Below are 120630 nucleotides of genomic sequence, written 5' to 3'. Positions count from 1 at the left end.
GTCATTTTTGTTTAATGATCATTCCCAGTGAAGAAATAAAAAACACTGCCAACGAGCTACACCACTAAAATGAGGGGACCATTCCTGTTAACTAAAACATATTGTCAATCTTTTTTTTTTTTTTAATATTCTTAGTTATTTATTTGACAGAGAGAGAGAGAGAGAGAGAGAGAGAGAGCACACAAGCAGGGGGAGGGGCGGGCAGAGGGATAGGGAGAATCAGGCTCCCCGCTGTGCAGGGAGCCCATGTAGGGCTCCGTTCCAGGACCCTGAGACCATGACCTGAGCCAAAGGCAGATGCTTAACCATCTGAGCCATCCAGATGCTCCCATATTGTCAATCTTAAGACACTGTATTGAGATTATATATATGTATAAAGATCATCATCATCGTCGTCATCACCACATATTACTGAATAAACTAATGAGCATCTCTTATCACTGGGCACTAGGAGGTGGAAGACTTCATCCCATTACCTGGGTTGGTCTACAGCTTTCTATTGACATGTTTGGGTCTACAGTGTTCTACCCTGGGCATTGTGAACTTTGGAATTCTCGAGACTTGCTTTTTCTGGGTCCCCATTTTGTCATGTTGGCTTCACCCTCCCACTCCTTTCAGTTGTGTACCCCTATCCTTTTCCAGTGGCTTGCTTGCCATCTTCTCTTCCCTCCAGGCTCACCCACAACCTTTTTTTGGTCCCAATGCAGAGAAAAGTACACTGGAGGAAGGGCTCCCCTGTTGAAGTGTGCTCGGCACCTCCTGCGCCCTCAGATTCAGTCCAATTACCTCCTCCCTCCACGTTCCTATAACTTTTCTTCCCCCAGTCCCTTAACCGGCCTACTGGCTGCTAGGCAATCCTGGGTTCCCCGCCTAAACTGCTCTTGTTCCCCGCTGCTCGGGGAGATTTTAACCATCCTTCAAGGCTTGAGTCAAATCTATCTCTACCATGAAAACCGCGACATTTCCCCCTCCCCTTCCTGAATTACTGCTTCAGGGCTTCTCATTCCGTCTCACCATGTCACCTCCTTCCCCCAATCGATTCTAAGCTCTTCGAGGTTCAAGTCCAGGTAATAAACTTCCCATTAGCCCCATCCCTTCCGCACACATCTGGGGTGGCTGCCCTGCAAGTTGCAGAGGGCAAGCCCCCTCCCCTCTTTGAGGCTGTTACCCCAATCAGCAAGAAGGGCTAACAGCACCCATGCGTCCCCGAGTTTCTGCGCGGAGTAAGAGATGCGGGGCGGTGGAAATAGCTCTAGAGCCTGGCGCGGGTTGGGTCGGGGCTTGCGTGGCCCCTCCGCAGCGCGGAGCAGCAGGAACGCGCCGGGGGCGGGGCCGCGCGGGGACTCCCGGGAGTTGTAGTCCGCGAGCGCGCTCGCAGTCTCTGTACGCTCCGCGCGGAGACCCGTGGACTCGCCTGCGAAGGTGGCGGGGGCCTGCGGGGCTCGAGGGGCTGGGCCCGGGGCTGGCCCCGGGCGGGGATGGGGCAGAGCGCAAGCAACCGGTATGGCCCTGCTGTTGCTGCTGGGGCAGCTGCTGGCGCTCATGGGCCATGGGGGCGCGTTCTACCTCGAGGTCCGCGAGCTGGAGGAAAAGTGCTTCATACAGGAGATCCCCGATGGTACCGTGGTCATAGGTGCGCGCGCCCGCCACTCCCGGCCTTGCCCTCCCTGCACCCAGAGTCCTGAGAGGGGAGGGGAATGGGGCGCCGTGGTACCAGCTCAGGTCCGCACCTTCCCTCCCCTGCTGGGGGTGGGCTGGGGCGGGAGGGAATGGGTGGACAGAAGTCTGGCCAAGGCGTCCTCTCTCTTGATTGTGCGGGGCGCCGAGTCTTATCCAGACTGGAAGGATGGCAAAGAAGTGGTGCTGGAGAAGGGAGGAGAAGCGGAGGGCCTTGGTCAGGATCCTCAGACTCGAGATCTTCCTGTCCCTCGACCCCCACCCCCGACCACCATGACTTGGTCACGGGGATGGATGGAATGCACCTCTGTTGGCTCTCCGTTAGGTAACTACAAGACGGAGCTCTACGACCCCGCTATAGAAAAGTACCAGCCCTCCCCGCAGTGGATCAATTTGTTCGTGTTTGTGAAAGACCCCGAGAACAAGGTGAGGCAGGCCTTTACTCCTTGCAGGCCCCCCAACGCCCAGCGTCAATGCGTAGCCCTCTCTGGTCCTTCATTTCTCACAGAAGGATCTGTCTCCTCACAGGCAGGCTAGCTCAAGGAGGGCCATGGTCTTTGCCATCTGTATTCTGTATTAGCAGTGCTGGCATCTGAGACTTTCCAGCCAAACCGATGCCATTTCCCTCACACCCACCCCTCTGGCCTGCGGGGGTCTTCACCTGGGATACCCCCAGAATTCTCCTGGGAGCAGGCACAAGGCTAACTTCTCTGTGCTCACTGGAGGCTGCTTCCTCTAGAACCTTCTGGCCCGACAGTACGGCCCTCAGGGCAGCTTCACCTTCACCTCCCAGTCTCCCGGAGAGCACCAGATCTGCCTCCACCTTGAGTCCATCCGGTTCGCCCTCTTCTATGATGGCAAGCTGGTGAGTGTGGCAGGCGGGAGGCCCCCCGTCCCCAGGGGCTCAATTCCTTGGCCTCTAGAGTGAGAGGGGTGTGGTGGGTGGTGCCTATTGAGTAGGCCTGGGACTTTACCTGACGCATCCCAAGAACCACTCCTGAGGATGAAAGGGGACCTTGGGAGGGAGTCACTCTGACTTAAAACTCTCCCTTGGACATTGCTGCTATAAACATCGGGGTGCACGTACTCCTTCGGATCCCTACATTTGTATCTTTGGGGTAAATACCCAGTAGTGCAATTGCTGGGTCGTACGGTAGCTCTATTCTCAACTTTTTGAGGAGCCTCCATATGCCATTTGCAACGATGGAACTGGAGGGTATTATGCTGAGCGAAATAAGTCAATCAGAGAAAGACATGTATCATAGGACCTCACTGACATGAGGAATTCTTAATCTCAGGAAACAAACTGAGGGTTGCTGGAGTGGAGGGGGGTGGGAGGGATAGGGTGGCTGGGTGACAGACATTGGGGAGGGTATGTGCTGTGCTGAGTGCTGTGAATTGTGTAAGACTGTTAAATCACAGACCTGTACCCCTGAAGCAAATACATTATATGTTAAAAAAGAAAAAAAAAAAAAAGATAGGAGGAAGGGAAAAATGAAGGGGGGGGGGAATCAGAGGGGGAGATGAACCATGAGAGATTATGGACTCTGAGAAACAAACTGAGGGTTCTAGAGGGGAGAGGGGTGGAGGGATGGGCTAGCCTGGTGATGGGTATTTTTTTTTTTTAAAGATTTTATTTATTCATTTGAGACACAGAGATAGAGAGAGAAAGCATGAGCAGGGAGAGAGGCAGAGGGAGAGGGAAAAGTAGGTTCCTCACTGAGCCAGGAGCCGCCCGATGTGGGGCTCAATCCCAGGACCCTGGGATCATGATCTGAGCCGAAGGCAGACGCTTAACCATCTGAGCCACATGGTGATGGGTATTAAAGAGGGCACGTTCTGCATGGAGCACTACACACAATGAATCATGGAACACTAAATCAAAAACTAATGATGTAGGGGCACCTGGGTGGCTCAGTCGTTAAGCGTCTGCCTTCGGCTCAGGTCATGATCCCGGGGTCCTGGGATCAAGCCCCGCATCGGGCTCCCTGCTCCGCGGGAAGCCTGCTTCTCCCTCTCCCTCTCCCCTTGCTTGTGTTCCCTCTCTCGCTGTGTCTCTCTCTGTCAAATAAATAAATAAAATCTTTAAAAAAAAAAAACTAATGATGTAACGTATGGTGATTAACGTAAAAAAATAAAAGAAAATTTGACAGCAAAAAAAAACCAACAAAAAAACACAAACTCTCCCTTGGCTCCCAGCCAACCCTAGGATAAAGACCAAGCTTCATAGCGTGAGAGTCAGAGCTATTCTGCCCGAGTGCTTCAGGGCTCTCCCCTGTCACCTCCCCATACAGAACTTCTAGTAAACTGCCTGACTCAGAGTCACACCTCTATTTCTCTGCACGTGTAGTCCCATCCTTTGTGTTCTGAATGTAGAACTCCACACAAGCAGGGTCCCGATCTGGTGTTTTGACCCCCTGAGCAGGGCCAGTCACCAAGTCGGTGTGTGAGGAATGGAGCTGCCAGCATCAGGTCCAGACGGAGATGTAGAAGCTAGATTTCTGGCAGGTTCACAGACCTAAGCTCCCCTGACCCCCATCCTGGGTTCCCCTGTTCCAGGCCATTCACTTGGACATGCAGTTGGGTGAACACACCAACGATTATGCGGAATTTGCGGCCAAGGACAAGCTGACCCAGCTGCATCTGCGTGTACAGCAGCTTGTGGAGCAGGTGGAGTTGATCCAGAAGGAGCAGGAGTATCAGAGGGTGAGGGGCTGAGTTGGCACAGCTGGGGCAGGGGCTGTGTGACCTCCTGGGAAGTGGCTCTTCTGGCTCTTCCCCCCGAGGGGGTGGGGGTGAAATTCAGTTCTAGACAGGCGGCTTCTCCCTTCTCTCCTCCCGCAGTGGCGAGAGGAGCGCTTCCGGCAGACCAGCGAGAGCACCAACCAGCGGGTGCTGTGGTGGTCCATTCTGCAGACCCTCATCCTGGTTGCCACGGCTGTCTGGCAGATGCAGCACCTCAAGAGTTTCTTTAAAGCCAAGAAGCTGGTGTAGTTGGGCCCCAGAAACCTAGCCCCAACTCATTCCCCTTCTGTTAACGGATGGAAAGTGGCCTGGCCCGGCCTGGTCTATTTCCTGGCTCCTAATACCCCAACCCTGCAGGGGGGACAGAGGACCTCTTTCAACTGGTTTCTCAGCCAGCATCTGGGAGAGGATGGGTTGCCCACTAGAAGCTGTAGGATTTTGTGGCTCTGTGCTGTTGAGGAGGAAGGTGAGGGTGCCCCACACCCCTGGCTAAACCAGATGGATGAACTGTCCCAAGATGGAGAGAATTAAGAGTGACTATAAACTGCAACCTTTCTGACCTAAACATTTATTGCCTCCCGCTCTGCAATTCATTCTGGTGTTTTGTTTCTAACCAGATATTAACATGTGAGGCTCTGCATGCATTGGTGGGGACTGATCCTGAAATGGATGGGATGAAGAAAGCTTGTTCTCCAAAAGCCTTAGCAACCTGTGGAGCCCTTTCCAGAAAGGTCCAATTTGGGCCCATCTTATGGGTAACCTGAGTGCTTGTGGTGATCCTGTGCCTCTTTGTGGGCTCCGGTCAGGTTCATGTGCTCTTCTGCTGGGTTCTTCCAGGTAGTCGGATGAGCACCTCTGTCTTCCCACTATTTTTCAGCCAACCTGTGTCTCTCTTTATGATGTTACAGGTTAATTTTTTTTCAGGAGATGCTTTCTTTTCTCCTTTAAAAAAAAAAAAAAGGATTCCAAGTAATAGTTTCCATTATAGTCAGCATCTCCTATAACTTGACCTTCACATGTGCACCCAGGTGTAGATGACCAGGCATCTATGCACCCACCGCATCTGCCTGATCTAGCCCACATTTTACCTCTGCTGGTTGCCCTGTTGGAATAGTCATCTCTCATGTGAATCTGACATTTTCTGTGATAAGGAAATTCACTGGCTGGCACCCTCAACAAAATGAAGTCTAAATCATCAAGGCTAAGGATGTCATTAAAGGGAGACTCCCCATGAGGAGGGGGATGTGGGGACAGCCCCAGCACTTGGCCCCTGAGACAGACACACCCACCCCTAGGATATGTTTGAGGGACACTGCAAGCCTTGGAGATTCGCTCATTTGTGGGTGTGGTCATGACTGGCCTCTGGAAAGTATGAGTGGACTGAACTGACGGCTGGTGGGGAACCACTGGAGAGTAACCTCAGACCACAGTTTGTGATCTTAGGGCCCATTACCCTTACCTGAAGGGGTGTGAGTGTGTGTGTGGGGGGGTGCTCTGCTCTCTGCCATAGGAGAAGCAGAGTGATCCAGACAGGCACATTTTTGCACATGGAGCCTATGGTCTGATACCAAATAAGGCAGGGCTTGAACAACAGGTAAAGGTGATGCATGCTTCTGAGAAGGGTATTTGCTGAGAATGACATGATACTAGCTCTGGTCTAATCTAGATGGTCCGGAAAGGCTGCTTTTTAGAATTGCATTCATGATTAGGAGTTAGCTGGGGGAAGTGCGTTCTGGCCAGGACTAGCACATACAGGAGCCCTAAAGCAAAAAAGAATATGGCAATTTGAGAAACCAAAAGGCCACTATATCATAATCCCAACTCTAAGAGAGACCACAGGACAGATCTGGTGTTCCCCTGGGGTATGGGAAGTGAAAGTGAACCTGCCTTCAGAGCCATACTGCTGGGCCAGGATGACCTAGGGAGAAGGGGCTTCAGCAAGTGTTACAGGGGGATTGGGCTGGAAAGAAACAGGGCTTCAGGCTCTCAGTGCCTCAAAAGTTGGCAAACAGAGCCTTAGGCACCTCGCAACACTAAAAGGTCTAGAGCTGCGCAGCAGCAGTTGCCAAAAGCTTGTCTGAGAACCTTCTGGGGCAGGGGTGAAGCGTCTGAGATGGAGCTGACACGTGACTGCTCTTGGGAAGGGCTCTTTATTGGAGCTCCTGCCATTTCCGCTCTTTTGGTGTGGTTCTTTTCTTAAACCAAAGGTGGCAACTAAAGATTTTTTTTTTTCTTTTGCTTTAATATCCTTATTCGTCGAAATTAAAAGCCGCTCATTCGTTTTGGAAAGCACCCCGTTCTGTGAACTCCTCAAGTCTAGACATCACAGCATTAGAGTTAACGAAATTCTTTGATGGCCAGCACCACAATTAACCCACGAACCACGCCTACAAGACAGGTGCGTTTCCATCTCCCAGGCCAGGAAAACGGCTCGGGGCAGGGAAGGGGCTTGGCGGAGTCATGCGGCAGTCGGGAAGCTGAGAGGAGCAGCTAGCCTACAGCAGCCCAAGTTTGGCCTAGAGCGAAAACCCGGGATCTTCTCACCAACCCCCAACGACGGCCAGCAGTTGAGCGGCTGCGGCGAGTAGGAGGGAAGTACCAGCACCCGCCTGGTCTGGCGCTGAAGTGCAGAGCGGAGGGCTCGGCGGGGCTCAAGGGCCGGCTCACCTTGTCCTCTGGGTCCTTCACCTCCACGAACATACCAAGCCCGGGGGTGGCCGGCTGGTACTCCTCCCGCTGCTTGTCATACAGCTGTGTCCGGTAGTTTCCTGGAGGGACGTGGGGCGAACCCAGGTCAGATGAGCGCGAGGTGGGGTCGAGTTGGCCCCCGCCAGGACGCGGCGAGACCCGCTGCTCCCCGCTCTGGAAGAGCGGACTCTCCCGCGCCCCCCGCCCCAAGACCAAGGTCTTGTTCCAAACTCTCCCCTTCCACCCGCACCTATAACCATGGTCTCGTCCGGAATCTCCTCAATAAAGCACTTCTTTTCGGTCTCCCCGATGTGGAAGTATAGCGCGCCTCCGCGGGCCTCAAAACACCCTTCTTAGACCCGCTCTGCATCCGCCCGGCACTTGTCCCCACAGCCGCAGGCGGCGGCAGCACGTAACCTTGACGCAGCCGCAAGGCCTGCCGGGATGACGAGTTCCATTGGCTGGACTACAAGTCCCGAAATGCCCTCGGCCCCAGGGAAACTGTACCTGATAAGGGAGGCGCTTCTGCTCCTGATAGAATTGGGGCGCCGGAATTGAAACCTCCTTTCCGTTGATTGTCGTGGTGGCCGGCGAATGTGTTTATTAGCTTTTTACAGATGCTGGAAGTAACGCAGTATGTTTGTGGGGTGGCAGAATGAATTATGAGCAGGTACAGGATTGAAACCGAGGATCCCTTACTTTTCCTCCAGGTGTCTGCATTTACACTTTGGGCTTGCTTGCATTTTTAAAAACTGATCTTTGAGGGGGTCTGGGTGGTTCAGTGGGTTGGTTAAGCGTGAAGCTCTTGATTTCAGTTCAGGTCTTGATCTCCCGGGTCCTGAGTTTGAGCCCTTTGTTAACCACCAGCTGGGCGTGGAGCCTACTTTAAAAAAGCAAAAACAAACAAAAAAACAGGGGCGCCTACGTGGCTTAGTCAATTAAGCATTCCAAAAGCTCCTGATTTCTGCTTAGTCAATTAAGCATCCCAAAAGCTCCTGATTTCTGCTCAGGTCATGATCCCAGAGTCCTGGGATTGAGCACCGCCTTCCATAGGGGTTCCAGATGGAGTCTGCTTGAGATTCCCTTTCCCTCTCCCTCTGCCCTCCACCCCCTCCCCCCAAGCTCGAGTGCGCTTTCTCCCTCTAGGATAAACAAATAAATCTTAAAAAAAAAAAAAGGGGGGGGCAAAAAACCGAACAAAACAAACCCCTCTGAATTTTGAAAAAGTGACACAAATGGTGCGCCAACGTCTCTTGGGGAAAAAAAAAAAAAAAAGCCAAGGAGACTCCCTTTACCTTTTTTGCTCTTCAAAACCCATCCACTCCTAGAATTGGTCTGATCTGATCTGGTCTGTATGGTCCCAGGCATTCCCCCGCACAGCATCAGTACCAGACATGATCCAGGCGGGCTTTGCTGCAGGGGCTCCGCGGTGGTGGCTCCTCTCCAGGACATGGTTTGGTGCCCCAGTGGCCCGCAGGTAAAGGAGTATTGGTGGGGGTCTTGGGGAGAGTCGCCTGTTTTGGAGGGCTCTGTGCTCAGTGTGAGATCAACAGAGGGTCTGTGTCTGCCTTTCCAGGATTTTATCCAAATTCCAGTGTATTTGGCAGCTCTTCGGAGTTACTTTCTGATTGTGCCACCATAAGGTCTCATAGAAGTTGGAGGTTTCCTCTCTAGTTTGGGTTCTCTTTGTTGTTTTGTTTGATCTTGGGGAGGGAAGTTTAATGAGGATGTGTTGACATTCCCCCCTCATTACAAGTCTTTAACTCATTTTTCTTAACAGTAACAATATAACATCATCTTGGTTCATACAGCACCTTATTTTTAACCATTCCTGTGATGAACGTGGTTAAGATTTCTTTCCCCCAATTATTTTTTTCAATGATTCATCTGTTTATTTTAGAGAGAGAGAGAGTATGTGCGTGTGCATGGGCAGCGGAGGGGCTGAGGGAGAAGAGAATGTTTTTTGTTTTTTTTTTTAAGATTTTATTTATTTATTTGACAGAGAGAGACACAGCGAGAGAGGGAACACAAGCAGGGGGGGTGGGAGAGGGAGAAGCAGGCTTCCCGCTGAGCGGGGAGCCCGATGCGGGGCTCAATCCCAGGACCCCGAGATCATGACCTGAGCCGAAGGCAGATGCCCAACGACTGAGCCACCCAGGCGCCCCGGGAGACGAGAATGTTAAGCAGACTCCATGCTGAGCACAGAGCCCAACGTGGGGCTCCATCTCACTACCCTGAGATCACAACCCGAGGTAAAAAGAAGAGTCAGTGGCTTAACTGACTGTGCCACCCAGGCACCCCCCCCATTATTTGCTCTTACATATATTGCTGCAATAACAATTCATGTTCATTTTCTAAAAAAGCATTACTGTAGGACATAGTTTTTGATAAGAAATCACAAAATTCCCCTTTCAAACTTTGTACCAATTATAGTTTCACCAGCAGTGTATTGCAGTGCTTAATTTCCACACTCTGGTCAACCGTTCTCAACCTTTTTAATCTTTGCAAAAGTTTAAAAGTGGATGAAAAGTTGTATTTCCTTTTATTTTCTGTTTATTTCATTTCCTTCCTATCCTTTTCATTTTTATTTCCTCAGATGCTGAGTGTTTCTTCTCGGTCATTGATTTCTTCTGTGAATTGCTGATTGTGTTTTTCTTTCTTTTTCTTTTTTAAAGATAATTTATTTATTTATTTGAGAGAGATAGATAGTAAGAGAGAGAGCATGACTGGGGGGCAAGGAGAGGGAGAATCAGGCTCCCCACTGAGCAGGGAGCCTGATGCAGGGCTCGATCCCAGGACCCCGAGATCACCACCCAAGCCGAAGACAGATGCCCAACGGACTGAGCCACCCAGGCGCCCCAAGTATTCTTTTTTTATTTGAATGAATATGTTCTATATACTTACCAGGCACCAGGAATACAAGCATTTAGTCACTCATCCAAAAAGAAAGGAAAGAATGACAGGGTGCCTGGCTGGCTCAATTAGTAGATGTGACTCTTGATCTTGGGGTTGTGAGTTCAAGCCCCACGTTGGGTGTAGAGATTACTAAGAAAAATAAATAAATTAAAAAAAAAAAACAGAAAGGAAAGAGTGAAAAAAGGAATACAGCATGAAATCAATGCTTGATACTTACATATTATGTCATATTCACAACCATCCTATGAGTTTTAAATATACCTATTTACAGAGGGGAAATCTGAAGGTCAGAGTAAGTAGTTAAGCCACAAAGCCAATAAATGGTGGAACTAAGAAGTTATGGGATAAGACTGAGAACAATTATGTGTCTGACTCCGTATAAAATGTTTTATCACTACATATTTGCTGCATCCAGATATTATCTACCATCTGTGTTCTGTCTCTGAATGAAGCTGGGCTTCATAGATGGGGTCTGCTTTCTATCTCTACCTCATTCATTACTAACAGCATGGCCTTGTGCTAGTTATCTTAACCTCATCCAGTCTGCTGCTGTATTATCTGTATCATGAGGTAATATAACTTCTTCATATGGTTTTGTGAAGCTTGGGAAAATAAGACAATGCTCGTGGGCACTTAATTAATGGCAGGGTATTATTATGGCACAGCTAAGGAAATTACAATACACAGAGATCAAGGTAGTAGTAAATGTTCACACAGTTCAGTGATATCTATGCCAGGGCCAGAATATAGAACCTACTTCTGCAACAGGCAGAAGACATGAATAGACATTTTTTTCCCAAAGACGACATCCAGATGGCTAACAGACACATGAAAAGATGCTCAATATCTTTCATCATCGAGGAAATGCAAATCAAAACCATGATGAGGGGTGCCAGGGTGGCTCAGTTGGTTGAGTATCTGACTCTTGATTTTGGCTCAGGTCACAATCTCAGGGTTGTTGAGTCTGCTTGGGATTCTCTCTCTCTTTGCCCACCCCTCTGCCCCCCGCCAGCCCCAGTGTGCATGTGCACGTGAACACACGCTCTCTCTCTCAAAACAAAACAAAACACAACGAGATACCATCTCACACCTGTCAGAATGGCTAAAATTAACAACACAGGAAACAACAGATGTTGGCGAGGATGTGGAGAAAGGGGAACACTTTTGCACTGTTGGTGGGAATGCAAACTGGTGCAGCCACTCTGGAAAACAGTATGGAGTTTCCTCAAAAAGTTAAAAATAGAGCTACCTTATGACCCAGCAATTGCACTACTAAGTATTTACCCAAAGGTTACAAAAATACTGATTTGAAGGGGCACATTGCACCCCAATGTTTATAGCACCATTATCAACATTAGCCAAACTATGGAAAGAGCCCAAATGTCTATCGACTGATGAATGGATAAAGAAGATATATATATATATATATATATATATATATATATATATGCCATCAAAAAGAATGAAATCTTGCGATTTGCAACAATGTGGATGGAGCTAGAGTGTATTATGCTAGGCGAAATAAGTCAGTTGGAGAAAGACAAATACCATATGATCTCAGTCATATGTGGAATTTTAAGAAACAAAACAGATGAACATAGGGGAAGGGAAAAAAAAGGAGAGAGGGAGGTAAACAATAAGAGAGTCTTTTTTTAAAGGATATTTATTTATTTATTTATTTATTTATTTATTTATTTATTTATTTAATAGAGCGAGAGATAGAGTGAGCGAGCACAAGCAGGGGGAGCAGCAGAGGGAGAGGGAGAAGTAGGCTCCTCGCTGAGCAGAGAGCCCAACATGGGGCTCCATCCCAGGACCCCGAGACCATGACCTGAATCGAAGGTAGACGCTTAACCGACTGAGCCACCCAGGCGCCCCAAGAATAAGAGAGTCTTAACTGTAGAGAGAGAACTGAGGGTTAATGGAGGGAGGTGTGTAGGGGGAGGGGCTAAATGGGTGATGAGTATTAGGGAGGGCACTTGTTCTGATGAGCATTAGGTGTTATGTGTAAGTGATAATCACCAAATTCTACACCTGAAACCAATTTTACCATATACGTTAACTAATTAGAAATTAAAAACTTGGAAAAAAAAACCCTATTTCTGCTTATTCGGAACTCTTTCTATTAGCAGACCAAAAAGATTAGGAGCTCAGGATTATGAAGTAAGTTTTCAGAGGGTAGAGATGACCAATCCTGACCCCAGATTCCAAAATATGGCCAACCAATGAATATTTGTTATGTGTCTCTGCAGTTTTAGCTGCTGATGAAACTGACAAACAAGATCAACAAAGTTCCTGCTCTTGAGCTTATATTCTAGTGAAAAGAGCAAATTATAAATAAATAAACAAAATAATTTCAAGCAGTGGTAATTGATAACAGATTGATGTGAAAGAACCTGTCTAGGTAAGGGATAGAATCATGCCTTAAATGATGATAAAGTACTGGGAGGAAGATTGTCCTGGGCAGGAGGAAACAATGCAAATGGAAAGTTCCCCTGATGGTAATGATCTTGGTGTGTTCAAGGTACAGAAAGAAACTAGTGCATGTGACCACTGAAAGTGAGGATGAGAGCTCTGGGAGATGAGATTCAGGGAGGTAGGGCAGAGGCCAACTAAGGCAGGGTCTTGAGAGTCATGGTAAAAAAGTTGTGAGTTTTTAGTTGTTGCAATGGGGAGCTATTGGTGTGCTTTATGTAGGAGTGTTATCCTACTTGCCTTATATTTTTATTTTTTAAAGATTTTATTTATTTTGAGAGAGAGAGAGAGCATGAGCAGGGGAGAGGGGCAGTAAGAGAGCAAGAGAGAAGCGGACTACCCGCTGACCAGGGAACCTGATGCAGGGCTCGATCCCAGGACCCTGGGATCAGGATTTATGCCAAAGGCAGGAGCTTAACCCACTGAACCACCCAGGCGCCCCTACGTAGCTTATATATATATATATATTTTTAAGATTTTATTTATTTATTTGACAGGGAGATAGCAAGAGCAGGAACACAAGCAGGGGGAGTAGGAGAGGGAGCCCGATGTGGGGCTCAATCCCAGGACCCTGGGATCATGACCTGAGCCGAAGGCAGTCGCTTAACGACTGAGCCACCCAGGCGCCCCCCTAGCTTATATTTTTAAAAGGATCACTCTGGTTGCTCTCTGCAGAATGGACCATAGGAAGACCATAGTGGAAGCAGTTAGGGTGTCTGGGATTAGGTTTATGTTAATGTTATTGTATACAAGCAAGTGCAAATTCTCATAATCTTGTTTGACCTCCAAAACGAAAGAGTTCCACTTTCCTCTTCCATCATCTCATATAGCACTTATAACTATCACTGAAGCACGTGCTTTTTTATTGTCTTGTCATTCTCATTTAGGGTCGCCACATAAAATACAGGCGCTCTGTTAAAATCGCATTTCGGTAGAATAACTTTTTTTTACTATGTGTTCCCAAATATTGCATGGGAAATACTAAAAAAAACCCACAAAACCCAAAAAACCCCCAAACTATTCGTTATCTGAAATGCAAATAAACGGGGCACCCCTGCATTTTTATGTGCTAAATCTGCCAACTCTACCCCCACTAGAATGTGAACTCCAAGAGGGCAGGAACCACGTCTGTCTGCTCCCCCACCTACGTCGTGGCGTAGTGCCTGCCGGGCACATAGTGGGAGCCCCTCACAGGCTCACGGAAGGAATTAATAAAGGATTTAAGGAAAGAGTGAGTGACTGAATAAAAGGATGCACAGGAGCGCCTTGGTGCGGACGGGAGAAGACGGAGAGAATCGGCTGGGTGGGGGCACGACATTGGCCGGCAGCTGCCGGGACGCGAGGAGCGGCCGACGCGCTGAGGTCACGGGCGCCCGCGGCCCTGGTGACGTCATCACGCCCGCGCTCTCCGCTCCGCCGGGGTTTCAGTGGCGCCGGCGCCCCCTCGGCTGTTGTGGTGACTGGGGATTTCTGGTGACCCCGGCCCACCGCAGGTCGCCTGCGGAGCGGTCCAGTCCCGGCAGTGGCCCTCCGTCTTTGTCATTGACCGTCCGCCCGCAGGCCTGGCCGCTCCCCCGCGGGGAGAACTTCTCAGGGCCATGTCCAGGCCGAGCAGCGTCTCCCCGCGGCCGCCCGTTCCTGGCGGCGGCGGCGGGGGCGGCCCAGCTCAGTGCGGCCCAGCTCAGTGCGGCCCTGGGGGCGGGGGCCGGGCCAAAGGGCTGAAGGACATTCGTATAGACGAGGAGGTGAAGATCGCAGTCAATATCGCTCTGGAGCGCTTCCGATACGGGGATCAGAGAGGTGAGGTTCCCGACAGGGACCCCGCCGGCTGCCCCGCCTCCCCCCAAGCCGGGACCCACCGTGTGAAGCGGCCGCCTCAGAGTGGGGAGGGAAGGCCTGGGCCGCCCCCGGGCCCAGTGGAGCGGGCCTCCCCGGCGCGCTTAGTAGCGCTCGGTGGGATGCACGGCGTCCTGCGGATCGGCAGGGTTAAAGCACCTGCCTGGCGTTAATCAGAAGGTGGAAGAGTCGGGTTGCTCCTTAGCAGGAGGCGTTTCTTTCCCCAGAGAGAGGCTTGTAGGCAGCTTGGGGCGTCTAACCCACAGTTTTTAGGTATTGGTACACCCCCACCCTTTTTTAAAAGGAAATTGCGGTAGCCTTAGCTGAGGCACGTTTAAGCTGCAGGAGAAGAGCAGAGGAAATCAGACATGCACTGGCAATATGTAGTGTTTTGTTTAAATCCCGAAAGCATCATGCTTAAACACTTAAGAAAATTAAACTGGTTTTGGTAGACGTCTTTCACACCTCTTAAGGATGGAAAGCTACTTGTTCTGTGTCGTACAGTGCAGAACCGCAGCCGACCCGAGGTGATCAGTACAACATACTGAGTGCCCATTCCGATTTGTTGGCCCAAGTAGGGGACCCTTGACCTTGGAAACTTACAATCCAGAACAGGCAATGACTTGGACAGAGAGAACTTACATTAAACAAAGCCTCAGCATTATGAAAGCAACAAATCCAGTCTGAGATATAGTGAAATATGAATTCTGTAGTTTTGAAAGCAAAGACAATGGAATTTGACGTTGAGCATTCATCATGCTTGAGCATCGCTCATCACGGAAGGAAATGAATCTTTTTGTTAAGCAAGTAAGGACTAAACTAAGTTAAAATAGTAAAATATGTTCATCAGTCATCCTACCAATTGAAGATTCCAGCACAAATAAGAGGAGTAATCTTTGGTGAACATGAGAATCCTCTATCACATTTAGATTTAATTTTTATTAATATGGTAATTCTGATAGACATTCAGTAGTTAATCGAATTAGTACCTACTTTTCACATAAAATGACCTTTTCACATAATGTGAAAATGACTTTTCACGTAAAATCACATATGCTTATATGATTTTTTTTTTAGAGCACTTGTTGGGGGAGGGGCAGAGAGATGGAGAGAGAGAATCTTAAGCAGATTCTACGCCCAGCGTGGGGCTGCACTTGGGGCTCGATCTCACAACCCTGAGATCATGACTGGAGTAGAAATCAAGAGGTGGGTGCTCAACTGACTGAGCTACCCAGGCGCCCGTTTTTTCATATTTTATATCTGTATGTTTATTGAAGAATCTTGAAAGAAAATTTTATATTCCCAAATGGTACTCTTTTTTTTTTTTTTCATATAGAAATGGAATTTCCTTCTTCTTTGACCAGCACTGAAAGAGCTTTTATTCATCGATTGAGTCAGTCTCTTGGTTTGGTCTCTAAAAGTAAAGGGTAAGCTGATAGCTTTTCTTATTTAAAAAGAATTATTTACCAAAAAAAGAAATGTTCCTGACTTCATTTAAATAGTTATTACTGTTTTAGATTCACGTACTTAATTATATTGTAGATAAACTGATTTCATGTCTGTACCAAACTCAGCTCTTTGCTTTTCCTCCTATCTTGCCCTTTTTTGTTTTCCCTTAGGGGTTAAAAAAAGAAAGTAAAATTTAAAATGTAAGAAAAATAGTTTAAAAGTTGAAGTTGCTTGCTTGAGGAAAATGTTTTTTTTTTTTTCATAGAAACTAAGTCTCCTTTTTTAAACAGAATGGATGGACGAAAGATAATAAGTACAATTATTTACAGAACTATTTCTTTCAATGTTACTGTACTGTAGTGGTAACTTTAGAATACATAATCATTGTTTTCTTTCTTACCAGCTCAAGAATCTGATGATTGGAAAAGACTAAATAAAATGGACCAGGAAGAAACAGTATATATATTTTTGAGGGCCACTGATCCGTAGGGGAAAAAGTCATTTGAACCATCCAAATTGAAGAACTCTATGATTACGTGAAGCAATTTCATTTTGGGAATAAGGATGAAGGGGTTGATATATAGCAGGGTTTCTCAATATTGGCATTATTAACATTGCAAACTGGATAATTATTGTGGAGGACTGTCTTGTGTATTGTAGCATATCTAATCTTACCCAGTAGCACCTCCACCCGCAGCTGTAACAACCAAAAATGCCTCTAGACATTGCCAAAATGTTCCCTGAGGAGCAAAGTTGCCTCTGGTTAAGAACCAAGGAGGGGGGAAAGAAAAAATTTCAGCTTACCAGGGTTTAGGTTAAGAAGAGAGAAAACAAAAGATTATGAGGTCAATATTTTTAATAAACAGCAGGAAGGTCCTAAGATGAAAGTATCTGATGTAGGAATGTCTGGCATTTGAATGCCCACAGTGATACATTACTGAGTAAGATGGGATTTAGCTCAGGTGAATGTGCATTTTGAACATCACTAAGGCCAGTGCTGGAAACAGTGGTAGGTTTTGAGCATGCCCATATTATAGTCCTCTGGATAAGTTAAATACAGCACTTGCAGATGAAAAGAGTACAGGGCCATAATCCTTTATCCAAAAACACCTGGAACAAGTGGATTTTGAGATTCAGATTTTAGAAACATTTTAGGGTATATTTGCAGTGTGTTATGTAATACCCCTTATAAGTTGCAGGCATCACCTTTTATCACAATATTTCTGCTGGAAAACATGCCTATTCACAGTAAGATAAATAAATACTAGAAATAGCCTCATGTCAATGTAATCAGGCTTTCCTGCCAAATGAAGTTGCTGCCTTTAACCTTAAAAACCTACAAAACCATCTGCAAGTCCAACAAACAAAAGATAGGAACATTATTTTGTGGAGAAGGAGGAGGAAGTTGGGAGGGGTTGTTTTGAACAAAAGTGCATTGGAGAGAAGTAAGAAGGGTGATGATGGTTTCTCATTGGCTGAGTTTTGGGGTGGTCGATTTCTTGTAGAAGAAGAAACAGCAATGTAAATCTTCCTGTTGGGGCCTGGAATTGAAACTCCTTTGCTTTCTTTTTTTTTTTTAGAGTAGGAGAGAAAGAGGGTGGGGGAGGGAGGAGGTAGGGGCAAAGGGAGAGGGAGATAGAGAATCTTAAGCAGGCTCCACACCCAGCATGGAGCCTGACACAGGGCTCAATCTCATAACCCTGAGATCATGACCTGAGCCGAAATCAGGAGTTGGACTCATTGAGTCTTTTTTTGAAAATATTTTATTTATTTATTTGACAGAGAGAGACACAGCGAGAGAAGGAACACAAGCAGGGGGAGTGGGAGAGGGAGAAGCAGGCCTCCTGTGGAGCAGGGAGCTGGATGTGGGGTTCTGTCGCAGGACCCTGGGATCATGACCTGAGCTGAAGGCAGACGCTTAACGACTGAGCCACCCAGGTGCCCTGGGTCTCATTGAGTCTTTTTTTTTTTTTTAAAGATTTTATTTATTTATTTGACAGAGAGAGACAGCGAGAGAGAGAACATAAGCAGGGGGAGTGGGAGAGGGAGAGGCAGGCTTCCCGCCGAGCAGGGAGCCCGATGTGGGGCTCCATCCCAGGACCCTGAGATCACGACCTGAGCTGAAGGCAGACGCTTAAGGACTGAGGCACTCAGGCACCCCCAAGCTTCTTTCCTCTTGAGGAGTCTTTAGTTGGGTCTGTAATTGACAATTCTTCCTGTAATTGACATGAGTAGCTTGGCTTTCCCTACAGGTCTCCCTTTCTAGCATCCCCTCTCCACTTTAGTGAGGTTTCCCTTTATTAATTTTCACATTGCAAACTTACAGAAATCTTCCAGTTTTCATTGTTGCTTGGGTTAAGAGTTGCAGGTAAGAGATTGTGGGTCCTCACCAGAAGGCATCTGTTGTAAGGCACAGTTCTGTAGCTACAGTATTTCTATGGTTAAATGGGTTCTGAATTCTGAACAGTTAACTTGGAAATGACCATTAGAAATTACCCTTAGAAAAGCAGTCCATTAGAATGGACTACATCTGCTTCTGTTCAGTAGCATGATTGTTTAAGGGATGGTCCTGAATGGAGAAACCTGGGGAAGGGAAGAGAGCAAGATAGAAGTTACCAGGACAAAAAAAGGTGGGCGAGGAAACACTGAAGGGACAGAGAGAGGAAAAAAGATGCTAAGGGAAGCCAGGCAACCCTGCCTTCTCATCTAGGCCATAGTACCTATTCCTAGTGGTCTGCAAATCCTGTTAGGAAATGTCCTAGCGCTTTCCCTCCCCTTTTATCTTTGATTAAAGGTAGTACGATGCTTATCTGTGGTCCTTGTGATTTTCAGATGCCCTTCTTTTCACATATATGAAGTACTTTGAATATGGTTGTCATATCCTTTCTTTTCACTTATATGAGAATTTGTACCTGACTTGCATTTTCATGGGTTTTCCTGTTTACCGTTGAGTAAAGGATTTTTTTCCCCCACTTCCTAGCATAACTTCATTGACTTAGTAAGTTAGTATTTCTTTTGTACCTGGTATCATGGTTCCTTAATACGTATTTGAGAGAGAGCCTGGTGTGGAGGAAGAGGGAGGAAGGTTGGATTTCACTCCCATTGTCTCACTGCCTCATTCTCTAGTTTTGGTCATGGCCCTTAACTTTCAAGGCCTATTTTTTTAAATGTAAAGTATGAAGGAGTTAAGTCTCTTTGTTTTAGTTCAGATTCTGTGATTCTGTAGTTTACTTTGAGTATTTTACGAGGTTTAAAAATAGATTTCAGGCGGGGTGCCTGGGTGGCTGAGTGGTTGAGCGTCTTGAGTGTCTGCCTTCGGCTCAGGTCCTGATCCCAGGGTCCTGGGATCCAGCCCGGCATCGGCTCCCCGCTGAGTGGAGAGCCTTGTTGTCCCTCTCCCACTCCCCCTGCTTGTGTTCCCTCTCTCGCTGTGTCTCTCTCTGTCAAATAAATAAATAAAATCTTAAAAAAAAAAAAAATAGATTCCAGGCTTACTGTGTGAAAGTTGACAATTATTTTTTCTCATCACTTTCTCTTTTTTGCTCTCCTTTCTTTCAAAAAGCAGCTGTGTTAGATTTTGTTTTTCATTTCCTCCTGAAGAGTTGAATTGATTTTGCAGTTGATTACTTATTTTGGATTACTTTTTATAATTGCTCATCTTTTGGTGAGAATTCTCTTGTTGGAGTAACGTCCCCATTTTGTGTTCTTTAGTGTAGCCTAAAGTTTTGTTTGAAATTTTAGGCAGGCTTTCCCATACCAAAATTTTACCTCCTTATAATTTCCTTTTTTCCTCAACTGAGGTCTGAATTTTGGTTTTAAGAGCATACTTTTCTGAGTATTTGTTTGACTTGTTCATGAACAAAACAATTTCTTTCCTGTTCTTCCTAGTCCAAGTGACACAAAATGAAATTTACAAAATGAACTTTGTTAAAGACTTGTGGAAAGAGAAACTATAAAGTACATGAAAATAGGTTTTCCAGGTACAGGTTTCTTACCCTGTGATTGCTGACGTCCCTGCTTCCTAGGTATCCACATGTTCTAGTCACCCTGACTGGAAGGCTGTACCCTGCAAGAAAGCCCCCTTTTCAGATTCGGGTTCCTGCCTCCCTTGCCTCTTGCTTGGGAAGGTTGTGTACTGCACTCTCCTTTTCTGCCCCTACTTAAAATAGGAAAAATTGGTTAAAAGTGACTTAAGTGTCTTACTGACTTTTTGGGCATCCATTGAAAAGAAACAGCCTACGGTGCCTAAGAGTAATAATAGTGACCCCTCACGTTCATTAAGTACTCATATGCAGCAGGCCTTATGCTAATGGCTTTAAGTAGATTAGTTAATGCTCACAATAGTCTTAATCAGTAGATTCTATTAATAACATCTGGTATCTGTATAGCAGATGAGGCAGTTCAGGGTTGGAGATGTAAGTAATTTTCCCAAGATCACACAGCTAGCAAGGGGCATAGCCAGGATTTGAACATAGTTAATGCTTCATTAATTTTTGATTGTTCACAGTGGGTTCACGGCAATGTCCTAGGAGCTGTGAGGAGTTAAACTGGAAACATTAGCTAGGTCTTGTCTTTAAGTTGTTTATAGTCCAAAGTCACACAATGAACCAGGGTACCACCATCATGGTGTCCATGACATGAGAGCAACTTTGTTTAGTGACAAAGTTAACTGGTTTATTAATTTCCACATAGTCATAAAAGAAAGTATGAATTAGTATGATATAAACTTTAATAAATTTACAATTCTATACTACAGTATTGGGAAGAGAACGGTTTGGAGTTAGGTTTTTGTATCTTTCTGCCTAATGGAAGTATAAATTAAGGAAATAGGAAATGATGCATTTGTAAGGCATCATATGAATGTGGATTATTTTTTGAGGCATTAGGTCCTTGGTGGCTATGAGCTTTTTTTTTTTTTTAAGATTTTATTTGCTAGAGAGAGAGAGTACAAGCAGGGGGAGCGGCAGGCAGAGGGAGAAGCAGGTTCCCTGCTGAGCAAGGAGCCCGATGTGGGACTCCATCCCAGGACCCTGGGATCATGACCTGAGCTGAAGGCAGCCATTTAACCGACTGAGCTACCCAGGCGTCCCTGGCTGTGAGCTTTTTAAAGATTTTATTTATTTATTTGACAGAGAGACAGCGAGAGAGGGAACACAAGCAGGGGGAGTGGGAGAGGGAGAAGCAGGCCTCCCACGGAGCAGGGAGCCCGATGCGGGGCTCAATCCCAGGACCCTGGGATCATGACCTGAGCCGAAGGCAGATGCTTAACGACTGAGCCACCCAGGCGCCCCTGTGCTTTTTAAGTTGTCATTTCAGATTTTGGTTCTTTAGCTGATTTAAAAAAAAAAGATTATTTGAGAGAGAGAGTGTGCGCATGCTCAGAGGAGGGGCAGAGGGTGAGGTAGAGAGTGTGTGCGCATGCACATGTGTGAACCGGTGGAGGGGAGAGGTAGAGGGAGAGAGAGAATCCTCAAGCAGACTCCCCACTCAGCACTGAGCCGGATACGGGGCTCGATCTCACAACCCTGAGATTATGACCTGAGCTGAAGCCAAGAGTTGGGTGCTTAACCAACTGTGCCACCCAGGTGCCCCCTAGCTGATTTTTTAAACTGTTTACAGATTTGGAGAGTGGAGAATAGTAAGGCATATGGTTGTATTTGAGTTTAAATGTTCAGTAACATGCTGTGTAAATTGATAAATTCATATTAAAATTGCATCAAATTTGATGAGGTAATAGTTTTTCTTTAAAAGGAAGAAGCCAGGGGCGTCTGGGTGGCTCAGTCATTGAGCGTCTGCCTTCGGGTTGGGTCATGATCCCAGGGTTCTGGGATTGGGCCCCTCATTGGGCTCCACGCTCAGCCGGAAGCCTGCTTCTTCCTCTCTCACTCCCCCTGCTTGTGTTCCCTCTCTCGCTGTCTCGCTCTCTGTCCAATAAATAAAAATAAAATCTTTAAAAGGAAGAAGGCATTGAAATGCTGAAACTTCCTGATAGCATGTATTGATTACTTTTACACTTTGAAAGTTAGGTGTTACGATGTTCTTGCCTGTAATATTAGCACATTTATGTTTAAAAATCGCATGTGGAGCTTGCATTTTATTTTGAAAAAATTATTGTGACATTAATTTGTTTAGCATCTTTTCCACATTGTGGTTTCTAGTTAATTTTGCCTTGAAAAGGAATCCCTTAATGGTTTTCTTCAAAGAATAGTGCCACTTTGGAAGGAAAGCATGATGAGATCTCAGTGTGTTAGTTTACAGAGTAGGACAAATCTCTGCTGTATTGAATGTTTTCATCCTCACAACGAGACAAATATTTTACCAAACATTTCACTAATCTTTTTATCATTTACCAGTGTCACTATGGTGCTGAATGTGGTAAGAATGAGTACTAAGAGCCACAAGTAGAATCTTACTAAAACTTAAAAACCATGAAGTTGGTTATATCTTTCTACCCCACCATTTGTGTTCAAAATGAATTCAGTAAATTTTAAATGGTAATGGCTAAGTACTCACACATGCTTGCTGTGAGTTATTTTTGTACATAAATGCTGTATTAGTAGTAGGCAACTTATGTTAGGAAAGTTTGAATCTGACCCATTTTAGTTGTGAGCTTGTTGAGGAGAGTATGTTTTACTCAACTTTGTAATCCCAGCTTCTAGCATAGTGCCTGGCATACAGTAGGTGCTCAATATATGATGAATGATTGAATGAATGAATGAATGAATGAAATAAAATTAGTTAAAGGTGAAATACAGCAAAACTTTCCAGAGACAGTTTTCAAGAAAATTAAAGCATCTTGGAGCTGATAGAAATAGTAGAGATTTCTAAATTAACTTGTATATAGTGTTAGAGAAATAAAATGATTTTTGATCACATAGCTAGTTAGTTGAACACAAGCCTCCTGACTCTTGGCTCTAGTGTTCATTTCAGCACACTTCCTGCCTTCTGTAGTTAAAAGTTTTATGAAATAAATGGCATAGGAGGGGAGTGAATGATTGCGTCTATAATGACTGTGCTGAATTTTCAGAAAGGTCCTGGGAAACGAACCTACTGCAGAGATTATCTTTAGAATCCAGTAATTCTTATTTACCATGGAAATAACTGAAATTCCTAGATCAGGTTAAATTTGATTATTTCGTCTTTATCCCATAATTTAAAGATCACTAAGCACTTGTTAAGGAGTAGATGACAGTACTGAACATCTATAATTCATTAAAGCATTCCATAAAAAGTTTCTAGAAATTAAAAATCTTGGTAAAAGGCGAAAGACAAAAACTATAGCTAAAACTATAGGTTAATCGCCAGTTTTTTATTGTTTTTACAATGAAAATATTGTTGAAAAGTTTTAAATCTAATGAATATTAGGAAAAGTGTACATGTACTTTTCATTTTATTTGTGGCTTTGTTGCTCACTTCTGTAATATGATAGTGACAGTAACAAATGGTAAAACATTTTATGAAATATTTTGGGTAACTTTTTAAAATAAGTGATTTTTCCCCCAGACTATATAATAATAGCTTTCATTCATTTAATACTTACTTTGTAACAGATGTTGCCCTTTATATGCATTATCTTTTTTAGTCATATGAGTAATCCTTTGAGGCAGGTATTACTATTATCTTCAGCTCAGAGCTTTTAGATAATTTGCTTATAGTCCCACAGCTAAGTGGTAGAGCTAGAATTCAAACCCAGGTTGGTATGGTTTTACAGCCTGAGTGCTTTACGAGTACTCTATTTTACTAGATTATGGACATGCATTATTAAATCAGTCAAAACACATTTGAGGACTTCCTGTGTGTATAACATTGTACCTGGTGCTCTTGGAGCTACAAAAGTTGTAAAAGACGTTGTCGGTCCTGGACCAGTTGAAGAAACAAATATACCTATGTCAAATAATTTGAATACAGCTATAAATCATCATTACCTTATAACTGAAGGCCAGAGCCCGAAGCTTTGAAAAATTTCTTTTTCCCAAGATGCATATGAAAATACTTACCAGTAATGTTGATTTATGCTTTTTTTGGTCCAGCCACTAAGCTTGGTTCTCTTAACAGTTTTCATGGGATGTGACATTACCAGCATACTATGGAAACGTTCAGTGGGTGATATTAGTCTGGAGAGTGAACCATAATTTTTTTATTATCATTTTTAGATTCTGTTGTTCAGATTGGTTTTCTCCCTCTGTATGCTTCCAACTGGTGATGTTTCATCCACCATGAAGTCTGCTAAGACAAACTTTAACATTTGTGGGTAAGTAGGCCACTTTTGAGGTTTAAAAACTGGATTTGCAGCAGTTTGAAATTTTAATTGAAAATGGTCTTGTGGCCACTTCGGCACCAAACCCCTCCTTATTGACTTTTTTTGGGATTTTCAGCATCTTCTCCCAAAGAATTTTGATTTTTTTCGATGTTTTGCTTGAGACGTGTTTTCTAAGTAGGCATACATCATTTGTGAACAAATTGACTATATGTAGTAAATAAATGATTTTTATTAATATTCAGAAAGGGAGCAAATAGATACCTAACTGTGAAGAAGAAAGATGGATCAGAAACAGCTCATGCAATGATGACCTGTAATTTGACTCATAATACAAAACATGCTGTTAGGAGCCTAATTCAAAGATTTCCTGTCACCAATAAAGAGCGTACTGAACTTCTGCCTAAAACAGAAAGAGGAAATGTGTTTGCAGTTGAAGCTGGTATGTATTTTCTGGGGAGCTTCCTTGTCTATCCTATTATTTGATGACTGTTCTTTTACCATTTTAAATTTATTAAAAAAAAAAACTAAGATGCAATGAAATTTCTCAGTTTGAATCAAGAACTGTGAAAATTTTGGAACGAAATGCAGTGTTAAGGCACGTGATGATGTTAGACAAGTCTAAGTGTCCAGTGACAGCTGTCGTTTATGGAGCTCCTATTGTGTGCTAGGCATATGCTAAACTCTTTACATAGGGCCTCCTGGCAGCTCTCCCAAGGTAAGAATTTCCTCTATCCCAGGGGTGATTAAATGGGCTCAGAGCAGTTAAATAATTTGTTCAAGGCTACTCAACCAGCCACTAAACCGCAGAGCTGGGATTTGACTCCAGGGTCTGGACTTCCTGTATTACACTGCCAAGACATGCTAATGAGTGAGCTTTTGAATTGGGGCTTTAGCTTCTGGTAAGAGGACAGAGTCTTCAGTACACTAACTTCCTGAAAGGTAGATAAATAATATATTTAGGTGGTAAAATGTAGTTGTAATTTTATTATTTGGAAAAATAACTTCTTAGAAAATTATTATTTACCTAAAGCGACAGATATGCATAATTTCCATTGTCTGTTGGGGAAGGTTTGCAGAGTGTAGAAAATACATGGTCCTAGATAGCAAGGAATTTAAGTTCTAAAATGTTTTGATTTATGTGAAGAATATAAAACATCATGTCTCTTTTTTATTCCTATCTGCTTATTAATTAAATGCAGATGCTAGCTAAAATTTTCAGTTAGGACCTTATATTTACACATATTATTCTACTGATCACATAATCTTACATATTTAGCTTTAAACATACAGAATATTATTCTTTTCACGATGTGTTTTCATATCGTACATAACAGACGTTGTAATGCACATTGTTTCCCATTTTAGTTTTTTGTGTCGTTACTGATAGAAGTAAGCATGAAAACTCTTTTAGGATATCAGAATCCCGTTTTATTTTTAGTCGTTATGGAGTGGTTGATTTTTGTTCATTTGTAAACACTGTGCACCAGAAATACTTTTAGAAATTTGCTTTTTGACTGATAACTGAAATTTGTAACTTGTTTTTAGAGTCTTAGGCGTAGGAGTACAGCAGTCGTGCATTGCTTGCTAACTTCATGTAGACTGAGTAGAGAGGAAACACTCGAATGGAATTACATTGGAAATTACTTATCTTTGTTTTCCACGCTTTTTAAACATTGTTGACCATAAATTTTTTTTGTTGTTGTTCTTTTATTCATTTTCAAAGAAAACCGGGAAATGAGCAAAACAAGCGGGCGACTCAACAATGGCATACCTCAGATTCCAGTGAAAAGAGGAGAATCTGAATTTGATTCTTTCAGGCAGTCTCTGCCCGTGTTTGAGAAACAAGAAGAAATTGTTAAAATAATTAAAGAAAATAAAGTAGTTTTGATTGTAGGAGAAACTGGATCTGGAAAGACTACGCAGGTTTGTTTCTTCTTTGTTGTTTATGGAAGAAAAAATATTTTTCCCACAGAATAGTTTTATATCAAATTTGTATTTTAACCCAAAATGACCCCCATTTGGTTACTTTAATAGTTATTTCAGAGATATTACTCAGAGTACATTTTGAGAATTTATAGAAAGGAAATGTTTTAAAATACTTTTAAGCTAGCACATTGGGCCTTCATTTAAATAGAAATGGGGATGTGATTGGGCATCATAAAGGAATATGGACGAGGCTAGTCTTGTAACCTCCGTGAGCCAGAGCCCTCATTTGTAAAATGGAGCTAATAATTGCTCCCATTTACGGTGAAGGTTAGAGATGTCTGTAACGTGCTGATCAGTGTTTTGTACGTAGCAGCTAAATTAACAGCAGTGTTAATAATGACGTGTTAATATAAAGTCGACTGTAGACATTGAGGCCTGCGCAGGTCCCAACCTGTCTGTGGTTTGGGGTTGCTATCCGTCTCATAAAGCAAAGTAGAGGGTTTGTCTTCTGGGAAGACAAAGTCGTCTTCTCCTCTGAGAAAGCCTCCTACATAGGTTGGCTTTGGCATCTTCCGGGAATAGGGAGGCAGGGATTGAGGCCTCAGGAGTCTGGGTTTTCGGCTGAGGTAGAAAAGACAGTGCTTATAACCAGAAAGTCCAGAGTTGGGTGTAAGTAATTGTCTCCAGGACTCATTACTGTTAACCCAGCCTGGGCTTCGTGACAAGTGTAGAAGGAGAGTCCTTAATATTAAAATAATTACAATACAGCTTAAAAAAAATAAAGTTGACTGTAGAATGGAATCAGTATGACAGATTTGACTTGGATGTTTAGTATCAAAGTACTTCATTATGCAGTTTCTGGGTGACAGATTGGAAGTAAGTATGGCATAGTGATTTGACCTTGTTTATGTTCTTTACGTGTTCACATGTTAAAATAGTAAAATTACTTTGCTTTTGATAGAGATTCAGATAGAATAGTCAATATAATTTTACATCTTTTCTTTTATGGACACATAAATTTGCTTTTGACAATTGCTTAACATTTCCTATGGTCATATTTGTTGGTGTAATAAACCTAGTCCATAGGTAAGGCAAGGGAGTGGAGGCAAAGTTGACTATAAAGTTTACCACTTATTTACTTGAAGGACTTAACCATTTTTACAGAAGTATAACTATCCCTAAAACTTGAGCCTTTAAAACTAAATAAGGAAAAACATGATGAAATTTTTATCTGAGCACAATATATAAGATTTTTCTTCGGTGTGAGTCCTTTTATGATTAATTGAAATTCCATGGAGTCATTCCAGAGAATCTGTTCAGTTGTTGATTGTTTTAGTATTAGAGTAAGTTTTACCAGTAGGTTTTAATTGTACCGGTTCTAATTATATTGAACAGAGATTATGAGTGTTCACTTTGGCAGCACATACACTGAACAGAGATTATGAAAGTTTTGACAAATATAACAAATATGTTTTCATTTAAATTATTTGAATATTCTTGCTAAATGATCTTTGTATATGGGCATTAAGTATGCTTATTTTCACAATTATGTATATCATTTAATAGGTATGAAGATACTTGAGAATTTAATTAGAAATGAATTATTTGCTTTTTGCTTTTCAAGAAGAAACTATTAATCTAATGGGTTTACATCTAAGAAATGATCGCATCTTATTTGAGGAGTTAAAGTAAAATTACTGATGTGTCTGTTTTATGAAATATAAATAGAATTTAAAGTTCATATCATTGACCAGTTTCATCTTGCTTTTAGTAGCATTAGGAAGTTAATTGCCTTTTGCATTTTCATGTTCATTGTTCATGTTCATTATGTAAAATTCAAACATTATGGAAAATAGTACATAGAAAGTGAAAGATTTCTAATTCTCTTGCTACTCTCCATGTACTTTTTCTTTCTTTTTTTTTTTTTTTAAGATTTTATTTATTCGTCAGAGAGAGAGCACTAGCAGGGGCAGTGGCAGGCAGAGCAGGCAGACAGAGAAGCAGGCTCCCCACTGAGCAAGGAGCCCGATGCCGGGACTCAATCCCAGGATGCTGGGATCATGACCTGAGCGAAAGGCAGACGCTCAACTGACTGAGCCACCCAGGTGTCCCTCTCCATGCATTTTTGTCAGAAACTTGGGAGTATGTATTTCTGTTTTGTTTTTTTTTTTTTAAGACTTTATTTATTTATTTGGCAGAGAGAGAGAGACAGCGAGAGAGGGAACACAAGCAGGGGGAGTGTGAGAGGGAGAAGCAGGCTTCCCGCGGAGCAGGGAGCCCGATGTGGGGCTCGATCCCAGGACCCTGGGATTATGACATGAGCCAAAGGCAGACGCTTAACGACTGAGCCACCCAGGCGCCCTGGAGAGAGAGAATCTTAAGCAGACTCTACCCCCAGGGCAGAGCCGGACATGGGTGTTCGATCTCATAACTCTGAGATCATGACCTGGGCCGAAATCAAAATCAGGAGTTGGACGCTTAACCAACTGAGCCACGTAGGGGCTCTGTGTGTGAATTTGTGTTTAATATTTTAGTTTCTCTTGTGAAAAAGATGTTTTAAAGTTACATTTCCTAGTTGATTGTTAGAAGTTACGTGAAAGTTGTTGATTTTATGATTATTTTATGTTAGGACATGTCACAGAACTTTTTTTTTAGTTCCAGTAGTTTTTCCATTGTGGTTGACTTGGACCTTCTGGGTATACAATCATGTCATCTCATAGGACTTTAAAACTTTCATTTCAGATTCCTCAGTTCCTTTTAGATGATTGCTTTAAAAATGGTATCCCCTGCCGTATATTTTGTACCCAGCCAAGACGGTTAGCAGCAATTGCTGTGGCCGAAAGAGTTGCTGCAGAAAGAAGGGAAAGGATTGGTCAAACAATTGGATATCAGATCCGGTTAGAAAGCAGGTAATGCCGGTTCTCCTGTAGCCTGTCTTCGATCATTCTTCGAAAAGACTAATGTTTCTATTTCACTAAATACAGAGGATATGTTGGTTGAAAAATTAGATGATCATTTTGCTTCAAGTAAGTCTTTGATAAGATGTTGAGGTCATGACTGAACTTAGTAAGGTTTTGAATACATAGCTTAAGAAAGAGTTGGGCCGTAGATACAAAGCCCGTTTCATAGTTTTATGATCAAATACAAGTTATTTCACCTCTTTGAACCTTGGTTTTCTCATCTATAAAATGGGCCAATAAAAGCAGCTAGAGCCCAGGTTTGATGTGAAGTTTATAGTAAACAATAAATGGTAGTAACGGAATTGATTATTAGAAGTGGTACTAGTAGTACCTTCTTGATGAGTGGTACTGTTTCTTTGTTCTCAGTAGTTTGGATATAGTAATTCAGAAAGCTGCTCACTTATGATGCACTTTTTTCCCCTGAGCAACAAGTGTTAAAGGTTTTTTAAAAAAAAAAAAAAAAATCAATTTATGGTTCCTTAACAAAATAATCAATTAATTAAAGGCTGTTAGTAATAAAAATTTTGAAAGTTATCAGGTATGAAATACATATTTCACATAACTTGGGTCATAAAGCATGCATACCAGTTTACCATTATATTAGTAACCTTAAGTAACCTTTGTTAAAGTACATACAAGACCAACATTTAATGTGATCATGTTTTCATTACATATAAGAGTTGTAATTGCACGCTTTATTTTTATTTTTTTAAAAAGGGTTTCTCCAAAGACACTTCTGACATTTTGCACTAATGGGGTATTGCTTCGTACGTTGATGGCAGGAGATAGTACATTGTCAACTGTGACACATGTTATTGTGGTAAGAATATTGCTGAGTTTGCCATATATAACTCAGATTGTTTAAAGCTTTGAATATATAATGACATTTTTAGGATAGGGTATGCATGAGAACCAATTTTTTTGAACAGCTATTATAATCAAGTTACTTTTTATTGCCTATAATTGTTAGATGTAAATACTTGTATTAAGTAGAGATATTCTTACTGTCAGGTTTTATGAGGGCAAATAAAGTAGGTAAGTTTTTTCAAAAGTGGTTTTTACATGGGAAAATGATACACGTGCTTAGCATTCCCCAGAATGGTGAAAGTTTTCTTTTTTCTCTGTGCTTAGTCACCTGATTCCTCCTTTAGCTAATATGTATTTCCCAGTCTTAGGGGTACACTTAGTAGTCATTTAATTTCATAGTTAAGCTGCTAAATTAAGTAGCTGCTGATGAAGTAGATGAATTACCACCTTATTAAATTCTAAGTTTTTCTCGAGTTTGTGTCAGGAAAACATTAGATTAAATTGTATAAGTTTGCAATAAGCAGTTTTTGGAAACTTATTAGTTCCGTGCATTCAAACCAAAGGGTGCACCTGTGCCCGATGCTAACGGAAGCATATTTAAATATATTTTGTATGTATTAAAAGTACATCAAATTAGACTCCAGTAATTCAGAATTTGTTGTAGTTTGTGTGTCTTTTATATCTTCTAAGAGGCAGTGCTTTGTTACCCACAGTGGTTGTTGATGTCTGATTATTTCTGAATTGTCCATAATACAAAATTTTCATGAGTACTGATTGGCCTTATTCACATTTAATTTGAATTAGTATAAAACCTAGCAGCTCCATAATTTTAAAGACTTAGTCATCCATAATGTTTTAACTATTCCATGGTTTTATTTTTGTTTATTGCAGGATGAAGTACACGAAAGGGATCGATTTAGTGATTTTTTACTTACGAAGTTAAGAGATCTTTTGCAAAAGCACCCAACTTTGAAACTTATTCTTTCTAGTGCCGCCTTGGATGTAAATCTTTTTATAAGATATTTTGGAAGTTGTCCAGTGATATATAGTAAGTTAAATGATCAGATTTCTTCTAGGATTTTTATGAAGGTATACTTTTTGGCATGATTATATTTATTGTAATAGGAGTTGGGAATGGTCTGAAGTAGAGAGCATCCATTTCTCTTTTCTCTGAGGTATGCCTCAAAAACTCTCTAGATCTTCATCTACTCCTTTTCCATCCACACTCTTTGGGACTGTGTTGGGAGGGCAGTTCTCCTGTCTTAAAAGGAAATGTGCTTTATTTTGGTCCTGTATCCTTTAATTCTGTCCTCCAGTTTCCCCTTTGTTGCTAGACTTCTTGAAAGAGTAGTCTACGCTTGCATGTTTATTTCCTATGTACTTCTACATAGACTGCCACTTCACTTTTCTCTTGTCCTTTAATCCAAACTTGTTTTAACACCGATCTTTTAAAAAAATTATTAAATTCCTCCTTAAAAATTGAAAAAGTTGTATGTGTTTACCTCAATGATATAGTACAAATATATATAGGAGAGAGGTTCAAAATTGCCCATCCTCTTTCCAGTTTATGTCTCACTTTCCTGAGATTACTTGAGGTTAAAGCCTCCTGTATACCCTTTCTCATGTTGTCCATGCTCATACAACATATGCAAATAGATCCATATACCTGAGATATACAGAAATTGGTTTGAGAAATGAGCACATGCCTTATACATTAGTTTGCAATTTGCTAAAGCAAATTGACATATGACAGTACATCATGAAAAATCCTCCAGTGTAGTAGCTGTAGATGTAGTTCATTATTTTTTTTGATGTAGTTCATTATTTTAAGCAGCTGTTGTAATATTTCATAATACGCATGTACTATGATTTATTTAACCATTTATCTTTGGACACTCAGGTTGGTTCTAGACTCTCCTCTCCTCCCACCATAAACAGTGTTGTAATAAACATCCTTGTGTATATATCCTTATATACTGGTGCTCTTATTTCTAGGGAGAGATTCCTGAAACTAACATTGTTGAGTAAAAAGACTGTATTTGTTCTTAATTTTAACAGATTTTGCCACTGTACTTTTTCAGAGAGCTGAAATGATTTATATGTATTTCTGTAGTGCATGGGGCTGTTCATTTGTGCATTCTTACCAGTATTGTTTTGATACTGATTTAATTGCAAAGCCTACTATTTAAATTTTGCACAAAGATCTTAAGTTTTCTGTATTTCTCATGGTTGCCTCCCCCCCCCCCCCCTTTTTGGGTGGGAAATGCTCACATCTCAGTGTAATTGACAACACCGCCTCCTAAGTCTTGTATTCTGCATTAGAGCCGATACTGTCACGGTCTCCTTTGTGTGCTTATGTTGGTATTTTATGGGATTCCTCCCCTGATCCATTTTCTTTTTTTCTCTTCCTTACTCACCTTCCCTTCCCTTCTTCCATTTGTTTTTCCTCTTTTTTCCTGCTCCGTGCTGTACTCTACTAGGTACTGGAGATAAACGGGTAGTTTCCCTGGAAGCTCTTATTCATGCCCTTGGCTTCTACTTTCTTTTTTATACTCATGACTCCTGAATCCTCATTTCCAATTCAAACTAATCTTCAGGGCTTTGGGCTTGGATGTCTTATAAGCAGCTCATCTCTAATATGTCCCAAGCTAAATATTTAATCTCTTCTACAAAATCTACTTCCCATTTGTTGCCCATTTTAGTTAATCCTACCATCAACCTAGTCACCTAAGGCGCAAACCTGTCTGTCTTCTCATAATATTCTTGGATGATAAGATACATAAAATGTAAATGTCTGCTAACTGGAAGCTCGTTTTGGCACCTCACGTTTGACGTGTCTGACACCAAACCCCAACTCCAACCGGCCAACCTGTGGCTTTCAGCTTTCCTTGTTACTTCAGAGAATGACATCATCATCTACCCAGTTTTGTGAGCCAGACATCCAAGAAACATGGTTGATGCTTCTTATCATTCCTCCACATCCAATTTAGTGCTGAGTTCTGCGAATTTTACTTTCTGACTATCTCTAGAGTCTGTATTTTTTCATTTTTATCATCACCAGTTTCATTCAAATGTTGTTCTCTTTCATGTGAATTATTGGAATGATCCAGTCAGTTCCATCCCTTCTGCTCTGTTTTAAATATGTGCTGTCCATTGCAGCCAGAGTGGTCTTTTCTGACATGGAATTCCAAGGATGTTGAACACACTCTTGAGCTTAAGACTTTGGATAACCTTTATCTCAGGATGAAGAGCTAGATCCTTAATAAGACTTGCCTCATCTCGAACTGCAGTCCCTTCTTTACTCCCTGTCTCCTGCCATATTCCGACTAGCTTGGCCGTTTAGTTTCTTGAAAATATCATACTCTTTCCCAACATAGATGTTTGCATGTGCTTTTATTTTCTTCATTGTACACTTTCTTCTCTCCTATTAGTTTAGTATTTTGTTTACCCCTTCTCTTGGTCTTCATCTTCTCTAAGAAAATGATTTCCTTAACTCATTCAGATCCCCCATTATGTCATGGTATCTTGTACTTCTCTCTAAGAGGACTTATTACAACTCTGTTTTTACATTTATATTCTGGATTATTGGATTAATGTTTGTCTCCCTTGCTAGTACGTAAGCTTCAGGAGATGAGGACACAGCTGTGCTTCTTCTTAGGATTTGTATTCCTGGTGCCTAGCATGATGGCAAACACATGATAAGTAGGTCATACACCCTGGAAGAAATAGGCAAATGAACAGTTCTGTAACATAAAAATCAGAATTATGTTTACAGTATCATGAGGATGACTTGCCCTGTGGAATTGCATCTGGATTTTATACTCAGGTTCATTAACTCAGTATTCTCATGTTTTTATGTATATTATCTCTAAGATGCAAATCGACTCTTTAAAGTATTCCTGTTATTTAGTACAGGGAAGACCATTTGAAGTAAAAGAAATGTTTCTGGAAGACATCTTAAGAACTACTGGATACACAAACAAAGAAATGCTAAAATACAAAAAGGAAAAACAACGAGGTAAGCTTTTTATCAAATAATAAAGTACTATTGATACTGGGTTTTTAGAGTATTATACTGTGGAGGTACAAGGACACTTGAAAGTTTTTTCCTTTGTATATAATTGTATAATATTATATTAGAATTCTGTCCCAAGTGTACTTTTTTTTTTTTTTTTTAAGATTTTATTTATTTATTTGAGAGAGAGAATGAGATAGAGAGAGCATGAGAGGGGGGAGGGTCAGAGGGAGAAGCAGACTCCCCGCTGAGCAGGGAGCCCGATGCGGGACTCGATCCCAGGACTCCAGGATCATGACCTGAGCCGAAGGCAGTTGCTTAACCAACTGAGCCACCCAGGCGCCCTGTCCCAAGTGTACTTTTTACATTGTGGTTTATGCCCATAAATTATAATCTGTAGAGAGGAATTCAAAGTGGATGCCAGGGTTGAGGAGGAGTGTGTCCGTATCCAGAGATGCAACCAGTGTTGTAAGGAGACAGAAGAGTATGTGCTGCTGCATATGTGATAGGCCACGTATGGTAAGAGTGCGGTATGCCACAGCAGAGCTCATGGGACGGGAGTGGGGAGTGGGCGGAAGGATTGAAAAGAGTAGCATGTGAGGGATAACAAGCTCATCTTTGATACAAATGTCAAGTCTTTAAATCTTGAGTTTTCTTTTTTTTTTTTTTAGAGAGAGTGAGCCTGAGTGCAGGGGTAGGGGGTGCAGAGTGGTAGAAGGAGAGGGAGAGAGAGAATCCCAAGCAGTCTCCACGTTCATCATGGAGCCTGATGCGGGGCTCGATCTCGCGACCCTGAGATCATGACCTGAGCCCAAATCAGGAGTTGGATGCTTAACCAACCGAGCCACCCAGGCACCCCTCAAATCTTGATTTTGTTATGAGTTGCATCTGTACTTCGAATTTAGCATTATTTGCCCATTAATACATCTCTTATCATGACTTACACTTATCTCTCAGCTTTTGAGTTAGGGTGAGATTCTTTTTTGCTGACTTTTTTTTTTTAAGCTTTTATTTATTTATTTGAGAGAGAGAGAATGAGAGAGAGCACATGAGAGGGGTTAGGGTCAGAGGGAGAAGCAGACTCCCTGCCGAGCAGGGAGCCCGATGCGGGACTAGATCCAGGGACTCCAGGATCATGACCTGAGCCGAAGGCAGTCGCTTAACCAACTGAGCCACCCAGGCACCCTCTTTTTTGCTGACTTTTAACTGCATTATTCATGATAGAAGATTTGGCTTCAAGCTTTGATTTCTTTGTTTAGTCTGTATGACCTTAGACCGGTATCTTAAGTTCTTTGGATTATCCACCTGAAGAAAAGCAACTAGCAGTGCCTATTTCACAGTGCAGTGCTGGAGCACTAGTATGCAGATCATAAAACTATATCTTTAAACTTTTGAAGGTGAAAATGGTGTATAATTTTTATCTCAAGCAACTGGCATGGTGGTAGAAGTTCAGTAAATGGTTTTCTACACAGTGCTGTATGAATATTAGTCACTGACTTAAGCAATATTTAGTGTATGGCTAAAATACCGTTCTTTGAATTTGGACTTACTTAGAAGTAAACTTCTCACTAATAACACGAACTAGATGATGTTTTTAAGCAGTTTCATGTGTCCTTAAGGTTCCGCATAACACATTTTACTAAATGTTTCTTGATAATGTATTTTGAAAAAGTAACTTCAAAATTAGGCCAACTTCTAAGTATTTTCAAACTCAATTTTTTTTTTTTTTTAAAGATTTTATTTCTTTATTTGACACAGAGAGAGAGCAGGAGAAGCAGATTCTCCACTGAGCAGGGAGCCTGATGCAGGGCTTGATCCCAGGATCCTGGGATCATGACCTGAGCTGAAGGCAGACGCCTAACGACTGAGCCACCCAGGCGCCCCCAAGCTCACTTAATTTTTTTAAACAAAGGAATATATTCCCCAAAATAAAGCATTTATCTGCTTATTCTTTCTTTTGTTACTAATTTAGAAGAGAAACAGCAAACCACCCTTACAGAATGGTATTCCGCTCAAGAGAATACTTTCAAGCCTGAGTCTCAGAGGCAGAGAACTGTTCCCAATGTGACTGAAGAGTATGATTTATTGGATGACGGTGGTGATGCTGTCTTCAGCCAGTTGGTAAGACCTTGTTGGTTTCACACTGATATTTTGAGTGAAAATCGTACAGTTTAAAGAACATCTTATGAGATTATAATTGTTACTGCATTATTACAGTGTAATTCTCTTAGTTTATCTTAGGCTATAACCTATTTTTTCAGAACAACTTTCTAATGTACTTTTTTTTGGCAAATAATGCAGCGTCTTTTATTATTTTGTTCTCAGTTTAAATAATTTCAATAAAATAAATTTTTGGAAGAAAATAGTTATAGATATTATACATATACATTATTAGTCTGATATTTTATCATCTCAAAAGTTTAAGAACCTGTGAGCTAAACAATGTAAGATAAGCTCAGTTAAGAGAAAATTGAGAAAAGACTCTTGATATTAGAGCACATAATCCACCAGCCAGCTGTGTGACTTTATAAAATCACTTACACACTGTAGACCTCAGTCTCTTCTCTGCTCCTTTTCTTTTTTCTATTTTGCTACAGCATCTTTTACAAATGAAATATTTCATAGAAGCCCAGCGTGCTCATCCTCAGTGTCCACCCCCATCCCTCAGTGGGGCCTCTGCTACCTTGGGTTTCATGGAATCTGTTTGAAAACTGGAACTAGCTGGTTTCCTAGGCGTCTTCTGGTCTTTCATTCTGGTTTAGAATTCTTTAAAAGGCATTGGTGATTAGTGTGATGCAAAATATTGCTGGGCTTGTATACTTTTTAGAAAATTTTACCTGTTTTGAGCATGAGAAGGTATATATGCAGTCACCTAAGCAGATATGTTTTAAGTTCTAATGCATCCAAATGAACTATACATGTTTCTAAAAATGCTTTTGAAGAATGTTTAGAAGTTGTTAGGTAGTATGGGGAACATCCTTTTGGTTCAGTGAACAGCATTTTGACCATTAAATTAGTGTTTCTTAAGCCTGGCTGTGCATGATCGTCACCTCAGGAACTTTTAAAGCCCCATAGAATCTGGCCTCCATCAGCAGAGGTTCTAACGAACTTGCTCTGGGGTGGGACCTGGCATGAGTGTTGAAAAACACAGGGGGTGGTCCCTCTGGTGTGCAGCTGGGAGGGAGAACCACTGGGGTACAGGTGTATTTCGCAGTGTTCTGCCAGAAGCACATTTAGTTAATATTTTGACTGAATCATCCTCCTTTGTTTACAAACTCATTCTCAGAGAAGAGATAAATGTAAGAACAAGATGCTGTAGTATAAGTGGAATGTTTGTGTTGAGATGAGAAACTTTTATGTCAAAGCCGACGATGTAATATATGGTTAGTAGTCCTTGTGGCCATTGTGGTCATCTCACATTCTTTGCATATAAAGGTTAAGCTGTTGGGTAATTTATAATCTTTGCTTTTTTTTTTTTTTTTAAAGACAGAAAAAGATGTGAATTGCCTTGAACCATGGTTAATAAAGGAAATGGATGCTTGTCTCTCTGACATATGGCTACATAAAGATGTTGATGCCTTTGCTCAGGTCTTTCACCTTATTTTAACTGAAAATGTTAGTGGTACGTGTAATTTCTTAAAACATATTTTTATTACTCTTATGGTTATTTCTGGTGGAAATGTAGTTTAATTCAAAGTGTATGTACTACATTTTTGTTCATTACTGGTAATTTGTTCTTTTGGAGTACTTATTTCACATGGACAAATCAGGATCTTATTAGCGTAGTAGAACAAATAAATACTGTGTTAAATCAGGGATTCTTTTTTTTTTTTTTTTTTTAAGTAAGTTCTTCGCCCAACGTGGGGCTTGAACTCATGACCCCAAGATCAAGAGTCCCATGCTCTACCGACTGAGTCAGTCAGGTGCCCCTAAATCTTGTGATTCTTAATCTAGTTGTCTCCAGAAAGGTTATACGGGGTCTGTGAATATATGACAGTTATGTGCAAAAGTATATTTATGTATATGTATTGTGTATATAAATATACTCCCTTCCCTGCCAAGGGAATATCTTGGATTTTTAAAGAAATTTGCGTTTTCAAAAAAGGAAGGAAGAGCAAGGTTAATAACTTTGCTCTAGATTTTGTATTTAGTAAATGGAAGATTTCAGCATACCTTTAGTTATATGAGCTCAAGTACTAATTCACATGGATATGCTTTATGTCATGTGATGTGTTTTCACTAATGACCTATCCTGATTTTATTAGTTGATTATAGTGGATACTGGTAACCAGAGGTCAGTTTCAGAGCCCTGAAGGCTTCTAGGCAAAAGACAGAATGAAAAACCATAGAAGGTCAGTACTGAAAAGGATTTAGATGTCAAGTAATTTATCCCCTCACTTAAACTTCTCAGCATTATTATTATTGTTATAATTATTGATTATTCCTTTCTTGAAACACTTTCTTCAGTTAACCTCTCAGATTCTGTGCTTGCTTTATTTTCTTCTTTCTCGTCTCCCTCGCTGGAACTTCTTGGTTTCTTCAGCAGAATTTTCCCCTTTTCCCTGACTTCTTCTTTTTTTTTTTTTTAAGATTTTATTTATTTGTTTGAGAGAGAGAGAATGAGAGAGAGAGAGAGAGAGCACATGAGAGGGGGGAGGGTCAGAGGGAGAAACAGACTCCCTGCTCAGCAGGGAGCCCAATCCCTGACTTCTTAAATATGGAATGGCCCAGGCCTCAATCCTTTGGTGTTGCTTCTGTTTACACTTTACTTCTAATGTGGATCTCATCTAGTCATCGTTTTAAATATTTATTTAAAATGACTCTTAATTTTACTGTTTCAGTCCTGACCTCCCCCCCTGACTTGAGTACACCTGATCACTTGACATCTCCCCTTGGGTGTCTATTAGGAGACTAAAACTAGGTACGCCCCAAACAACTTTTGGTTCCCTTCTCACTTCCTTCCTGACCTGCCTTTTCCTAAATGATCATAATCAGTTGTAGACTTCTTTAAAAATTCATGTGCCTGGCCATCCCAGACGTTTTGAAACTGAATTTTCACCTAGTTGCTGAGGCAACAAAACATAAAGTAAGTCATTTTTTTAGAAAAGATTTTATTTATTTAATTTGAGAGAGAGTGCATGAGTGGGGGCGGGGAGGGGCGGCGGGGGGAGAAGCAGACTCCCCACTGAGCAGGGAGCCCCATGTGGGACTTGATCCCAGGACCCTGAGATCATGACCTGAGCCGAAGGCAGACGCTTAATGACTGAGCCACCCAGGCGCCCCCCCCCTTTTTTTTTTTTAAAGATTTTTATTTATTTATTTGACAGAGAGAGACACAGCAAGAGAGGGAACACAAGCAGGGGCTGGTAGTTTTACCTTCTAATTAAATCCTGAATCTGACCCTATTTTACTTCCCCTACTGCTGCCATTCTAGTCCAAGCCAACATTTCTCTCTGGGGATGATTGTAGTAGCCTGTGAACTGCTTTTATTCTTATGTCATTATAGTCTGTTCTCCAGAGAACAATCAGACTGATCCTTTCAAAAAAACCTGGATCATGCTACTTCCCGGCTTTCCACTCTCCCGTGGCTTTCAGTTACACTTTGAATAAAAATCAGAGTTCTTTCCCTGATTGGGTCTCTGACTGCCTTTTTTTTTAACTTATTATTTTTAAATTTTATTTTATTTTATTATGTTAGTCACCATACAGTATATCATTAGTTTTTGATGTAGTGTTCCATGATTCATTGTTTGCATATAACATCCAGTGCTCCATGCAGTATGTGCCCTCCTTGATACCCATCGCTGGGTCTGACTGCCTTTTTTTTTTTTTTTTTTTTTTTTTAAATTTTTTTTTTTTTTTTTTTTAAGATTTTATTTATTTATTTGAGAGAGAGAGAATGAGAGACAGAGAGCATGAGAGGGAGGAGGGTCAGAGGGAGAAGCAGACTCCCCGCTGAGCAGGGAGCCCGATGCGGGGCTCGATCCAGGGACTCCAGGATCATGACCTGAGCTGAAGGCAGTCGCTTAACCAACTGAGCCACCCAGGTGCCCCCTGACTGCCTTTTTGATACCATTTTGTACGACTCTGGACCTTTTGCCACTGTTAACCTCCTTGCTCTTCTTCATGTATCGGCACATTCCGACCTGGGGGTCTTCGCTTTGGTTGTTTCCTGTGCCTGGAATGCCGTCCCTGCAGATGATCGTATGGCCCAACGTCTACTTCATGTAGGTCTCTGCCTGGATCTTGCCTTCTCAGAGGGGCCTCTTTGGGGTCATTTTACTGAAATTGTGCCCTTCTTTCAATCTCTGTACCCCGCCGTATTATTCACTATTGTAGTTTCATTATCTGACAGCATGTATTTTTTAATTTTGTTTTACTCTCTGTCTCATTCACTAGAATGTAAACAGCATGAGGATGGAAACCTCGTTTGTTTTACTCATCTCTTATACCCAGAGGTTTTGTAGTAAGTGCCCAATAAATATTTGTTGAAAAATGATGCAACTTATAAGCATCCTACCAAATGATCATCTATTTGAACATGTTTAGTGATAGGAGGCTCCTTTCTTCAGGACATTTTTTTTTCAAATTTGGTTTCTTTTAATTGCTATTTTTTTTATATGTTATAAAGAGTGAAGTGAAATCTACCTATATAGCTTCTCCCCTCTTCTGCCTTTGGGGTGATAATGGGGAGATTTAGTATCTGTTTATACCTGACAGACCTTCAGGTATGAAGATAGTTATTCTTTCTGCTTTCTTTGTTTTTTGGGCTGACCAGACCTGACTTCAGCTGTTTGTCTTTAACATGAGATGCTGTTTAGTCTTCTCCTGCCCTTGTTTGCCTTCTTTGTTATGTGGAATTTGTCCCTTTTAAAAAGCATGCTGTCCAGTCCTGAGTGTTAATCTTAGTGACTAGCTTCAGGTAGAGTAGGTCAATCAGCCTAAAAAACTCTACTCTTTATCTACAGTAATTCAGCCTGTGGTCAGTATAGCTCTTTGCCACTACATTGTCTTACTGATTCATACTGACTTGGAAACTTCTAGTTCTTTTTTTTTTTAATGAATCCCTCCTATCATATACTTGTTCTGATTTTTTTTGAGTTTAAGACATTCTATTTATTCCTTTTAAATCTCATGATTAGATTTGGCCCATTGATTTTGCTTCACAACTTTTTTTTCCCCCAGTTCTAATTGTTACCTAATATATTAATAAACTTTCTCAGTTTATGAACTCAAGAGGCCTGGGTCACTGACCAAGTGTTGTGTATGCTTTAGGTCAGCACTTGGGTGTGGCTGTTCAAGTGCATGCATCTACTAATCCAACAAACCACTTAAGAAGGAAACGAAGATCTTTTGGCCTTTCTTGTTCTTTTTTTTTTTTCTTAAGATTTTATTTATTTATTTGACAGAGAGAGAGAGCGCAAATAGGCAGAGCAGCAGGCAGAGGGAGAAGCAGGCTCCCTGCTGAGCAGAGAGCCCGATGCGGGACTCGATCCCAGAACCCTGGGACCATGACCTGAGCTGAAGGCAGGCGCCAAACCAACTGAGCCACCCAGGCACCCCATGGCCTTTCTTGTTCTTTGTAAATGTATTTTGGTTTCTATTGCTCTATTTTTTTCAGCTTATTGGTTATTAAAAAACTCTCTGTATTTTGAAAAGTAATTTTTTGTATTTGGAAATGTGGACATTTGTTCATCTCCAGTTTTCTGGCAGTCTTTTTTTTCCTCCCACAGAAAAAAGCTTAGCAATCTTAACTGAAAGTTAGGAAAATTTGAACTCTGAAGCTTGTTGCTTTAAAATATTTATGAAGCATTAATATATTATTCTTGACCTTCTTCCTAGATATTTCTTTAGTGTGTACTTTGATGTCATCATCCTATGGATCCAGGTTCCTCATCTTTTTTTTTTTTTCTTTTAAAGATTTTATTTTTAAGTAATTTCTATACCCAGCGTGGGGCTTGAACTCACAACCCTGAGATCAGGAGTCACATGCTCTACTGACTGAGCCACACAGGTGCCCCTGGGTCCCTCATCTTTATAAAAGTTTCACTAGACATTTTCTAGAGTGCAGTATTCTAATGTCTTAAGCTATCTGAAGTAAACAAAAATGTTAATAGCTCTTTGAACAGTTATTGACTTCGCATCTTTTTATTTCCCTTCTAAAATCTCAACCCTTAATTGGCACCAGAGTTGAAAATACTTCATGTAATCCAGGAAACCTTCTGCTTCGTAGGTTTCTTTCTTTTTTTTTTAAGATTTTATTTATTTGACAGAGAGACACAGGGGGAGAGGGAACGCAAGCAGGGGGAGTGGGAGAGGGAGAAGCAGACTCCCTGCTGAGCAGGGAGCCCGATGTGGGACTCGATCCCAGGACCCTGGGATCATGACCTGAGCTGAAGGCAGACGCTTAACGACTGAGCTACCCAGGCGCCCCCATAGGTTTCTTTTTAATGCCATCAATTTCTCCATGGAATCCAGTGGAAGCAGCTAGTAATTAGTGAGACAGGCATTCTTTGTCATGCTTACTGTCCTAGTCATCTATTGCTGCATGACAAATGATTCCCAACCTTAGCAACCTAAAACATTTATCTCACATTGTTTCTGAGACTCAAGAATCTGCGAGTGGTTCTGGCTTCTAGTGACTGATAAAGTAGTAGTGAAGCTGTTGTCTGGGGCTTTGGTCATCTCAAGGTTCACTGAGAGCTGGAGGATCTGCTTCCAAGACGCTCACTCATGTGGCTATTGGCAAGAGGCCTCAGGTCGTCTCCTCTTTTGGCAGAAGGCCTCAGTTCTTGCCATTTAGATTCTTCCATAGGGCTGGCTGTCTTACTTGTCCCAGGATGTGGCAGCTGGCTTCTTTCTGAGTGAGTGAGGCAAAAGAGAAGGAGAAAAAGCAAGCAGGAAGCCGTAGGTACCTTTTAGAGTTAGTCACTTAGTCTAGTTCATACTCAAGAAGGGAATTTAGACTCCACCTCTTGAAGGGAGGAGTACTAAAGAATTGTTGGATGTTTTAAAACACCCACACTTAGTCATACCCTGCTGCTCAAAATATACACATTTTGGTTCTTTTCTCCAAGGCTATCAAATGAATATTCAGTTGAAGCGGTAATTCTCATATAGTGAGTACAGATCATAATCTTTTCAGACCTTTTTAAAAATACGTGTGTCTGGCCATCCCAGACCTACTGACTCAGAATCTAGGAGTCAGTCATGGCTATCTGTGCTTTCAGAAATAAGCCTGAGGTAATTCTCTTGTAAGTCCTCCCCACTTTAAGAACCATTGACTGATATTAATAATGGTTACCAAGTTTTAGAGTATTATTAAACAATGAGGATAATTGGGTATCTATGGAAAATTAAAATTTCCTATTTGTAATTATCTTAAATTTTACTGCAGAGTTTTTTTTTTCAGTGATAATTTCTTTTTGAAATCACCAATTTTGTAATTTAAGCCAGTTGGTGCTAAGCAATTAATAATATATTGCATTTCTTGAGAAATATATTCTAGGAAGGAAATTAAATTCACTAGAACTTTAATTATTTTTCTCATGGAGGGCTTTTATGGGAAGTAAACTTTCTGCCAGTGTTATTTCCATTAAGCATCTCAGAAAGTAACAGTCTGGAATGATGGGGGAATCAAAGCAAAGCAAAAGAACGAAAACAAGTGGTCTTGAACTTTGCATTTGCACTTTTAAGCATTCTTTTCTAGTTACTGATGAGCCTTAACTTTTAAATTCTTTAATTATATCTTGTCATTTGGTGATCAAGACAGTATCTAGGCTTAGGAAGTTTATTTAAGGGTTCTGCAAGTTACTAGCTTTCCTCTTCTGTTTTAATTATCGTGGTGAGCTTAAGACAGCTGAACAACTATCTCTCGTTCTCCTACCTTCCAAATGATAGTCCCTCTTCCATCCTGTTTATATTAAGAGCATATTTATAACAGATCTGAGTTAAGGGTTATGTAATACTGTTATCGTGTGGCTGGATGAAGGAGCAAGTCCCAGGTTAATTCTCCTGACAGACATTTCTCTCATTTAAGTTAAAAAGAAATTAAAATGATTGAGAACAATTTGGAAATATAACCTGTATTTATCTTTTCCTTGCTTTAGTTGATTACAGGCATAGTGAAACCAGTGCAACAGCTCTGATGGTTGCTGCAGGACGAGGTTTTTCAAGTCAAGTAGAGCAGTTAATTAGTATGGGAGCCAACGTTCATAGTAAAGCATCAAATGGCTGGTAATTTTAAACTGCATCCATTCTTTGTATATCTTTGTATAGCTACATATACTGTTTTTGATTTCTGATGTTTGTCTTTATATTAAAAGCTATTGTGTAATAATTGCTGGTCCATCTCTAATGGGTGAATGAATAATTTGACTAGTTTTATAATTTTGAGAACATTTTTTCTCTGTCTAAATCTGATCTCTTTGAATTTTGGCAGGATGGCTTTAGATTGGGCTAAACACTTTGGACAGACTGAAATTGTGGATCTTCTAGAATCTTACAGGTAAAACTTTATACTGTGTCTAATTAACCCTCACTTCTTTTTTAAAAGAAGTCCATGTAAATCATGGACTATGACAAGGTAGGCTATAGTCTCTTATGCAGAGATTTTCTTTTTTCTTTTTTTTGAATTCTAAGGAACTTTTTTGTCTGATTTTGTTTTTTGTTTTTGGTAGGGTGCCAATAAGATCCAGTGTGCTATAATACTCTATTTCATTTTGAAAAACAGAAGGGGGATTTTCAGTTAAACATGGTAGATACACCACAGGTAATTTATCTTTGCATTTTCCCAAAACCTCATTGAAATGGTAAGGAAGGAATATAAAGTGTGCAAGCTAACAAAGTCAGAGAGATTGGAAGAGGACATAGCAACTGATGGAAGATACGAGTAAATTTTGGGGTAATTGACTTAGCAGAGCTGAGAAAACTGAAAGCTCAGTGCCTGCAGAGGGAAGTGCCAGTGAGAAACAAACTCATTTTAGCTTCTTAGAGGGTCATTTAATTACATCTGAATGACAGTGAAAGAAAGGGCCAAAACAAAAAAAAAACCCAAAAAACCCACCCAGACTTGACTGAAATTCTCTATGAGGAACATTTAGAATTCCCGATTCCCACCTCCCCTGCCATTAGATGAGATCTCCCTTCCCCACCTCGGCAGGAAGTGGGAAGTTTATTAAAAAATTAAGCCACACAAGCTTTGGACTTGGGGCTCCCAGGCGCAATGGGAGAGTGGGAGTGAGGTATCAAATAGAAAAGTCTCCTGACAGACTGAAGGTTGAGATATCATTCAGCCCATTCCGCTGCTGTCCCTGTCACCGTTTCCTTTTCGAAGCTTATGTTCTTCAGCAGAAAATGTGAGAATTCTTTCCTGGGAAAATAGACCAAGCCTATGGAAAAGAATTAGAAATGTGGAAAGTTTGGTATTCCTTCAGTGAAATGACCATCTTTAAGCCAGATAGCGCAAGAATCCCCTCTTGTGCACATGGAGGTTTTTTGTGCCTTCTCTTTGAAGATGAACAAACTAAGGATTGATCACCAGGCATCTTTGAGGGGGAAAAGCACCCACAAGCAAACAACAATAGCCACAAAAAACCCTGGAACTTGGATGGACTAAGCATCAGTGACCAGAAGAAAACTTCAAAAACTAATAGAAAATATTCATAAGACAGAAACAATGTGTTATAAAACAGGAACAGAACACAAATCTTTATTCAGATTTTATCTTCATGAGGGCTACCTAAATTTATCCTGTTGTTGTAGTCTACCTCCTTGTGCTATTCATCCTTCTTAACCTATTCTACTTTTTCTTTTGTCTGTAGGACCTGCCACCCTCTGATATACTTTTTTTCTTTTTTAAAATTTAAATTCAGTTAATTAACATATAGTGTATTAGTTTCAGAGGTAGAGTTCAGTGATTCATCAGTCTTTTTTTCTGTTTTTTTAATTTTTTTCAGAACTTATTCATCTTATTTTTCTTTTTTAGCTTTTTAAAAAAATTTAAATTCAATTAATTAACATATAATGTTTTATTAGTTTCAGAGGTAGAGTTTGGTGATTCATCAGTCGTATATAATACCCAGTGCTTATTATATTCTGTGCCCTCCTTACTGCTCATCACCCAGTTGCTCCATCCTCCCACTTCTCCCCTCTAGTAACCCTCAGTTTGTTTCCTATGATTAAGAGTCTCTTATGGTTTGTCTGCCTCTCTGATTATGTCTTGTTTTATTTTTTCCTCTCTTCCCCTATGATCCTCTGTTTTGTTTCTTAAATTCCACATGAGTGAGATGATATGATAATTGTCTTTCTCTGATTGACTTATTTTGCTTAGCATAATATCCTTCAGTTCCATCCATGTTGATGCAAATGGCAAGATTTCATTCTCTTTGATGGCTGAGTAATACTCCATTGCATATATGAACTGCATCTTCTTTATCCATTCATCTGTTGAAGGACATCGCAGCTCTTTCCACAGTTTGGCTGTCATGGACATTGCTGCTCTGACCATTGGGGTGCAGGTGCCCCTTTGGATCACTCTATTTGTATCTTTGGGGTAAATAGTTAATAGTGCAATTGCTGGCCACCCTCTGATAAATTATGTACTTACTGTATTCATGATTTATTATCTGTCTCTTTGCTCCACTAGACTTTAGTAAGCTCCTTGTCTCTTTTGTTCAGGGACAGAGCCCAGATATAGTAGATGTTCAGTGAATATTTGTTGAGAGACTGAATAAATAAGGAAAAACTCTTACAAATTAAAGAGATGATAGAAAAAAATTCAGAAGGGTGTCAAGATAAAGTTGAGAAAATTGGCTCACAAAGCAGGAAAAAAGGACAAGAGATGGAAAATTGTGGAAAAAAGATAAGACAATTTATTTCCTATATATCCTTTACCAGGAAGGTTTAGAGAATGTGCTCCACAAAAATGAAGAAGTAAAATAAAACAGGAAAACATAGCGACCAAGCACAGGAGGTAGTGAAAGAAATGCTCAGTGTGCCGGTGAGGAGCAGTGTTACTGTGATAGCTGCCCGCTAGCCACTAGGCCGAGTCTCCTAGGAGAGCTCCTGAGCAGGAGCGGGGGTGGGGGCGTGGCGGGAGAGGAGGAAAAGAGGGGAGATCACCTGATGTTTCTGACCGTAGTAAAAAGGCTTTAGGGGCACCTGGGTGGCTCAGTCGTTAAGCGGCTGCCTTCAGCTCAGGTCATAATCCCAGGGTCCTGGGATCGAGCCTCTCATCAGGCTCCCTGCTCCGAGGGAAGCCTGCTTCTCCCTCTCCCACTCCTCTGCTTGTGTTCCCTCTCTCGCTGGCTCTCTCTGTCAAATAAATAAAAGCTTTAAAAAAAAAAAAGGCTTTAGGAATCTTGTTAGAGACTTTGGGAAGAATTAGTGGTAAGTACACAGAAAACTAAGCAAATAAAAATTAGACATTAATTACTTGAGGAAAACCCAAAGGAAGAACAGAAGAAAGGAGGTGTAATCCTAGTTTGCTGTTGGGCTTTGGCTCAGTGGTAAGTAATGTTTGTGTAGTGATAGTAAAGGCCGAATGAAGATGTAATGAAAATTGTAAGGACCTATGTGGGTGGAAAGTGGACGGGAGCGGAGGTGGTGACCTAAGTTTTTATGAGAGATTCACAGATAATGATGAAGTTGTTAAATCAGTAAATAGCGGGAGGTGCGTGTTGCTTGGAAATATGGCTGCAAATACCAAAAGAAATGGCTAAAAGAATTGAAAAAGGTCCTAGACAACGTGTCTGTGTACAAAGAGGGTTTTTTGTTGTAAATTCTACAAAATCGTTTGTTTATTAACACTACATATATGTATTACTTTTATTTATTTATTTAAAGATTTTTATTTATTTGACAGAGAGAGACACAGCGAGAGAGGGAACACAAGCGGGGGGGAGTGGGAGAGGGAGAAGCAGGCTTCCCGCCGAGCAGGGAGCCCGATGGGTGGGGCTTGATCCCAGGACACTGGGATCATGACCTGAGCTGAAGGCAGATGCTTAACTGACTGAGCCACCCAGGTACCCCTGTATTACTTTGATTTTAAAGAAAAGAATCAGACAATGCTTTGAAAATCCTATGAAGCAAATCCTTCATTTAGGTAATTAAAGGTTTTAGCTAAAGTTAGGTTAGATAGTTAGATAGATTATGTAGATTTTAGATTAGCTATCTAAAGAAAAGAAAAAGATAATTTTAAAGGAAAAGATATCTAAAGAAAACATGTTTTATAATACATTGATAGCATTTGTTTTCAACCTATAAGAAAAAAGAAAAAAATGAATCTGAGGTTAAAATGTATTAAAGTATCTTTTATAGAAGAACATAAAAATGTTTTATTTGAGTTGGGTTTTTGTATTTTATTCTATAGATATAGTCGCAGATGAAGTGAATGTTTGAAGTATGAAATTAGTCTTGTCATTTTAATTTCATTAAATGATAATGAAGGTTAGAGTCACAAAGTTCTTAGCAGACCCAAATGCTAATTATGGTATGGCAGGTTTTGTTGTCATTTCAATAATCGCACCCAGAACTTGCAGTCCTTTTAGCGCTAATGCTTTGAATGTTCCAGACATTCTTAGGGTGCTGGAAATAGCTCAGTAGACACTGCAGATTACCAACTAGTGGTTATCTGGATAGTATTCTAATTATCCTACCTAACTGGGCTTTCTTTTTATTCTACAGATCATGACGTTATCAATTACAAATTTCAAATATTTAAAATTAAATTTATGATGTTTGCCAGATTATTGATAATTGATATATAAGGTTAGAGCTTTATTTTTTTTTAAAGATTTTTTTATTTATTTGAGAGAGAGCAGAGGGAGCAAGAACATGAGTTGGGGGGGCAGAAGGGGAAGGAGAAGCAGGCGTCCTGCTTAGCAAGGAGCCCAGTGTGGGGCTTGATCCCAGGACCATGGGATCATGACCTGAGCCTCGAAGGCAGACACTTAACCAACTGAGCCACCCAGGCACCCCTAAAGTTAGAGCTTTAAACAAAGGACATAATACCCTCTTCATTTACCTGTTAAGAAGTAAGAAAGCAAAAAAATTGGAATGTTTTAAAATGAATCTTAAAATTTAAAATAACGCAGTTATAATTTTAATATTTTCCCTACTAAAAGCAGGCTTAGTTACTTTTCTGCTAAGCTCTTTAGGAGAAATTGGGCTGAATTGAACTTCCTAGAAATCTTATTGATGGTTACTAGGGATGGCAGAAGGTTATGTTTTTACATATGGGATGAAGAAGCAAGCTATTATTTCAGTAATTTATGCTGATTCTGGGCTTTTAGAAAATAGCAAATCAATCTGCTTTTAGTATGGAGTAACCAAATAGCAGTCATGTTAAGTTGGTACCTGCAGAATTGTTTTTTGTTTTGTTTTAAATGTGGACTTTGCTTCAGAGTTTTGTTTATAAGAGTGAATAATTAGAAACAATCTATTAAGAAACTACAAATGAGGGCGCCTGGGTGGCTCAGTTGGTTAAGCGACTGCCTTCGGCTCAGGTCATGATCCTGGAGTCCCTGGATCGAGTCCTGCATCGGGCTCCCTGCTCAGCAGGGAGTCTGCTTCTCCCTCTGACCCTCCCCCCTCTCATGCTCTCTCTATCTCATTCTCTCTCTCAAATAAATAAATAAAATCTTAAAAAAAAAAAAATACAAATGAGGCATGTAATGTAATGAGCACCGGATATTATATAAGACTGATGAATCATAGACCTGTACCCCTGAAACCAGTAATATGCTATATGTTAATTAATTGAATTTAAATGAAAAGAAAAGAGAAAATACAAATGATGATCAAAGGTTTGTGTGTTTTAAGTTTTATTGAGGTAAAGTTCACAACCATGTAATTCACCCATTTAAGTGTACAATTCAGTGGCTTTTAGTATGTCTGCCATGTTACGCAGTTTTTTAAAAAGATTTTATTTATTTATTTATATATTTATTTATTTAGAGGGCAAGCAGGGGGAGGGACAGAAGGAGAGGGGGAGAGAGAGAATCTTGAGCAGACTCTGCACTGAGTGCAGAGCCTGACACAGGGATTGATCTCAATGACCTTGAGATCGTGACCTGAGCCAAAACCAAGAGTGGGAGGCTTAACCGCCTCAGCCACCCAGGTGCCCCATGTTATGCAGTTATTATGACAATCAATTTTGAGAACATTTTCATCACCACCCCCCAGGAAATCCTGTAATCATTAGCAAGCACTCCTCATCTTCCCCAACTCTTCCAGCCCTAGGCAACTAGTCTATTTTCTGTTTCTATAGATTTGTCTATTCCATACACTTAATCTAAGTGGAATGATACAGTACATGGTCTTTTTGTGATTGGCTTCTATCACTTCGTATAATGTTTTCAAGGTTCATCCATTCATGTTGTAACATCCTTTTTCTGACTGAGTAATACTCTATTCTATGGGTAGATCACAGTTTGTTTAACTATTCTTCAATTGATGAACATTCGGGTGGTTTCCACTTTCTGGCAGTTATGAATAATACTGGTATGAACATTTGTGTACACCAGTTTATGTGGACATATATTTCCATTTCTCTTGTTTATATACCTAAGAGTGGAGTTGCTGGGGCATCAGGTAATATTGTGTTTAACATTTTGAGGAACTGCCACATTGTTTTTCAAAGTGGCTTTACCATTTTATGTTCTCACTAACAACGTATTGACGATGGTTACAATTTCTCCACACCCTCTTTAACACTTACTATCCTCTGTCTTTTGATTATAGTCATCCTAATGGGTATGAAGTGGTATCTCATTGTGGTTTTGATTTTCATTTCTCTGATGAGTAATGATGTTGAACATGTTTTCAATGTGTTTATTGGCCATTTGTATATTTTCTTTAGAGAAATATCTTCAGATTGTGTTTTCAAGAAGTACTTATTGACAAATTTTACTTTGGATAATGTAATGTAAGCCAAAACATGAATTGTAGCTAGAACATTAAGTATCACTTACCTCCTTAGGGTATATTCAAGATTTGAAGAAGGACATCCTGGGAATCATTGGCCTTAAAGGAGTACTCTTTTAGATGAAAATTGAGTTGGTCATTTTTTTTCTTTTTTTTAAGTGCTTCACTGGAATTTGGAAATCTAGATGAAAGTTCTCTGGTTCACACAAATGGAAGTGACCTCAGTGCAGAAGACAGAGAGCTCCTGAAAGCTTATCATCACAGTTTTGATGATGAAAAAGTAGACTTGGATTTGATCATGCACCTTCTATACAATATCTGCCATGGTTGTGATGCTGGTAAATAAGTACTGTCTAAAATAACTGGAACACCAGTGTATACTTTGATTTCAAAATTAATATTTTGCACGTACAGATTTCTACAGAATTCCATTGGCAATATTGCATAAATAATCTCTTAAGTGTCATAAGTATTACAGTTTATCAGTATTTGAAAACTCGTGATATAGCTCATTATAGCTGGGCCTGTTGATTGGTTCTGGTTTGTAAAACCAGAGATTTAGTATTTAAAAAAAAATCCTTCTTCTCCAAGGTGCAATATTAATTTTCCTACCTGGATATGATGAAATTGTTGGACTGAGGGATCGCATCCTGTTTGATGACAAGCGGTTTGCTGACAACACACATAGGTAAAAGCTAAAGCTTTATATTTGTTGCTTTAAGTAACAGATAGGTACCATAGTGTATTTTTCCTTTCCACTGTCAACAGATACCAAGTCTTTATGCTTCATTCAAATATGCAAACATCTGATCAAAAGAAAGTATTAAAAAACCCACCTGCCGGTGTTCGAAAAATAGTAAGCTTCATAAAATTTTCTTTTGTCCATTTCATTAGTCATTGGTCCTGTGTTCCTATTAACCGTAAGGTAACATCCCCTTGCAGATCCTTTCCACCAATATTGCTGAAACCAGCATCACAGTCAACGATGTTGTCTTTGTTATTGATTCTGGTAAGGTGAAAGAGGTATGTATGGATAAGTTGTATTTTGTTTAAATGAAGAAGGTTAAGTTACTTTCCAATAAATGCTTTTATATTTCACTTTAATGGGAAGATTTCTGGTTCTGCATGAATTTAACGTAGTAATCGTTGATTTCTCTAAAGTAAATATTTTACCTTAAGCAGTTCAGAATGTAGGATCTAGTTATTGTAACAGATTATACAAAAAAAACTAGCCCCTGCTGATTAAATACTAGGAAGAAAGTAAAGGGTTGGCTAGTTACACTGAAAATTTGTCACAGTGTGAGAATTGGATTACGTATTTTGTATGCTTTCCTTCTTTCCTTCTGCATGTGGGCATGCACCACGTCCCTCTTGTTCAGTGTTACTCTCTAGGGCTCCACGTGTATAGTAGGTATTCAGAAGACATTTCGTTCAAGAGAACCATCCTGAGACAGTGTGAGCCGGAGTCAGAACCGGAGTTCAGCAAATGCCAGTTAGCAGCCGCACGGGCCCGGTGCCTGCTTTCATAAAAATAAATTTCACCGGAACACTGTCCTGTTCACTCTTTTACCTATTGTCTGTGGTTGCTTTCACACTGCAACTGGCATAGTTGCAACAGGGACGCTCTACAAAGGCTAAAATATTTACTCCAAGCCTGATATAAAGAAAAGACAGCATTTATTTTCTTTTAGCATTGGAATGCTCAGCAATTCTCAATACCCTTCACTTTGGCGGATCCTTTCACTGAAAGAATGGAAAGTGATAGAGGTGGTTGCTTTTCAAGGAAAGATACTATCTCTGTTGTGGAAAGCAAATGATGTCTGTTCTGGTGGATAGAAATGATCGTGTTTTAATGTGGGAAACATTTGTTAATTGCTTCATAATGTTTTTCAGTGCAATTTTTAGGAATATCTTACAGAAAATAAAATTTTATAAAATGTAGACATTTCAGTATAGTTGTATACTATAAAGAAGGGATACATTTTATTTTTTGTAAGAGGATAATGATGAATATATACCTTTTATAAGAGGATAATGATAGGATTATCACTAAAAGTCTGGGTGAGTCAGTGAAAATTCAGATTTTATTGCCCTGAAATTATGTAAAGCTGATGAAGTGGATTTTGAATATTTTAGAAATTAATTTCTGTGGGTGCCATTTATCAGGTAAACCCCAGTTTAGAACATGATGGTAGTGTCAGAAGTTATTTTACATACAAAACTGATAAATGTGACATTTTATTAAAAACTACATAAGTATCATCTTTTCTAAAAATCCCATAATTAAACTATTATGAGAACACATTTGTATTTGCTCTATATAACTTTTATGAAAGGGAAAGTGTAAGTCACTGAATGATTAAGTATATATTCTAGTTAGGAATGCATTCTTTTAAAATCGTTCTCTACAGTAAATTTTGGCTTTAGATTGTTTAGGGAATATAAGGGTAATAATGGTTCTTTTTTACTTTCTCTTTTGTAACATTCTGGATAGGCTAACTGCCTTAGTAGCTCAGTAGGGGGTAAAATGGAAAGGATTAAAAATTCTTCACTTTGGGGATAAGATTGGTTCAGCGATTATTGTTATTCTCATTCCTCCAGATCAGTTCCCTGGCACATATTTTAGAAACTGTCTTTCCCTGATCACTCCTATTCCTCGTGGTGATAGAAATCTGATAGGAAATGACCTCAAGAGAGTAGATAGTTTTTCTTCAGTCTTGATGTCTATGAGTACTGCCTGCTATTATCCAACTGTAGCAGAGAGAAACAAATAAGTAAGCAAGGCATGGAATGAGGAAGTTTTTACAGCTCTTCTGAGTTTATTTTTCATTCTTTTTCCTTAGAATGTTTGTAACCAGAGATCTGGATTTTTTTTTTTTTTTAATCTGTGCCCCATCCTAATTATCTAATCAAGAAGGGCCTTGAATTAAACTTGGCATGTTAAAATATATTCATAATATTTCTTGCTATTTCTTTTTAAGCACCTTTTATAAAAGTTTTAATATGAAGATAACTTAAATATTACAGAAATCCTTTGATGCACTGAATTTTGTTACAATGTTAAAAATGGTGTGGATTTCCAAAGCTAGTGCCATACAACGAAAAGGCAGGTAATGTATATTTAATATACATTTATTCACTCAGTTGCCTGTAAAATGGAAACATTTTGATATGTAGTACATATTTAATGTATATTCCGCTTTCTATATAAAATGTTAAAATTTTCATGTTAGTCTTAATTCTTATATTGTTTTTGCAAAGCAAGCCATTTTAATACTTTCTTTAAAAGTTGAATTCAGGTTATGTTAAAAATTTTTGACTAGTATAATCTGTCCTCAGAAGATGTAAGAAAGTTAAAAAACAAAATTAAAAGGAAAATATTTTAAACATTTGCAATACAGGATAAAGGGCTAATTTCTGTATTATGCGAAAAACTCTTTAAAATCAGTTCATAAAGACCAACACATTAAGCTCACATACACCACCTCATATATGCCAGAATAAGTGCAAATTAATGAGGAAATTTTTTTGCTCATCACCAGAATGGCATTGATGAAAATGTTTAACAGTACTTACAACAGAGTTGGCAAAAGTGTGGGCCAGTAAGCTTTCATAGTTTACTGATGAGTATAAATTGCTCTGACTTCTTCAGAGGACAGTTTGAAACTGTTTATCCAAATCTACCCTTTGCTGGTGGATTCCATTTCTCATCATTTATCCTGAGTGTACCTGTGCATGTGCGCAGACATGTATTGAAGAATGTTTTCCGCAGCACTGTTTGTAATAGTGAAAACTCTGGAAGTATTGTAGTTAAATAAATTATGCTATAGCCATACAATGGTATGCTAGATAACTGTTACCGGGAAAGATGTGGATATATATGTATTGTTATGGAATGAGTTCTCAGAATATATTATTAATTGAAAAAAGTAAGGTGTAGAACATGCATCTATAGTATTTGTGCTAAGTATATATATATATATATATATATATATGTTAGTGCTAAATAAATATATATAATGCTAAATATATACATAGTGCTAAATATATATGTTTTATATATATATGTTTGTATGTATATATTTCGGGCAGAAATGCATTGTCAGATTTGAGAGAAACATTAAAAAACAATTGTTGACTCTGAGAAGGAGGATTTGTGGGGCTCTTTGAAGGAAGGAGATTTAATTTTCATTTTACTTTTTTGTAGTTTGGTTATTTATTTTAGAATGTGCTTGCATTACCTTTTCTTTTTTAAAAAAGGGAAGATGAAAAAGTAGCCTATTTTTCAGTAATTATTTGACTAATTTTTCTTGCATTTTAACTAACAGGAAAACATCAGGTATTGACTCTAAAGCAGTGCCTCATATGCTGAAGATGGTGGTTGCATTATTTCTGTACTTTATAATGTCATAGAACATTCTTGAGGGCTTGTTGCTGTTACTGTGCCTGTTGTTTTCTTATGATAGGGTGTGGCTTGATGCACTAGCTAGATTTATAGGCAGTTAATCGTATATTATCTAGGAGGAAAATCAGAAATTGTAGGAATTTTCCTTGTCATCTTTTTTAACATATTTTTTGACAGCCATCACTGTGCAAGTGTTAGGGATGCGATGATGAATAAACTGTAGTCTGATGAGTAAAGTTTGAGGTGGGGGGAATGGTGCAATCCATCTTGGAATCCAGTAAAATAAGCAATTTTAATACCATGTGATTTGTGCTATGACTGGATAATGCTTTTAGAGGAGTTAAGGTAGAATCTGAGATAAATACGAATAAAGAGCTGTTGTGGAAAGGCTTTTCTAGCAGAGGCAAGGCATACACAAAGGCCTACAGGCAAGAGTGAGCAACAAAGTTGTTTGGATGGAGTTTAGTTTAGAGAACAGTGAAAAATGAGCAGAAACAGGTAAGTTGTGGACATGTCCTAAAGGATCATTTGTGTTTCCTCTCTCTTTTTCTTCTTCTTTTTAAAAAATATTTTATTTATTTATTTGATAGAGAGAGACACAGCAAGAGAGGGAACACAAGCAGGGGGAGTGGGAGAGGGAGAAGCAGGCTTCCCGCTGAGCAGGGAGCCCGATGCAGGGCTCGATCCCAGGACCCTGGGATCATGACCTGAGCCGAAGGCAGACGCTTAACTACTGAACCACCCAGGCGCCCCTCTCTCTTTTTCTTCTTAATGAACTAAAGGATGGCATGATTTTAGTATTGTTTCAGCTCTTTGAAGAATGAATTGGTAGAGACAAAACTGATGGCAGGAGGACCCGGTAGGAGGCTCTTTCATTAATACTTGCATTTACAATAAGGGAGAGATGACAATAGTCTGGATTGTGATAGGGGTGGTAGAAGATATTAAGGAGAGCAGTATTGGTGATCGTATGTCCAGGGGTAAGGAATAGTGTGGAGTCAAGGATGTCATACAGGTGTCTGTCTTAGAAACTTTTGTGGATGGTGGTGCCATTGTCAGGGAAAATGAGAACAGTGGTTATGTTGCTGAGAAGAATTAGCTTTTGATTGTGTTGAGTTTGGGTTGGCTGGAAAATCCAAGTGGAGCTAAGAGGCTTCTGAAGTATAGGTGTAGGGTTAGGATGAAGTGATCTCAGTGGATGGAAATTGAAGTTAGGAGGATAATTACGATCCCCTTGGGAGAGAGGATGGAATAGGAGAGCAGAGGGCTGAGGTCCAACCTCACAGGAACATCAACATTTAAGGACTGGCGAAGGATGGAAATGTCTCAGAGGAGGCTGGATAGGAGGGAAAGCGGTTGGGTTGATGGTGAGGACAGTACTGATGAAGGAAGCAGTGGTCTAGCGTCTCATTTTGTAACTTGTATCACAGTGTGTTGTAGCTTTGTGAGGGTAAGGTATTTCTGGATCTCTGTCACTTAGCATATTCAGCCTGGCCATTCATTAGCTGATACAGTGACTCTGGGGGAAATGACGGGAGGCAGCTTTTCTTCAAGATATTTTTCTCCTACCTCCCAGAAAATGATACAAGTCTCTCTGGTGACAGGAAACGCTACTCCCTTGGAGTTGTATAATGCTTACTTTGCACAGCTCTGAGCAGTGGGCCTGAGCACGGTGCTTGTGTCAGTTGAGTAAAGCTGATGAAATGTAAATCCCCATGTATTTTTTCATTATTTTTACTCACTTTCATACATATGTTACTTACAAATTTGTTTTTGTCGTTACCCTAGTAGGTGTGTCAGGTAGGTGTCATTCATGAGTTTTTATGAATGAGTCCCAGATGAATGAAGTGCCTTCTGGAAAGATTCAGAGGGGAGAAACATCACAGGAGGGAATCACACTCAGATGTCCTGACACCGGTCCATTGCTCTGTCTCCTAAAGCGCACTGCTTTTAGAGTTGCCTTGGTCTAGTCTTTATTCCTTGTCTGAATCTTAATTTTTTATTTCACTTTTAAGGGCAGGGAGATGCAGACCTGGAATTTGTTTCCGGCTGTTCAGTAGACTCCGATTCCAGAACATGTTGGAATTTCAGACTCCAGAACTTTTGAGAATGCCATTACAGGTAGAAATTTACTAAACTCTAAAAGGCTATTTTTATGGGTGAGGGAGGAGAGGGACCATTTCAACTTAATACCAGTAGGACTTTTAAATGATCAATTCCTTTTTTAAAAGATTTTATTTATTTATTTGACAGAGAGATAGAGAGAGAGCACAAGTAGGCAGAGCAGCAGACAGAGGGAGAGGGAGAAGCAGGCTCCCCGCTGAGCAGGGAGCCCGACGTGGGGCTCGATCCCAGGACCCTGGGATCATGACCCGAGCTGAAGGCAGCTGCTTAACTGACTGAGCCACCCAGGCACCCCTAAATGATCAATTCCTAAAACAAAATTATAAAATGTATATGATGGGAGGTGGTTATGTATCTAATTTTTTTTCTTAGACAAGAAAATTTGATCCATAAACCTCTAAAATTTTAAAGAATTACTTGAGTGCATTTAAATTATGGTACAGTTTATAGATATATCTTTTTTTTTTTAATGCAACATTTTAGAAATCTGACAACCACATAGTGTTCATCTTTCACATTCTCATTGAGGATTAGAAAAGAAATTATTTAAGGTCCAGAAGATAATACCGAAATCTCAGTTTAAGATGCTGAGATTAATCTTGGTAGTTTGGAACTGAGTCCACTGAGATTTCCTGGCCTTTATTAATTGTTTTGCTTTAGGTTTTCTGACTTCATGGAATAGCCAGACGTTGTAGTTTCGAGGGAAAACTACTGGAAATACATTAACTTGATTCTCTGGTGTGCTGAGCCAGATGCTAGCTTCCAAACTTTTAAAGATTTTATTTCTTCATTTGAGAGAGAGGGCATGAGCAGGGGGAGGGGCAAAGGGAGAGGGAGAAGCAGACTCCCCACTGAGCAGGGAGCCCAATGTGAGGCTGGATCCCAGGACCCCAAGATCATGACCTGAGCCGAAGGCTGATGTTGAACCGACTGAGCCACCCAGGCTCCCCTCCCATGATTTCTTTGAAAGTCAAAATCAACATAAATTTCAACATTTCAAAATTATTTGCTGTTCTTATTTATAGGAACTTTGTTTACATACTAAGCTGTTAGCCCCAGTGAATTGTCCTATTGCTGATTTCCTAATGAAAGCTCCAGAACCACCACCAGCTCTAATTGTAAGAAATGCTGTACAAATGCTTAAGGTAGGTGTCTTCATAGTTTTATTTTACCCATTTTACTTGAAATTTAAACACAGTGAGGATACATCTTACCTAATTTTGTACTTAAAAATACTATCTTAAATAATCTTGTACTTTGGATAATACTCTCATGGCAATTATAGTAAAACAGTAGATATAGTTCTTTTTTATATAAAGCAAAATATATATATATTTTTTAAGATTTTATTTATTTGACAGAGAGAGACAGCGAGAGAGGGAACACAAGCAGGGGAAGTGGGAGAGGGAGAAGCAGGCTTCCTGCTGAGCAGGGAGCCCGACGTGGGGCTCGATCCCAGGGCCCTGGGACCATGACCTGAGCCGAAGGCAGACGCTTAACGACTGAGCCACTTAGGCGCCCTGCAAAATATGTTTTTTATAAGATGTGGCAAGAGAAAATTTACATTTTCATTTCTTGATGATTTTTAGGTGTGTGATTTGATTAAACATAGTTTTTTGGTCGTGTCAAGTTCTGTTTTATGTTCTTTTATTTAGACAATAGATGCAATGGATGCATGGGAGGATCTCACCGAGCTGGGCTATCACTTGGCTGACCTGCCTGTGGAGCCACATCTTGGTAAAATGGTCCTGTGCGCTGTTGTCTTAAAGTGTCTGGACCCCATCCTCACAATTGCCTGCACGCTAGCCTCTCGAGACCCCTTTGTCCTGCCGGCCCAGGCCTCTCAAAGACGGGCGGCCATGCTTTGTAGGAAACGCTTCACTGCAGGAACTTGTAGTGACCACATGGCCCTTCTCAGAGCGTTCCAGGTACTGATTATTCTTGCCATTTTGTTTCTGAACTTGTTGCTGCTTTTAAACATGTGTCTGGGGCAAGTGTCACAATTAAAAAAGAGATATGATCCCATTAATTTTGTCTCATTATAAAGCCACATTTTATTACCAGCTTAGAAAAATACCTTCCTGCTGTTAATATGTTGGAATGATCACTGTTTGTCTCTCCTTTTTTTCTTCCATTTTCTCAGTTTTCTCCATGTAGGGATATGTGTATACATATATTGATGTTTATTTACTTGTGTTCATTTTCTGATACCCAAGTTCCTTATCTTTTAATCATATCTTGGGCAGGGAGTGCTCTAAAATTTCAGTTAAGAAGCAATGTATATTATTCAAAGTATGTAGAACAAACCTTGGAAGAAAATTATCTTGAATTTAGTATCTATTTATTGATTTTTTTATTTTTATTTTTAAAATTATTTTATTATTTTTTTAAAGATTTTATGTATTTATTTGACAGAGAGAGACACAGCAAGAGAGGGAACACAAGCAGGGGGAGTGGGAGAGGGAGAAGCAGGCTTTCCACCGAGCAGGGAGCCCGATGTGGGGCTCGATCCCAAGACCCTGAGATCATGACCTGAGCCGAAGGCAGATGCTTAACGACTGAGCCACCCAGGCGCCCCTATTTATTTATTTTTTTAGAGTACATCTTTTTCTTGTGTGCTCAAGACACTGTGCTAAGAACTTAATTTTACAAAGTAAAATCCAAATATCACTTAAGACTTTTCAAGGTAACAGTAGTGAGAAATTGAGGAATGTGATAAATGGGAAAGAAAAGATAAGGAAAATGGGATTCTGAGGGAACGAAATGATATGTAATGTAGAATTTCAGATAATGTGGAGAAGATGATGTTATTTCCTGAAAAGGTAGACATTTATCCTTAAATTCTCTCGAATGTAGACTGTGAGTGTACATTTTTTAAAAATTTCATTTTGTTTATACAGGAACTACTCTTTTCCAGGCATACAGGATTTTTCCAATATGTATAGTTTTTAAAAAAATAATGGCAAGCTGTTGGTGAGCATTATTGAACAGTGGATAATGCAGTGCTGTTGAGTTTATTAGATAGCATATGTTATAGTAGACTAGTTGAGTGGATAATAGGGGGAGATTTGGTGTAGAATTCCAATGTATTCTTTGCTTTTTTCCCAGCTCCTACAAAAGCAGAGAGGATAAATTACTGCCTTGGCCTTTTAGTTATATTCCAAAGCAAGAGAAGTCATTTTAAAAGAGGAGCTTTCTTATACTGCATATAGATGATTTCTAGAAATCACACTTCCCATTCTCAGATAAATTAAGAGGTTGATATAGAGGCTATTTTTGGAGGACTGGAGTAGTAGAATCCTTACATATAAATGGTGTTGTGATGGCTTAGTTAAAAACCTCTGACACTTCAGTGGAAGAAAATTAGCAGACACATCTGAAGAGGTAGCTGTTTTTACATAGCTGGTCATTTAGACTAATGGATACTTAGTTCTCACTGGGATTTTATAAACTCATTGGCTTTCATAGCATTTGATTGTAAATTAATGATAAATTTTACTTGATCATAAAGTCTTAGATTTTATTTATTTATTTTTAAAAGATTTTTATTTATTTATTTGACAGAGACACAGTGAGAGAGGGAACACAAGCGGGGCGGGGAGTGGGAGAGGGAGAAGCAGGCCTCCCGCCGAGCAGGGACCCCGATGCGGGATTCAATCCCAGGACCCTGGGACCATGACCCGAGCCGAAGGCAGATACCCAACGACTGAGCCACCCAGGCGCCCTTTAGATTTTATTTTTTAATATTTAATTTTAAAATTTATATTTTTTAAAAATTGAGATGTCATTGACATATTAGTTTCAGGTGTAAAATATAATGATACTATAATTGTATATATTGGGAAATGATCTCCACAGTAAGTCTAGTTAACATCCATCACTGCACATAGTTACAAATTTTTTTCTGTTGTGATGAGAACTTTTAAGATTTACTCTCTGGTGTGTTAACTAGACTTATTGTGGTGATCATTTCACAATATGTAGAAATACTGAATCACTATTTTGTATACCTGAAATGAATATGACGTTGAATGTCAGTGATATCTCAATTAAAAAAAAAGTTTACAAAAAAATATCTACTCTCAGGGCACCTGGGGTGGTGCAGTCGGTTGAGCATCCAACTCTTGGTTTCTGCTCAGGTTGTGGTCTCAGGGTCATGAGATCGAGCCCCGCATTGGGTTCAGCGCTCGGCACGGAGTCTGCTTGAGACTCTCTCCCTCTCCCCTTCCCTCTGCGTGCGCTCTCTTTCTCTAAAATAAATAAATAAATCATTAAAAAAAATCTACACTCTTAGCGACTTTCAAATACACAGTACGGTGTTATTAACTGTGGTCACCATGCTCTAAGTTGCCTCCCCAGGACTTACTTATTTTATAACTTTAAGCTTATATCTTTTGACTCTCTTCACCCATTTCACCCCCTTCTCCTCCCCTGCCTCTGGCAACTACCAATCTGTTCTCTGTATCTTTTTTTTTTTTTTTTTAAAGATTTTATTATTTATTTATTTATTTGACGGAGAGAGACACAGAGAGAGAGGGAACACAAGCAGGGTGAGTGGGAGAGAGAGAAGCAGGCTTCCCGCAGAGCAGGGAGCCTGATGCGGGGCTCGATCCCAGGACCCTGGGATCATGACCTGAGCCGAAGGCAGACGTTTAATGACTGAGCCACCCAGGCGCCCCTGTTCTCTGTATCTTTGAGTTTTGTTTTTTTTAATGAAGGCCTAGATTTTATCAAATAATTAGAAGGAGAATTGACCTTGAGTAGCTAATGTAGTGGTTTTCAGTTACTTTGCTCCTAACTAAGGAGTTTAGTAAGTGTATCTTATTATATAATTATATTTTCGTAGGCATGGCAGAAAGCACGAAGTGATGGATGGGAGCGAGCCTTTTGTGAAAAGAATTTTCTTTCACAAGCTACCATGGAAATAATCATTGGCATGAGAACTCAGTTGCTTGGTCAACTTAGAGCATCAGGTAAAATTTTCCCTAAAGAACTTATTTAGTCCACTGAGAGTACCTTATCTATACTTCATAGTATTTTTAGTGTTAACTGATGCCATCTTACATTATTTTAATCACATTTTCACATTGTTGTATATCTTGTATATATGAACTGCTTTGTAGACGCCTATGTGATCTCAGCTTTTGTTGGTTAAAAATATGATATTGTAGAAGCTGTAGCTGAGAAATATATGAATACTGTAGGCAGTGAGCAATTTATAGTATATTTATATTATATTTATATTTATAGTATATTTGTTGGCAAAAAGCAATTTAGATATTGTAGTTCTGTTTTATCACTCTTAATAAACAGTTGCTTAGCTCTATAATAGATTTAAATATATAAGTAGGTTGATACAAATGTGGTCTTCTTATTTTTGGAACATAAAACAGCTAGTAGTCTCTTTAAGGCACTTAATTTTTTTTTTTAAGAGAATGGCAGTATTGTTATGTCATTTTAGAATTATTTCTTTAAATTTCCTTTTGAGTAGCATAGTACATTGAGAATGTAGTCGAGGAAGAGTGCTAGAGCCTCGATACATGGATGAGCTAAAGTGCCAAAGTAATACGAGGAGTGAACCAAAAGGTTTTAGAGTGGTCTCAAATATTAGGAAATATGAAGGGCTTTGGAAATTCAAGCAAGAATATATGTATTGTCTTCATTCTAGAATTCATGTCTGTCATAACCAAAATGTTATTAATACCAGTCAGAAGAATGGTTTAGATTTTCAGCTATGATTTTAGTACGTTTCTTTTTTTTTTTTAAATTTTAGTACCTTTCTGATGGCATCTTAACGATGAACTTTATATAGCAAGGATGTGTATTTTTTAAAAGTCCCTAAGTCCCCAATAAATCTTCTACTTACTTTAGCCTGAGCAAACCTAAACTTCTTAGAACATTGATTCCGTATTTTAAACTTTACAGAGGAGATTTTATTAATTATTGTGGAATTTGAATATCCTTAAACTTATATGGGTTATTACAATTTTTGTAAAAAACGCACACGTTTAAAAGTATATTTTGCACAATAGAAAAAGTCGGTGTGGTTTTTTTCCTTCTTCTAGGTTTTGTTAGAGCACGAGGTGGTGGTGACATTCGAGATGTTAACACAAATTCCGAGAACTGGGCTGTCGTTAAAGCTGCATTGGTGGCAGGCATGTATCCTAATTTAGTCCATGTGGACAGAGAGAATGTAGTATTGACAGGGCCAAAGGAGAAAAAAGTTCGGTTTCATCCCACTTCAGTTCTCAGTCAGCCTCAATATAAAAAGGTAAAACATTTTTAATGCTCTTAGGCCTTGAGGTGAAACTAATCTAATTTACATAGTTGAAGAGCAACAAAAAGATGCTCCAAATACCAACCTGCTTTAAGAAATTAATTGGTTATGTATAATTCATCATTGGAACAAAATTTTGATGAAATGTTAGAGTTGGAAGAGGTAATGTGTTAGGTAATGAGGACTTGCGTTCCAGCTGCATGAGCAGTGACTTGCTTTAATGTTTGCTTGACTACTAATATCCATCATCTGTTGCATTGAGGGACTTTTTACAGTTTAAAAGTAGGTGGTAAATACAGTTAACAAGTTTTTGATTTATTTTTCTGATAGATTCCTCCAGCCAATGGTCAGGCTGCAGCGATTCAGGCACTGCCCACAGATTGGCTTATTTATGATGAGATGACCAGAGCCCACAGAATAGCTAATATTAGATGTTGTTCGGTAGTGACCCCCGTCACTGTGTTGGTGTTCTGTGGACCAGCGAGGCTGGCAAGTAACGCTCTTCAGGAACCTTCCTCATTTCGAGGTAAATGTATCATAAGGAAATAAAAATTGATTTGAAATGAAATTTTTTTTTTTACTAGACCAAATAAAATATGAAATTCCAAAAGTTTATGTAGGAGTAGCTCCCTTTTGCTATATTAAAACTAATTAGAAAATACTAAAGTATACCTCAGTTCTTAAAATTGATTTCTAAGGTAACTTGTTATTGATTTGTGCATTTTTGGTTAATCTTGGTGATAGGAAGTTTACTTTTCTCTCCCACTTGAAATTACATAATAGTTTAACATAAAGGCAATTGTTTAAGGGAAATAATAATAGTAACCCATGACCCCCTTTCCCTTATGCACTTTTTAATAATATTTTAAGACTATTATGTGATATTTTTAAAGTTATATATATTTTAAGTTATTTTACATTCTGCTATTTTCATTGTGCAGAATATAAATTTTCAAAAATACTTTATATTAATGGCTGCAAAATATTCTGTCACTTAAAAGTGGCATAATGCATTTAAAATGCTCCTTTACACTTGCTTGTTTTCAATTTTTTGCTATTCAGTGATTCAGCAAATATTTATTGGTCAACTCCTATATGTCAAGGGTGCTAGGCATTGAAGATGTAACAGAAAATAGGATAGACAAGGTGTTTTGGTCCTTAGGAGTTCACATGGCAGTGGGGGGTAGACAGAAAAAAAGTAAATAATCTGCATGCTACTAAGAAGGAAATAAAGAGGACTGCCTTAGGGGTGACCTACTTTAGAAAGAGACCCTGGAACAAATATCTCTGAGGAGGTGTGATTTGAGTATAAAACGTAAAGTTTGAGAAGCCACCAGCCATGTGAAGATACACAAATAAACTCGCGGTAGGAGAAGATGGCACAAAGGGCCACAATTCTCCACTAGGAAATGTTCTAGGAACTGACAGAAAGGTTATGGGATTGGGAGCATAATGATCAAGGGGAGAGTGTAGGGTAAGATGAGGTTGAAAGAAAGGCATGAACTTGTAAGCCATGGTAAATGCAAGGGAAGACACTGAAGGATTTTTTTTTTTTTTTTAATTTTTTTGACACTGAAGGATTTTAAGTAAGGGAGTAATATGATGTTATTTAAGTTCAAAACGATCATTCTGGCTGTGAGGATGGATTGTTGCAGGAGGAAGAATGGAAGGGAGGAGGCAGGTAGGAGGCTTTTGCAGTGTGTGGTCTTAATGACAGATAATGATGGCTCAAAACTACAGCGGTGGCAGCTGATAGGAAGAGAAGGAGATTCAAAATTATTTTGGAGGTACTAGTAACTCCTGGATTGTATGGGTGGTGAGTGAAAGGGAGGAGTCAGTAACTTTCAGGATTTTGGCTGTGGTAGCTTGCTGAATAATTTTTTAAAATTCTTTTTTCTTCTTGATGTTCAGCTTGGGTGATTTCTGCCACCCTGTCTTCTAGATCACTGATCTGTCCTACTCATCTAATCTGATGTTGATTCCCTTTAGTTTATATTTCATTTCAGTTATTATATTTCTCAGCTTTCCCCTCATGTACTGTTTTAGAAAGCTTACATGATTGTATATTACATTTGGCATCTTTATTTTTTTAAGTGTTTATTTATTTAAATAATCTCTACATTCAGCATGGGGCCCGAACTCACGAACCCGAGATCAAGACCTGAGATGAGATCAAGAGTCAGCCACTTAACTGACTGAGCCACCCAGACGCTACATCTCCTTTTCTTCTTTTAAATTGAAACCTGTGAATTTACATGAGCATTTCTTGATTTATAGTGTTTTCATTCCCTTCTTTATGTTCTCAGTTTTCTTCTTCATCCAGTTATTATTTAAAGATTGTGTTTTGATTTTTAAGTTCTTGTCTTTTTTTTTTTTTTAAGATTTTATTTATTTATGGGGCGCCAGGGTGGCTCGGTTGTTAAGCGTCTGCCTTCGGCTCAGGTCATGATCCCAGAGTCCTGGGATCGAGCTCCGCATTGGGCTCCCTGCTCCGCGGGAAGCCTGCTTCTCCCTCTCCCACTCTCCCTGCTTGTGTTCCCTCTCTTGCTGTGTCTCTCTCTGTCATATAAATAAATAAAAAAATCTTAAAAAAAAAAAGATTTTATTTATTTATTTGAGAGAGAGAGAAAGAGAACACAAGTGGGGGGTGAGGAAGGGCAGAGGAAGAGGGAGAAGCAGACTGCCCGCTGAGCAGGGAGCCTGATGCGGGACTTGATCCCAGGACCCTGAGATCATAACCTGAACTGAAGGCAGACGCTTAACCGACTGAGCCACCCAGGTGCCCCATTCTTGTCTTTTTTTTATTTCGTTGCATTTTGATTAGAGATTGTAGTCCTTAAAATGCCTTTTCCCCCCTTTTTATAAATATTGAGACTCAATTTGTGAACTGTTGGATTTGGAGAGCTCCCCATCCAAACCGTTAGTGTATCAGGCGGATTTGTGTAAATACAGAGTGTCTGTGTATACTGACTTCTTTTGCTATAAGATGGTAAAAGTGAAATTTTTTCCTTTCAATATGTGTTTGAACAGCAGATGGTATTCCTAATGACAGTAGTGACAGTGAAATGGAAGATAGAACTACTGCTAATTTGGCAGCTTTGAAGCTTGATGAGTGGCTTAATTTCAAACTAGAGCCTGAGGTATGTTGCTTTTCAGTAGTGTGATAAGTTTCTTTCATTCAATGAGTATAAATTGACATACAGTATGTTGGAAATTACACCTTTACTATTGAGCCCTTAGTATTAGAGAATATAGTTTGTGTTTCAGTTTTCACAGGGCCCTTATGCATTCTCTGACATATTGGGGTTTATTTAAGTAGAGGATTTGAAAAGCCTCGATGTGGCTCGTATTTAAGCACAGTGATATTTGAGTATTTCTGTGTATGTAAGAAAATACCAAATGTTGGGTGGTACAGAAGAACTCCCTTTATTTCATATAACTCTGTTTCTGAGAAAAAGATACGAGTTCATTCTGTTTTCTCTTTTTGTATATCTCTGAATTGGGAAAGATGAATGTCTTTTTTCAAATTAAAAATGTTCTTGACAAAGCCTTCCCTTCATGCCATCTCCACCTTTATTTATTTATTTATTTCAAGGTATTCACACCTACTATATTGTTATTGTCCCCCTTTAACTTTCTGCATAGTTTACTCCTTTTAGAACAGGAATAAAAGGGGCAGTACATTATTTTCTAACCTTATGCCATCAAATCAGTTAATACAGATGCTCAACACATTTAATTATACAAAATCAATTTGTTTTGAGTTACAAAATTGATGTTGATATGTAATTAATGAAAAAAATAAGATCAAAAAGATAACTATAAGAATATCCAGATATATACCATATTCCCATTTATATGGATCTGATCCATAAAACATCAACACATTCACTTAAAAACTAATTTAATCCATGGATCAAGGCTATATATTCAAGGTATTTTAAGGATGCCAGGATACTACAAGAGCTGGAGAAAAGAGTTTGGGAACAGTATATGCTTGCTAAACAAGAACTATGTTTATTTAGCTAGTGAATACCTAGAGTAATAAATTTTTACCTCATGATAGCAGTCAGACTTGCAAACATGCAGAAATAGGAATTAAGGGTTTTTTTTAGAGTTATTTATTTGAGACAGAGCATGTGCGTCAGCGGGAGGAGGGACAGAGGGAGAGGGAGAGAGAGAATCTCAGGCAGACTCCGCACTGAGTGTGGAGCCCGATGGGGGGCTTGATCTCATGACCCTGAGATCACAATCTGAGCCGAAATCGAGACTCAGATGCTTAACTGACTGAGCCACCCAGGCACCCCAGGAATTAAGGGTTTTAAATGTGGTTATAAAGTTCATAAAAAATCAGACTGAGGGGCGCCTGGGTGGCTCAGTCGTTAACGTCTGCCTTCAGCTCAGGTCATGATCCCAGGGTCCTGGGATTGAGCCCCGCATCGGGCTCCCTGCTCAGCGGGAAGCCTGCTTCTCCCTCTCTCACTCCCCCTGCTTGTGTTCCCTCTCTCACTGTGTCTTTCTCTGTCAAGTGAATAAATAAAATCTTAAAAAAAAAAAAAATCAGACTGAGGTATATTTACTCAAAATGTTGAGATTCATTAAGTGGTAGCAAACAAAATAATTCCTCAGACAAATGCACACTTTCCAGTATACATATTATTGGGGGAAGAAAGGAGAAGAATGTGCATTAAGTGGTGAAATCCACCAAGCTGTATATCAATATTCTGTTACACCAAACAGTTTGGAGACAAGGGAGTTGCTCTAATATAATTTCAGATTATGGTTCACTTGGCTAAAATAGGTTGGTTTGCCATATTAAAAGTTTACTACAGTAATTTTTCACATAAACATTTAGACTTGAACTCCAGAAGTAAATATGGCATGATTATTTTGCTTTTAATCTGTCAAATAGCTAAAAGTCAACAATTTTAAAAACTATAACAAAGAACAAGTTGAAGTGATGTGACTCCTACGTCATTGAACCCCTCCTAATGGTCAACTGTTAGTATTTAACCAATTCAGAGAGTTAATGAATCCTTGCATTCATTCAGTTTTCTGTGCCTTAGCTAGGATGTGTAATTACAAAAGATAGATACTGGTAAAAGCTCCGTCTCTATTTTTAAAAGATCCTACTATATCCTTTTTTTTTTTTTTTTTTTTTTGAGGGGGGAAGGTGGTCAGCTAACCTGTCAATAGTCGACAACTGGTTAGGTTTACTTTTTTACTCTCCGTTCACTTGTCGCTTCAGCCTCCTGGAGTCCCACTTCCATTTGCACCAGCCCTTCCCTTCCCTGAAACGGTCCTTGCCAAGGTCAGCATGTCCCCCATGTTGTCATGGCCAGCCCACTGTGTTGAGTTCACCCTTTCTCTCATGTTTGGCACTGTTGTCCATACCCTTCCTTGTGTAATTCTGCCCTTCCCCATTTTTCCTCCTCACCCCTGTCCCAACTTCTTTGTCACAAGTTAGTATGACATTAATCTTTCCTGATTCTTCTTCTTTCTTAAAAAGTCATTCCTTCTTAGGTTCTTTCACTGACTCTGCTGTATGTGTTTGTGCCTCAAATGTTAGATATTCTCCAGTACTCTGGGCTTTCCTCTGCTCTTTTCATGTCTCTGTACAATCTCTAGGGACCTCACCTCGGTGTGTGGATTTAGTAACCATTTATGCACGGATGACTGCCAAGTCTGTCTATATTTCTAGCTTCGGCCTTTCTCTGCACTTACGAGTCTAGCTGCCCTCTGGATCATCGTGTGGATGTTCTACAAGCACTAAAATAAAATAGGAAGGGAACTAAATGTATTTTTCTTTATTGACTCTGCTGTTACTATTCCAGTTCTAATCACACTCTACCCACACACTATTTGCCGTCTCTTCCATCGGCCTGTGTCATTTGATTTTGTGTCTCTAGTCCTCAAATATGATAAAGAAGAAATGTTATCTCATTGGTGCAACAAAAAGAATGAAATACGCTGCTTCCTGACCAGTTGCAGAGTGTCCTTTGGAAACAGTTGCAGACCTTCCCTAGTACGTGGGTGTCTTGCGCATGGGTTCGCCATCTGGCTTGGGCCTCCTGGACCTGAGGGGGCCGATCGTTCTGTTACAGGCGGCCGGTTTGCTGCTGCAGCTCCGGCACAAGTGGCACAGCTTGTTTTTGCGCCGAATGAGAGCTCCGTCTAAACCCTGGTCTCAAGTTGATGAAGCCACCATCCGAGCCATCATAGCTGTTCTCAGCACCGAAGAACAGTCTGCAGGCTTACAGCAGCCATCGGGGATAGGCCAGAGGCCAAGGCCTATGTCTTCAGAAGAACTCCCTCTGGCATCGTCTTGGAGGTCAAATAACAGTAGGAAAACCTCAGCAGATACGGAATTTTCGGATGAGTCTGCGACTGCAGAAAGGTAAACTGATAACATTTTTAGCAAAATGGGAGACTTTTTTTTCCCAGGAAAATGAATTATTTATCATGGAATCATGCTTTTGTAATATTTAAAAATTACTTATAATCTAAAATACACAAAAAGGTTACAATAAAATGGGAAGAGTTTTTTACCCTTTTTTTTTTTTTTTTTTTAAAGATTTATGTATTTATTTGAGGTGGGGAGGGACAGAGGGAGAGGGAGAGAGAGAGTCTTAAGCAGACTCTTTGCTGAGCAGGGCTGATCTGACGACCCTGAGATCATGACCTGAGCCGAAACCAAGAGTTGGGCACTTAACCAACTGTGCCACCCAGGTGCCCCAAGTTTTTTACAAATATTAAGATAATATGAAGGATTTTAAGCTACTGGTATCTATAAGTCATTTAATAAGGCAATTTTTTTTTTATCAGGAAGAACTCAAAATGTTTAATTTCAAGAATTCACAAATTTAGGGTCTGTTAAAAAGCTACCAATATTTTAAAATTACATATTTTCATTGATATATGTCAAGTCATAACTTTCCCAGATATCCTACAGCAAGAAGTATGGGCTGTGGCCAATTAAAAGAACAACCTCCTCACAAGTCTTACCTAAGTATCAATATTGCTGACTAGTATTCCTCCAGGAGATCAATTATTCATTCATTTATTCAGTGACATATTAAACGTGTGTTGTTCTTGGTGCTTATAAGAGATACAGCAGTGTACCAAACAGACAAGATCTCTTCCTTCAGAGAGTTTATCTTTTATCCAGGGAAGGCATATAATAAGTAAACAGATTTACTGTAATGGTAAAATCTGTTACACTTTAGCCAAATTCTTCTTTTCTTTCCAGCATTTAGCAATTAGATATATTTTTATTTACTATATGATTATTAATAATAATAAGAGAGCCCTTATATTGAATTATTTATCCAAAAATGTATTTTGATTATATAATAGTGGTTATAATGAATCATTGGCCATGATTCAAAAATATTTGTTGTGTAAGAACATTTGTTAGAATCAAATTTAAGTTTCTCTATATCAGTTAAAACATTTTTTTACCCTGTTATAATTGATAACAAAAACAATATTCTTGTCTGTGATGCTAGTTTTGGCAATATTGGTAGAAAGTCTGTGTGGTAAGATTTCATTGTTAAAAAAATTGAAAATAGAAACAGGGAAAACATTAAAGATACGTGATGTTTACTGTTTTTTAAGGATCAGATGGGGCTGTTAGTGTCTTCTTTTGGTCAGATTTGCATATTTGAATGAAGCATACGGCTTCATCAGGTCAGACTTCTGTTAAAGGGGAGTAATCCATACTGGTTTCCAAGTTCTTCAGATATTACACTTCAGGAATAATTCAGGCATTTGCCAAGAAAATCTTCTCATAATGTGTGTTCCTGAATGTTTCTCTCTGATGTAGGCCCTGCTGGGCAATAGAAGAGTAAAAGGCGCATTTTCTTCTTAGACACTACCCACCTTTTGAAAAGATTGTTCTAAAAACTTACTTGAACAATGGTTTAGGATGTGGGAATAGATTTCCAAAGAAGTTGTTATGTGGTAATGTTATTCCTAGGCCCATCTATAAAAATCTGTTAGGCTCATAGAGACTCTGTGTGTTGTGTGTATGTATATGTGTCTGTGTGTATAAATGCAAATGTATAGGTGTGTGTGCATATATTCACATACGTGCACACACACATTTTTGGAAAAAAACTTCCTTTTAAAGTAATAAATGCTTATTTAATAAAAGTTAGAAATTTAATAAAATTAAGAAAATCAAAATTATAAAATGTAATATTAGTTATAATTCAGATATTGATTGTCTTACAAATTTAGTTTTTCACCTGTGATACTGGAATCAACCATTTCCATTTCCTTACAACTTGTAGCCTGGCACTCTTCATTTTCTTACCTGTTGAACAGTGAGATCTGGAATTTCATCTACCTTCAGACTTTTGGTAGTATTAATAGATAAGGTCTGGACTTGGTGGATTTGGTGGGGAATAGAATGAGGATGCTTAGGAAGATTTATTTTTGGAGGGAGAAATTAACAGTCTTTGTGAGATTACTTCTTGGAGAGAAAGTATTTACAGTTAGAATTTTCACTCTGCAATGGTAAGATATATTTACTCTTTACTCTATATGTAATATACTTTTTTACTATATTTACTATTCTTTTAATAAAAACATTTTATTGAAACTATTTTAAAATAGTTTAAGAAACTATTAAAGTAATAGAAATTGCCCATGTTCCAACCTAAATCATACCAATGTGTTGGTATGTCATTTTCTAAATAATTTGATGGCAGAGGACAAGTGCATTCTACGAGAGAAATGAGATAAAATGAATTCCATGTCAGAACTTTTTTTTTTTATTTTTTTTTTTATTTTTATTTATTTATTTATTTTTTTAAGATTTTATTTATTTATTTGAGAGAGAGAGAGAGAGAGAGAGAGCACATGAGAGGGGGGAGGGTCAGAGGGAGAAGCAGACTCCCTGCTGAGCAGGGAGCCCGATGTGGGACTCGATCCCGGGACTCCAGGATCATGACCTGAGCCGAAGGCAGTCGCTTAACCAACTGAGCCACCCAGGCGCCCAGAACTTTTTTTTTTTTAAACTTTTTTTTTAAAAGATTTTGTTTATTTACTTGACAGAGAGAGCGACAGCGAGAACAGGAACACAAGCAGGGGGAGTGGGAGAGGGAGAAGCAGGCTTCCCGCTAAGCAGGGAGCCCGATGTGGGGCTCGATCCCAGGACCCTGGGATCATGACCTGAGCCGAAGGCAGACGCTTAACGACTGAGCCACCCAGGCGCCCAGCATACTTGTATTTAAATAATTATATAATGTTAAAGACCTCTCCAATAGCATCATACAAGAGGTTAGGAATTTTGTAAGGGAAATAATACTTTGAGTATTTGTTAACATTAAGTTAAGAATTTCTGTAGATTGTTAAAAATATATTTTTACCTATTGTTTGTGTAAGGGCACCCTAATATCTCAGATGTTTTTTAACTTCTAAGTGTGAGAAAACGAAATTCCCTTCTTAAATATTACTCCATATATCATAATGCCACTGGAACTTTGGTTTGAAATGGAATCTGCTTTATATTATGAACTTGTGTGTCACTGATCTTTATTTCCTCCTTCCCACTTAAGAGTATTGATGAAATCTCCATCTCCAGCACTGCACCCACCTCAGAAGTACAAAGATAGAGGAATTTTACATCCTAAACGAAGCACCGATGACCGATCGGATCAATCTTCTGTGAAATCTACAGACAGCAGTAGCTACCCAAGTCCTTGTGCTAGCCCTTCTCCTCCATCCTCGGGAAAGGTAGAGTATCTACAAGTTGATGTAGCAAGGAACAGATTGCTAGCACATTTCATGTTACATATTGAAGCAAAATGACAAAACAATTCTACTTTTGGTTACTAATTGTGGTCTTTGTTCTAGATATAAATTGAATCTGGCAGACTTGAGACACCTTGCATAAATTTTTTAGTTTTTCCTGCTTGCCAGAGATTTCTAGTTATCCCCATCTTGGGATGTTTTAAAACTAACAGATCGTTTACCGATGGCACGTAACTCAGCCATCCAGCATTTCCTTTATGTATTGTTAGAACCTTTTTTTGTTAAGTTACAAGATGATCTCAAACTAGTTTAGATTTGTAATTTCAGAATTGCAAACAGTGGTTTCTTTGAATTACTAATTGATTTTTCCATTCAGTGGTTATATTAAAAAGATGGGGTGGGGTTAAGAAGATAGGAAATGTTGGTAGGGAATTGAGAACTATGTATCTTTTAAAAAATTTGTAATACTAATGATTTCAAATGTTTAGAGTATGTTTACTTTTAATTTCCTGTGTTGTTGGTACTGAGTAAGTATTTGATTAAGGTTATTTAGCTATATGTTGTGTTCTGGGGAAAATGTCTGCTGAAACACTCTTTTTTAAAAAATTTTTTATTGTTATGTTAATCACCATACATTACGTCATTAGTTTTAGATGAAACACTCTTGTTAAATAAGAGGAAAATAAATGTTTTTTGTGGATTTGCATTCTTAGGTTTTAGGGTGTTTTATTTTTAAGTATCTTTATTTAGGTATATACACAGTAAGATTCAATCAGTTTAAACTGTACAATTCAGTGAATTTTGACAAATGTATATAATTATATAAACGTATCACAGCCACATACAGGACATTCCCACCAGCCCTGGATCATGACAGCGGCCGAACTGCTCTCTGTCCCTAGAGTTTTGCCTTTTCTGCAATTTGCTCTAAATGGAATCATATGTATGTAGTTTTTTGTGACTGGGTTATTTCACTTTTGAAATTCATCCAAATTATTCAGTGTATTATTAGTTCATTACTTTTTATTGCTGGATAGTATGGCTAATACCATGGAATGTTTATCCATTCACCAGTTGGACATTTGGATTGTTTCCCACTTTTTGGCTGTTATGAATAAAGCTGCTATAATATTCAAGGACAAGTCTGTGTGTGTACGTATGGTTTCTATTCTTGGGTAAACATCCAGGAGTAGAATTGTGGGATTGTATGGTTAAGTGCATGTTTAACTTTATAAGAAACTATCCAGCTATTTTCCAGAATGGCTATGCTTTTTTCCATTCCCTTCAATCATCTGTGAGGGTCCCAAATGCTCCATGTTCTTGACAATACTTGACATTATTAATCTCTTTAATGTTAGCCGTTCTGGTGGGTACATAGTGATACCCGATTGTAGTTTTAATTTGTGTTTCCCCAATGACTACTGATGTTGAGCCTCTCTTCATGTGCTTATTTGCTGTTCCTGAATTTTCTTTGGGGTGAGGTATCTGTTCAAATTTTTGCTTAACTTTTTTTGGTTGTTTATTGGTTGGTTGTCTTTTTTATTTAATAGAAAGATTTTAAGAAATGTATTCTAGATATAGATCTTAATTATATATGCTTTGCAACTTTTTCTAACAGTCTGTGCCTGCATATTCATTTTCTTAACAAGTGACTTTTGAAGAGCAGTGTTTTTCATTTTGATGAAGTCCGTTGTAGCTATCTTTTTCTATCTTTTTGTCTTATGGTTCATATTTTTTGTGTTCTAAGAAGTCTTTTTTTTTTTTTTTTTTTAAAAGATTTTATTTATTTATTTGACAGAGAGAGAGATAGTGAGAGCAGGAACACAAGCAGGGGGAATGGGAGAGGGAGAAGCAGGCTCCTTGCCGAGCAGGGAGCCCGATGCGGGACTCGATCCCAGGACCCTGGGATCATGACCTGAGCCGAAGGCAGACGCTTAACGACTGAGCCACCCAGGTGCCCCTGTGTTCTAAGAAGTCTTTGTTTAACTCTGGGGTGCCAGGATGGCTTAGTCAGTTGAGCGTCCGACTCTTGGTTTTGGCTCAGGTCATGATCTCATGGTCTTGAAATTGAGACACCCCCTCCCCCATGGGGCTCCACTCTCAGTGGGGAGTTTGCTTGAAGATTCTCTCCCTCTGCCCCTCTCCCCACTGACACGTGCACATGAGCGTGTTCACTCTCTCAAATAAATAAATCTTAAAAAAAAAGAGAAATTTTTGTTTAACTCAAGATTACAAAGATTTTCTCCTATGTTTTCTTCTAGAAATGTTGTAGTGAGAGCTCTTACATTTAGCTAGATGCTCTGTTTTAAGTTTTGTTTATAGTATGAGCGGGTCACGGGCCATATTTTATCATTTGCCTATACAGTTGTTCTAGCACCATTTGTTGAAAAGATTACCTTTTCCTTTGAATTATCTTGGCACCTTTGTCAAAAATCGATTGACCATAAATAATGTGATCTACTTACTGGACTCTATTCTGTTGCATTGATCTTTATACCTCTCTGTTTTGCCTCTGCTACAGTGAGTTGTTTATAGTAGCCTTATACTAAGCTTGAAACCAGTTAATTTTTTTTCTCCAACTCTGTTGTTTTTTAAAATTGTTTTGGTATTCTAGGTGTTCCAGTATTCTTTCATATAAACTTTAGAAAATGCTTGTCAATTTCTACAGAAACATTTTTTGGTATCAAGTGGAATTGCATTGATTCTGTAGGTCAGTTTAAAGAAAACTGACAACAGGTTTTAGTTTCCTAATCCGTAAGCATGGTATACATCTGCATTTCTTTTGATATTCTTTAATTTTTCACAAGAGTGTTTTGTAAATTTCAGAGTTCAGGTATTACATATTTTTTGTTAAGTTGATCTCTAAGTATTTTATATTTTTGATGCTGTTCTTTAAATTTTTAATTTCCAGTTGTTCATGGCTAGCATATAGAAATACATTTGACTTTTGTATATTTACCCAATATGCCACGATCTTATTTCATTTATTAATTCTGTTAGCTTTTTATGTAGATTTCTCAGGATTCTCTACATGCATAATCATTTCATCTCTTAATAAAGGTCGTTTTGCTTTTTTCCTCTCTAGTATTGATTCTGTTTATTTCTTTTCTTGCCTGTTCTCTCTGATTAGAACGTCCAGTAAAATGTTTAATAAAAAGTGTTGAGAGCAGACATCTTTGCCTTGATCTTAGAGGGAAAGCTAGCCCCTAGTTAAACCTGTCACCATTTATGATAACATAACTGTGGGATGTTTCCTTTTGGATGCACTTTGCTGAGAGGATTTATTAGGAATAAATGTTGAATTATGTTCAGTGCTTTTTTTTTTTTTTACATCTACTGAAATGATAACAGAATTCTTTTTTTCTTCTATTAATAAAGTGGATGTCATTGACTGTTTTTGTAATGTTTATGCCTCACTTGGTCATGATGATTATTGTTTTAAATATTATTGGATTTGATTTTGCTTAATCAAAACTTCTGTTAAGTTTGGGATCTTTGTTCATGAGGGAGGGATATTATGTAGTTCTCTTTTCTTGCGTTGTTTTTGTATGGCTTTAGTATCAGGGTAATGCTGGCCTCATAAAATTAGTTGGGAAGTCTTCTTTCCACTTAAGGTTTTTGGAAGAGATGCCTAGAATTGATGCGATTTTTTCCTTAAATGTTTTAACTTTCCTTGGTGTATCTCGAATCAATATTATACACTTCAGGTATAGTTTGAGAAGCTTGCAACAGTATGTTTTTATTTTACCCCTTAGTCCTTTGTGTTACTGGTCTCATACATTTTATTTCTACATACATTAAAAATGCCACAGTGTAGTATTTTTTACTTCGTAGTAAACTATCTTTTCCCAAAAGTCAGAAAAGTGTCTTTTATATTTATTCAATATTTACCATTTCTTGTGCTCTTTATTCTTTTGTGTTGATGTGAATTTCTATCTTGGATCATACACTTCTGTCTGGAAACCTTTTAACATTTCTTTTAGTACAGATATTCTGGAAATGAAGTCTTCAAGCTTTTGTCTGGAAAACCTTTTTCACTTTTATTTTTGGAAGATATTTTTACTGTGTATATAATTCTGGGTTGACAGTGGTTTTCTTTAATTTATGCAAAGATGTCTTCACATTTTTTTTTTTATCTCACCACTTCCCCTCCTTTTTGGGACTTGTGAGAGGCAAGTGTCGATACTATTCCACAAGTCACTGAAGCTTTCTTCATTTCTTTCAGTTGTCTCTGTTTCATTTGAGATGGCTTCTCTGGCTATGTCTGTAAGTTCACTGAGGTTTTCAATTTGTAGCATCTCATCGGCTGTGTATTCTTTCTACTGTACTTTTCACTGCGAGTATCATATATTCATCTCTAGAGCACCCTTTGGGTCTTTAAAAAAATACCTTCCATTTCTCCTTTCAAAAGGCATGTTCAAGTTCACTTTACCTTCTTGAACATAGAGCATGTACTTATAATAGCTGCCCTGCTGTTCTTGTCTCCTAATTCCATCATCTGTCAGATCTGAATCTTTCCCTGTTTGTTCATTTTTTTGTCCTGGTTATGGGTCATATTCTCCTGTTTCTTTGCATTCCTTATAGTTTTGTTTGGCTGCTAGATTTTTGTTGTATTCCTTTAAGTACTATCAGACATCGTTCTGGTACATAGTTAAGTTAGTTGCAATCAGTTTAATCTTGTCGAGATTTACTTTTGGAAAGCAACGTTAGGGCAGGTCCAAAGCAGTTTTTTATTCTGCTACTAATTTAGTTTCAGTACCAAGGTGTGAGCCTTCTGTGGGCTAATGCCCTCTGTATTAACAGTTCTTTCCATCTTGGCTGGGGATAACGTGGAATACTCCCAACCTTGCGTGAGCTCCGGGAATGGTTTAGTCTACTGCTTTCCTCTGGATCTTTCCCTGGCGTTAGGTCATGTTTTCTCACTCATATGCAGGTCAGTACATAGTCAGAAACTTGTGGGGACCCCTCTGCAGTTCCTCGGGAACTTTATGTCTGTGCAACTCTCTTCTATCCAGCACGCTGCCATGCAAACTCTGACTACCTGGGTCTCTCGACTCCAGGCTCAGTCTCTGCAGTTCAGGGAGACTGGGGTTCTGTTTGTTTCCCTTCCCGGCACTGTTGCCTGGAAACTGTATCCAGGCGGTAAGCTGGAGCAATTTTTGTTTTGTTTTCAGCCTTTGAAAGTTTATTAAAATATTTTCTGAAAGTACATTTGGAGCATAAATCAAAGTTTGTATTCCAGGATCCTTTCTTGATAAGGGATTTTGAATGCTCTTGAAAATGAGTGCTTGGTTTTGGCTCTTTAACCTCATTTTGATTGAGTCTTATGTAGCTTTTCAGGCATGATGGAGCTATTTGCATTTGTTGAATATTTGGTAAAATAATTTGGTTTATATGTTTATGAAGATGTTATTTAACGGAGCCTATTGATTTCGAAAGGTCAAATTACCTTTCAAGAACTTATGCATTCTTTTATAGGGCTCAAAATCTCCTTCACCAAGACCAAACATGCCTATTCGATACTTCATAATGAAGAGTAGCAATTTGAGAAACCTTGAAATTTCTCAACAGAAGGGTATCTGGTCTACAACCCCTAGTAATGAGCGGAAGCTAAATCGAGCCTTTTGGGAAAGCAGCATGGTTTACTTGGTATTTTCTGTTCAAGGATCTGGACATTTCCAGGTGAGCCATCCTGAACCAGTAAAATGGGGTTGTTCTGGCTGCAGGTTAGACCACACAGATTAAAACAAAAGCCAAAAACCACCCTGGCTTTTTATTGTTTCGGGATGCAAGAACGCATCTCGTTTGACTGAGTATGAGGGATGTAGTGTTACCTCTTGAAGGGAATGACTCTAGGGATCCTGTTGTTTTCCTTGTCTTACCAGAACCTCTCTAGATGAGCCATTTCTCCTTCTGAGGACAGCTTTAGATTTACTATTTTTCAGGTGAATTAAGAGTAACGAGAAGCTTGACTTTTTGGTAAAATGTTTATTTAAATAGGCAAGGAAGTTAGAATTGATAATCCAGAATCTGAGTGTGTTTCTTAACTCCTCTTGACTCGATGTCTATCTGAATTTAGAAACTAAGGAATTTATTATTTGATATTATTATAATTTTTGGCAGTAAAAACTTACAGGTTAGATTGTATCTGTTTATCATGGAATAAGTATGGGTTTAGGGCTGTTAATACATTATTTAGAAAGTATCTGTTCATATTGAAATTATGTTAGAAGGCTGGAATCGGTCTTCCCTCTAAAATTTGCTAATACATCTTTTTATAAAAAAACAATAAGTAACTTATTTTTGTTTTTGTGAGATACCATTTTTATATTACATTTTTACCTTAAAATTTAAAAAACCTCAGAGCTTTCGCAGATAAATTGAATTCAGACAATTTTAATATCATCCTCACCTTTCCCCTTGCCCTCGTTTTACCCGCAGGGATTTTCTAGGATGTCTTCTGAGATAGGAAGGGAGAAGAGCCAGGACTGGGGCTCAGCTGGACTGGGAGGAGTATTTAAGGTGGAGTGGGTCCGGAAGGAAAGTCTTCCCTTTCAGTTTGCTCACCACTTACTCAATCCCTGGAACGACAACAAGAAAGTCCAGATCAGCAGAGACGGGCAGGTATATAGTGGCATTTAATATTTGTCGTCTGCTTTTCTTTTTGTTTTGTTTTGCTGTTATTTGGTGGTTTGAGGAGGGAATGGAAGAGTACAGAATGTAGGTTCCATATGCACACGGGAGATGGTGGTTCCGATTTGTGGAGGAGCTGGTGAAAACCTGCTTGTAGGTGTTTGACAGAGCTCATGGCTTTTTTTAACAGTTTGTAACTTTGGCTTCTCTCTGTCATTACATACATATAAAATCTTTCATAAATTACTTCATGGAGGCTCCTGTTTTTGTCTTACTAATGGAAGATATGCTCAAAACTGAGCGTAATTCTGAAGTAATTTCACTGAAGTCTAAGGATAACAACAGTATCTGACTCCTTTGTGCCTTAACTAATTATGTAACATAAATAACAGCCTTTTTATATTTTTGTGGCTTGTTTTATTTCTGTTACGTTTGCTTGGCCTCTATCATGCTGCTGATGTGCATTTTGAACTAGTTAAGGGGATGGGAATTACCCTATATATGGACCACGGTGCTAGCCGATTTATATCAAGTAATTTAATTTAATGCATATTGAGTTATTAGGCCAGTTTTAGTCAGGAGAAATAGGAGAAATTATTCTAAGGTCACACAGCTAATAGTTTATTTAACCCATTTGATTCACTTTAAATCACCATATGGAAAGTGTTCGGGTTCTTTTTAAATGCACATCATGTCACAAGAAGACTATAAATGACATTCTTTTGAATTGTATCAGAATATTTTAATTTTTATTCTATAATAAGGATTTTGAAGTAAGACTAATTCCTAAGATAAGAATATACTATACTCTCGATTATTTCATTAAAGCCCCCAAACATCTAATATGCTAGGTTTCATAGTAAATCTTTGAAAGCTGAAGCTGAGTGCTGGTGGTAAATCTCCATTAAAAATGAAATTCATTATTTCCAGATAGAAGTTCCAGGAGAACTGCATAGAAATTACCATCTTGTCACAGTTGTTGCTATTTTCGCAGGCTAACTATAATCTTGAAGTCTGGAATTGAACTTCACAAGCCTGAACGCAGAGAATCAGAGCAATGTGATTTTATCATTTTCTGGTAGAAAAATGAAATTGAATGGACTTTTCTTACATTTTTATCAGCATAGGTTTTGGTGCTTTAAAAAACTCAATCCAGTTCCTTTCGTGTTTATTCTGACTTCTGCTTTATCTAGGAACTAGAGCCTCAGGTTGGTGAACAGTTGCTGCAGTTATGGGAACGCCTTCCACTGGGAGACAAAACTGCAACTGACTGAACTCAGGTTATACTCTCCTTGACCTTGAATTCTGGCAGTATTTATGATCACTAAGGACATCTTTCAAATTATTTATCTTTTTTTTTTTTTTTAACTCTTTCAGAGCTCTGAGCTGCAGAAGAACATTGTACCTATTTAAAACCACCGAACACACTGACTTCTAAGAACTGAGATGGAGATGTGTGTTACGAGTGAATGGGCTTTTCTGGTTGAGAGTGTCACTTAAGACCCACCATCTTCATATAAAGGAGAAAAGGGTAATTTAAATTTTTATAGTGATCATAAAAAATGATTATGTAATGTTGGTTATTTATATGTTTGTCATTGAATAAAATAGTAGTGGTTTCATTATTTGGCACAACAGCAGTTATTTGAAACATACTTAATTTGAAGTTAAACATTTCATTTGTTGAAGACACTGACTTATAACTCTTATTGAGGGTTTTTTTTTTTTAATGCAAAGTAAATTGTTTCCTTTTAAGAAAGGCCTGAATATATCTGAGCACCATTTTAGAACAGTCAACACTTTGTTGTTGTTAAAGAAGAAGCAAACAACCCAATTCTAAAAATGCCCCTTTTGAAAATAGTGTGTGCTGATTAAGGGCTATTCATTCTGCCATTTTAAACCTGAGATACATTAAGAAAAAAAGGAGAGATGTCTTTTTCTTTGATTATGAAGTACAGTAAGATCTGAAGGAAATCAGGGTTCCTCCCTCCCTGTCTTTGATCAGATCAGATTTAGTGCTTAGTCTTATTCCTGGTCCTGCCTCTTAACTCGGTGTGTGCCATACCCCTCCCTTCCTCCCGCGTTACAACCTTCACACCTCTCTTACGTGAGCACAGTAATTACGTCCTCTTCGTTTTGGCTAGAGAAACTTGATTTAGACAAGTTAAAAATGGAAACAAATTAAACGTGTTAAAAAAAAAGTGCCCAACAGTTAGAGCTTGGTTGGTGTATATTTTTCAAACTAAAGCCCACAGCACTGCAATTCTAAATGCTTTCTATTTGTTTTCTAGTACTTTCCATCCTACTTACATTTTTGGATTTCTTATTTTTTTGCATTTATGGTTTAATAAATGGGAGGTAATTTTTTTTATAAACCTGTGTTAGTGCCAACTCACTTATATCTTTGTCATCTCAGGATTATTTGATATCTTTACCACCACTGTCTATAAAGGTTCCCCAGAAGCTTTTTGAAGGGAAATAAAGGTACAGGGAAAATGAAAGAAATGTCTGGGTTACTGAGCTCTTAAATAGAGCAGCTTTGATAGCACTTCTCATGATATATTTGGGTTATTGCTATGTGAAGAAAAACCAACCCAAATCTGATTTAAAGACAAGAAGACAACTCCTGAGTTTTTTGCTTCTGCATTTGAGAACAAAGAAGTGAAAAGTCATGGGTCAGCATAAGATCTTGAGAACCCTTCTTTCTCTTGGAAAGCATTGTATGTTGGCACAGTAGTTTAAAATGCAGCTGTGATTTTTGCCTATATTTGTAGTTACTGGTTTTTTGTTTGTTTTATACTTTAAGAGATATACCTGTAAATTGAGCCTATGTGAATTATGTTCTGCTGTATGTGTATTACAGTTCTTTTCCTATTAGAGCAACTTGTGTTTTTTCTGATAATGTAGATACATTTTGTTGAGGTATATATTTAGCAGTTTACGGTGTTCTAAATTTGGAAGTGAGGAGTTTTAAAAAAATAAAAGTTACTATAATTTCCTTGTTTTCTAATATCTAGCTCTGAATGTAAATGATGTTTGTTGATATTTAAAATGAACACAATTTGAATGTAATTAAAATGCTGTTTTTGGAAGAGATGAACTTTAAATATACTTATTAAATGAAATTCTGTTAAAATATCTAGATCTTGTTATTTCTGACAGTCTATAATAGGGCTAAGGTAACAATGATCAACAATATCCCTTGAAATATTAGTGAATTTTAAACACCTTGAAGAATACTAAATTGATAGAGAAGGTGATGATTTCATATCAGTGTCTCCTCCTTGAAAAAATTTGCCTTGTTACCATAAGGGGATGGAAAAAAAGCTCAAGACGTGTTCAGTATGAAATCTTTTGAATGTGTTCTCTGTCAGGACACTGCATCTTGGTATCGTGCCCCTGTGTGCACTGCACACGCCGGCCTCGCTCTTCGGTTACAGCAAAGCTTGGTGTGGAGGAGAGCATAATCTCAAATGTGTACTTTAGGGGAAGACCGATTTGTTTAAGACTTTGTCCTCAGAGACTCTTTCTTCACCATATATAAAGCTTTATTTCCTGCAACAGGGAAAGTCTGGAGGACCAAGTCAAATGAGCTTCACCCCTGAATCAACACCGGGGCACACATCCTGCCCTTGAACACGCCACCGATAGGTGATGACGCGTTCCAGTCTGTGAGCTTCCCACAGCACACGTGCTCACTGTGCTCCAGAACTTTCCGCAGCTCCTCTTCACGCAAAGGCCCGCCACGCAGTGCACTCAGTTCTGCCCAAGGCCCCTGCGCGTGCCTCGGTCTTTGCAGCCAAGGGTGAAATTTCCAGTCGGCTGTCTCATAAAATCACAAACGCTGCATACTGAAAATGGAACTACTGTTCTTTCCTACAACCTGCTCCACCAAAAGCTGCTCTCTCTTCAGCGGCCGCCATTTCTGCAAGGGGCGTGGGGGATGGGCTCGGAACACAGGTGTGTACAGCGTGCTGTGGTGGAAGTTCTGTATTACAGTGATCCCGTTTCCGTTTTGGTATACTCTAGCCAGGATTGAATGTATTAGATGAAATGGGAGGATCTTGTTCAATCTGAAACCCCCATTGCCCCCTTCCCGTCCCCCCCCCTTTTTTTTTAAAGATTTTATTTATTTATTTGAGAGAGAGAATGAGACAGAGAGCATGAGAGGGGGGAGGGTCAGAGGGAGAAGCAGACTCCCCGCTGAGCAGGGAGCCCGATGCGGGACTCGATCCCGGGACTCCAGGATCATGACCTGAGCCGAAGGCAGTCGCTTAACCGACTGAGCCACCCAGGCGCCCCCCCCCCTTTTTTTTTTTACTTAAACATTTTTATGATAATTTAGATGGAAGTTGTTTGTCAGTTAATGTTGGTTCTAGTCCTTCAAACTGTTCATATCTGCTTAATAACATTCACTGTACTAACCCTTCTTCAGGTTGTGGTGGGGGGGTAGTGACAGTTTAGTTACATCCTCAAGATAAAGTCTTAGTGAAAAATGAATAAATGTTCTTCAGTTAAATTTAAAAAAATACTCCCTTGCGGTTGCTCAAGGCCAGAAAACTTGCAGTCATCCTTGACATCTTTCCTTCGCTTAATCTCATCCAGCAGAAAATTTTCTTGGGTCTACCTTCAAAATAGACCTAAACCCTGACTGTTTCTCCCCTCATCTGTCACAACCACTCTGGACTGAGCCATGGTCCTCCTCACCTGGGTTACTGAAATTGCTTCCTAAGATGCCTTCCCTCTTCAACCTCTCCCCCCTGCCACCGGTCTGTTTTCCCCAGAGAAACCCATGATCCTTTCAAAACAGTTTGCATTACTCAGCTGCTCAAAACCCTGCAGTGGCTCCCCGTTTCTCTCAGGAGCCAAAGTCCTTACAATGGCACCAACGCGACATGATCTGTCCTCCGCTTACTCCACTCTAGCCACACTGGCCTTCCCACTGTTCCTTGAATATCCTAGGCCTGTTCTAGCCCAGAGACGTGTGTGAGCTGTTGACTCTGCCTAGAATGCTCTTCCCAGAATATCTCTTTGGCCATCTGTAAACATGGGGTGATGTCCCTTTGAATTAGTGTTTTTGTATTTTTTGGTTAACATGTAGTGTTAGGTTTCCTGTGAAGTTTTCTGTAAAGCTTATTTAACTTTTAGAAGTAACATGCAGTAAATCCAACTTTTTTTAAATGTGCAGCTCTGAATTTTGACACCAACACAGATTTACGGAACTTTCACCTCAATTAGGATACGGTTCCATCACCCCCAAACGTTCTCATGCCATCCCTTTGTAGTAACAGGTTCCTCTCCCCACTCATGCCATCCAGCCATAGATCTGTTCTCTGACATTCTAGTTTTCTCCTTTTGAGAACATACAGGTCGATTCTTACAGTATGTAACCTTGTGGGACTGACTTCTGTCACTCAGCATAATGCCTTTGAGATTGATCCAAGTTGTGTATATCAAAGTTCATTTCCTATTCCTGCCAAGTAGTATTCCATTGTATAGAATGTGCCACATTTTTTGGAAGCCATTTACCTGTCAATTACACACACGTGTGATTATATATAGAACAGCTAACCATTGGTGCACAGGTTTTTGTGTGGAAATGTTTCCGTTTGTTGAGTAAATACCTAGGACCGGGATTGCTGAATCAATGATGGTAAGTGTGTTTTATAAGAAACTGCCAAACTATTGTCCAGAGTGGCTATACCTGTTTGCATTCCTACCAGCAACGCTTTAGAGTTCCAGTTGCTCCATATACTTGACAGCACTTGCTATGGTCAGTATCTTTTTTTTCTCTTTAAGTTGAAAATACACATCAATTTTATGAAATTGTTGCTAAATTCCACTGAAGAATAATATAACTATTACTACAAAGTGCCTGTTCTGCATGTTATTTTGCTGTATTTGGTGCAGTAACTTCATAAATATAAATACACTGTAATCGGTAAGTTTAAATTGAGACACCTGCTAGAGGTAATCCGATATATCTAAGAAAGATGTGTTCATAACCTCTCTTCATTTCTTTTTATTTTATTTTATTTATTTTTTTTTAAGATTTTTATTTATTTATTTGACGGAGACACAGCGAGAGCAGGAACACAAGCAGGGGGAATGGGAGAAGGAGAAGCAGGCTTCCCGCGGAGCAGGGAGCCCGATGTGGGGCTCGATCCCAGGACCCTGGGATCATGACCTGAGCCGAAGGCAGACGCTTAACGACTGAGCCACCCAGGCGCCCCATCTTTCTATTTTTTTTTATCGTGATAAATGTATTCCTTAATCCCCATCACCTATTTCCCCCATCCCCCACCACTTCCCTCCTGGTAGGTTTGTTTTCTATAGTTAAGAGTCTATTTCTTGGTTTCTCTCTCTCTTTTTCCTTTGCTTATTTGTCTTATTTCTTAAATTCCATATATGAGTGAGATCATATGGTAATTGTCTTTCTCTGGCTTCTTTTGTTGGACATTATACTCTAGCTCTATCCATGTTGTTGCAAATGGCAAGATTTCATTCTTTTTATGTCTGAATAATATTCCATTGTATATATTTGCCACTTCATCTTAACCCATTCGTCAATTGATGGACAGACACTTGGGCTGCTTCCATGATTTGGCTAATGCTGCAATAAACATGGGGTGATGTCCCTTTGAATTAGTGTTTTTGTATTTTTTGGTTAAATACCCAGTCGTGCAATTACTGGATCATAGGGTAGTTCTATTTTTAATTTTTTGAGGAACCTCTATACTGTTTTCTTCCAGAGTGGCTGCACCAGTTTGCATTCCCACCAACGGTGCATGAGGGTTCCTTTTTCTCCACATCTTCACCAACATTTGTTGTTTCCTGTGTTTTTGATTTTAGCCATTCTGTATTCAATATCTTTTGTTTTTATCAATTTTTTTAGATGTGCAATAGTATCTGATCATGGTCTTGGGTTGTATCTTTCTAATGGCTCCTAATGTTGAATATATTTTCATGTGCTTATTATGTCACTCAATCCATTCGGGCTGCTATAACAAAGTACCACAGACAGTGTAGCTTACACACCACAGAAATTTATTTCTCACAGCTCTGGAGTCTGAAAGTCCAAGATCAGGGTGCTGGCATCGTCAGGTTTTGGGAGAAGCCTCTTCTCAATTGCAGACTGCTGGCTTCTTGTGTCTTCACATGGTGGAAAGCGACACAAACGTTCAGCGTATAGCAGTCACCCATTTATCTTCTTTGGTGAAGTGTCTCTCCAAGTGATCTGACCATTTTAAAATTAAATCCATTGGGGTGCCTGGGTGGCTCAGTCAGTTAAGCATCTGCCTTCGGCTCAGGTCATGATCCTGGAGTCCTGGGATGGAGCCCCACATCTCTGCTCCGCGGGAAGTCCACTTCTCCCTTTCCCACTCCCCCTGCTTGTGTTCCCTCTCTCACTGTGTCTCTCTCTGTCAAATAAATAATCTTAAAAAAAAATAAAATTAAATCCATTGTTTTCTTACTGTTGCGTTTTGAGAGTTCATTATATATAGTACTCCCCCTTTATGTACAGGGCTACAGTGATCTCATACCCCCAGTGGATGCCTGAAACCATGGATAGTACCAAACCCTATATACTGTGTTTTTTTTTTTTCTATACATACACACCTATGATAAAGTTTAATTTATAAATTAGGCATAGTAAGAGATCAACAACAAATCAAATAGAACCGTTATGAGAATATACTGTAATAAAAGTTATGTGAATGTGGACTCAAAATATCTTACTGTACTGTAGTCACCCTTCTTGTGATCATGTGAAATGATAAAATGCTTGCATGACGAGATGAAGCGAAGTGAATGATACAGGCATTGTGACATAGCGTTAGGCTACTACTGACCTGATGATACCTGAGGAGGAGGATCACTTGCTTCTGGATTGAGAGTGTGGGTACCTGAAACCTTGGAGAGGGAGGGCTGCTGTATTTGGAGTACAAGTTTTTTGGTCAGTTATGTTTTTTGCAAATATTTTTTCTCTGCCTGTAGCTTGTCTTTTCGTTCTCTCCACAGTAGTTTTTATAGTTTTTTGTAGGTTTACAGTATTTTTTTGTAGTTTTAAATTTTGATGAACTACAATTTACCAATTTTTTCCTTTTATGGATTGTGATTTTGGTGTCATGTCTAAGAACTTTTTGCTTTATCCCAGGTTATGAAGTTTTTCTTCTATGTTTCTTCCTAAAAGTTCTGTAATTTTTTATTTTTAGATTCATGATCCATTTTGAGTTAATTTTTGTCCAAGTTGTGATATTTAGGTTGAGGTTCATTTTTATGCATGTGGATATTCAATGTGTCTTAACACCATTGTTGAAAAGAATGCTCTTTATTGAATTGTTTTTGTACCTTTGTAAAAAATCAGTTTGCCATGTTTGTTTGGCTCTATTTCTGGACTCTGTTATGTTCCATTGATCTATGTATCTGTCCCTTCACCAATACCATAGTCTTGATTATTGGTGCTTTAGAGCAATTTTTAAAAATTGGGTAGTGAAGACTTGTACTTTTTAAAAAAATGTATTTATTTAAAGTAATCTCTACACCTGACGTGGGACTCAAACTCATGACCCCAAGATCAAGAGTCACATGCTCTTCTGGCTGAGCCGCCAGTAGTCCCAAGGGCTTGCACTTCTAACTAAAATGAAGTAACATCGACCAGATTTACTTTCTTGCCTGAAACAATGGTTTCAGTATAAATACATGTATAAATACATGTTTCATGTATAAATACATGAAACAATGGTTTTCAAGACACTGGACATCGGGCAGTGAAGAACAGTAATCCCTGAGAGATGAGAAACAAAGAGACCTGCCCAAGCCTACTGCCTTGTGAGATTTCCAGGCCATGGCACAGGGAGGGGGAGTTGAAGCAGAACTTGACAGAATCCTGAGCAGAGGTGACAAGAGTTGAGAGTGGGGAAACCAAACAGGTAGAGTTCATAGAACAGAACACCAGAGGGAGGACTGCATACAGAGAGAACTCCAGAGATGTGTAGACAGTCCCTCTGCAGTATTCAGCAGAGTGCTGATCCCTGCATGCATGTGCAGAAATGGTCAGGAAAAGAACCATTTGAAAGGATTAAAGGGAATAGTACCCGTTCCCACCAGCCAGACTTGTGAAAATCCAAAGGAAGGCAGAGAAGAGGAAAAAAAAAAAGAACAAATGGAAATAACAAATAGAAACAAAAATAATGAACAAAAATAAAACAAGTAGCAAGATGATAGACTCACACCTAACAAAATCAATAATCATACTGTCTAAAAATCCCAATTAAAAGGCACCTGGCTGGCTCAGTCAGTGGAGCGTGCAACTTTTGATCTCTGGGTCGGGGGTTTGAGCCCCACATTGGGTGTAGAGATTTCTTTCTTTTTTCTTTAAAAAAAAAAAAAGCTAGTATGGCTATGTTAATATTACACAAAGAGAATTCAGAGCAAAGAATATAATCAGGGATAAAGACAGTCATTTAGTCATGATAAAAGGGTCAGTGCATATAATAATCCTAAACACTTAGGCATCTATAAAAAAGCTTCAAAATACTTAAGTAAAAATTGATAGAACTGAAAGGGAAAATATTACATAAGTTCACAATTATTGTCAGAGATTTCAGAACATACCATCCAACAGCAGCAGAATACACATTCTATAAGTGCACACAGAACATTTATCATGATAGACCATTTTGTGGGTCATAGAACAAATTTCAAATGTATTTTTTATTGTGTAAGAGTACTTAACATAAGATCTACTGTCTTAAATTTTTAAGTACACAATAATGTTAACTATAGGCACAAGGTTGTACAGCAGAGCTCTAGAATGTAGTCATCTTGTGTAACTGAAACTTTCTGCCCTTTGAACAGCAATCTTTCATTTCTTTCTCTCCCTAGTCCCTGGCAACTGCTATTCTCTGTTTCTATGATTTTGACTATTTTAGATACCTCATGTAAGTGGCATGATTCAATATTCGTCCCTCTGTGATTGGCTTATTTCAATTCATATAATGTTCTCCAACTTTATTCCTATTGTGGTGTGTGGCAGGGTTTCTTTCTTTTTTAAGACTGCGTAATATTCCAATGTATGTATTTATCACATTTTCTTGACCATTCATTGATAGGCATTTAGGTTGTTTCCATGTCTTGGCTATTTTGAATAATGCTGCAATGAACATGGAATGCACGTATCTTTCTGAGATCCTGCTTTCAATTTCATTTTATATATATACCCAGAAGTGGGATTGCTGAATCAATATGGTAATTTTGTTTGTAAAAATCTCAGTAAATTTGGGGCGCCTGGGTGGCTCAGTCAGTTAAGCGTCTGACTCTTGATTTCGGCTCAGGTCATGATCTCAGGGTCACGGGATCCCTGTGTTGGGCTCTGCACTCAGTGTGGAGTCTGCTTGAGATTCTCTCTCTCCCTCTCTGCCCCTTTACCCACTTGTATGTGCTCTCTCTCTCTCAAAATAAATAAAATCTTAAAAAAAACTCAATAAATTTAAAAGGATTCAAGTGCTACAAAGTGTGTTCTCTGACCACAATGGTTTTAATTAGAAATGAGTAATGTCTGACTTCAAACTAGCTAGAACAATCACTGTTCTCCCATAAGTTCCAGGATTGACTCTCATTGGATCAATTGGTCATTGCTTATCTCCATACCACTCTCCAGTCATTGCAGTAATTGGCTAAATGTATAGAAAATCTCACCCCAAACACACGGACCAAGAATAGGAGAGAAATAGTTCTTTAAAGGAATATCAAAGTAATATTACCAGAATTTAAATTCTGGGGCTGGCAAAATTATTAGCTATCCAATACCAAAACTAGAACTTTCTTCCTAGAAAACTTTCTAGAACTAATTAGTTTATCAAGGTTGCAGTATACAAGGTCAATATACCCCAAGATATTTTTAAATTTTTATATACTTGCAACAAACAATTGGAGGTTAAAATAAAAACAATACCATTTTTAATAACATAAAATATATCAAATACCTAGGACTAATAGCTGACAAAAGATGTAAAAAGCTTATAGGTTGGAAAATACAAAATACTGCTGAGAGAAATTAAAGAAGACCTAAAAAATAAATACAGATTTACCTTGTTCATGGGTTGGAAGACTCAATATTGTTAAGATGTAAATTCTCTCCAATCCCAATCAAAACCCCAGCACCTTTTTTTGTAGACACTGACAAATTGATTCCAAAATTCATATGGAAATGCAAAGAATCTAGAATAGCCAAAACTATTCTGAAAAAGAACCACTTTGGAGGGCTTACACTACCTGATTTCAAGACTTATGAAGCCATAGTACACAAAACAGCTTGATATTGGCATATAGAAAGACAAATAGATCGATGGAACGTAATGGAGAGTCCAAAAGTGACCACAACATCTATGGACAACTGAATTTTTTTTTTAACAAGGACATAATAGCAATGTGATGGAGGAAGTATAGTCCTTCCAGCAGATGGTGATGGAAACAATTGGCTATCCCTATGCAAAATAGTGAACTTAGATCTCTGTCTCACATAATATACTAACATTAACTCCTAATACATCATAGGCTTACATGTAAGAGCTACAACTATAGAACTTCTAGGAGAAAACAGGAGAAAATCTTATCTTGGCTTATGCAGAGATTCCTTAGATCCGCTGTCTCTAAAAGAACAAAAAGATAAATTTGGCCTCATCAAAATTTAAAACTTCTGTTCTTCAAAAGACACTGTTAAGAGAATGAGAACACAAGCCATACACTGCAGGAGAATATTTGGAAGACATATATTTAATAAAGGAGTTGCATCCAGAATACCTAAAAAAATTGTCAAAACTCTACAGTAAGGAAAAAAACCCAACCCAATTAAAAAATTGGGCCATTTGAACAGATACTTCACCAAAGAGGATAGACAGAAGACAAGTAAGTACATGAAATAATGCTCAACACCAATAGTCATCAGGAATGCAAGCTAAAAGCCACCATGAGATACCATTGCCCATCTATTAGAGCAGCTAACGTGAAAAAGACTCCCTGTGCCAAGTGTTGACAAGGATGTGGCGGAACTGGACTTCTCACCCACTGATGAGGGGGGAATGTAAAATGATAGAACCACTTTAGAAAGTAGTTGGACATTTTCTGAAAAAGTTAAGCATATACTTAACCACATTCCACTCCTAGGTACTGATTTAGTTTTTTCCTGATTTGCATATTTTCATTATAGTAATTGTATTCCTTGTTTTCATGTCCTGCCTCCTTCTTCACAGACTATACACTTCTTGGAGGGGGAGAACCTTTCAATTTTATAGACTGAGTTTCTTGCACAATGTCTAGTAGGCATTTAATGCATAATTGTTTAAGAAATTACTTAGAGGAATAAAGAAAATAACAAGAAAAATTCATTATTGAATATGAATTTTACCTCGTCTCTTTTTAGTATGGTACAATATTTTATTCTATTTATTTTCATTTAAAATTATAGGATAATGTTTCCCCCATGACTATTGCAGACTCCTGATTCATTCATAGTAATGGGTACATGATATTTAATACATTTCATTTATTGTAATAAAATCCATAATTTTCCCCCTATTATAAATAGTGTTATTGCAAGCATTTTCTTATTTTAAGTAATTTGATTAGGACAGATACCCAGGAATGGTATTACTAGATGAAAGGGTATGAACAATTATATTACATTATTTTAAAGTATACTTAGCTACCGGTGTAGCATATGGATCCTTAAGCAGGATGATTTGAGTATAGAAATGGTTGTAGCTATACCTGGGTCAATTTTTTAAAATTTATTTTTATTTTTTAGAAGTGTTTTTTAGCTTTATTTATTTTTATTTTTATTTAATTCTATTTTTTAGAGAGAAAGAGAGCACATGGGGAGTGGGGGAAGGGCAGAGGGAGAGGAGGAGAGAGAATCCCAAGCAAGCTCCATGCCCAGTGTGAGCCCGGTGCGGGGCTCAATCTCACGACTCTTAAGATCATGATCTGAGCCAAAATCAAGAGTTGGATGCTTAATCAACTGAGTCATGCAGGCACCCCGAAGTTTATTTTTAAGTCAGGAAAATAATCTTTATTTTTTTAAATTTTTAAATTTTTATTTTTTTTTGAGTAGGCTCCATGCCGTGTGGGGAGCTCCAACTGAGGGCTCCAACTCACGACCCTGAGTTCAGGACCTGACTGAGATTAAGAGTCAGGTGCTTAACCGACTGAGCCCACCCAGGTGCCCCAGGAAAATAACCTTTAAAAAAAATTGGGCCTATTATCTTTGGGTTTAAAACACAAACACCTGTTTTTACTATTGGTGGTTCTTTCTCTTCCATGTGGCAATAATTTTTTAAAAACAATTCTATAGTTACAATTTATTTTTTCTAAGAACATGTTTCATCCATTCTTAATTTATCCTGGCTATCAGAAACCCTTATATGAGTATGTAAATATGTAAAATACTGTCTTGTTTCAAAAAGGATTTGAGATTGTATTAAATTCTGGTGTGAAATGTTGGGGAAAATAACAACAAAAGAAACTATTTCTTGGAGGACTGTATAAACAGCCTAGTGTAGGGTTGTCCGGTGAGGAAGGGCACCTATAATGTGCCAATACTTGGGATCATCTTTAGAGAAGATGTGGCTCCTGGAAATTTTTTTTCTATTTTTTTTTTGAGAGAGAGAGAGAAAGAGAGAGAAAAGGGGCAAAGAGAGAATCTTAAGCAGATTCCACGCTCAGCACGGAGCCCGACACGGAGTTCGATCTCACAACCCCGAGATCATGACCTGAGCCGAAATCAAGAGTGGGTCGCTTAACCAACTGAGCCACCCAGGTGCCCCATCTTCTGGAAATTTTAATGAGTTTTTGGTCTTTTGCTTTAAGTAAAAGTGCTATTAAGTACATAATAAAATATGCTGCATTGATGAAGAGTTACTTTGCTGTTCACCCTTATGAATTTGGTGTGTGTATCAATCACAAACTTTGGTGTTACTTAATTGTAAGTAACACATTTTGACTTAAAGTGGTAAAGGGATTTATTGGAAGGGTGTCAGTCAAACAGTTCCCAGAATTGATGGGATTGAAGAATCAGATCTGGAAATGGGCAAGGGGAGATGGAATTAGAGTCAGGGAGGGAAAGGCTGGGTCAGGACACTGCTAATGCTAGATTCTCATTTCTTTTTCAGTGATTTTCCAGCCTCCCCTGTATCTTTGTCACTCTCTGAAGGACTGGCCAAGCAGTAGGACAGAGAAGGTTCCAGGGGCAGGAAAGAGGAGGGGTCCCTGGCTGGCTCAGTTGCTAGAGCATGTGACCCTTGATCTCAGGGTTGTAAGTTCAAGCTCCACGGTCGGCATGGAGCCTACTTAAAAAAAAAAAAGAAGAAGAAGAAGAGGAAGAAGTTCTGGCCTCTTCTGCCTCCCACCTCCCACTGTTTTACAACTAGTTGTAAAACAATAAAGTATCTCCTCAAATAGAAAGGACGTTTGGGTTATGGTTAGCTTAAAAAAAAAAAAAGTCGTGGATCTGTTACATGTATTGATTCCTGATGATTAAAGGATCATTTTTCATTTTCCTAATAACGTGTACAGTGGAGGTTCTTAAACTGTGAGCCGTGCATGATTGGGGAGGGCTGGGGAAGGCCACAAATTCCTGAAATTATACACAGAATTTTGGTATGAGTGCCTTTTGCATTGTTGGGTGGCAGGAGGGTGCATAACTTTTGTTAGCTTCTCCAGGAGGCCCACAGCCTACAAAAAGTTAAGAGATCCTAACTGGAATGTTCTACATAATTACTTTCTCACTGTGAAATTTCATTTGTATGAATTGTCGCTAGCATTACTAGTTTATGCCGCTAGATGGCGCTGTGGTGCGCATTTCAAATGTCAATCGCAAGTTTCATTTATTTATTGAGTGAAAAAGCATCGTGGTTTATTTTTTTATTTTATTTTATTTTGTTTTATTTTTAATTTTATTATGTTATGTTACATTAGCCACCATACAGTACATCATTAGTATTTGATGTAGTGATCCACGATTCATTGTTTGTGTATAACACTCAGTGCTCCATGCAGTACGTGCCCTCCTTAATACCCATCACCAGGCTAACCCATCCCCCCACCCCCCTCCCCTGTAGAACCCTCAGTTTGTTTCTCGGAGTCCATAGTCTCTCATGGTTCATCTCTCCCTCTATTCCCCCCCTTCATTTTTCCCTTCCTTCTCCAAATGTCCTCCATGTTATTCCTTATGTTCCACATATAAGCAAAACCATATGATAATTGACTTTCTCTGCTTGACTTACTTCACTTAGCATAATCTCCTCCAGTCCCAACAAGCATCGAGATTTAAATGGCAAGTCCTCAAGTTCATTTTAGGTTGGAAGGAACTTCCGAAATCACCTAGTTCCATCTCATTGTTTTACAGATAGACAACCTGATGCCCAAAAGGTTAAGGAAGAACTTTGACCGGGACCAGACCTTTTGAAAAGTCAAAAGGATGCGCTGAGAGGAAGAACAGCCGGAGCTGGGGCTCTCCTCCTACCAAACTGTACTTGAACGCTGCAGCCTCTGGCCTCCGAAGGGCTAGGGGTGGTACTGCTTGTGGACTTTAGATTCTTTGGTTCTGAGACATTTGTATATTTCAGTTACAGTCAAGACCTGAAATGTGGTCCTTCTCCCTTGCTGGAGGGTGATACTGTTGAGGAGGGCTTTATTTAGTTAAGGAGGGAAGTTGCACAGGTTCTTCCTTGTGATTAACCCTCTCCCACGGCCTTCCCTGGTTGGCTTTAGACACGGCTTACAGTTACGAGCATTGTGTTCTTTCCAGAGCCAGCGTCGACCTTATAAATATATGTATAAGCAGTATTGATGACACATAAGGGACATGCTAGGTTGAGTGGAGGGTTTTATAGTTGACAGTTTCTAGGCATTTACATAATAGTTGAGCATTGACGTTTTTATTGTATATGTACGTGTTTTTTTTTTTTTTTTAAAGATATTATTATTTGTCAGAGAGAGAGAGGGAGAGAGCGAGCACTAGCAGGGGAAGCGGCAGGCAGAGGGAGAAACAGGCTCCCCTGCTGAGCAAGGAGCCAGATGTGGGACTCGATCCCAGGACCCTGGGATCATGACCTGAGCCAAAGGCAGACGCCTAACCGACTGAGCCACCCAGGCGTCCCTGTATGTGTGTTTTAAAACACTCTCATAAGAATCCATTACTTCCTGCTAGTCATAGTTTCTGTGATGAACACCATGATTAGTTATTCAGGTGCCCCACTGGGAAGGAAGATCTTCCTCCCCCAGGACTGGGTGGGCTGGGCGCAGCGGCCCTCAGCTGTCAGAGCCTTGCGGTGTTGCTCCAACTGAAGAGAGCTGCCCTGCCCGAGTCATGTCCCCTTTCCTGGGTGGCCCATCTCCAGTGGCCAATTGATGTCTGGGGCGTAAACACTCAGCCTTCTCGTCCCAACTCCGGACGACTCCGAAGAGTCATCCCAGCCTCAAGACTTCCTGTGGGGAGGACAGAGAGCACCAGTGAGACTATGGAGGCTCTTCTTTTCCCTCTGGCCAACTCTGCTTCCTTGCTTCCCCCTTTCTGGTGTCTGTCACTAAAATACCCCTGCATGCCATTCTCCTCCTCAGAGTCAGACCCAACCTGTGACGGTTGGTGGCCAAAAGTAATCCCCAAATGCAGATGCTGGGATAAGATTCTGGATCTGGATTATGCACGAATGGCTTGACAATGAGGACTCCCATCAACAGTGGTGAGCTGGGTGCAGACAGCCTCTGGCACAAGGTAGCAATGCGGATGTTGAAATTTTTGACCCTGTGTGGGTCACGTGACTACTTCCTCACTGTGGGCAGGGTGAGAAGGGGTCTGACCTGGGTCCTGTACTTGGCAGCCAGGGATCAGGCAGGGCATTGTGATGGAGATTCCACAGAATCACATGGGGGAGGGTGGGAGTTCACCAAAGAAAAGGAAGATGAGGTGTCCAGCGCAGTTGCTAAAGTGTTATTATGGCCCACAAGGCTCTACTCAACCTGGCCTTTCTAAACTTCATGTCCTTCCACTGTGCCCCCCCACAGCCACCAGGCAATGCTAGCCTTCTAACTGTTCCTTAAATAAATGGAGCATTTAGTTCCTGCCTTGGGTCTTTTTAAAAAAAAATTTTATTGTTATGTTAATCACCATACATTACACCATTAGTTTTTGATGTAGTGTTCCATGATTCATTGTTTCTGCATAACACCCAGTGCTCCATGCAGAACGTGCCCTCTTTAATACCCATCACCAGGCTAACCCATCCCCCCACCCCCCTCCTCTCTAGAACCCTCAGTTTGTTTTTCAGAGTCCATCGTCTCTCATGGTTTGTCTCCCCCTCCGATTTCCCCCCCCTTCATTCTTCCCCTCCTGCTATCTTCTTCTTCTTTTTTTTTTTTTTTAACATATATTGTATTATTTTTTCAGAGGTACAGATCTGTGATTCAACAGTCTTGCACAATTCACAGCACTCACCATAGCACATACCCTCCCCAGTGTCTATCACCCAGCCACCCCACCCCCCACTCCAGCAACCCTCAGTTTGTTTCCTGAGATTAAGAATTCCTCATATCAGTGAGGTCATATGATACATGTCTTTCTCTGACTGACTTATTTTGCTCAGCATAACACCCTCCAGTTCCATCCATGTCGTTGCAAATGGCAAGACCTCATTCCTTTTGATGGCTGCATAATATTCCATTGTATATATATACCACCTCTTCTTTATCCATTCATCTGTTGATGGACATCTTGGCTCTTTCCACAATTGTGGACATTGCTGCTATAAACATCGGGGTGCACGTACCCCTTCGGGTCCCTACATTTGTATCTTTGGGGTAAATAACCAGTAGTGCAATTGCTGGATCGTATGGTAGCTCTATTTTCAACTTTTTGAGGAACCTCCATACTGTTTTCCAGAGTGGCTGCATCAGCTTGCATTCCCACCAACAGTGTAGGAGGGTTCCCCTTTCTCCGCATCCCTGCCAACATCTGTCGTTTCCTGACTTGTTAATTTTAGCCATTCTGACTGGTGTAAGGTGATATCTCATTGAGGTTTTGATTTGGATTTCCCTGATGCCAAGTGATGTTGAGCACTTTTTCATGTGTCTGTTGGCCATTTGGATGTCTTCTTTGGAAAAATGTCTGTTCATGTCTTCTGCCCATTTCTTGATTGGATTCTTTGTTCTTTGGGTGTTGAGTTTGATAAGTTCTTTATAGATTTTTGGATACTAGCCCTTTATCTGATATGTCATGTGCAAATATCTTCTCCCATTCTGTCAGTTGTCTTTTGGTTTTGTTGACTGTTTCTTTTGCTGTGCAAAAGCTGTTTATCTTGATGAAGTCCCAATAGTTCATTTTTGCCCTTGCTTCCCTTGCCTTTGGCGATGTGTCTAGGAAGAAGTTGCTGCGGCTGAGGTTGAAGAGGTTGCTGCCTGTGTTCTCCTTTAGGATTTTGATGGACTCCTGTCTCACATTGAGGTCTTTCAACCATTTGGAGTCTATTTTTGTGTGTGGTGTAAGGAAATGGTCCAGTTTCATTCTTCTGCATGTGGCTGTCCAATTTTCCCAACACCATTTGTTGAAGAGACTGTCTTTTTTCCATTGGACATTCTTTCCTGCTTTGTCAAAAATTAGTTGACCATAGAGTGGAGGGTCCATTTCTGGGCTATTCTGTTCCATTGATCTATTTGTCTGTTTTTGTGCCAGTACCATACTGTCTTGATGATGAGAGCTTTGTAATAGAGCTGGAAATCCGGAATTGTGATGCCGCCAGCTTTGCTTTTCTTTTTCAACATTCCTCTGGCTATTTGGGGTCTTTTCTGGTTCCATACAAATTTTAGGATTATTTGTTCCATTTCTTTGAAAAAAGTGGATGGTATTTTGATAGGGATTGCATTGAATGTGTAGATTGCTTCAGGTAGCATTGACATCTTCACAATATTTGTTCTTCCAATCCATGAGCATGGAATGTTTTTCCATTTCTTTGTGTCTTCCTCAATTTCTTTCATGAGTATTTTATAGTTTTCTGAGTACAAATTCTTTGCCTCTTTGGTTAGATTTATTCCTAGGTATCTTATGGTTTTGGGTGCAATTGTAAATGGGATTGACTCCTTAATTTCTCTTTCTTCTGTCTTGTTGGTGCATAGGAATGCCACTGATTTCTGTGCATTGATTTTATATCCTGCCACTTTATGAATTCCTGTATGAGTTCTAGCAATTTTGGGGTGGAGTCTTTAGGGTTTTCCACATAAAGTATCATACCATCTGCAAAGAGTGTGAGTTTCACTTCTTCTTTGCTGATTTGGATGCCTTTTATTTCTTTTTGTTGTCTGATTGCTGTGGCTAGGACTTCTAATACTATGTTGAACAGCAGTGGTGATAGTGGACATCCCTGCCGTGTTCCTGACGTTAGGGGAAAAGCTCTCAGTTTTTCCCCATTGAGAATGATATTCACTGTGGGTTTTAAATAGATGGCTTTTATGATATTGAGGTATGTACCCTCTATGCCTATACTCTGAAGAGTTTTGATCAAGAAGGATGCTGTACTTTGTCAAATGCTTTTTCTGCATCTATTGAGAGGATCATATGGTTCTTGTTCTTTCTTTTATTAATGTATTGTATCACATTGATTGATTTGCTGATGTTGAACCAACCTTGCAGCCCAGGGATAAATCCCACTTGGTCGTGGTGAATAATCCTTTTAATGTACTGTTGGATCCTATTGGCTAGTATTTTGGTAAGAATTTTTGCATCCATGTTCATCAAGGATATTGGTCTGTAATTCTCCTTTTTGATGGGGTCTTTTTCTGGTTTGGGGATCAAGGTAATGGTGGCCTCTTAAAACGAGTTTGGAAGTTTTCCTTCCATTGCTATTTTCTGGAACAGTTTCAGAAGAATAGCTATTAATTCTTCTTGAAATGTTTGGTAGAATTCCTCTGGGAAGCCATCCGGCCCTGGGCTTTTGTTTGTTGGGAGATTTTTGATGACTCCTTCAATTTCCTTAGTGGTTATAGGTCTGTTCAGGTTTTCTATTTCTTCCTGGTTCAGTTTTGGTAGTTGATACATCTCTAGGAATGCATCCATTTCTTCCAGGTTATCTAATTTGCTGGCATAGAGTTGCTCATAATATGTTCTTATAATTGTTTGTATTTCTTTGGTGTTGGTTGTGATCTCTCCTCTTTCATTCATGATTTTGTTGATTTGGGTCATTTCTCTTTTCTTTTTGATAAGTCTGGCCAGGGGCTTATCAATCTTGTTAATTCTTTCAAAGAACCAGCTCCTAGCATTGATCTGTTCTACTGTTCTTTTGGTTTCTATTTCATTGATTTCTGCTCTGATCTTTATTATTTCTCTTCTCTTGTTGGGTTTAGGCTTTATTTGCTGTTCTTTCTCCAGCTCCTTTAGGTGTAGGGTTAGGTTGTGTATTTGAGACCTTTCTTGTTTCTTGAGAAAGGCTTGTATTGCTATATACTTTCCTCTTAGGACTGCCTTTGCTGCATCCCAAAGATTTTGAACAGTTGTGTTTTCATTTTCATTGGTTTCCATGAATTTTTTTAATTCGTCTTTAATTTCCTGGTTGACCCATTCATTCTTTAGTAGGATGCTCTTTAGCCTCCATGTATTTGAGTTCTTTCCGACTTTCCTCTTGTGATTGAGTTCTAGTTTCAAAGCATTGTGGTCTGAAAATATGCAGGGAATGGTCCCAATCTTTTGGTACCAGTTGAGACCTGATTTGTGACCTAGGATGTGATCTATTCTGGAGAATGTTCCATGGGCACTAGAGAAGAATGTGTATTCTGTTGCTTTGGGATGGAATGTTCCGAATAGATCTGTGAAGTCCATTTGGTCCAGTGTATCATTTAAAGTCTTTATTTCCTTGTTGATCTTTTGCTTAGATGATCTGTCCATTTCAGTGATGGGGGTGTTAAAGTCCCCCACTATTATTGTATTGTTGTTGAAGTGTTTCTTTGCTTTTGTTATTAATTGGTTTATATAAGTGGCTGCTCCCATGTTAGGGGCATAGATATTTACAATTGTTAGATCTTCCTGTTGGATAGACCCTTTAAGTAGGATATAGTGCCCTTCCTCATCTCTTATTACAGTCTTTGGTTTAAAATCTAATTTGTCTGATATAAGGATTGCCACCCCAGCTTTCTTTTGGTGTCCATTAGCATGGTAAATGGTTTTCCACCCCCTCACTTTCAATCTGGGGGTGTCTTTGGGTCTAAAATGAGTCTCTTGCAGACAGCATATCGATGGGTCTTGTTTTTTATCCAATCTGATAGCCTGTGTCTTTTAATTGGGGCATTTAGCCCATTTACATTCAGGGTAACTATTGAAAGATAGGAATTTAGTGCCATTGTATTGCCTGTAAGGTGACTGTTACTGTATATTGTCTGTGTTCCTTTCTGGTCTATGTTGCTTTTAGGCTCTCTCTTTGCTTAGAGGACCCCTTTCAATATTTCTTGTAGGGCTGGTTTTGTGTTTGCAAATTCCTTTAGTTTTTGTTTGTCCTGGAAGCTTTTTATGTCTCCTTCTATTTTCAATGACAGCCTAGCTGGATATAGTATTCTTGGCTGCATATTTTTCTCATTATTTGCTCTGAATATATCATGCCAGTCCTTTGTGGCCTACCAGGTCTCTGTGGATAGGTCTCCTGCCAATCTAATGTTTCTACCATTTTAGGTTACAGATCTCTTCTCCTGAGCTGCTTTCAGGATTTTCTCTTTGTCTCTGAGACTCGTAAGTTTTACTATTAGATGTCAGGGTGTTGACCTGTCTTTATTGATTTTGAGAGGGGTTCTCTGTGCCTCTTGGATTTTGATACCTGTTTCCTTCCCCAAATTAGGGAAGTTCTCTGCTATAATTTGCTCCAATATACCTTCTGCCCCTCTCTCTCTTTCTTCTTCTTCTGGGATCCCAATTATTCTAATGTTGTTTCATCTTATGGTATCGCTTATCTCTCGAATTCTGCCCTCGTGATCCAGTAGTAGTTTATCTCTCTTTTTCTCAGCTACTTTATTTTCCATCATTTGGTCTTCTATCTCACTGATTCTTTCTTCTGCCTCATTTATCCTAACAGCGCCCCCATTTTTGATTGCACCTCCTTAATAGCCTTTTTGATTTCGACTTGGTTAGATTTTAGTTCTTTTATTTCTCCAGAAAGGGTTTCTCTAATAACTTCCATGCTTTTTTCAAGCCCAGCTAGTATCTTTAAAATCATCATTCTGAACTCTAGTTCCGACATCGTACTAATGTCCATATTGAGTAGGTCCCTGGCAGTCGGTACTGCCTCTTGTTCTTTTTGTTGAGGTGGTTTTTTCCATCTTGTCATTTTGTCCAGAGGAGAATAGATGAATGAGAGAACAAAATGCTAACAGGGTAACAACATCCCCAGAAAATATACTCTAAGCAAATCAGAAAAGACCTGAAACTGGGGGAAAAGAAACGGAAAGAAAGAAAAAAGAAAAAGAAAAGAAAAAGAAAAAAAAAAAAGAAAAAGATAAAAACAAACAAAAACAGAACAAAACAACAACAACAAAAAAACAGAATATGATCAAATATGATCAGGCTGGTGCATAGATCAGTGCCACACACTAGATTTTGGGTGTATTTTCGTCTGTTAGAAGAAAGTGTCTCCCAAAATTTTAAAGAAAGAAAGACTTATATATGTACAAAAATAAGGGTTAATATGATGAAGGGATGGAATATGACTATAAAGATGAAAATTATAAAAAATTGTATAAAAGGAATTGATAAGATAAGAAGTTGTTTGAAAAAAGAAAGGAGAGGATTTAAAAAGAAAAAAAGAAAAAAAAGGGAGAGAATGTGATCAGGCAGAAGACTAGAACACAGCCATACACTAGAGATTTAGGGTATATTTTGATCTGTTAGAAGAAACTGTATCTCAAAATTTTAAAGAGAGAACAACTTATATATATATATGCCAAAAATAAGGGTAACTACTATGAAGGGATAGAATATGACTCTAAAAATGAAAAATAAAAATGTTTTTATTTTATTTTTTATTTATTTATTTTAAAAAATTTTATTATGTTATGTTAGTCACCATACAATACATCATTGGTTTTTGATGTGGTGATCCACGATCCATTGTTTTTGTATAACACCCAGTGCTCCATGTAGTACGTGCCCTCCTTAATACCCATCACCGGGCTAACCAATCCCCCCTTACCCCTCCCCTCTAAAACCCTGTTTGTTTCTCAGAGTCCATAGTCTCTCATGATTCATCTCTCCCTCCAATTCCCCCTGCCTATTTTTCCCTTCCTTCTCCTAATGGCCACCATGTTATTCCTTATGTTCCACAAATAAGTGAAACCATATGATAATTGACTTTCTCTGCTTGACTTATTTCACTTAGCATAATCTCCTCCAGTCCCATCCATGTTGATGTAAAAGTTGGGTATTCATCTTTTCTGATGGCTGAGTAATATTCCATTGTATATATGGACCACATCTTCTTTATCCATTCATCTGTTGAAGGGCATCTCAGCTCTTTCCACAGTTTGGCTATTGCGGACATTGCTGCTATGAACACTGGGGTGCATATGGCCCTTCTTTTCACTACCTCTGTGTCTTTGGGGTAAATACCCAGTAGTGTAATTGCTGGGTCATAGGGTAGCTCTATTTTTAAATTTTTGAGGAACCTCCACACTGTTTTCCAAAGTGGCTGTTCCAACTTGCATTCCCACCAACAGTGTAAGAGGGTTCCTCTTTCTCCACAACCTCTCCAACATTTGTTGTTTCTTTCCCTGTCCATTTTTGCCATTCTAACTGGTGTAAGGTGGTATCTCAGTGTGGTTTTGATTTGGATTTCCCTGATGGCTAATGATGATGAACATTTTTTCATGTGTCTGTTAGCCATTTGTATATCTTCTTCAGAGAAGTGTGTTTTCATATCTTCTGCCCACTTTTTGACTTGATTATTTGTTTTTTGGGTGTTGAGTTTGAGAAGTTCTTTATAGATCTTGGATACCAGCCCTTTATCTGTAGTGTCATTTGCAAATATCTTCTTCCATTCTGTGGGTTGCCTCTTTGTTTTGTTGCCTGTTTCCTTTGCTGTGCAGAAGCTTTTTATCTTGATGAAGTCCCGAAAGTTCATTTTTGCTTTTGTTTCACTAGCTTTTGGAGATGTATCTTGAAAGAAGTTGCTGTGGGCAATGTCAAAGAGGTTACTGCCTATGTTCTCTTCTAGGATTTTGATGGATTCATTGAGGTCTTTCATCCACTTTGAGTTTATTTTTCTGAATGGTGTTAGAGAATGGTCGAGTTTCATTCTTCTGCTTCTTCATGTGGCTGTCCAATTTTCCCAGCACCATTTATTGAAGACTGTCTTTTTTCCATTGCATGTTTTTTCCTCCTTTGTCAAAGATTATTTGACCATAGAGTTGAGGGTCCATACCTGGGTTCTCTATTCTGTTCCATTGGTCTATATGTCTGTTTTTGTGCCAGTACCATGCTGTCTTGGTGATCACAGCTTTGTAATATAGCTTGAAATCGGGCAATGTGATGCCCCCAGCTTTGTTTTTCTTTTTCAACATTTCCTTGGCAATTTGGGGTCTTTTCTGATTCCATACAAATTTTAGGATTGTTTGTTCCAGCACTTTGAAAAATGTCATTGGAATTTTGATCGGGATGGCATTGAGGGTATAGATTGCTCTGGGTAGCATAGACATTTTAACAATGTTTATTCTTCCGATCCATGAGCATGGAATATTTTTCCATCTTTTTGTGTCTTCTTCAATTTCTTTCATGAGTGTTTTGTAGTTCCTAGAGTATAGATCCTTTACCTCTTTGGTTAGGTTTATTCCAAGGTATCTTATGGTTTTTGGTGCTATTGTAAATGGAATCGTTTCTTTAATTTCTCTTTCTACGGTTGCGTTGTTAGTGTATAAGAAAGCAACTGATTTCTGTGCATTGATTTTGTATCCTGCCACATTACTGAATTGCTGGATGAGTTCTAGTAATTTGGGGGTGGAGTCTTTTGGGTTTTCCACATAAAGTATCATGTCGTCTGCGAAAAGAGAGAGTTTGACTTCTTCTTTGCCAATTTGAATACCTTTTATTTCTTTTTGTTGTCTGATTGCTGTTGCTAGGACTTCTAGTACTATGTTGAACAACAGTGGTGAGAGTGGGCACCCTTGACGTGTTCCTGATCTTAAGGGAAAGGCTCTCAGCTTTTCCCCATTGAGGATGATATTCGCTGTGGGTTTTTCATAGATGGATTTTATGAGCCTGAGGAGTGTTCCCTCTATCCCTATACTCTGGAGAGTTTTAATCAGGAAAGGATGTTGTATTTTGTCAAATGCTTTTTCTGCATCAATTGAGAGGACCATATCATTCTTCTCCCTCCTCTTATTAATGTGTTCTATCACATTGATTGATTTGCGAATGTTGAACCACCCTTGCATCCCGGGGATAAATCCCACTTGGTCGTGATGGATGATCCTTTTAATGTATTGTTGGATCCTATTAGCTAGGATTTTGTTGAGGATTTTGGAATCCATATTCATCAGGGATATCAGTCTGAAATTCTCCTTTTTGATGGGGTCTTTGCCTGGTTTGGGGATTAAGGTAATGCTGGCCTCATAGAATGAGTTTGGAATTTTTCCTTCTGTTTCTATTTTTTGAAACAGCTTCAGTAGAATAGGTATTATTTCTTCTTTGAATGTTTGGTAGAATTCCCCAGGGAATCCATCAGGCCCTGGACTCTTGTTTTTGGGGAGGTTTTTGATCCCTGCTTCAATCTCGTTACTGGTTATTGGCCTATTCAGGTTGTCAATTTCTTCCTGTTTCAGTCTTGGCAGCTTATAGGTTTCCAGGAAGGCCTCCATTTCATCCAGATTGCTCAGTTTATTGGCATATAGTTGTTGGTAATAATTTCTAATAATTGTTTCTATTTCCTTGGTGTTAGTCGTGACCTCTCCCCTTTCATTCATAATTTTATTAAGTAGGGTCCTTTCTCTTTTCTTTTGGATAAGTCTGGCCAGTGGTTTATCGATCTTATTAATTCTTTCAAAGAACCAGCTTCTAGTTTCGTTGATCTGATCTACTGTGTCTCTGGTTTCTAATTCATTGATCTGTGCTCTAATCTTAATTATTTCTCTTCTAATGTATGGCTTAAGCATCATTTTTTGCTTTTTCTCTAGTTCTTTAAGGTGTAGAGTTAGATGGTGAATTTGGGATTTTTCTATTTTTTTGAGTGAGGCTTGAATGGCTATGTATTTCCCCCTTAGGACAGTCATTGCAGTATCCCATAGGTTTTGGACCGATGTGTTTTCATTCTCATTGGTTTCCATGAATTGTTTAAATTCTTCTTTGATTTCCTCGTTGACCCAAACATTCTTGAGCAGAGTGGTCTTTAGCTTCCAAGTGTTTGAATTTCTGCCAAATTTTTCTTGTGATTGAGTTCCAGTTTTGGAGCATTGTGGTCTGAGAATATGCAGGGAATTATCTCAATCTTTTGGTATCAGTTGAGACCTGATTTGTGAGCCAGTGTATGGTCTATTCTGGAGCAAATTCCATGTGCACTCGAGAAGAATGAGTATTCTGTTGTTTTAGGGTGGAATGTTCTGTAAATATCTATGAGGTCCATCTGGTCCAATGTATCATTCAAAGCTCTTGTTTCCTTGTTGATTTTCTGCTTAGATGATCTGTCCATTGCTGAGAGTGGAGTATTGAGGTCTCTTACAATTAACGTATTATTATCAATATGACTCTTTATTTTGGTTAACAGTTGGCTTATGTAGATGGCTGCTCCCATGTTGGGGGCATAGATATTTACAATTGTTAGATCTTCTTGTTGGCTAGACCCTTTAAGAATGATATAGTGTCCTCTGTGTCTCTTATTACAGACTTTAGTTTAAAATCTAATTTGTCTGATATAAGAATTGCTACCCCAGCTTTCTTTTGAGGTCCACTGGCATGGAAGATGGATCTCCATCCCTTCACTTTCAGTCTGGTTGTATCTTTAGGTTCATAATGAGTCTCTTGTAGACAGCATATGGATGGGTCCTGTCTTTTTATCCAATCTGCAACCCTGTGCCATTTTATGGGAGTGTTTAGGCCATTCATGTTGAGAGTGATTATTGAAAGATATGAATTAATTGTCATCATGTTGCCTGTGAAGACGTTGTTTTTATAGATTGTCCCTGTAAATTTCTGTTGTATATCACTCTTGGGGTCTTTCTCCTTTTATAGAACCCCCCTTAATATTTCTTGCAGGGCCAGCTTAGTGGTCACATATTCTTTCAGTTTCTGCCAGTCGTGGAAGCTCTGCATCTCTCCATCCATTCTAAATGAAAGCCTTGCCGGATAAAGTATTCTTGGCTGCATGTTCTTCTCATTTAGTACCCTGAATATGTCTTGCCAGGCCTTTCTGGCTTGCCAGGTCTCTGTGGATAGGTCTGACATTATTCTGATGTTCCTCCCTCTGTACGTAAGGAATCTCTTCCCCCTAACTGCCCTTAAGATGGTTTCCTTGGTTCTAAGATTTGCAAGTTTTACTATTACATGCCGGGGTGTTGGCCTGTTTTCCTTGATCTTGGGAGGGGTCCTTTCTGCCTCTAGGACTCGAATGTTTGTTTCATTCCCCAGATTAGGGAAGTTCTCAGCTACGATTTGCTCAAATACATCTTCTAGTCCTCTCTCTCTCTCCACTCCCTCTGGGATTCCAATTATTCTGACATTGGAACGCTTCATGGTGTCACTTATTTCTCTGATTCTATTTTCATGGATTCTGAGTTGTTTTTCCCTGGCCTCCTCTTTTCCCTTTTTATCTATTATATTGTCTTCCAGGTCGCTTATTCGTTCTTCTGCCTCAGTTACCCTAGCTGTTAGATTATCTAGATTGGATTGGATCTCATTGACAGCATTTTTAAGTTCTGCCAATTCCTCTTTTATTTCTGCCCTTAGAGACTCTATGTTGCCATTAATTGATTTCTCCATTCTAGCCATTGTCTTCACAATTGCTAGCCTGAATTCCATCTCCGACATCTTGGTTATATCTGCATCCATTTGTAAATCTGCAGCATAAGTCATAATCTCTGAGTCTTTTCTGTTTTGGGGGTTCCTCCTCTTAGTCATTCTGTTGATGGGTGTTTGAGGGAATGTATAGAGTCCAAATTATTGACCAGAACCCAAGCAAGATGCACCTGTTTTCTTGGGACCTTAGGGTTGCTGGCCTCTTGTTTTCCCAGCCTATCTTCTGTGGGAGGGGCCTGCCGCGCTGTTAGTCAGGCAACCCTGTTTGGGCAGAGTTGCCCTATGCCCCTGTGGCGGGGGATGGCCTCAGGGGGAATCAGTTTTTGGGGCTTTGGTTCTCTGGTGGCTTTCCGCATCTCTTCCGCGAGTCAGAGTAGAAGAGACCGTTTCCAACCCTCTGCCTCAGAGCAGAGAGATCACAGTCTGTTCTTCAGTGAGTTCTCACACCGTCTCAGTTTCTGTCTGTGCTGCTATAAACTGCAGCGTCCTGGGTTGTGCGGCCCTCCGCAGCTCTCCCAGTCCTGCCTCCAGGTCGGGGCAGGTCTCTGCCCTTTGTGCTTCTAAAACCGCCAGCCACTCCCAGTTCACGCGTGCGACCCCGTGGCTCCGGGTTTCTGCCCGGGGGCTGCCCTAGAGTCCTTTCCCTGCCGCTACCGGTCTGCGAGTCTGTGCCCGTCCGCAGCGCGGGAGGCTGTCACTCACTGGCGGTGTAGGATCCCCACGGCCAGGCGCCCTCCCGCTGCCCTTTATCCTCCGATATCTGCCCGCAGAATCACGGCTCTCAGCTTTGTACCTCAAAACCAACTGCCTGCGATATTCTGTTTGTAGAGATCCAGATCTTCTTAAATCTCAGGCTGGTTTTGTGGTGCTCAGAATGGTCTGGTAGATATCCAGCTCAATTCTGGGGACCAGTTGAAATAGGGTCCCCTACTCCTCCGCCATCTTTCCCCCCTCCTAAAAATGTTTTTAAAAAAGGGGATTGATAAGATGTTGGCTGAAAAAGGGAAAAAGAAAAATTCAAAAAAAAAAAGTTAAAAAAAAATTAACTTTGAAAGACTAAAGAATCATGGTAAAAAAGCTATGGATTCTATGTGAAGTATTCCCCCAGCACTGGAGTTCTGCCGTTCTCATTGATCGGTAAACTTGGTCTTGGCTGGCTGTTCTCGCTGATCTTCTGGGGGAGGGGCCTGTTGCCGTGGTTCCCAAATGTCTTTGCCGGAGGCAGAATTGCCCCGCCCTTGCCGGTCCGGGCTAAGAAATCTGCTCGGGTTTGCTCTCCAGAGCTTTTGTTCCCTGCAAGCTTTCCGTACAGCTTTGGAGGCCGAGAGTGAAAATGGCGGCCTCCCAGTCTCCGCCCCGGAGAAGCTGAGAACTCAGGGCCTCGCTCCTCAGTGCGCCCCCAGAGGAAAGCAGTCAGTCACTCCCGTCTCCCCGGTCTCCGGCCGCACTCCGTGCTCACCCGGCCTGTGACCGAGCATTTCTATCTCTGGCACCCAACCCCGTGTGGAGTCTCCAAACCCAGCGGATCCCTGCGGTGCGCTCCCTGCCACTCCTCCCGGGGGAGGAAGGGGAGTCTCCCCAGATCTGCTGCTTGTTGGGTCCCTGCTGGAGGAGCAGTGGCCCGACTGTGCCGCGGATCACGGTTTATGGACAACCCCGAGCTGAGAGCCCGCGCCTCGGCTCCGTCTCTGCAGCCGGCTTCCCTGCTCCGATACCTGGGAGCTCTGCCGCCCTCAGGCAGCTTGGCCTTTCTGTGACCCCGAAGGTCCTGAGACCACGCTGTCTCGAGAGGGTTCCACCCCCCGCTTAGCCACTGGAGCGACGTCCCTCAGCGGAGCTGACTTCTAAAAGTTCCGATTTTGTGCTCTGCGGCTCTATCACTTGCCAGAAGCGGCCGAAGGAGGCCCCCTCCCCCGCCGTCTATCCTCCCGAATATCGCCTCGGATTCACTTCTCCGCACGTCCTACCTTCCAGAAAGTGGTCCCTTTTCTGTGCAGAGAGTTGCTGCTATTCTTTTCTTCGATCTCCTGTTGAGTTTGTAGGTGTTCAGAATGGTTTGATCCCTATCTAGCTGAATTCCTGGGACCAGACGAAATCCAGGTCTCCTACTCCTCCACCATCTTGCTCCGCCCCTGCCTTGGGGTCTTTGCAAGGTCTTTCTCTTTGCTTGGGAAGCTCTCTACTCACCTTACCGTGATCACTCCCTCACTCTGTTTGTGTCTCTGCTCAAATGTCACTTACTCAGAGAGGTCTTTCCAGACCCCTTCCAGGGTCATTCGGTTCATCTTACCCTTTACCTAGCTTAATTTTTCTTCACACCATCACACTGCCCTTGACATGAAATTGTTTTTGATTGTTGCTTTGTATCATCTGCTTGAAGATGAGCTCCTAGAGCAAGAACTGTGCCTTTTTCAGCACTGTAGCCATACTCCTTAGAATAGGGCTTGGCCTATAGTAGGTGCTGACTGATAATTACCGAATGGATGGGAGATATAGGGCAGATGGTAACATGGAGATGCAAAGTAGGGAAAGGTTAATTTTGACTGGACAAAGTGATGATAAGGACGTCCTGGAGAGGACAGCATTTGAGTTGGATGTGGAGGGATGGATAACATCGACAGGCGGAAATGGAAAAGTTCAGGGAGAAGGCTGTTTGTGGGCCTTATAGAGAAGCAGATAGTCCACTGTGTCAAGGGTTATGGTGTAGTCTGGTGACCCAGGCCACGTGGTCTTGGGGCTGGTTCATACTGTGGTCCAGGTTCAGTTGATAAGCAGTGTCTATGGAATTCACGCTCTGAAATTCATTGCTGCCTCTCTTCAAGTAATTCCTTCTAGATGGCGTGCAAACCACTCATTTGTGGTTCCTGCTCATAGTTCAAACTAATTTACCTACCTGTTCACCGCACCATCATTGATACGTACCTATAGTATGTGCAATTTGAATAGTTACCCTCCCTCCTATCTCTGTGTTCCTGCAGGGTTCTAGCACATGCAGAGAAGACCAGTACTCCTGGCAAGAGGGAGTGAGTGACATGAATTCTCAAGCTTGTGTCAGAGGTTCACACTTGAACAAAGCTTAGGTAAGTCCTCTCAACAATGACTATCAGAAGAGGCTTCAGGTGTTTGCATGTTTGGTATCTTTTCTTTTTTTTTTTTTAAAGATTTTATTTATTCATTTGAGAGAGAGAGAGAGAGAGACAGAGCACAAACGGGGAGAGACAGAGGGAGAGGGAGAAGCAGGCTCCCCGCTGAGCCGGGAGCCCAATGTGGGGCTCGATCCCAGGACCTGGAGATCATGACCTGAGCCGAAGGCAGATGCCCAACCATCTGAGCCACCCAGATGCCCCAGTATCTTTTCTTGATATTCAAAAGTGGATAGCTGTATCTTTTAAAATATACAATATTTAATGAATATTTTGATGAATATTCAATTATTTTATCAGATATTTAAATATTCAAATTAGATACATTTCTAGAAAGATAATAAAAGCAAGTTTACCTTATTTCTCTGCCTGAAAACTACAGAAATGAACAAAAAGAATCAAATATAGAAAGGTAGTATCTATAATGAAACTAGGAAACAGCTCAATGCCCCTCCACAGGTTAAAGAATATCTTCTAAATTTTTTTTTTTATTATTTATTCATTTGAGACACAGAGATACAGAGAGAGAGAGAGAGAGAGCATGAGCAGGGGGAGAAGCAGAGGGAGGGGGAGAAGCAGGACCCTGGACCCTGCAGGGGTCCCAGGACCCTGCAATCATGACCTGAGGCGAAGGCAGACACTTAACCATCTGAGCCACCCAGGCGCCCAAGAATATCTTCTAGATACAACTCATTTGAACCCAATTGGAGAGGGATACTCAGAGGTGACTCCTGTATCCTCTGATATTGGGAAAGGATTAATCTTGTGGGTGGACCAGGGAGAAATAGGGAGGACCTTGGGCACACTTCTATTCCAGAAGTTGTCAAGGGAGATGATGTTGAAAGGGATCATGTGGCCACCCGATCTTGTCTGTGACCTGCCCCCAGAATAAGATAACTTTCAGAGTGGCCAAGACCCTGAGAGAGCACCCTCACAGAACCAGTATGTTTACATAACAGAGGATTCTTCAGTTTTGTAAGAAAAGATATTATATGAAGCCAAGGTTTCAATGGAAAGCGCCCCCCCCAAATTTAAAAATCTAAAAACTAAGAATGAAAATGATGGTTGTGGCAGAGATATTCTAAAGCAAGTGGTTTCAACAATAAAATGACCAAGAAAGAAAGTCATTGTGAAGATGTGGTACTATTCAATGCTCTTCTGTCTTGAGGAAACGTCTAACCTGGTTTGGACATAGAGAAAGAGGAAAATTAGAATAATTTTGAAGTCCTTTGCTTACATGCACCGTTGACTCCAATTCTATTTGGCTATTATTTCCCTGTAACTCAAGTTAATGTTAGATCTTTGTGCATTAGTTCTTTGCAGCCTAATCTAACCTCTTTTACACCAAATAAGAAAAAGAATGGGTAAAGCAAATTTGGAGCTTTTCCCAAGATTTCCACTGAGATGATCAAAAATTGATTGGAGGTGAAAAACACATTGAAAATTTTTGTCATTGGGTGATTTTTTTTTCTCCAAGATTTCTTTCCTTCTTTCTTTCTTTTCTTTTTTTTTTTTTTTTAAAGATTTTATTTATTTATTTGACAGAGAGAGACACAGCAAGAGAGGGAACATAAGCAGGGAGAGTGGGAGAGGGAGAAGCAGGCTTCCCGCTGAGCAGGAAGTCTGATGTGGGACTCGATCCCAGGACCCTGGGATCATGACCTGAGCCGAAGGCAGACGCTTAACGACTGAGCCACCCAGGTGCCCCCCTCTAAGATTTCTAATATATGCAGGTTACCAGTTGTTCCTTATCATTATTTCCTGTAGAGGTTCTGTAGTCCAAAGATAGGACATTAATTTATGGCTCTGCTGTTTACTTATCTGCTTGACTGGGGGCAAGTTTCTTAATATGTTCAGGGTTTGCCTTTGTAAAACGCACCTCATAAGTTGTGAATATTAAGCAAGATATCATGGAAAACACCTGGCTTAGAGTCCGGGATGGAGAGGGCATTCCAATAATGCACTGTTGTTTCTTATTCGATAATAAGAGCTCATAACTCATGAAATATGATAATGCCAAAAAGAATGCTTCCTTCACTGAAGGATTTTGTCCCTCCTAGGTAGTAGCCCACCCATAACATCTGTTACATTACTCTGTATTCTTAAAATTAACATAGCCTAGCGTTATGCTGGACATTTTATGGATGGAAATAATTAGAAACTTTATTTTTGGTTCAGATAATGGCCTCTGAGCATATGGACGCCTCCTAATTCATTGGCAACAAGTTCATAAACTCTGTTGGGTCTGCAGCTGTGAACCTACAGGACCTGTCCTCTGGGTATTTTTAACAGATTTTTACTCGGTGATAATTAATAAATTAATAATTGATGCTAAGAGAATTTAATGTATCATGCAAGGAGAAGCAGAAACAGCAAGTAAGAAATGCATGTTTCTATAAGGGACATGGTATTAGAACAAAAAGAAAGCTTGAAGGGTGGCTTGACCTTGGCCAACATGCTGGCTGGGTAGATTGCTTACCCCCCATCTCCTTGTGATGGATGTCCATCTTTCAAACACTGATCACTGATGCTATGGAAGTCATCAAACTTTGTTAGAATAATGGTATGATGGGAACTCTTGAATTATTAATGATTAGTGTGCATTACATTCATATTGAATACATCTGCAGCTTTTTAAGGAAAAGTGATGAACATGTTGTCTTTGATATAGAAAGTCATATTCTTCTACATAATTGCTCTCTTTTAGTAAGAAAGAACTCTGTGTACAGTCTCATCACCATTCCCATTGAGTACCCATGTTCAATATGATTGTAGGTGGGGCTCTTGAGTGGCTCAGTCGGTTAAGCGTCTGCCTTCAGCTCAGGTCATGAACCTGGGGTCCTGGAATCGAGCCCTGTGTTGGGCTCCCTGTTCAGCGGGGAGTCTGCTTCTCTCTCTCCATCTGCCCCTCCCCCTGCTTGTGCCCTCTCTCAAATAAATGAATAAAACCTTAAAAAAGATTCAATATAATTGTAGGCACCCAATAATAAGAGCTCAGAATCTATACAGTGCTCTTTAAAGAGCTCCCTCAAGTTGTTTTTGAAGTAAATTTATTGTTTTTTTGTTAGTAGTATTAGTTAGTATTATGTCCAGGGATTGGGAATATTTATTTATCAGAGATTACAGGCTGCAGCGCCCTTCAGACAGAGTTATGGCCTGGGAATGAGACTGTCCTAGTAAAAATAGTGTCTGTGGCTTCAATAATTGCCTTAGAAACTGGAGAAAGGAGTAAGAAAGGTGCATGAAGAGAATATTGTTTTTGTGTCATTTTTTTTTTTTCAAAATGATAAACCACTGAGTGTGATCAGAAGCCACATGAGAGGTCCACACTGCCTGCTCAACATCTCCATCGGATGTCTTGAAGGAAAGCTAAATCACCATGTCTAAAACTGAGCCAAACTCACTATTGGGGCCCTGCCCCCACACGTCCCCCGTTTTGGGTTTCCTAACTCAGCAGATGGCACTGCAGTTCCCCCAGATGGGTATGTCAGGAATTGGGCATTGTTCTTAATCTGGATACATCCTTCAGCTTCAACCTCCATAAATATTGAGATATTTATTTCTCAATATCTTCCAAATCAATCTATTTCTCTGCACCTTCATTGCCACTGCCCTAGATGAGCCATCAGCATATCTCACCTGGAGTACTGCAGTGGCCATGTGATGGGTCTCTCCCTTTCTACTTTTCCTGGCCAGTGCATTCTCTTGCGACTCAAGTAACCATTTAAAACCAAATTGGATTGCATCACTGACCTATCTTAAATCTTTACAGTTGGGATAAAGCCTGTCTGATCTGGACCCTGCTTATCTCTCTGGGTTTGTCTGATTGTTACGTGCTGTCTTCTTAGAATCCTTCAGCTGTGACGTGCTCCTTCCAAAAGCAGGGATCTCACCTCATTTAACTCCTTCAGACCTCAGAGCAAAAGTTACTCTTGGGAAGATCTCAGGTACTTCAGGCTTGGTCAGATCCCCATGATCTGCTTTTGTGGCACCAGGTACTTTTTCCTTGAACATTGATCACACACATTCATTGTGTGATTACCTTGCTCAATATTGCTTGTGCAGGTACCCTATTAGGTGCACCATTGTGACATGCTGTTTGGGACATCATCACCTGTCCTGTCCCCTTCTTTTTACATTAATTCCTTAGCTCCATTCATGGCTCTTTTCAATATGTCATCTTCAGCGTTGGTTTGGGGGAGGAAGCAAGAGCCTACGACAATTAGCCATCTTGTCAGGTTTTCCATTCCCTACAACTTTCACAAATAGTATTTTAGTGGCTTCTGTAATCATTATGATGTGCCACAATATGAGATGTTCAGTAAGGCAGGGAAAACTAAACTGTAGTATTGAGGATCATACATAGGTAATAAAACAATGAGGTGGTTACCATAAAAGTCAGGATAGATCTCACCTTCATGGGGAGGAAAGGGATTGCAACTGGGAAGGGACAGGCTAGGGGCTTCTGAAGTATGACAGTTGTTTATTTCATGGCATGGACAGTGATCAGGATGGACTACATAAATTGTGGGGTCTGTACAACATGGAGATGTGGGGCCCCTTGTTTTTAAAATTATTAGAAATATTAAGACAGTGACAGCAGGTTATCAGGCCAAGCATGGCACCCTTCTAAGTGGGGATCCCTGTGTGACTGCACAGGTTGCATGCCCATGAAGTCAGTCTTGGGGGTGATTGTATGAGAATTCACTCTGTAATAATTTGTTAAGATACATATTTTATATTTTATGTATTTTCCTTTATGTTTACTGTGTTTCACAATGAAAGAGTTGAAAATAATTGAATACAATGAGAACTCAAAAAAATAAAAAAATAAATTAGAACCCTATATGATTGCTTTGAGGAACTCCCACTGATAGGAAAAGGTAAAAGGGTAGAAAATATGAACAAAAAATCAAGAGATATGAATAGTAAAAGGAACTGTATTAGCATCTGTATAAAAATAGGAAGCCTCAAAAGAGAAGAAAAAAATAAACAGAGAAGTAAATATTTTAAGGAATAATGACTGAGAACTTTCCAGAATGAGCAAAAGCAGAAAGAATTCATAGAGTACAAAATAGGATAGATAAGAAGAAGCCTACACCTGTGTGTACTGTCATAAAATTTAAGAACTAAAAACCACTTAAAATTCTAAAAGCTTCCAGGAAGAAAGAACAGATAACTCATAAAGGAACAAGAATAAAATTGATGCTCACTTCTCTTCAATGACATGGAATACAAAAACATAATGTAGAAGTGTTTTTGAAGTGTTAAAGGAAAAATCCTTTAAACTTAGAATCTTATTTTTAGCTAAACTGATAGTTTTAAACTTTTTGATATCAGAATTCCTTAACACTCTTAAAAATCATTGAGAACCCAAAAGAGATGTTGTTTATGTGGGTTATGTCTATCAATCTATCAATATTTAATGTATTCAATATTTATTTCATTAAAAAAAATCACTAGTTACATTTTAACATAAACAGCGTACTTTTAATGAAAAATAACTGTATATTTTGAAACAAAATACAATTAGTGAGAGGAACGGCATTGTAATTACATGACCTCACTCAAAACTGTGGGAAAAGCTCTGTCTCCAAGGCGTTTGTCAAGAACAATAAATGGCAATTATTTGACATCTTGGCTGCCTGAAGCTGTGATACCAGTTGGGGCAAACAAACCAGGCCAGAAACTTAAAAGGAAAATCTGGGAAAGAAGATATACACAGGGGGCTTTGAAAAGCTCTGACTTATTCCTGGGAATCTAGAAGGCCACGTGCATCTGTGGGGTTGTGAGCACACCCAGAAAAGACTTGAGAAGGCCTCAGTCTCTCGCCTTTGGTTGACGTTGAGGCCCTGGGCAAGCAGGAGGTGAAGGCTAAGGCAGACTTGTAAGGTCTTGAGTGTTGAAGGTGTGCTGCAGCCCAAACCCAGAGCCTCTCATCAAAGCTTTCAATCTCTTCTTAAAATGGTTCCGAGAAGGGAAGACATGGTTGTAAGCTAAAGAAAGATGCCTTACACCTAGAAGATTAGTGATCAAGAGAGAAGGCCTGATCATATTCAGACATTTCTGTCTTCTCTACAGATCCTGCAAAAGGCATGGCTTCATTGCAGTTTCTCTCTTCTCTGCCTGCACATTCTCTAGGGTCATCCTAGAGGCTTCTGAAATAATAAAGTGGATACTAAGAGGATACCGGCATACCCTAACATGAGGCTTTGTTCCCACTAAACATAAAAGTCAGGAAACAAGGGGCGCCTGGGTGGCTCAGTCATTAAGTGTCTGCCTTTGGCTCAGGTCATGATCCCAGGGTCCTGGGATCGAGCCCCGCATCGGGCTCCCTGCTCTGCGGGAAGCCTGCTTCTCCCTCTCCCACTCCCCCTGCTTGTGTTCCCTCTCTCGCTGTGTCTCTCTCTGTCAAATAAATAAATAAAATCTTTAAAAAACAACAACAACAACAACAACAAAAAGTCAGGAAACAAAAACAAAGGAAAGAAACCACCTAATCAGTTTTAAAGCATGAACATGGGCTCCAGGGGGGAGTAGAATCTAGGACAGCAGCGTTTTAGAAAATAAGATCAAGAAAAATAAATAATGCTGAAAGCACCCAGGAAATGAAGCCTGGGCTACTGCTCAAAGCCAAAGGGCTACATCAAAAGTAAAATCTTGGGACACCCGGGTGGCTCAATCAGTTAAGTGTCTGCCTTCAGCTCAGGTCATGATCCCCGGGTCTTGGGATTGAGTCCCGCATCCGGCTGCTTGCTCAGCGGGGAGCCTGCTTCTCCCTTTGCCTGCCGCTCCCCCTGTTTGTGTGCATGCTCTCTCTCTCTCTTTCTGTGACAAAGAAATAAATAAAATCTTAAAAAAGTAAAAATTTTCAGGTGGCTCAGGTGACATAAGAAGCAGACCATTAAGCTGAGCAAATTATGAATAAGGAGGAATTCAACATCTACTGGGGAAGCTTTTTCCATTTAGGCTCATAAAACTAAGCTCCATTGTATAAAGTGTCATCCTTTGGGAAAACAAGCCTTCATCAATACAGTTGTCGTGGTCTGGCAATTCTCTTTCACTCTTGAGAGTGCAGATGATGTGCAAGGAGCCTATAGCTCTTTCCCTAAATCCACGATAAGTTAGTCGTGTTTCCATGGGGTCTACTGTACCCTTAGCATTTTTAATCCTAGTATGGATAAGCCTGGGGAGGAGGGAGAATGGATTCATGTGAATTTTTTTTTCATCCTGTTGCTCCATCTTAGACTTGTCCCATTCCTGAAGCATTACCAGTTTTGGAGGTTAGGAGAGAGAGTTGAGTTGAACCCTCTAGGTTTGCTTCCTGCTAAATTGGTAGGGTATAGGAGCCCTGTGCGTGCCTTCCCTCGCTCGCCCAGGAGTCCCATGTATTTGAGACCGAAGCAACGAACAGATGAATTAACATCCGCATTCAACACTGCTATTAAATGTTGACAAAAAAATGCTTTATCCCTGGTTAAATGAAAGAAATTATTACTCTTTTTCAAATTCAACCAGGTGCCAACATTGTACCAGGCACTGAGCTAGGTGCTTACACATCCATTATTTCATTTTGTTCTTAGCATTGTTATTTCCTCCAAAGTTCCAATGGGAAATTAAGTGATACTGTAAGCCATTTGTGGGTGAAATTGCTGCCAAATGCTTAGAAGAAATTCAGAGCTTTAATGAATGGTTTAATTCAAGTCTGAGCTGAACCAATCCCAAGTGCTTTCTTGTCCCCGTTCAGATTGTGTTGTTTTTGCCTCTTTCCTTGAATCTCCTACAAAAGGTCCCAGGTCCCAGACGTTGTCACTGTGGGCCCTGGACCACGCAGGCAGATTTGAGATGAATGAGCTCTGCAAGGACACCAGGACTGACCGACTCTTGTCAAAAGGTATATTTATTTTTAAAAAAAGTCCATTTATTACATTGATCCAGCTAAGAAGTTTGCATCCGATACTCAGAGTCCCCTACTCAGATGAGATGTTGACAGAGGGGCCAGGATGAAGACCAGGCAAGTGGGGCTGTCTGGATGACAGGACCTCAACATATGTTTCTAGTCATAGTCCAATTCCAGATAGAAGGCACTTTCTAAAGGCCGCAGATGGAGTTACTGTCTCAGTTTGTAACCCTTACTCCAACTCATTATGTGGCAGGCACTTGAGCGCAGAGGTAATATGGTATCAAGCAGGTCAGGGTCCCCCTGGCGGGCATTCATGTGGTCTTGTGCAAAGAGGAACTAGAGAATTCCCTAACTTCCCCATCAGGACCCTTCACCTCCGTCCCTCAGTCAGGAGCTAGGGTGAGACCCGGGGGGTCCTGGCTGACCTTCCCTGCTTCTCACTGTAAAGTTTCAACCTGTTCTGAATCTTTAATGCACATCACCATCAGGCTGTTTTCTGAGCAGGCAAAGAGCCCTTTGAGGTCAGCTGTCATCAAGAGTGGTAGCTCACCTGGGGGAAGCAGGGAGGTGACACAGGCAGAGCAAGATGCTTTAGCCTGAGAGACTGAGGTCCCCGGGGCCTCCTTCACCTCCTCCGATCCAACACGCAGGCTGAGAAGCGTGCCCCTGAGGCAGAGGAAGTGGGTTTACAACTGGTGAAAGTATGCTTTCCAGGACTGGGACCTTGGAAAGAAAATCAGATCCTTAGTCATACATAAGCAAGTATAAGAGCATAGCTGATGAATATTTTATATTCAGTGCAAGGACACAGCTTTGGGGGGTGTGTGTGTGTGTGTGTGTGTGTGTGTTTATGTGGTGGTAAAATATATATAATATAAAATTTTCCCTTTTAACAATTTTTAAGTATACAGCTCGGTGGCACTAAGTACATTCACACTGTCATGCAATCATCACCCCCATCCATCCCCAGAACTTTTCCCTCACCCCAAACGGAAACTCCCTACCCACTGAATGCTGACTCCCTATTCTTCTCTCTCCCCAGCTTCTGGAAACCTCAGTTCCTTCTGTCTCTGTGAATTTGAATATCTAGGTACCCCATGAAAGTGGAATCATACAGTATTTGTCCCTCTGTGACTGGCTTATGTCACTTACCACGTCCATCAAGTTTCATTCGTGTCGTAGTGTGCATCACAATCTCCTTTCTTCTTAAGGCTGCAGAATATTCTGTTGTGTGGATAGCTCACTTTGTTTATCCATCCACTTGTCCATACCCATTTGGGTTGTTTCTACCATTTAATGCTGCCCGAACATGGGTGAACAGCTTTCTGTTTAGGAGCTTAGTGTTTTCACCTTGAAAAAATGGCATGATATCTACAGTTTGTGTGGGGTTGGAGCATTATTCTGATCTGGGTTAATGTGTTCATCCTTGAAGAGTGTCCCAGCATAAGAGCAAGGAGGATCTTCTCAAGCACTTGGACACAGTCTGGTAGTCTGATGCGTAGAACCTGTAAATTAACACTAGTTGAAAAATTTTTTCTTGATGACAATATCTTTCTCAGATTAGTCTGCTGCTGATCAACTTTAGAGACTGTTGGTCACTTTGACTTCCCAAATCCCAATGTTCTTCTTGGCTTTAGCTTCCAGTGTTTCAAGAAGTCTGTGCCCGGCTATGAGTGCCCAGT

At 39.9% G+C, this 120630-nt stretch overlaps 2 protein-coding genes and 1 long non-coding RNA gene across 8 annotated transcripts; 2 read left to right on the top strand and 1 right to left on the bottom strand.

Moving 5' to 3' along the window:
* Window positions 1-1442: 1442 nt before the first annotated feature.
* Window positions 1443-4989, top strand: LOC118518958 (transmembrane emp24 domain-containing protein 9-like). Its single transcript, XM_036066097.2, has 5 exons — window positions 1443-1633; window positions 2003-2103; window positions 2417-2542; window positions 4237-4383; window positions 4522-4989. Exons 1-5 carry the CDS (start codon window positions 1504-1506, stop codon window positions 4669-4671), a joined length of 654 nt encoding a protein of 217 aa, XP_035921990.1. The 5' UTR covers window positions 1443-1503; the 3' UTR covers window positions 4672-4989.
* LOC118518990 (uncharacterized) lies at window positions 4975-7537 on the bottom strand. The gene is made up of 3 exons (XR_004908948.2): window positions 7361-7537; window positions 7090-7190; window positions 4975-5364 (listed from the first exon to the last, which is right to left on the bottom strand). It is a non-coding gene; the product is annotated as an uncharacterized LOC118518990 (long non-coding RNA).
* A 6290-nt stretch (window positions 7538-13827) lies between these two features.
* YTHDC2 (YTH N6-methyladenosine RNA binding protein C2) lies at window positions 13828-84698 on the top strand. Of its 6 annotated transcripts, XR_013445866.1 has the most exons (31): window positions 13855-14301; window positions 15674-15764; window positions 24289-24485; window positions 25770-25969; window positions 28715-28881; window positions 29650-29752; window positions 30631-30787; window positions 33650-33757; window positions 35727-35875; window positions 37241-37376; window positions 43864-43990; window positions 44196-44261; window positions 50840-51018; window positions 51272-51368; window positions 51449-51536; window positions 51623-51703; window positions 53708-53790; window positions 57101-57206; window positions 58235-58354; window positions 58865-59137; window positions 62056-62182; window positions 63275-63480; window positions 63817-64012; window positions 66517-66626; window positions 69591-69883; window positions 73050-73227; window positions 78724-78927; window positions 79687-79869; window positions 81072-81158; window positions 81256-81409; window positions 83443-84698. XR_013445866.1 is itself a non-coding variant. In XM_078067615.1 (30 exons), exons 1-29 carry the CDS (start codon window positions 14100-14102, stop codon window positions 81150-81152), a joined length of 4305 nt encoding a protein of 1434 aa, XP_077923741.1. In that variant the 5' UTR covers window positions 13851-14099; the 3' UTR covers window positions 81153-81158; window positions 81256-81503. The 6 variants fall into 6 exon arrangements, 5 of the variants coding, with proteins under 5 accessions (XP_077923744.1, XP_077923742.1, XP_077923741.1 ...); XM_078067615.1 differs by lacking the exon at window positions 83443-84698 and having other exon boundaries at window positions 13851-14301; window positions 66520-66626; window positions 81256-81503; XM_036065909.2 differs by lacking the exon at window positions 83443-84698 and having other exon boundaries at window positions 81256-81503.
* The last annotated feature ends 35932 nt before the right edge of the window (window positions 84699-120630 follow it).

This window comes from Halichoerus grypus, chromosome 2, assembly GCF_964656455.1.
Source record: "Halichoerus grypus chromosome 2, mHalGry1.hap1.1, whole genome shotgun sequence".
Lineage (NCBI taxonomy): Eukaryota > Metazoa > Chordata > Mammalia > Carnivora > Phocidae > Halichoerus > Halichoerus grypus.
This window is presented reverse-complemented; position numbering and strand designations above follow the sequence as displayed.

What these genes read in the sequence shown, in the direction of transcription:
- LOC118518958 (XM_036066097.2), top strand. Translation starts at nt 1,504, where the DNA reads ATGGCCCTGCTGTTGCTGCTGGGGCAGCTGCTGGCGCTCATGGGCCAT. An exon ending in CGATGGTACCGTGGTCATAG is followed by an intron (nt 1,634 to 2,002) that starts GTGCGCGCGCCC and finishes GCTCTCCGTTAG; the next exon opens with GTAACTACAAGACGGAGCTC. An exon ending in TCTTCTATGATGGCAAGCTG is followed by an intron (nt 2,543 to 4,236) that starts GTGAGTGTGGCA and finishes CCCCTGTTCCAG; the next exon opens with GCCATTCACTTGGACATGCA.
- YTHDC2 (XM_036065909.2), top strand. Translation starts at nt 14,100, where the DNA reads ATGTCCAGGCCGAGCAGCGTCTCCCCGCGGCCGCCCGTTCCTGGCGGC. An exon ending in CCGATACGGGGATCAGAGAG is followed by an intron (nt 14,302 to 15,673) that starts GTGAGGTTCCCG and finishes TTTTTCATATAG; the next exon opens with AAATGGAATTTCCTTCTTCT. An exon ending in TTTAACTGAAAATGTTAGTG is followed by an intron (nt 37,377 to 43,863) that starts GTACGTGTAATT and finishes TCCTTGCTTTAG; the next exon opens with TTGATTACAGGCATAGTGAA.